Source organism: Panthera tigris, chromosome F2 (genome assembly GCF_018350195.1).
Source record: "Panthera tigris isolate Pti1 chromosome F2, P.tigris_Pti1_mat1.1, whole genome shotgun sequence".
NCBI classification, from domain to species: domain Eukaryota; kingdom Metazoa; phylum Chordata; class Mammalia; order Carnivora; family Felidae; genus Panthera; species Panthera tigris.
In genome coordinates, this window is record NC_056676.1 from 41,464,727 (window position 1) to 41,590,580 (window position 125,854).

At 41.5% G+C, this 125,854-nt stretch overlaps 1 protein-coding gene, 1 long non-coding RNA gene and 1 other non-coding gene across 5 annotated transcripts; 1 reads left to right on the top strand and 2 right to left on the bottom strand.

The window, feature by feature from the left end:
* Positions 1-35,266: 35,266 nt before the first annotated feature.
* CFAP418 (cilia and flagella associated protein 418) lies at positions 35,267-57,760 on the bottom strand. Of its 2 annotated transcripts, XM_007073285.3 has the most exons (6): positions 57,582-57,760; positions 52,274-52,361; positions 48,564-48,628; positions 47,955-48,020; positions 40,383-40,478; positions 35,267-36,832 (listed from the first exon to the last, which is right to left on the bottom strand). In XM_007073285.3, the coding sequence occupies exons 1-6, from the start codon at positions 57,734-57,736 to the stop codon at positions 36,679-36,681; spliced, it is 624 nt and encodes a 207-aa protein (XP_007073347.1). In that variant the 5' UTR covers positions 57,737-57,760; the 3' UTR covers positions 35,267-36,678. The 2 variants fall into 2 exon arrangements, with proteins under 2 accessions (XP_007073347.1, XP_015390946.1); XM_015535460.2 differs by lacking the exon at positions 40,383-40,478.
* A 175-nt stretch (positions 57,761-57,935) lies between these two features.
* On the top strand, positions 57,936-92,150 carry LOC122235066. Of its 2 annotated transcripts, none has more exons than XR_006213175.1 (3): positions 57,936-58,381; positions 85,191-85,278; positions 92,081-92,150. It is a non-coding gene; the product is annotated as an uncharacterized LOC122235066 (long non-coding RNA). The 2 variants fall into 2 exon arrangements; XR_006213174.1 differs by lacking the exon at positions 57,936-58,381 and adding an exon at positions 73,507-73,624.
* TRNAS-AGA lies at positions 58,234-58,315 on the bottom strand. Its single transcript has one exon. It is a non-coding gene; the product is annotated as a tRNA-Ser (tRNA).
* Positions 92,151-125,854: the final 33,704 nt, after the last annotated feature.

The following is a 125,854-nucleotide window of genomic DNA, read 5'->3' on the forward strand; positions in this document are numbered from 1 at the left end:
GGGAGGAAGAGCAGGTGAAGGGTGGAAGATGTGGAGTTTGACCATGGCCGCTTTGAGATTGTGTCAGGCAGTCACGTATGCAGGAGGAAGATAGAGGTATAGGACTTACAAATGTGCGGGTGCTGGTTGAAGACAGGAGTATGTTTAAACCTGGTGAACGTTGAATGGCATACCTGATGTGTTGTGAGACACTTTCATTCAAAAAAAAAAAAAAAAAAAAGCTTATGGCCTGCCTCTCTTAGCCCTCTGCATAAGCCTGCAAGGAAGGATTTATTTACTGATACCTGGCCTTGCTGGAGAAAGGATTTAAGTCTGTAGGTATTGTTATCAGTATGATTTTTAAAAAAATGTTTGTTTTGAGAGAGAGAGATAGAGAGTGAGCAGAGGAGGTGCAGAGTGAGAGAGAGAGGAGAGAGAGAATCCCAAGCAGACTTTGCACTGTCAGCCCAGAGCTCGAGGTAGTGCTCTAAATCATGAACCATGAGTTCGTGACCTGAGCCAAAACCAAGAGTCGGACATTTAACCGACTGAGCCACCCAGGCGCCCTATCAGTGTGATTTTACAGTGAGATGCAGAGAAGTGCAATAAGCTGCTCAAGGTCAGACGGCACATGAGGTAGCAGAGGGGGATTTGGAGCAGGTCTTTTTAGCCTGGTCTTTATCACAACTGCTTTTCATGATGTGGGTGAACTTTAAGCAGGAGGTGCTTAGATTGGGGTAGAAGGTGATGCTCACAGGAGGTTGTACAAGTCGGTGGGATGAGGGCAACCTGACCATGGCCTTGACTCACATTCATGTACTGGGTTCTGCTTCTGGTACACCCTGGGCAAGACTCGGTGCAACAATCTGGTAATCTTCGGAAAAGGTCTGATACTCATTTTATTATCCTTGTTGGAGTAGGAGGCTTTCTGCCTCTTAATCCTCCACATTCCCTGCCATCCCAGCTGCTGGAGGGGAGGCCTGCAATGGGCCAAAACTGACACCAGGGCAGTCATGACTCTGGCAAAAGGGGTGGTTCACTAGCACCAGCTTTGAAAACGTTTGCACAAGGGGGTGGGAGGTGGGAAACAAAGTAGGAGGGGGCATTTAATCACTGACATTTATTTAGCACAAGCCTGGTGCAGCGGGTTGAACTGTTTCCTGCTCCCTAAAAATATGTCCAAGTCCTACCCTCTGGTACCTGTGAATGTATCCCTATTTGGAAAAGGGGTCTTTGCAGATGCAATTAAGTTAATAAGCTTGAGATGAGGTCATCCTGGATTTGGGGTGGGTACTAAACCCAGTAACTGGTGTCCTCATAAGAGAAAGGTCAGGGAGGTCTAACCCAGGAAGATGGCCATGTGAGGCTAGAGGCAGAGACTGGAGTCCCACTGGGGCCACTGAGAGCTGGAACAGGTGAGGAAGGATTCATCTAAGAGCATTTAGAGGAAAACGGTCCTACCAACCCCTGAATTTTGACGCAGTGAGACTAATTTTAGACTTCTGGCTTCCAAAACTGTGAGACAATAAATTTCTGCTGTTGTAAGCCACCTAGTTTGTGGTAATTAGTTGTAGTAGCCCCGGGAAAGTAATACAGCTGGCAAACACGTGGCAGGCAAGTGCCTCCTATGCCTGCGGCAGACATCACTAATCACTCTCCGCATTCTTTCCCATGGAAACCCACACCACCATCCTGTCCAGCTGCTGCCGCGTGACTGGAGCTGGCAAGCCCCATGAAAACTATTGGCACCCTTGATTCAGTGCCTACCCCTGGGGAGGCACTGGTAGTTCAGGAAAGGGTCTGGCAGAGCCACTATTCTCAAGAGGCTCAGAATCTTGGCCTGCATGAGGGTGTGGGGGTATCACCTCTGCAGCATTAACAGCTCTTGTTAGTGTTTGAACATCTGTTCAGGCCCACCTGGACTCTGTTCAGCAGCTGGGCCTCGTCCAGATCCCTGGCTGTCCAGCTGTAGCTCAGCAGACTGAGTCATGGCTTCACCTCTGCAAAGTGAATCAGTCACCTACAAAGCATTAAGCAGTGAAAACCACCACTTGAGACAATATGATAAATAAAATGCACCAATGCCTAGATTAAGGGTGATGAAATTCCCAAGGAAGCCTCCTAAATTCTTTCAGGAGCCACGGAAAGAGACAGCACAGAGGAGATGTGACCTGGGAGGTGGGTCTTGAAACAGTAGAAATTAACTAGGTTTGGAGAAAGGGACAAGACATCATTAAGGGTGCAGTCTCCCCTACCCATCACAGGGGTGCATTTCTTATCCTCTGTCAAGGGCTCTGATTGCCCGCTCAGTGCATTTTTTTCTTCCTTCTTTCCTTCTTCCCTTCCTTCCCTCCTTCTTTCCTTTCTCCCCTTCCTTCCCCCCCCCTTTTTTTTTAAGTATAGCCCCCTCTGATTACTTCCATCAGAATCACTGGCTCATAAAAAAAGGCAGATTCCTTGGTTGCATCCCAGATGATGAGGGAGCATAAGGCAAGCTGAGGACAAAGCACAAGCTAACACACGCCCCCTCAACACAGTTGGGATGTATGTGATATTCTTCAGGCACTTCTGACTGCCCAAGAACCAAGTCAAAGAAAGAAAACAAATGGTTAACTGATAGAGAGCACAGTCATGTAAGACCCGAGTCTCCATCAGTTTATAAATATCTTAGCAAATTACAAGGAAGAGACAATCTTATTAATAGCCTAATATCCGGAAACCTATAGCCCCAACATCACCTTCCCTTCCATAGTGATGTGGAGAACAAAGACAAGAAGGAAATAGAGATCCAGGAACTCCCTACTCTTTTTTTTTTTTTTTAAGTTTAGTTATTTATTTTTTGAGAGAGAGAGAGAGAGAGAGAGCGCGTATGAGAGGGGGAGAGGCAGAGAGAGAGAGAGAATCCCAAGCAAGTTCTGCACTGCCAGCATGAGGCTCAAATTCACAAATAGTGAGATCATTACCTGAGCCAAAATCAAGAGTAAGATACTTAACTGACTGAGCCACCCTGGTACCCCTAGGAATTCCCTACTGTCTTAATGTTGATGCTTTGCTGGAGGGAAGGGCAGCCTTCACTCTACAATAGTGAAGCCTACAGTAATCTGTGTCTTTAGCATTGGAAAATCCCTTTAGAAACTTTGTCTTGACTTTCTCTCCCCCAACTCCATAGTATGTAAATCACTCTTCACAACTCCAGTGCAGCTCTTCCTGCCCACAGGTCCTGTCCCTGTGCTCTAATAAATTCACCTTTTTCTGCACCAAAGTTTTCTCAAGAATTCTTTCTTGGCCTTTGGCTCCGGACTCCACCAAAACCTCATTACCAGACATTAAGTGTTAGAATCTCTAAGGATAGGACTTAGGTATCTGCATTTTTAACCTTCTCGCCAGATTATTTGGATACATCATCAGCTAGGAATTATTGACTCTAAAGGTACTTCCAACACGGCCCACCATTGCTGGACTGATACAAAGCAAGTGTGTGGGCTTTGGGGCGGAGCCCCATTCTCTCCTTGGGAAACTGATCATGGAATATGGAGACTTCTTGGTTCAGAAGAACCCTGAGCTGTGGGCAAGCCTGGGCAGGCTGAGTGCAGGGGTTTAGTAGTTATAAGGTGGCTAGCCTGGGATTCAGTGGGAAAGGCTTTGCTACTTATTCCCTGGTTGGTCTTAAGCAAACTGTTTAACTTCTATCTCAATTTTCTCATCTGTCAAGTGGGGCTACCAATAGAACCAACCTCAAAGTTGTTGAGAGGACTAATGAGGGCATGTAGGCAGTGCCTCACCTGAGGATCTATACAGCTGAATAAAGCAGAATTTTTGTGTTTGTTTTTAAATAATGGTGATGAATAAAACTAAGTTATAGCCTATCTAGAAGAGAAAAAAACTAGATTAAAATCACCATTACAAAGCCCAGTTGACATTTAGCTGTTTAGGAGCTAATGATCAAGTTGGTGAAAATAGGGTCAAGTATGCCTGAGGGTAAGCAATGATTCTCAATAGAGTGCACCTCAAACCCACTGTGTTCAAAAACATCAGTCTAACCTCGTCCCTGCCACCCCCATCCTGTTGAACTGTAATCTCTAGTGAGGAGGTATCTGCATTTAGAGAAAGAAAAAGAAAGATTTCCTATGATAAGAATCAAGTGAGAGCACTTGTAGAAATTACATGTTTCCCCGACCTCTCCTGGAGATTTTGCTTCAGGACATTGGGGATGGGTTGTGGACTTTGCATTTTTTAAACAGGGGCTTCTGTTTAAAGCAAGTTTGACCTTCTCTAGCAGAGAGAATTTTGGTGTCATCTGACTAGTCTGGAGTCTCTTCCTTTACTACCCACATTGTGATGGTCCCACCCCCAGCCAGGACTCCAGCAACACTGTTTGTGGAGTGGAGACCTAAGAGTTGTCTGGAGGTTACAAATCAAAAACCTAAGTGCACGTATGTGTTTATAGAAACTAGTGCACACTCACACACACTTAGGAAAACTACCTAAGATGACATTAGAAAAAGGAATTGGCTAAAATCATTGAATTAGGGCACAGAGACTGTGCTCAGATGAATATTATGTCTAATAAATGAAAACAAAAGGATGAAGGGATATTCTTATGGATAGTTGGGGAGAATTTGGGTCTCAGTCCTGAATGGAGGCTCTTGCCACTGAAACCCAATAGTCCCCACTTCTGTCACCTACCAAGATAGTGCAGCTTCACAGACTGTTCCCACCTGGGAATTCTGGGAGGGCTAACACCTGTGTGCTTTATGTCTAGAAAATACTAGAACCAGTCCTGCTAATGGTGGAACAAGGAAAGTTCTTCTTAGCTAACCTCTCAGTGAGACATGAGCCAGGAGAGGCTAAGGCTCTTGCTCCCTTCCTCCCCATTGTAGAGGCCACTTTTAGGCAACAGGCTTGAGCAATAGAAACTAGCAAAGCAAAAGGGCCAACAGTGACCACTGAGCTGAATACAAACAGGCTCACTGAGTGACCCACCTTGAAATAGCCATAGGCCCTAACTAACCAATGGGCTACTTATAACTGGGCACAGACCCTAAGATTACCAAAAAATGAAAATTCCATACGTCCCCATACTTCCTCACTCTGCCCTATAACTGTGGCCCCTCACCACCGACTCGTGGCAGACAGTCTTTCCTTTGCTGTCCTGCCTGCTGCTCCCAAGCAGTTTATTCACTAACCTTCTCTCTCTTTTGTTCTGCCTTGGGTGAATTCTTTTACAGCCTGAACCCCGCCTCTGGCAGGCCCCCACCCACCTGACTGGAGCTTCCTACACCCACCTCTAAGGAACACTCTTCCCTGGGGAGCTGTATGTGAGATTCCTCAGGCACTCCTGGCTGCCCAAGAACAAAGGAAAGGGGAAAACAACTGGTTGAGACTAATGGTCTTCTTCAGTTTACTACCTTACTTATTTACTATCTTACTGTTATTGCTTTGCTAGAGGGAAAAACAACCTCACCTTGACAATAGCTAGGCCTCCAGTAATCTGTAAACCCTCTTTAGCATATGGAAATCCCTTTAAGAAACTTCCTCTTGACTTTACCTCCCCCAGCTCTACAGTATTTAAGCAACCACTCCTCACACCCCCCCCCCCCCCCCCCCCCGCAGTTCTTACTGCTCACAGGTCCTGTCCTCCGTGCTTTAATAAAATTACTTTTTTGCACCAAAGACATCCTCAAGAATTCTTTCTTGGCCGTTAGTTCTGAACCCCAAAGCCTCTTCAGTAGGGCTCGTAGTATCTGCATTTCACACATGAGAAAACTGAAGCACAGTTTCAGGAAACTGCCCAAAGTCACTCAGCTGGTAAATGGCTGGCCACAGTTCAGCCTCAGGTTCTAAACTTTGTTGCACATTGGAAACATCTGGAGAGCCTTGTAATTCACTGGTGCCTGGTTCCTGTCCCTGGAGGTTCTAATTTTATTGATTTGGGGTGTGGCCTGAGCATCAGACTTTTTTTGGTTTTGTTTATAGCAAGCACACTAGGTGATTTTTTAATTTTATTTTATTTTAGGATACAAGTGGGGTAGAGGGGCAGAGAGAGAGAGAGACAGAGACAGAGACAGAGACAGAGAATCATAAGCAGGCCCACACTCAGCACGGAGCCCCACATGGGGCTTGATCCCACCACCCTGGGATCATGACCTGAGCAGAAATTAAGAGCCGGACCCTCAACCGACTGAGCCGCCCAGGTGCCCCTATAGCACACCAGGTGATTCTAATAAGAACCTATCTCCAGAGTCTAAGGTCTACAAGATCAAGGCTGTTCACTCCTTGCAGGCACCACGCCCATGGCTTGGGCAGCTGTTACTGATAGTATGGCTGAATTCCTCCATTTGGGGTGAATGCAGGGAAGAATACGAGTTTCAGGACAGTGACCATGTTTGCAGGCTCTGCATTATTTGTCAGGCCTTGTCTGATCCTTGGCCTTTGTTAGCATCCCCTCCCCACAGCTGAAGACCATGATCTCACCCTGAAGTCCAGCCCCACTCTACCCCAAGCCCTCGGCCCTAGTCTGGGCCCTAGGTGGGGTGGACAACTCTTCAGCTCAAGAGTGTGTATCAACAGCAAGAATTCGTGATTGTTAACCCACCTAACCGTGTGCTAAGTTCCTATGAGCAGCTTCTGGACTCTGTCCCTGGTCTGCCCTTATAACCTAGTTAAGGCGACTATGTATCTGCCCACCTTCCTGCAAACGAATTCTGTGTTCCCTTAGACATATGTGGCCTCTGCATTTCACCTAGCAAGAAGCAGGTCTTTCTTCAGCCTTTGACCCCGTAGCTGGCCCCTTTACAATTACAGTCCTGAGTCCCTATCCTGTCTCCATTCCTGAGTGGATCTCCCTCTGTCTACTTTTGTGCTGGCTTCCTTCGGAGTCCTGGCAGGCAGCTGCCTAGGAAGTGGTCCTTTTTTTTTTTTTTAATGTTTATTTTTGAGAGAGAGAGAGAGAGACAGAGCACAAGCAGGGGAGGGGTGGAGAGAGAGAGGGAGACACAGAATCCAAAGCAGGCTCCAGGCTCTGAGCTGTCAGCACAGAATCTGATGTGGGGCTCGAACTCACTGTGAGATCATGACTTGAGCCGAAGTTGGACGCTCAACCTACTGTTCCACCCAGGTGCCCCTGAAATGGTCCTCTTAAAGACCCACACATTTGCCCAGTATTTACATTTTCAATTGTTTATCAATCTGCCCTTCAAAAATAGAGATGTAGAGTCCTCTAAAGTTAGTATGGAAATTACGTTAGAAACACATGATGAAATACTCGAGAAGACCAAGTGGGAAAGGAGCCTCAGAAAATGGTGACCCACCTCAGGACTTCTCTGCCCAGAGTGGGGTGGGGGACTCCTCCCCACCCCAACCCCATGCCTGGACTGGCCCTGGTTGCAGGAGGGGCAGTTTCCCTACCCAGCCCTCCAAACTCAAGGTGGCTTCCTGCCCACTTTTACCATTAGAAGGCAGCTGCTGCAAGGAAACTGAGTCTCTAAATTTGACATGTTCAGCAGGAAACCAGCTGAACTCAATTGAAAAATGTGAGACTTGGGGCACCTGGGTGGCTCAGTCGGTTGAGCGTCTGACTTCAGCTCAGGTCATGATCTCTCCGTCTGTGAGTTCGAGCTCCGCGTTGGGCTCTGTGCTGACAGCTCAGAGCCTGGAGCCTGCTTCGGATTCTGTGTCTCCCTCTCTCCCTGCCCCTCCCCCGCTCATGCTCTGTTTCTCTCTCTCTCTGTCAAAAATAAATAAACATTAAAAAAATTAAAAAAGAAAAGAAAAATGTGAGACCCTTGACTCTCATTGTTACTCTTTGTCCTGAATATGGACCCTCTTGTCGTCAACCACATGATGCTCCGACAGGCCAGCTCTTCGTCTTCTCACTGCTGAGCTCCCTCTCTCGGCTTTCAGGTTTGACTTTTAGAAACACTTCCTTAATGACACCCCACCCCCTCATGGCTTCTAGCTCTTTGCAGAACCTCCCTCCCCCTCCTCCTCACTTCAGCTAAGGAACACAACTGCCTAGAGCTCTTGTGAGTGGAGGCTGTTTGTTCTCACACCTCCAATTTACATTAGGCCTCGAAGCCACTGTTGACATTCTTGTAACTTCTTATTGCTGTTTATAGGCAAATAAGGTTCCGTCCTTTGAGAACTATGCCATCCTCCTACACCATCTGTAATATTTAGGCTTAGTTCTTCTGCTGACAGAAAACTAAAGTAGCTGTGTCTCAAACACACAAGACTATATTTTTTTAAGTTAGAGAAGTCTCAAAGGTAGATAGCCCAGAGCAATTAAGTTGGCTTCGTGAGGTCCTCAGGGACCGGGTCTTCTTCCTGCTCACTTCTCTGCCATTCCTAGTTTGAGACCCTGGTCCTCATGGCCCAAGACACAGCTCAAGCTTCAGTTGTTACACAGGACTTCCAGGTTGGCCACGGAGGGAAGGAGATAAGAAGGCTTATAGAAGTACCGGAGAGCAGTCACCTGGCCACCCCAAGATGCCAGCTAGGTTGGGAAATGTGCTTTTAAAGAGCCTGGGTGATGGTGGTTCCAGCCAAAAATCAAATTCCTTATTGCAGAGGAAGAAAGGTCAGGTGGGTATTTGGCAGCAACTTTCAGTCTCTTCCATGCTCTTCTCTGCCATCCTTGTTGTGTCCTCCAGCTACTGCTTGGTTCTTCACAAGCTCTGAGGACTTTAGTGCTTGCATCATCCTGGGAGACCTCAGCACCCCTGTCAACGACCGACTCTGACTTTCCTGTGCCAACAATCATTACCTCCATCCAGCCTTTCATCCCCATGGCCACAGCGTGGAGCTAGTTGCCCCACCTCAGAGGGGGTGGAGTGTTGTCTGACCACAACCGCTTATCCTTCAAGCTCCCTCCTCCCTCCTAATGAGGGATTCTGTTCCGAGACCTCCTTAGGTCTTGAGTTCCTTGACTCCTGCATTTAGCATCCTCAGTTCACTCCCCAGGGCACATGATGTCCTGCCCGTCTCTTCCCCACACCCCCAGCTCCCTCCCTCCCTGACTAACCCAGCCCATGCCTCTATCTGCAAAGCCCACTCCTACAGATGCCATACAGCCCAGACTCATGGTGTCCAATGGCAGCTGCCTCCCCACACTACTTTTAATGTCTCTTACGTGGACTTTGTCAGCTCCTTCTCCCAATTCTCTCTGCAGAGATTTCAAGCCCTAATGCCTCCCTTAAGCCCTCCCTGCCCCCCAGTAATGACCCTGCTTCCTACATTTAGCAAAAGGGTCCTCCACCTCCTTCCCCCCACTTGCAAGCTTCTTCAGTTTAGCCTTTTCCTTCTGCCCCCACCTCCAAGGAGGATGGTTCTCCTCAATGTGCCAAGGTTGAACCAGCTACAGGAAGTTATGCTTCTACTCTTCCTTTGAGTAGCCCCTCAATTCTTCTGTTCCTTAAACCTGTCTTCCTTGGCTTCTTCCTGTCTGAATAAGAATATGAAAAAGCCCTCGTGGGGATTCCTGGCTGGCTCAGTCGGTTATGATCTCGCGGTTCATGGGTTTGTTCATGGGTTTGAGCCCGGCATGGGGACCTGTGCTGACAGCTCAGAGCCTGGAGCCTGCTTTGGATTCTGTGTCTCTCTCTGTCCTTCCTTGGCTCACGTTCTCTGTCTCTCTCTCAAAATAAATAAACACTGAAAAAAAAAAAAAAGCCCTCATGGATCTCACTCAATTGGCCTATAGAGATCCTTTCAGCCCAGTTTGCAGAAGAGCTGCCTACCTTCCCTTTCTCCACTTTCTCACCCCCTTCAGACTTCCACGCTTTCCTGTCTGGCTCCTACTCTTACTATTTGCTGGAAACTGGGCCAAGGTGCCTCTTCTTGGTGAGTCCCCTGGGGCAGGACTCTCAGCCACTCCCTCCCTCCTTGGAAGTTCTCAGTCCCCTCACAGCTTTCCTGGCAACACCTTCTCTAGTTACCCTTTAAGGATCTCCTGTGTCAACTCCTTTTCCTCTGGCGTAGATAGGAGTAATTCATGCACCCTGTGATATGGAGGCTGCCCCCATGGCCTGAACCACATCACAAATCTAAATCAGCCCAACTGATGGAAATGCCTCACTGTTAAGAAAAGCTAACATGGACCAATCACAATCCTCTAACTCAGCTTTAGCTTACCTTTCCCTAGAAAATCAGACCTGATGGCCTTATAGGGAAATTCCTGACCTTGGCAATCACACCCTGTTCCCCAGTTGCTGCTTCTAAAGCTCTATATAACTTGCTATTGCCCAAACATCTCTCTGGAAGAGCGCTCCACTGCTTGAGGGGTACTGTATTCCCCATTCCACGGATTGTTTTCCCTTGCACAAAGGGCATCAGGCTCCTATTTTTGTCACCTGACAGAGTCTTGAGACAGTTGGGTTCTCCCCCCGTTCCTCAGGCCCACTGCTCTTCTCAGGGTCCATATCCCCTGTGATCTCCTTCTTACCCACATCCTGGCAGGACTCTCTGGTTTGAACTGAACTAAGTCCCCCGGCTCTCAGGCATGTCTGGGGGCCAGTTGGATGGGATTGGCTCAGGTCTGTTGAGTAGTGGACTAGAGGTCTCCTGGGGAAAAACAAGTTTAATGTTTCAACTTCCTCCATCGCAGATCAACAGATTGATCAGAGTTAATCCAGTACACATTAACACTCATCTAGACACTGGCAGAGGGCACTGGGGGCTGGTCAGCAGGGAACAAAAAAGACAAAATCTTGTCTTCATGGAGACAGGCATAAACAGCAAAATAAGGAAGATACATTGTGAGAAGTGCTAAGGAGAATAATCACACAAGGTGAAGGGATAGGAAGGGATAGGTGAAGGGATAGGAAGTGTGTGTGTGTGTGTGTGTGTGTGTGTGTGTGTGGGCATTTGATATAGCATACTGAGATGGTGAGCCAAGACTGAAGGGGCAATGTGTGGCTGTATGAAGGGAGAGTATTCCAGGTGGAGGGAACAGGAAGTGTGAGCGTTCTGAGAGGACAGAAAAGGTCCTTTGCTTGAGGACTGAAGGGAGCCAAGTGAATAAGGAAGAGCAGCTTAGAGATCAGGTCAGAACATTATGAGATGTGCGTGTGTGTGCGTGGCGGTGGGGCAGAAGGGGGCTGTGTTCAGGGTTTTGTAAAGACTTGGGTTTTATTTTGAGGTGGGAGGACAGGGGAGGGTTTTGAGCAGAGGAGCTACATGGTCTGATGGGTTTAAAAGTTCACTTAGATTGCCGTGTTAGGAATGGGTTAAAGGGCAGAAAGAGGAAGACTAGTGAGGAGGCTGTTGCAATAATCCAAGTAAGACATAATGGTGTCTGGGTCTGGGCTGAGAACAATGGAGGTGGTTAAGTGGTTAGAATTTGGGTGGGCTTTGAGAGTAGTGCCAACAGAATTTGCTAATGGTGGACCCATAGACGATATTTAAGAATGAACGATCCAGACTCTGGGTTACTGATTATGGCCCACATGGACTATGCCTTCGGATTACACCATGTGAATGGGGTTAGGGATTTTTTTTTTTTCCCCTGAAGCAAATTGATGTTTCCAACATCGATCATTGTGCAAAGGTGCCAATCCTGGGGTGGGAAGGAAGCCAGGCTTGGACTGGGGCCAGGGTGTGGAGATGCTAGGAGCATTCCTAGTGATGGTGGTGGTGGTTTAGGTGTTGGTGGCAGTGTGCGCTGAGTTAGTCCTGACCTAGGTGGGACCTGGCCTGCTTAGGGACTAGGGTGTAATTGGGTTCTGTTGGTTTTCAGAGTAGCCACTTATAACAATGGTCATACTTGATTTGCTTGCTGCACATTTGTTCCTTTTTTTTCTTTTTTCTCTTTTTCTTTTGGTTTTTGTTTGAGAGACAGAGAGAGAGCGAGAGGGAGAGGGAGAGAGAGAGAGAGAGAGCACGTCAGCAGGCATATGTTCTAGCGGGGGAGGGGCAGGGAAGAGAATTTGAAAATGGCTCTGCACCTAGCGCTAGAGCTCACAGAGGGGCTTGTTCTCAAGACTGTGAGATCATGACCTGAGCTGAAATCAAGAGTTGGATGCTTAACTGACTGAACCAGCCAGGAGCCCCTCATTGGTTCCTTTTCATTGTAGACATCAGTGCCCTGGATGGTGGACACTGGCTCCAGCTGGGTCACGGCAAGTGTCATGGCTCTTAGAGAGCACTGGGCCCTAGGCATGGCTGAGCCCAGGTGGCCCTCAGTGAGCAGAACAGGGCGGGGGATGGGGGGAAACCATGGATACCATGTGGCAGCAGAGGACTAGTTCATGAAGTAAGTTCATGTAACATACACCCTCTTCACACAGCCAGAGGTCCCCAGATTTCCCTGGGATGTGTGTGAGAGGGGCTGGACTTTCCTAGGAGCAGGAGGAGATCCAGGCACAGAAAGACCATATTGGGTGACTCACTGTCATGCAATTTTCCATGCCAGGCTTCTGTTGTCTGGGAAATGTGCCTTCTCCTAGCTGGCTGACTCCTGGTCTCTGGGTCCAGGCTTGCTTTCTCTCCTGGTATCCATACCTCCTGGGCATCTTGGCTCTGGATATTCAGGAGCTCAAGCCCAACATGTCCCATAGTGAGCTCTTCTTCCTCTGCCAACCTCTCTCTGTCCTTTCAGTCTCCAGAACAATACCATCACCCAGCCAGCTGCTGGCCAGACCCTGGAGTGAAACTTGACTCCCTCTTTCCTTTTGTCTGTCACACCCAATTAATCATCTGGCCCTATGTGCCACCTCCCAAACACCTCGATTCCCTCTCCTTGTTTCCATCCTTGCTTCCCCGGGCAGAGTTCTAGGGTGACCCCTGGCAGATTACCCTCCCACCCTCCTCACTCCACAGTGCCCAGAGTGAACTTCCTAGTCTTCCTAGTGCTATCACCGCCCTGCTCACCATTTTTCAGTGGCTCCCCATCACCTTCAGGGATGAAGCTCTCCCTCACTGCACACCATATGAGGCATTGTGTGGCCAGTGTGGCCTCCCTCTGCAGCACTTCCCATGGCAGCCACTCTGAACACTACTGGGATGGGGTGGGCTGGAGTGGGGGCAGTTATTCCCAAGGTCTTCTGTTTCTATAGACTGGAAGGAGTTTCAGACTCCCCAGAGGGAATGGTTTAGAAGACTTACAGCCCTCCCCTCTGTTCTTCTGGGACTGGGGGTGGGCCATTTGTTGACTTGGGAGAAAAACAACACTTTCAGCCAGGTATCTTCCCTTTCCTGTCCTGCAGAAAGGTGCATGTGGGCATATTTTCCAATGTTTGTTGACTGAGGTGGGCTTTGCTTTGGGAAGGGGGAGGCCTGTGGTTTGGGGTGGGAGGAATTCACTTTATGGAGGACCCTTAGAAAGCCTACTCATTCCAGAGTGCTATTTATTATTCCCCTAAAACCCTTGCTAAATTAGGCACTTCCAAACCCTCATGCTGCAGCCTCTGCCCTTCCCTCCCTGAAAGGTCCTGTCCCTCTTCACTGTGAATTTCTTTCTTGTGTGTAATCTCACTGAGGTTCTGCATGAGCTGTGGTGGTCACCCCTTTCTCCAGGCCAACTCCAGGATCCTTCCTCTTGTTTCCACCATACTTTGTTAATCCTTCCATCCTTACAAGTTCCTAATTCTACTGCAATTTCCGTATGTCTAATGCAGGTTTTTAAAATTTCTTTGTTACCTCTTTTTCATCTTTGTAGCTCTTGTTCCTAGCACAAGCAAGGTCTGGCACGTTGTATTTTGCTTGGTAAAAGTTTGCGGAATAATTTAGTTCAATATTTGGTATAAATCATGTTCTAGGCAATCTAAGCATTGGGATACAAGAATGAATAAGATGGGGGCCCCTGGAGGTGTATGGTTCAGCGGAAAAGGCACCCATACTTGCAATTAAATAATTATCAAATATGCTAAATCCTAAACCAAATCTATGAAAGATGCAGTTCCTATATGGTTAAGTACTGGATCTGGAGTTATGACCCAGGTTTTTTTTTTTATTTTATTTTAAGTTTACGTATTTGTTTTTAAGAGGGAGAGCACAAGAACAAGAGCGTGCACACAGGGGATGGGCAGAGAGAGAGAGGGAGACACAGAATCTGAAGCAGTCTCCATAAGCACAGAGCCCAACAGGGGGCTCAAACCCAGAACCACGAGATCATGACCTGAGCCAAAGTCAGATGCTTAACTGAGCTACCCAGGTGCCCCAGGACTCAGGTTTAAATCCTAGCTCCACAACCCACTAGCCTCTGTTTTCACAGTTGTGAAATGGGAGCAACAGTACCTCTCTCAATAGACTAAGGATAAAAGGAGATAAAATATGCAGAAACATCCTGAGGGGTTCCTGGGCCCATAACGGATGTCCAGTTAGAGTTTGCAGAATTGTCTCTGCTGCATCATGTGGGAGCCTAGTGTTGGGCAGACTTCATGGAGGAGTGACACTGGCACTGGTCTCAGAGACAGCGCTCTAAGTTGCATTTCCAGAGAGAAGTGTCTCTGTGAGGGGGGCTGTCACTCCGTGAAGCCTCAGGCAAGGCAGTTTCCAGGGGAGAAGTGAGTGCACAGGAACAGTAATGAGATCTGGGGTAATGTGTCCCCAGCCTGCCTCTGAAGTTGCTGAGTTAGGCCCAGGCCCAAAGGGCTCTGTTTTGCTCCGAGGGAACTTGTGGCTGAAGGGACAGTCCCGGGCAGGGCCGGGTGAAGGGACTTTGTGCCCAGTTGTTTCCTGGGAGCAGCTCAAAGCCCTGCCCTGCTGGGCCCCTCCCCTTCCTCCCACCCCTGCAGGCAGCAGCCTCCTCCCTCCTCCCCACCCCGGGAGCCTCAGCCCAGATTCCTAAAATGAGTTCCAGCTAGGATTTACGGTGGGGATGTTTTTGGTCTGGTTTTTTTTTTTTTTTTTTTTTTTTTTTTTTGATCCAGCCCCCGAAGCAAAGAATTCCTGACTGGAAAGGTGGTTTCAGCCCGGGGTGAAATCCCAGGTCTTTGAGTTTGCAGCCTCCATCGAGTAGTCTCGCCTCGTTAAGCCTAGGCACTCGTCTGTAAAATGGAGAGACTACCACCAACCTCCCAGGATTGTTACCAGAATTAAGTAAGAAAAGCTGTGTTTTCTTACTTTGCACAAAGACCTTCATACCGAACATTTATTATTCTGAGGGGTCATTTGTGAGAGTTAAAGAAATGAACTAGAGACTCACCTCTGATCTAATCAAGCTTGGAGTTGCACAGAAATCAGTTTCCCAAACGTTCATGCCGCCCAGAGATCTGCACTATGGATTCTGATCCTGCAGGCCTGGGGTGGGAGCCATATGTCTGTTTTTCTAACAAACTCCCAGCTAACAAGGGCTTCTCACTTCCTTCAGGGTTCCCTACCCTCTTCTCCTCATTGGCCTGGCTGTCTCCAGCCTTCCCCAACGCCCGAGCGGACCACTCATGGTTGCCAGGCAAATCTTACTGAAGCGAAGGAGGAAATTTCTGATGTACAGCTATGAATGATGGCAGAATTAGGGCATCTTTGTCTCAGGAGTGGATGGGCTTTTATCTAGCAAAACACTTCAGAGGCTGCTTGGGTGTGGGAGGTGAATCACCCAGGGCTTGTTTTTAAGGAGACCTTAAGTGGTGTGAGACAGAGCAAGAAAGGTGGCTATTTTTTTTTTTAATGTTTTATTTTTGAGAGGGGGGTGAGGACAGAGGATCTGAAGTGGGCTCTGTGCTGATAGCGGAGAGCCTGATGCGGGGCTGGAACTCATGAACCTCAAGATTTTGACCTGAGCCGGAGTCAGATGCTTAGCCAACCAAGCCGCCCAGGTACCCTGAAAGGTGGCTATTTCAAACGTGACCTTTCTCCAAGTGGGGGATGGTTGCTGTTAGGCTTTTTGCTGGGACTCAGTTTCTCTGAGAAAAAGGCTGAACAGGTTTCTGGAATTCCTGGATGATTGGCAGTGAGGAAAACCTGTTCTAGGAGAAAGGCCAGATGCAAGGCCCAGAGTCAAATCTTTCTGCCCCCTCCCTGTTGAACTCCAGTGCCTTGCGGTGGGAGGAAGAGGAGAAGGCTTGGTTTAGTTCCTTAGCCTTTTAGAAACAATGATCATATAGGCATTCACACCGATCAAGGCCTGCATTAAAAACTGGCGGCCATATCCACAGTGTGCTTGGAGATACTCTGGAGAAAAGAAGAAAATGGGCAGACAGGTGCTGGGGAATAGCATAGATGTCTCTGTGGTGTGGTTCCCAGCATTGCCAGGTTCTGGATCCCACACAGGCCTTCCCCTCAGCTGGGACGACTTCCCTGTTTTCTGGTAGCTGTAGTGTCACCTAACAAGAAGAACTGTGCTGCCTTCACATAGTTCAAATGTCAAGAAATATAAAATTGAGATTTACTAAACTGCACAACACTGAAGGAGGAGTTGTGCCTGGGCAAGGAGAGGGGTGGCCCCTGGAGTTGTAGCCAAAGATTCCGCCACCAGGGATTGGAGTGGTTGATTTCTAAGGTCAGATTCTAAGAGCAGATCCGGAGGAACGTAATTTTCTAGCTGACGAATGAGAAAATGCAGATGGCAATTACTGCATATAAACTGCATTCAGGACACTGGGGCCCCTGTGAAGCTTTATGCACTTTTTTGGTCTTCTTGCATAAAAGAGATGATTGGCGTGAGCCTGGCTGGTCTGTTAGCTAAACACAGATGTGTGCTTGCAGCTGCAGCTAGACTTCCCGGGGCCGTCAGGAAGAAATTGCGTATTGTGCGTTAGTGAGAGACTAATCAAGGAGAGGAAGCTGACGGTCCACCAGTGGTGGCTCTGATTCCACTCTAACAACATGGACATAAGATAAGGAAATGCTTTAAAACACGGGAGGGCCTGGAGTTCATCTGGCAAATTATTTTACACCCATGGTGGCTCTGTGAAAAAAACAAACGAACAAAAAACCAATACAAAACCCAACCAAACCCATTTCACAATCTTCTTCTTCCATTTATTTATTAATTTACTTCCAGAAAGTAATGGAGGCAACTTATAATTAAAAACACATATATAGTGGTGCCTGGGTGGCCCAGGTTTAGCATCCGACTTCGGCTCAGGTCATGATCTTATGGTCTGTGAGTGCAAGCCTCGTGTCGGGCTCTGTTCTGACAGCTCAGAGCCTGGAGCCTGTTTCAGATCCTGTGCCTCCCTCTCTCTCTCTGCCCCTCTCCTGCTTGTACTCTGTCTGCCTTTCTCTCTCTCAAAAATAAAATAAACATTAAAAAAAAAAAACACATATATGAACTGGATAGCTTAAATAGAGAGGAAACAGGGAGAAAATTCTGCCCAGAACCTAAGGTAAGGATTTTAGGCATTACTTGCTTGTTTTCTCCACCTTCTTATATATGTGACCCTGAACAAGTTGCATTTCCCATGGCTCCCTCCCAAAAGAAGTTATGAAAAATTTCTCAAGGAGTTCAAAGCTGGAGCCTGGATCAGCTCTCAGGAGCTTTCAGAGCCCAGGGAGAGAGTTCAGGACCATCCTTTTTGATTCTGTGGCCCAATGCTGTGCTGCCTTCTCCTTGCCCAGAAAGGTCACTGTCCCATGTTTGTTCTTAACCACAGACCCTGTGAAAGTCCCTGTCCTGGTCTCAGCTCACAAGATGGAAGTCCATTTGAGAGGCAGCCTTGGCAAGTACAGGGAGGACAGGTGCTGCACCTGACAACAGGTCTTGAGGACAGGCCCTTGGCTGGTGCTTGCACCTGGACCAATTCCCATCTGAATGCTCATCTGAGTTGGGGGAGTAGCACTAGCAACGCAGGGAGAAGCCAAGGTGGGAGAGACAGGAGGCTGGAGACTGGACAGGGCACTGAAGGTCATGGTGAACATGGAACTCTGTGTTTTAAGCAGGGAATTGACCTGGGCAGATTTGATCCTCATACTCACATAGCACTGGGTCCCCAGGTACTGTGATGGATGACAGTCCTCAATGCTCCCGTGGTCCCTGTCATTCCTCAGGCCTGCTCTCTGAGATTCTGTCATATTGTAAATCTTTAAGTTCCTCTAAGGGGCTTCATTCTTTCCCATCCCTAGGCCTTTCCATGGGTTTCCCCTCCTATGAATATGAACCCACAACCTTCACTTGGCTGATGCCTGCTCCTTCCTTAGGGAACATGTCCTTGATGCTTTACCCTGGGACAGGTGACCCATGGCACCTTGTAGTTTCCCTTTGAAATATTCTCCTCACTTGAATTACATGGATAGGGTGGATAGTGCCTATTTTTGTGGTCTAGCAGCCTATTTTGCATGCGTAGCTACTGTACCTTTGTTTTATTTTGGGGTACCACCTCACCTCCACTCTCAACCTATGTGCTTTGGGTAATGTTGACCCCTACCCTGGGCTCTGAGAGTGGAGCATTTGACCTAGACTAGAACAATCAGTATAGTCCATCCCCCTTGGTTTCAGTGATTGGCTCAGGAATGGGCAGGTGACCTAAATAAGCCAATCAGGGCTAAGGGCACTCAATTCCCGAATATTTGAGTTTTGGGGATCATTGACTCACTCATTTCTAATGGCCTAATGTGGTAATCATATGAACCTCAGGTTGCCTGGGCCACCATTAGTTGTCTGAGAATTGAACCAACTGAGAGGGAGCAGAGCCAAGATGGCTCCTAGTGACATCATTTAAGCTCTGAATCAAGCTGTTCCTAAAGCCAACTCTATCCTTCTAGGCTTCAGGTATAGGAGTCAGTCAATTCTCTTTTTAAACATAAACCTGTTTGGGTTGGATTTACTGGCAGTTGCAGTTGAAATAATATAAATGAAAACTTTGGTCTATGTTGTCTTCCTTTTGCCCTGAGTGCAGGGACTACATCTGTGTCTCCAGGGCCTAGTTTAGTGTTTGGCCCATAGGAATGTTCAACAAATGAATCAAAGAATAAAGAAAGGGGTCTCAGAGCTTCTCCAACTCCACCCCTCTTCCTTTCAGACTTGAAAATGAGGCAGTAGGTTATGGTTCTCTCTGGGTGATGATCTTATTACAGACTCCCATTGGAACTAATTTTCATTAGAGCAGGGAACATGGACTACAAGAAAGCAGATGCTTATAAGTCATGTCCAAAGCGGTTTTGGGGAAGATCTGTTGCTCAATGAGATTTTTAGAGTGTGTCAAGTTCTACTGTCAAGATTTCTTTGGATTACAATTCTGAGAATTCTTTTTTTTTTTTTTCAACGTTTTTAATTTATTTTTGGGACAGAGAGAGACAGAGCATGAACGGGGGAGGGGCAGAGAGAGAGGGAGACACAGAATCCGAAACAGGCTCCAGGCTCCGAGCCATCAGCCCAGAGCCTGATGCGGGGCTCGAACTCACAGACCGCGAGATCGTGACCTGGCTGAAGTCGGACGCCCAACCGACTGCGCCACCCAGGCGCCCCACAATTCTGAGAATTCTTTTAAGAATTCTCCGTTAACACACATCTGTATCTGCTTATATGAGTACAAAGAAACTCTGAAAAGGTATAGAAATGGTTATCTGCAGAGTTGAGATGGGAATTGGCTCAATGGAAAGTAGGCATAGGAATGAAAATTTTTATATTGTTTGAATTTGAGCCATATGAATTGAGCCTTTCCAAAAATTAAGTTAAAAAAAAAAAAAAAAGAATATCCATGAGTGCAGAACCACTAGGAGCCATTATCAGCTTTCAACAGCTGGGATGGGTAGCATTTATTTATCACTTGTTTTTCAAGTGGGAGAGCTGGTTTCGGTGGAGGAGGCCATGATAGTCTGGATAGGAGTGGTTTGTCTTGGTTGAGGGAGGGGAGGTAGAAAGAGGGATGAAGGACCTGGGGAACCATCTGGTGAGGTCCAACCTAAGCAGGCCGCCCATCTGACTAGGTGAGAGGAGAATTAGGTCAAAGGGAGGGGTAGGGCATCAAAAATACTCTTTCCTAGGGACCTACCTGCCTCTGGCTGGGCTTGATAATTTCCAAGACTCCTCTTATCTAAAAAAGTTCCTGATGCTATTATCTTTATGTCTGTAGGCATGTCCTCTCAACTTTCTGAGATTGTTAACTTATCTATAAAATGAAGGGGCTGGATGTTTGATGTCCTTTTCAGTTCTGATGCTCTCATTCTAAAATGCTGTCTTCTCTTCTAGCAATCTGTTCTAAAGCCCTGCCCCATCCAGAAAAGACACAGTTTATAATCAGGGAATAATACATGTATCTTCAGGACATGCTTATAAAGTGTTTTTTTAGCGTTTATTTATTTTGAGAGACAGAGAGTGAGCTGGGGGAGGAGCAGAGAGCAAGGGAGAGAGAGAGTCCCAAGCAGGCTCCGCTCAAACTCACAAACGATGAGATCATGCATGACCTGAGCTGAAATCAAGAGTTGGACCCTTAAGTGACTGAGCCACCCAGGCAACCCTAGGACATGCCAAGCTTAACCACTGAAGAGAGTTTGGGATTTATAGTATCTAGCAAGGACATTCACAGTTCCTTCCTGTATGTAAATGTTGCTCATGGAGGTTAAGTGGATAAGTGAGCATGTGAGCTGACTGTGCTGTTGACACGCTGCCTGCCATGCTCACCCTGCACCTCTGAGGTTCGCTTGCAGACCCTCTAATGCCCTCCTGATGCAGCAGACTCCTTCACTGGCTAGTGGACTTTTGCAGAGCCAAAAACCTGTGCTGGTGACCATAACCCTAGAGAGGCTGCTGTCCCTCACCTCTGAGAGAATGGAGAAGGCCCTTACCTTAGAAGCGTAGCAGAGGTAGTTGCTGTGGTTGTCTGTCAGTGGCCAGGGGGCACCAAAGCGGGTACAGGTAGCATTTGGGGATGACTGGAAGAACATAGACCTGATGTAGGGTGATGGTGGAGAACCCAGGCTGGTTTGTGAGACTGGAAGATGGATGTGGACCCTTTGGCACAAGGTCTGTTAAGGGATGGAAAGACAGGAGGCCCAGAGGGCACATTCACCAAGTGCTCAGGTTTATATTTCGATATTACAGCAATAAATATAGGCACAGAGATATAGGGACAGGACTGGAAGGTGTCTGGCAGCTTCTGACCTCCAGCTCTTATGGTAAAGCAAGAACAGCAGCAGCTGTTCACAGGTAGGAGAACAGAGCAGGGGTAAAGATGTCAATCAAGGCATGTAGGACCTACTGCCTATAATGCGCTGTTAAAAAAAAAAAAAGGAGGGGGTGCACCTGGGTCTCTCAGTTGGTTAAGCATCTGACTTCAGCTCAGGTCATGATCTCATAGTTCACAGGTTCGAGCCCTGTGTCAGGCTCTGACAGCTCAGAGCTCAGAGCCTGCTTCAGATTCTGTGTCTTCCTCTCTCTCTCCCCTCTCCTGTTCGTGCTTTGTCTCTCTGTTTCTCAAAAATAAGTAAACGTTAAAAAATATTTTAAAAAATTAAGAATCTGCAACTTACACTAAAAAATTAAATAAAAAACAGATAATTAAAAAGTATATACACACATACATTTTATATATCATATATAATATATATGTGATTAAATTCTGTAATAATCTTGTGTGGCTTGTACTTTTGTGTTAATATAGTAATTTGCTCAATGTAATAATTTAAATGATCAGAATTTTTGTGACCTTGTTTTGAGCGTTCATTTTCTGACTGACTGGGAAGCATAGCACATACAGGCAGACCAGGCTCTTCTCTGCCAGGAGGCCCTGTGGGGGAGACCGCTGTCCCCACTGAGCCCTCCTCTGCAGATGGTGGGCTTGAGTTTGCCCAGTCTGCTAATAGGACTCCATGTTTGTCTTTGTTAAAAAAAAAAAAAAAAAAAAAAAATCAGTAAATATCCCTAATCATCCATCCATCCAGGAGGATGGGCACCAGATGAACAATGTTTACCTCTTGGAATAGTGGAGGGATATCTGCATTTTTATACATTGTATTTCAGTACACAAAAACGTGAGAGTTACAAATGATTTTTTTTCTTTTTTGTTTTTCTGTACATTTAAATAAGCAAAATTAAAAATAAAGCCAGATCCCGGTATTCTGGGAATATTTGTGCTGAATAATCATGCTCTAAGGTCATGAAGATAATGGTTTCCCGGTCTCAGAAGGCTAGTCAGCACAAACTTATTCACCCCTGCAGTCTCCTCAATGGCCTCTGCCAAGCCTGTCATCTGGATTTCCCATCTTTTGTTGGTGGTGAGGAATCATTTCATTGCTCCTTTCTAACTTTCGACCCACTTAGATTCCTTGAAGTACTTAAGGAGTCTTTTTTTTAATGAAAAAAAATTTTTTAATGTTTATTTATTTTTGAGAGAGAGAGAGCACGCACAAGTGGGGGAGGGACAGAGAGAGAGGGAGACACAGAATCTGAAGCAGGCTCCAGGCTCTGAGCCCCAAGCTGTCAGCACAGAGCCTGATGTGGGGCTTGAACCGATGAACCTTGAGATCATAACCTGAGCTGAAGTTGGATGCTTAACTGACTGAGCCACCCAGATGCCCCAGGGAGTCATTTTTTTGAAGTGAATTATTTACATTGTTCCAATTTTCTTCTAGAGGTGGGGCCACAAGTTCAAGATGACAAGGACTTCCATGTAGAGAGGGCTGTTAAACTTCCTTGGTAAAACATCTAGTGTTTAGTGCCCACTCTTTTCTCCTAAAAACAGACAGATGGTTTAGACTACAGAGGATTTCTAAATTCGGCCAGAGAAAAAACACTGAACTCCACCACTGCAGGATATCATTAACAACAGCAGGCAGACTGATGAAAAATGGAACGGATGATGTTTTAGAACAGTGTTATGGGTGCTTTTTCCAGACCACAGCCCAACAAAGAAATTTTATCCCATTCTCAGTGCAGGTCTGCCCCCTATTGGCTAGATTCTCAATTTATTAGTTTCATGGCTTTTCTTAAATCCCTCAGTCCCCAGAGTAAAATTTGTGTCTTTCTTCTCCACTGTAACTAGCTGTAGCTCCATAAAGACTTCTTCAGGACCGACCTCCTTCCTTTGCTGGGTTCTTCAGGCCTCAGGCATGGCCAGAGTTGGGTTCAGGATGTGACCCTATGACTCAACAGCTGACCTGAAATTACAGTAAGAATTTTAGACTATAAAAGGGGAAGTTTAAGCAAATTGCTTTCCTTTCTCCTTGCCTGGGAGAAGTGTATGTTTCTAGAACAATTACTGGCACATAGATTAGCAGTTTCCATTTGGTCACATTATAACCAATGATGAACAAATGGCAGGGGGTGTCCTACGCTGAATTTCACTAGGTTGTGAAATTGTCTGTGTGTACAAAGTCTGCCTGTAGATGTCTGTATTTTGATGTTTGGTATTCACCAGTCAGACACTGAACATAAAAGAACTCATTATTACAGTTCCTTAAGAAATAACCCACTTTTGGGGCGCCTGGGTGGATCAGTTGGTTAAGCGTCCAACTTCGGCTCAGGTCATGATCTCACGGTCCGTGAGTTCGAGCCCTGCGTCGGCCTCTGTGCTGACAGCTCAGAGCCTGGAGCCTGTTTCAGATTCTGTGTCTCCCTCTCTCTGACCCTCCCCTGTTCATGCTCTGTCTCTCTCTGTCTCAAAAATAAATAAACATTAAAAAAAAAAAAGAAATAACCCACTTTTTACCAACTCTACTCCTGGATATGACCGGCAACTCTGGGCCTGCTTGCTGCTAACCCAGCATAGTGCAGGTGGGCACTTTAAGTAAAACACACGTGTGATTTGAGGCTTCCTTTAAGTGGGTCATTTTGGGTTTCCGTATAAGAGGAAGCTTGGTGGTGGTGATACATGTTTAAGGCAAAATAGGAAGAATGCCGAAGGAAAAATACCTATCTAGAATTGTGGCAGAAAGTAGTGTTTAAGGCATGCACTTTTACATTGACAAAACTCAGCAAAGAATTCACACTTACTAAGCACTTACTATGCGCCAGGTGCTAAAAGCTAAAAGCTTTCCATTGATTATTTCATTCGTTTCCTCCCACTAATTCTGTGAGGTAAGCGTTCTTACAACCTCTGTTCCGCTAGTCAGGAAGAAGAGTCTCAGGGAGGATAAGTGACCTGCAGAACGTCACATGCCCTGAAGTTGCACGTGACAAGATTCAAATCCAGGCAGTCTGACTACAGGTCTGTGCTCCTAACCTCACCTACTATAGCAGCTTATTTAGGGTTCAAGCTCCTAATTATTGGAGGCAAAGGCATAAGGGGCATCTGGCTCCTTCACCGAGGACATGGTGCAGAGCTCCGTTCGTGGACACATCTATGCCTTTACAGGTGGGGTCATGCAAATCCTTTCCTTCTCAGTCCCTGGGTTTATCACTGGACCTGGCATATTTCTGAATAAATTTGTGCTTGTAATTAGATTAAATATCAAACATTCTTCCATAAAAGCCGAGTGCAAAGTAAGCGGTCGAGGGAAACCAAGGCCAGAGATAAGGGACTTGGAAGACATTTGGTGGATCCTTCTGGGCACCAGATGTTGAGGCTGAAAATGATCATAATATGATATGCCTCAATCTACTGGGAAAAAACCTTGTTTAATCACCCATCCCTCAATAAAAATGTAAAAATAAGGCAGTACATTCTTTGAGAGCAGATCTTTTATAATTCTCCCTACACATCTTGTGGATGTCAATTAAAAAAATCTTCAGTGTAAGAACTTATGATGGCTTCTAAGTTATGTAAAATTTCTCTATTGATTTAAAATTGTTTGCTATCTACTTTCTAGAGTCCCGGTTTCTACTTAATATTAGTAGCAAGGGCTGCTCTTTGCAGTGGAAGATGGTGCCAGTGACTCACTTTCTGGAGGGCCACATGCTCGGAGTGGCTTCTCCTCGTGGGAAGGATTTGCATCCTTTACATTTGGAGGTTGATGTTCTTCCCCATGTAAGGTGAATAGGTCATCGTGGGACTCAAACCTTAAACTCAGCATTGACACCACACTGTTTCCATGGACTAAGAAAAACACTAATGACAATATATGTTGAACCCTAAATGAAATACCTATTTTAAAATGATTATACCATGAAAAAGATTCATGAACATTTAATCCCAGAAGGGACGTTGAAAATCACCTACTGTAATCACCAGGGGCACCCAGGTGGCTCAGTTGGTTGAGCATTTGACTTCAGCTCAGGTCATGATCTCGTGGGTTCGTGAGTTTGAGCCCCACTTCGGGCTCGCTGCTCTCAGCCTGTCAGGGCAAAGCCTCTGTCCCCCTCACTCTGCCTCTCCCCTGCTTGTACTCTCCCCCCAAATAAATAAATATTAAAAAAAAAATCACCTACTGTAAGCTTATATTTTTATACTGGCAGTAAGAGCTTTTAACAAATAACTGTTTTTTAATTTATTTACTTAAGGATTTTTTTAAAAGATTTATTCATTTTTGAGGGACTGAGACAGAGCACGAGTGGGGGAGGGGCAGAGAGAGAGAGGGAGACACAGAATCTGAAGCAGGTTCCAGGCTCCATGCTGTCAGCACAGAGCCCAACATGGGGCTCAAACTTGTGAACCGTGAGATCATGACCTGAGCTGAAGTCGGACACTCAACTGACTGAGCCACCCAAATACTTTTTTTTTTTTTTTAAATGGGTGAGAACAATAAGCACCCAGAGGAATGTGATGTGCCCAAGGTCCTATTGCTACTAGTAATCAACCCTGACTGCACAATGGAGTAACTGGAAGAGTTCTTTAAAAATACTGATGCTTGGGTCACACTGCAGACAGATGAATCAGAATTTCTGGGCCTCCACCCTGGGTACTGGCACTTTTTAAAAAGCTCCCAGGTGTCTTACTCTGAAGCCAAGAGTTGAGAACCACTGAGCTAGGCAAGAACCTAGAGTAATCAAATCCACTGTAGTCTGTCATGCCTCATCCCTGAGCCCATGACAGACTTGCTTAGTGGATCATGGAATGCTTTCCTGCTGTGCCTCACCTGGCCTCCTCCTCATACTGTTCCTGGAAGCTACCACCTGCCCATTGGCATTGGGTGACAACCTGAGACCTAGCTATTTCTGGGCACTCACGGTATCTTGCTTCCTCTAAACAAAATTCTAGAAAATATCTGAAGGTATTATTCTGGTCAAACCAGGATCGTATATTCTCATAGTCCAGCGTGTTCATCTGTTTGTCCACCAGGGCTCTGCTAGGGCATACCAGGGTGAAGGCCGTGGATTACTCAACTAAGGTTCTGCTCTAGCTCATCCTGTGGAAAGCAATTTTCCCTTTCCCTCCACACACAGATGCAGTTGGGTTGATCTAGGTTTTTAAAAAATTATTTATTTTTAATTTATTTTAGGGAGAGAGAGAGAGAGAGCACGAGTCGGGGGAGGTGCAGGGGGGGAGAGAGAATCCTAAGCAGGCTCTATGCTCAGTGCAGAGCCCAATGCAGGGCTTGATTCCCATGACCCTGGGACCATGACCTGAGCAGAAATCAACAGGTGGATGTTCAATTGACTGAGCCACACAGGCACCCCAGGTTGATCGAGGTTTGAATCCTACTCTGCTATTTACAACCCATATGATTTTGGGCAAGTTCTTTATGTGTCAGTTTCCTCAACCCTTAGTAAGAATAATGATGAAACTGTCTCATGGGTTCATTCTTCTTGCCTCTCTTCTGGTATTGGTCTCTAGCAAATTGAGGCCTTCTTTATCTGAACCCTCTGGGCTCCTTGATAACAGCTTGTTCTGACGAACAAATTCTTGACAAGAAAGGATTGGTGCTTAGGCCTCACTCCCTAGTACTCCAAGAGCCTATAATGGCCTTCTGAAGACAATGACTATGTTTCAACACATTTTTTTTCTTGGGGACTTTGTACTCCCCTAGCCAGAGATAAACTTCGAATTTTCCTAACAATCTGGATTACTTGAATCGATTCTATTCAAAACTGAGAGCAAAGGATGCAGACTTTTGATCCAGATGCAGGAAACAGCAGTCCAGCAGCCTGGGTCACCACTCAGGGCCATGAGAGAGTCATGCAGACACTGCCTTGTTTCTAATTGGAACCAGAGGTTCATTTAGATCCTTGAGGCAGGCCAATCCCCCAGAGCTCTGATCCCTATTGTTTTTTGGTTGAAGTGTGAAGTTCCTTCCAGCCTCTGCTTTCAACACTGCTCCATTCTTGGCCAACTCTGTTCACCACGAGTTCTGGAACTCCCATTCTATGGTAAACTCCACATGCTCTCCCTCTGCCTTCACTGAACATAGCTTTCCTGGGAATGCCTCCTTAAGGTTCTTTCATTGTCAGGGTGTGGGATATCATTCTTAACCCTCTGAGCTCAACAGGTGAGGATGTGCAGTCCTCTTGGAGGGAGGGGAAAGAGTGTGAACAAGAGCACCACACACACTCATATCCCTCAGAAAAAGTGTTTGTCAGCTTTCTCTCTCAGCTGCTTCTCCCTGTTAGTTCAATTTCTATTCCATGGGACTGTAATGGACAGGTTTCCTCATTCAACCCTACTTGCTTGGGTAGCCTCAGATCTTACTGCTGCATTCCTCCACCCACATTCACTACAAAAAATCAAACCATATCAATTTACTTGTAATTCTTCAAACACGTCAAGACAGCTTGAGAATAATCTTCTCCAAGGAGGAAGAACCTTCTTCTCTCCCAACCTGATTTAAATGCCTGTCCTCTGTAAGGACCCTGTTTACTTCTGAGAGCAGTCATGGTCTCTGTAGTAAGTGGTTCACTTGTTTCCCCCACTGACTGAAGGCTCTAAGAGGATGCATAGTGTCTTTTTGAAACCCATGTTTCTCTGACCCTAGAATCTGGGTACTTCTCCACTACAAGTACTGCACCTCTCAGTGTATGGATGGTACAACACTGGGTCCCCAAGTCCTTTTAAGAGGAACAGTATTCATACCATTTTCAAGCCAAAAGGAAACATGTTATTAAATCCAACTCTTATTTTAAAATTTTTTTCAACGTTTTTGATTTATTGTTGGGACAGAGAGAGACAGAGCATGAACGGGGGAGGGGCAGAGAGAGAGGGAGACACAGAATCGGAAACAGGCTCCGAGCCATCAGCCCAGAGCCTGACGCGGGGCTCGAACTCACGGACCGCGAGATCGCGAGATCGTGACCTGGCTGAAGTCGGACGCTTAACCGACTGCGCCACCCAGGCGCCCCTAAATCCAACTCTTATTTTATACATGGGCCAAAGACACAGTGGCTTCCCCGTGGTGCCCCAGGAAGTTAGTGGCACAGCTGTCTCAGACAGTTCCTCATATACCAGTGAGAGATCATTCAAGACTTTAAAGAACTTGAAATCTAATCTTCAGGGTGACTATAGTAAGCCACAAAAAATACAAGGTGTTATATGAGAAAAAGAAAGTTTGAAAGCAGATGAAAGGGGGAGAAATCATATCTTCAGGCTGGCATGGGGTGTGGGTAAGGAGGATACAAAGGATTTGTAGAACAGCTCTCATCTTTGGTCTCAAGACCTTTTTACACTCTTAAAAATTATGTGAACCCCAAAGAGCTTGTTTTTTGCAGTTATATCTATTGATATTTATATTATAAATTAAAACTGAGAACATTATTAAAAACTATTTAAAAGTAATGAACAATTATATTTTTATGAAAATAACTATATTTTACAAAACAAATATAGTTAGAAGAGTGGAAATTTGGATTAACGGATGGCTCAGTTGGTTAAGCATTCGACTCTTAATTTTGGCTCAGGTCATGATCTCACAGTCATGGGTTCAAGCCCTGTGTCGGGCTCTGCACTGATAGCGCAAAGTCTACTTGGGATTCTGTCTCCCTCTCTCTTTTTCTCAAGATAAATAAACTTAAAAAAAAAAGTGGCATTTAATGTTTCTGCCAATCCCTTTAACTCTGACTTACTAGAAGACAGCTAGGGTCTCATATCTACCACTGCCTTCAGTCTCTTGAGATCTTGTTTTGGTTGAAGACTTAGACGAAAATTCAGCCTCATGTAGACATGTATTTGGAAAAGGGAAGAGTATTTTAAGAGCCTTTTCAGGTAACTGTGGCTCTTCTTCAATTCTATATCAAAACTCGAAAAGTGCTAGTTTCTTAAAAGCCAGTTACCCTGTGGAAACGGAAATCCTATCGATGAACTTTTAGTATTCTCTTACATTAAAATCCATTGGTCTATCTTGTGTCTTATTTGTATGTATGTATGTATGTATATATGTATGTATGTATGTGTGTGTGTATGTTTATCTTTGAGACAGAGAGACAGAGCATGAGGGGGGGAGGGGCAGAGAGAGAGGGAGACAGAATCCGAAGCAGGCTCCAGGCTCTGAGCTGTCAGCACAGAGCCCGACACGGAGCTCAAACCTACTGTGAGATCATGACCTGAACCAAAGTCGGAGGCTTAACTGACTGAGCCACCCAGGTGCCCCATATCCTTCATTTTAAATGCATAGTTTTGTGATATCATGCGTTGGCCATTTAGCAATGTTGATTTGCTGAATTATACAGATTTTCCAAATATTTTCACATTTCATTACATAGTATGGAAAAAAAATCACTTGTCTATATCACCACTAGTCTCGTCAGGAAAGTCTTTAAGTATTCAGGATGATGTCATACAGTGCGCAATACCTTTTCCAGAATTCTTATTTTTGCTTTGAAGACTTGAATTTTATCATTGGCAACAAACACTGTCAGTTATTTTTTGGAGGTGACTCACTCAGTTAATTTTTGAGAAAACATATGCCAAATATTCAAGTCTGATTTTGCAGTGTTCTTTCACGCAAAAATGAATTCGATGGAAAAAGTGGTTTGTTCAGCTCACAACTCAATTGCACCAGTGCTTTTGGTGAACTCCCCATTTAGTCACACAGTGTATTAAAAAGATACGTTCTTGAAGACCAAAATTAATAATTTTTACTGCGTTTACCAAGGACATTCTTAAGTAAAACTGGCTTTTTCTACTGCATATGCCTGTGCCACTCACTACTTTATATCATGCTCAATAAGGTGTCAGGAGGTGGGCCTACATTTGCACCGTCAGTATGAATGTCAACACAGGGAAAAGGGAAGTTAATGTCTTCGCGTTATGAAAATAGGTTTGATCGTGTGGACCCTCTCCTGAGAGTGTACAAGGCTCTGACAACTATAAAAGGTACAGACTTTGAAAAATGAGTCAGATTTTGATAGGATAAGATGAAGGAGAGTAGGAACATCAAGAGGCTGTAAAACGTGAGGTGTATCTAAGGAATAGTGGGTGGGATATATGTCTGGTTGGAAGAGGAGGGAAGCAGAGGGAGATAAGCTGAGGAGACACCCTGAAATGCCCAGATGCCTTCATGACAGTTATTTAGGTTTAAACCAGACAGGAAGAGGAGGCTAGGGTGAGTGGTTTTTTTCTTTTGTTTTGTTTCTGAAAGCTTTAGTTTCAAGTTATGTAAAAATAAAGCTTGCCATGTTTACATTTGCTAGTTATGAAATAAAAATGAAAGCATAGTTGTTTTCCTCATAAGTAATGTTAGGGAATGAAAAATAAACATGTGGTCAAACGCTTTGCTGTACAAAACATGCTGCACTATTTGATTTAGACAGTATTATTTTCAGAAGGAAAAAGAATGAGAACATTTATTAAGCACTTATTGTGAACTAAACACAATGCTAGTCACTTTTTGTATAATTTAATCCTTACAACAAGCTTATAAAAGACAGATCATTCATACAGATGAGGCAGAAAAACCCCAGAGAGTTGAGTAACTTTCCAAGGGACATGACTCAACTCTGATTTAGTAACATTTCATATTGTCACCTATTATTTCAACACATTTGGGGAGAGTTTGAAAACAAATTAACAACCACATACACATCAATATATCCATATATCCATTCAATCTTTCAAAATAGGGTATAAAATGGTGTCACAAACCCAAATAAATACATTAAATCTTTAAAAAGATGCATATTTTGAATTTTTCTTCCCTTCAAAAACTATTTTTTAAACAATAGGTAAAGCTGTATTACTAGTAGTGTGTTGGCTGACAGAAGTTTTGTTAAAATGTAGCATACGAGGGGTGCCTGGCTGGTCAGTTGGTAGAGCATGCGACTCTTGACTCTTGACCTTTTGACTCTTGATCTCAGAGTTGTGAGTTTGAGCCCCAGAGTGGGCATGGAGATTGCTTAAAAATAAAATCTTAAAAAAAAAAAAAAAAGTAACAACAGAGAAAAGTCAGCATTTGAAAGTTACTGCTAAGCTTTACCACAGGACTTACTGGATGCAAACACCTTTTTATTCCATATTTTAAAATATCACAGAGAAAAGGAGGGAAAGCAATTCAAAATCATAGTCTGATGCAATCTTCTTTGGCCCAAGAGAAAAAAGACGCCGAGTTCACAGACGTCAACAAGGGTGTAGACGTATACCACCATACCAACATGGCTCGTTCTTGTACTTGGACCTGCTCCTTTGAATGTCAATGCTCCAGAAGCTCCCCGCACAGTGTGGTTGTGTTTGCAGCCTGTGTGAGGAGGCACTTTGGAACCAGTCTCCTGGTGAGCAGCACACAGAAACCTGGAGCCGGTGGAGCCCACACCTAACCTGGAGCCCAGAAGGCCATGAAGACAGTACCATTTCCTCAGTGGTGGACTGCTGCAGTAAGAATGTCTTTCCCCTCTCATTTGAGCTGCCCTCCCATGGGAATCCCAGCACTCCCATCAGGGATCCCGCCCCTACAGTTCCTGGCTTTCCTCCACCTGTACCTCCAGGGACTCCAATGAGTCTTGTACCAATGAACATTATGGCTGCTGCTGCTCCAAAGGTCTTAGTACCCACTGTGTCTATGGTTGGAAAGCATTTGGGAATAAGAAAGGATTATCCAGGCTTAAAGACTAAAGAAAATGATGAAAACTGTGATCCCACCACTACAGTTTTTTTGGTAACACCTCTGAGTAAGCCTTGGACATGCTTATAAGACAACTCCTTGCTAAATGTGGCTTGGTTTTGAGCTGGAAGAGAGTACAAGGTGAATCTGGAAAACTTCAAGCCTTCAGATTCTGTGAGTATAAAGAGCCTGAATCTATCCCTATGGCATTCAGGTTATGGCATGATCTGCAGATTGGATGGTAGAAGCTACTTGTTAAAGTAGATGCAAAGACAAAGGCACAACTGGATGAGTGGAAAACAAAGAAGAAAGCTTCTGATGGAAATGCCAGGCCAGAAACTCACTAACGATAAGAAGCCTCAGATGAAGAAGCAAAGAGATCAAATGGGCCTTTGGGCCTTTGAACTTTTAATACTGAATACTCCAGTGAACTCAATGCCCCCCTCACAAGAATTTGACTCTCACCCCATGAAGAAGAAAAGCAGCACATTTTCCTCAGACTTCCAGCGGCTCCACTAATCCCTTACCCACTCACCACTAAGGAGGATATAAATGCTATAGAAATGTTAGAAGACAAGAGACCTGAGATCAGTAAATTCAGACACACACACACAAGAAACTGGGAGAAAGGAAAAAAGGAAATGGAGAGACAGGAAATTGACAAAAGACAGAGAGAAGGAGAGAAAGAATGTGAAGGGGAGCAAGAAAGGTGAGAGTGGGCATGAAAAAGGGAGAGAACGTGAATGAGAATAAGAATGGGCGAATGGGATAGGGACCATGACTATGATTGGGAGAGGAGCTCACATAGGAATAAGCATTGGAGTTGATCAGGAGAAAAGAGCAGAGATCCCGAAAGGGAATGGGGAGAAAGAATGTAGAGAGAGAAAGGAAGTGGGAGTGCAGGGGGAGAAGACAAGAAGCAGGACTGTGAAGAGGGTGAAGATGCAGATGAATGAAGAAAACCTGAAAACTTTGAGAGAAAGACTTCTTACCAAGAGTGCCTTAAGAATTGGGAATGCAGAGACTGGAAGAAAACCCAGGAGTATGAGAAAGAGGCTGAAAGAGAAGAGAGAAGAGAAATGGCAAAAGAAGCTGAATGCCTAACGGAATTCTTGGAAGATTATGATGGTAAAGATGACCGAGTATTACAGAGGAGCTTCCTTCAGAAAAGGGTGCATGATAGGGAAAAGGAAATGGAAGCAGATGAACGGGATTGAGGAGAGAGAAGGAAGAACTAGAGGAAATCAGGAAGGGCCTTCTGGCTGAAGGGCGCCAGGATCCAGATGAAGAGCTCCAGAGGACGCAATGAGAGGGTGAGAGGGCGCAGACAAGCACAAGAAAAGCAAGAACCAGAACCAGAGGAAGGAGAAAAGCAAGAAAAAGAAGAAAAATGAGAAGAACCCATGAAAGAGGAAGAGCCAGAGCAAAAGCCTGGTCTCAAACTCACTCTGAGGCCATCAGTTCTGCCCCATCTGTTCCCTCTGCCAGTGGCAATGCAACCCCCAAAAGTCTTGGGGATGAGTCTCCCTGTGATATTATTATTGCTCATGAAGACTCCCCAGATCAACAACAACCTGAAGAACATAGGCCAAACAATAGGGCTAAGTCTTTTTTTTTTTTTTTTTAATATTAATGTTTACTTATTTTTTTGTGGGGGGCAGAGAGAGAGGGAGATACAGAATCCAAAGCAGGTTCCAGGCTCTGAGCAGCCAGCACAGAGCCCCACGTGGGGCTCAAACTCACAAACCATGAGATAATGAAATGAGCTGAAGTCGGATGCCTACCCAACTGAGCCAGACAGGTACCCATGAGTAGGGCTAAGTCTTTTTTTTTTTTTTTTTTTTTAACGTTTATTTATTTTGGAGACAGAGAGAGACAGAGCATGAACGGGAGAGGGTCACAGAGAGAGGGAGACACAGAATCTGAAACAGGCTCCAGGCTCTGAGCTGTCAGCACAGAGCCCGACGCGGGGCTCGAACTCACGGACCGCGAGATCATGACCTGAGCCGAAGTCGGTCGCTCAACCGACTGAGCCACCCAGGCGCCCCTAGTAGGGCTAAGTCTTAAATGGGGTACTTCCAACAGTCCTGGTCAGTCTAATTCTGTGAAGGGAGAGAAACTCCCCATAGATGGTGTCTTAAATTTGAGGATGAAGTCAGTGATGATATACTATGAAAAAGGAAACTTGGATTACCGTGAGGATGACAAAATGCCGCCCAAAGGCACGGTAAACACTGAAGAAAAGCACAAACGTGTAAGAGTCTCACTGAGAAGATCCTTACAACCAAACCTGAGCTCTCTGCGTATCTCCCAGGTTGGTCTATTGTGGATTCTCTATTGACAGAAGGACAGATTAGACCGTTGATTAATAAGAAAATCATAGAAGGGGCATCTGGGTGGTTCACTCAGTTGAGTGTCTGGCTCTTGGTTTCACCCCAGGTCATGATCCCAGTGTTGTAAGATCGAGTCCCGTGTCGGGCTCCTTGCTGAGCATGGAGCCTGCTTAAGATTCTCTCTTTCCCTCTGCCTCTCTCCCCTGATCACTCTTTCTCTCTTAAAAATAAATAAATAAATAATGAAAATCATAGAATACAGGTGAAAAAGGAGCTACATGAGTTGTTTTTGTCTGTTCCAAGGTTATGGCTCACAGTTTACCTCTAAGTATTTTCAATGATGTTGCCATGGCACTTGATAAAGAAACAGGAAGTTTTTATATCAAAACGTGGAGATTACTGATATATGAAACAAAAAAATTGGTCTTGTGGAGTGAGACTCTTTTTCACATTAGAAAAAAAATACCACTGCTCTTTAATCATACATGTACACACACACACTTAAACTTATGGCATGTTTCTCTTCTCCAATGTAAATAAATAAATTCTCTGCTCAACTGGATGGTTTGAAACTCTTGTTATCATTTTAAAAGAAATTACCGAAATTATTTCAAATTAATCCTCATATGAATATTTTACTATGAAATAAAACAATTAAATAAAGAATAAAGCTATTTATTATTTATAGGCAGGATTTATTTTTATTTATTATTCTAGGCAGGATAAGGATCTGAGAGTATAATACAGCTCAAGGAAAGTAGCTACCTAGCTTGACAAAAAATAGGTAATTGCTAAAGTAGAAAATGAGAAATATTGAAAACAAATAGGCAAAACATCTTGAAAGTTTTATAGACTTTGCATTTTAAAATTATAACTTATCAGAAACTATACTTTTCTTATGCATTGTTACTAAAATAGTTGCATTTTGGCTTAAATTATTTATCTATCAGTATACAAACATAATATTCTTTCTACATTTTAGATTACAGATTGTACAACTGCCAACAACAATGTGAGCTCATATATACATTTCTGACATTGGGGAATTATGTTATGGAATGTCAAACATGAGCAACGTATCTAGGATATAGAATAGGTATGAAACAATAAAAAAGAAAAAAAATTTCAAATTAATGATTTAGTAAATTTGCACATTTGAATATAAAGAAAACGTCATCATTATGACCAATGGTTTCTCAATCAAATCCCCTTGTTTCTCATATAATTACACACAGATAAAATTTTAGGGAGTAAAAACTTTTTATTCAAAAATAAAGTAAGTAAGGTCTGTATACATTGTCAATACAAAAATGTAAGCATCTGCCACTATGAGTTCACTATGTGTTCCGTTGCAATGCTAGACCTACTAGAGTAAGTTTTACAGGTAAGCAAATGTGTCACGGCTAGGAAAAGGATTTTAATGGCTGATCTTTCTTCTTACTTGAATCAGGTGACTGGAATGGATTCAGCTTAAGACTAAGCAATCACAACTTTGCTTCAATTACTCTCTTTCAGCATACCTTGTGTCACACATTTGATTGATATCTTAGACACATGCAATAAAGAGCTTATGGTAGATTGCAAAGCCCCCAAAATTTCTTGATGGTGCTGGGAACTGATAGTTTTTAGGTAACTGACTTCCTGAATGGGCTGCTATTGTAGGGTTTCTCAAGTCTCAGTGATGTAAAGGAGAAGCCTAACAGATCACCTGTTGGTTCAATTATGCTTTATCTCTCTTTCATGCACTCCTGTAGTAAATAATATATTAACCTGATCCTACCAAAAAATCAACATGCTGCCTGAGAAAATATCTTACTTGATGTTCACTTGATGGAATTTTAGGCACTGAAGGCTAGAAAGTACTTGGAAAAAATCTAACAATGATCTATCTGTATTAGGATTTTTCCTTGTGATTTTAGGTGCATCGAAAAAAATTTTTTTTATATATAAATGGATTATTTGTTAAAAGAGCAAACTAAGTAACTTTTGATATCTAAATCAACAAAAGAAGAAATAAGTTAAAACTAGTAATACATATTTATCATTATTATGCATATCACTGTGAGTTGTTGAGGTAAGGTCAGATATAGGCAGTGTTTTCATTTACAGCATACCAGTACTCCTAAAAATCCTTCAGTGAGCCACTGATCACATGGTTTCTGCCATGTATAAATTATGATCTTTGGCAACAATAGATTTGACCGGAGGGGATGATGTATACACCTCTCAGTGACCTCTCTACACTGGCTGGCTTTATCCCCTTTAAATATTATACATGAGGAATATTTAGCAAATGTATTAGCAGTGACTAATACTGCAGTTGCTAATGAATGGCTATATGTTTGTATAAAACATCATAATTAAACTTCCATTTAACAGGAGATAGGTTAGCAAAGAATTTGGATGAACTGCTATCTTATTTACTAAGTAAAATGCCCATATATCGAAAAGAAATAATTCCAAAATTATTGGACACATTATCTTCTCAAGTCCATTTGGTCTTTGAAAATCTATGCTGTATAGCCATTAAATGAAATTTCCTGTCTTTTTCCAAAGGGCATGATACTCCTATGTACCTTTACCTAAATATGATGATGATTAGTGGAGATTGCTCTCACGGATACATTTGTTTAAACACAAAAAGTTTGTATTCTTAATGTTTACCACAAACCCAACGAAGCTGATGATCGGTCTGAAGGTCAGTCAGTTCTTCAATAGTTCTCCAGCTGCACTGGCAGGCATATGCCCGTGTTCCTTTCTTCTTTACCAACTTTGTTCTTAATTTGTGGAATTCTGGCATGTTGTTCCTATTAATAAAAAATGAAGATTTTAGCATAGTGGCTTTGTCTTATCAGAGATGACATGATATGAGAAGAGAGTAGGAGGGATGGTGGTTCATCTCCTACCTCAAATACTCACCTATACCATATTTTTAAAAGCCTGCAATACGGTCAGTGGAAGGCACATAAGAGGCATAAAGACAATAGGCTTCTGATGGGTTAACTATAGCAATTTCTCATTAATAGAGAAAAAGTGCCTGTTTTTTCTATTTGTTGAACTAATACTGTATCTTTCATTTATCAGCAAGATATACTATTAGCAACAGAATAAATGTCTATGCTGCATTAATGTTTATTCATTTTTGAGAGAGACAGAGAGACAGAGCATGAGCTGGGGGAGGAGCAGAGAGAGAGGGAGACACAGAACCTGAAGCAGGCTCCAGGCTCTGAGCTGTCAGCACACAGCCTGACATGGGGCTCGAACTCACAAATTGTGAGATCATGAACTGAGCCAAAGTCGCATGCTTAACTGACTGAGCCATCCAGAAGCCCCTGTCAGTAATGTTAAAACAATTAAATCAATGGGCAGGACCATTATAAAAAATGATAACTATCTGACTTGATGCTACTATAAAAAAAAAAGAAGTTAATTTGTTTAATTAACTGAAAATCAATTATGGTTTTCATGATAATCAATGTATCAAATTTATGTAACAGAAAAAAAGGAAAAATTCAAAATGAAGTGATGAAAAAGTACAAAGCAAAATTATGAAACACAGTATAAATATTAAAAAGAGACAAAAAGTGCTATTACTTTTGAGGTCACTGCAATGGAAGGCAGGCTACAAAGTGCCCTCTGGTGGCCAGTGGGCACCATACTCAGTACTGTATTGTACTAAACCCAGGCATAATTTAGGTTTGAACCTAACAAAATCTCAGAGATTTTCCTGGCCAACTTTGTTTTCAGGAAACTGACACTTTGACTAGGTAAGTGTTACAGCAAACTAGGGGAAGAAATGAATAATCTAAGTTTTATCAGAAAGGAAAAAACTCCACAAAACTGTGTTTAATGAAAACTAAGTGGTTAAATGAAGAAAAAAAAGTTCTTTATTCAAGCTGTAATATATTGTGACAAATTTAACATTTGATACTTGACTGAATCCTTAATTGGAGATTTTATGAGCAGGAATCATGAATAGCCAGGAAACTAATTAATGTATTCTGAATTTTTTTAAGGAAGCACATATCTTAAAAGCTTAGAGGGGTCCCTGTTGGGGGGCTCAGTCAGTTAAGCATTCGACTTTGGCTCAGGTCATGATCTCATGGTTTGCGAGTTTGAGCCCTACGTTGGGCTCTCTGCTGTCAGCACAGAGCCTGCTTTGGATCCTCTGTCTCCTTCTCTCTCTGCTCCTCCTCCACTTGTTCTCTCTCTCTTTCTCAAAATAAACAAAAAAAAGCTTAGAAATATAATTTTCTGTAAAGAAAATGATTTAGTAGAAAAACAAAAGAATTTTATTTAGCTATTATGGCAGGATGATCAAATAGAGCTTATACTTCTCTTTGAAAATTCCAGAACTTGTCAAAGCTAGAATACACTATTTCTCTCATCTATAAAATAAGGACAATAAAACAAACCAAGGTACAGACTGATACCACTATAAATGGTTCCCTGTGTTCTGTCAGGCAATTAACGGCATCCTGCAAACGTTTTAACTTGCCTTCTTTGGTGGCCACCTACTTGTGCTTTTCTTCAGCTGTGATTCCCTACCCTCCTCAAGTGTTTCATCTTCCCTCCAGTCCTTTACTTTCTGTAGATCACATCCTCATTCAGACAGCTAGGTCATCAAATGTGAAAAATCTTCCATTTCCTAGCTTTCCCCCTGAATACATCACTATTTTACCTCCCTCTACTCAGTCACAGAGGGCTCATCCCAGGATTGATACTACATGCATTCTATTATTCTACACTAGTTTTATAAAAATTTATGGTTTATAATGGTGACATATGGGGGTTACTGACCACTCATTACATTAACCGGAAATTAGTATAGAGCACAGGATTGAGAAAAGTCAGAAATGGCAAAATGGATCTGAAATCACAAGCTAACTTTTCCAACTCTAGAATTAACAAGTGGGCTAACCTGATCTGGGATTTGGGGACTTTACTAGGCTTTATTTGGGTTGGGAAATGTGAAACCTCTCAAATTGTAATTTTTCCATGTACTTGTATATTTGAAGTTTTGTGGAGAGGATTCAAAGTTTTCATAAGATTTTGAAAGCGGTTTGATGTGAGACAGTTTAAAAATAATTCAAGTAGAGAAGATTCCTATGGATTTACGTGAGAATGGCTGCCAAAAGAGGTGCAGAAGAAACTCTCACCTTTTTCCTTCTCTTCACTACTGGAGACAGCTGCAATGTATTCTGATTACTTGTATCAGAAAATACAATTCTTATTCAGGCCCAGGTTTGGGCGGGGGAGGGGGAGTGCAAAATGCATACCTTATGCGCTTTTATTAGTTTTCAGCTCTTAATTTTTATTTGAAAATGTGATGTACAATTCAGATACATTTTTATAACTTACATCATCTTAAAAATGTTAGGTATGGTGTAAGTATTCAAGAATTTACACACTGTGGGGCACCTGGGTAGCTCAGTCAGTTAAGGGTTTGACTCTTGATTTCAGCTCAGGTCATGATTTCACGGTTCATGAGTTTGAGCCCCGTATCGGGCTCTGCGCTGACAGCGAGGAGCCTGCTTGGGATTCTCTCTCTCTGCCCTTCTGCCACTCACACCAGTGCACTCTCTCTCTCAAAAGTAAATAAACATAAAAAAAAAAAAGAATGTGCAAACTGCAAAATATGAGTAAGACACTATCCTGAGCACAAGGAGGAAGGCAGACGTATACCAACTAAGATTTTCAATCTTCTATTCCAGTGAGTGCTATGATAGGTACAAAGTGCTGTGGAGACACAGGAAAAAACGAAATTACTTCCAAGTTGACAGGAGTAGTGAGGGAATCATGGAAGACACGCAATGAACTGTACCCTGAGGGGCAGTTCAGGTTTAAGTAGATAAATGGTGGGATGGTGGGAAGGTGTCCCAGGACGGGAAGAGCTTGCATTGTCTGAAGAAATGGCAGTACTGAGTACTCTGACGCAGCAAAAATCTTGTGAAGGTGAGAAGTAAACTGGGGAAGGGCAAGGTGGATGACAGACAGATGGGGGCTGGCTTGTGAAGCGTCTTGCTCTGTACTAAGGAACCTGGACATGCTTCCATAAGCAGAAGACTTTTGGGCAAGAGAATGGCACACTCAGAGTTATGCTTTAATTCTCAGCAAGGAAAGGGTGGTCAGAAAGAAGAGAAGGTAGGCAGAAAAATCAGTGAGGAGGCTCTTTCTACACTCCTGCCAGAAGTAACAAATCATCACATAGCCTGACAGCAGATGGAGAGATGAAATGGTCAAGAGGTGGAGGCTACATGATCTTGCCAAGTCCACCAAGAGACGTTAGAACAAAATAAGAAATAAAAAGGTATACTGGTACGTTTTTTCACAGAGGGAAGTTCTCTGGAAACATACCTGAAAAACAGATAATCGCATGATTTGTCCCACATAAAGTCGTCGTAGCTTACTACCCAGAAATCACATGCTACACAACGCAGATGGTCACAAGCTCTGTTCAGAGAAAAAGAACAGTACATTAAAGATTACTGGTAGAATTAAATAGGGAATTCTCATGATTTATTAATAGGATACACCACATATTAGAGATGACTGAGTAAACAACAGAAAAGTAAAGATTAATATGATTACATCTTATTTTTTAACTAAAGGACTGATTATTTTTCAGGTAAAAATTTTCAGGTTAAATTTCTGCACAAACTTGCAAGTTTGATTTCTGTACAAACCTAAATATTTTACTAAGATCTTACATACTGATACACACACACACATGCATACTGTACAGATATAAGACAGACAAAAGGGATGTGCAGATCTTTTAGTTCAGTGGTTTTCAAATTGTGTCTGAGGGAGATCTTCACTTAGGATAACTTCTTTAAGTTGCTTCCCTTCCTATTGAAAATTCCAGGGGTGCCCCTATCACAGAATTTGCCACATTATATGGAAATAAATCTACCACCCCATAAGCTACTTAAATGCTGGGACAGTATCTTACTTGCTTCAGTTGCCCCACTATTTGGCATTAATGTATTCATTCAGTCACTTAAAAGATATTTACCCAAAGCATACTATGTGCTGATAATACTCTGTCCTCATGGAGCTTAGATTCTAATGAGAGAAGAAATAAACAATACTCATAATAACTAAATAATATAGTATGTTAGAAGGTGAAAAGTGTTTCCAGTTTTTGAAATGATAAGTAAATAAAATTGGGAGTATCGGGAGGGAGCGGATTGCAATTTTAAGTAGAGTAGTCTGCACAGGCCTCACTGAGAAGTACATCTGAGCAGGTTCTTTAAAGGGAGTGAGAGGTGGTTAAGAAAACGGGTTAAGAGAAGGTTATATTTAAGAAGCCAGGAAAAAAAGCATATTTTTATGTTGATGGTAAAGATGCAGAGAAAAGAAAAACACTGATGATACAGGAGAAAGAGGGTAGAATGACTGGAATGACACTTAACAGGTACTAGGTGCTTACTGAAAATGCGAGGAATTGAAATGTCATGTTTCTCAAAACTCATACTACACAGTAAGTTTAGGAGTAAAATGACAATATGTGGAAATACTTATGAAATGCTGCTGCAAACAATTTGATTTGTATAGTGACTGTGATTTACTTTAAAAAAGAAGACATTTCCTCCACTGTTTGAAGTATTTAAAAACTAGAATCAATGTACGGGGTACCTGTGTGGCTCAGTTGGTTAAGTGCCATACTTCAGCTCAGGGCATGATCTCACGTCTTTGTGGGTTCGAGCCCCGAGTCGGGCTCTGTGCTGACAGCTTGGAGCCTGGAGCCTGCTTTGGATTCTGTGTCTCCCTCTCTCTCTGCCCCTCCCCCGCTCATTCATTTTCTCTCTCTCTCTCTTAAAAATAAATAAACATTAAAAAAAATTAAACAAATGTAGATACACATTTGATCATCTAAAAATTAAAAGGAAATAAAAAGAGGCTTTAAGATACCAAAAACAAAGTGAAAAGACCAGTGGTGATAGAGTGGAAGAAAATATTTTCAACACATTGCTGAATACTTAACGCTATAAAAGAGTGCTTACAAGTGACAACAACAACAAAAAACCCTTAAAAATATATTCAATCTCTCTAATACAGGCATCATAGTATAGACGTGGAGATAGACTGCCTAGCTTCAAATGTGATTCTACTATTTACTAGCTGTAGTCAAAAAACTTCATTGTGACTCAGTTTCCCACCTATAAAATGGGGGTAATAAGAATACTTCTATACCTCCTAGAATTATTATTGGGACCTAATGAGTTAATACCGGTAAAGTGCTAATAATAGTGCCTGGCATAGTGTTTGTTAAATAGTTAAAAAATAACATAATGAAAATTTAAAGCAACCACAAATAAATGTTTTAATCTAGCACTTTCAGACACTCCTGGTGGGTATGTAAATTGCTATAACCTTTTGGGAAAAATCTTAGCACTATCTTAAAATCAAAATTATTGCTAGCTGTTGCACTAGCAACCCCATTTTTGGGCACCTATTACATATAAACAAAAACATCAGTATATAAGCATTTATCAAGAATCTGTACTGAACTGCAGCACTGCTGAAGTGGCAAAAACAGGATAGCACCTGGATACCTATTAAAAAGGGAAAAGACTGAACAACATGAAATATATTTATACTATGGAATATTAGGTAGCTGGATGATAAAGAGAATTAGATTTATCTATTGACCTAGAGGGATGTCTAAAGTAAGGTGCACAGTTAACATATATGGCATGATCCTATTTTTGTAAAAACAACCGAAAAAATTTCCTATATAGGTGTTTGCAGGTTTGGAAGAACATGGAGAAAAGTGTGGAAGGTTATATACTATGCGACTAACACTGGCTGCCTCAGGGGTAGTGGGAATGGAGGGGAGAGAAGATTATTACCTTTCTCTTCATACATTTTTAAATTTCGTTTTTATTTTTTAAAATAAGCATTCAAGACATCTGCAATTAAAAAATAATAAAAAAACTCCATCATTATATATATTTCCACTTCTCTCTAAAATTCAGATATGGTAACTTCAAAATTGCGAATATTTTTTGTGCTGACAATTTCTTTGAAAATAAATGCTTTAATTTTAAAAACGATTACTCATAAAAAAATAAACACTCAAAATCTATACAAGTTTCATAAACAATTCTGTATTTTCTTTCAAACTGTTAACAATTTATAGGGTTGTATTTGTACATATGGAAATTTAACACAATTACATTCGTACGTATTTGAACTTGGAGTTTGAACGTACAAGTCAGGAAATGCAAAATGATGATTCCCAAAGCTGCCGTAACTTGCTTTCTTATGCATATGTAGTTTATTACATGATTGCACAGAGTGTTAACTTTAATGCCTTAATACATATGTGCAATTTGGCTAAATTATTGCTGTTGCGGGAACTATAATTTAGAATCTCCTGACATTTTGTATGTGTAAAATCTCAACCATAATGTTAAATATAGCTTTTTAATTTAATTTAAAATTTAGTAGTTTATTCAAATCTACTCACACTACCACATTTTCCTACAAACACTGCCCTGTGAGAAAAATAAAACTAACTTGCAGCTAAGAAATCATTCTGCTGCTACGATTCACTCTATTAGATCATAATTAGTAGCAGCCTATGAAATAATCCAGTCTTACAAGTAGTTTAAAAAATAGGAGAGTAAAATTCGATCTGGCTTGAAAATAACACTTTGGTTTTATCTATACTTTACTAATGCCACCATGCTTCCTGCTACTACTCTTTCTTCTTTCCACCAACTGGGTAAAAGACTCAAATCTTTACACTCTAAATTCATTCAGCATTACTCCCAAACCAGAGCTTCAGCTAGAAATCAGACAAATAAAACATATGGAAAATTAGACTCAATTTCCTTTATGCCCTTGGCATGTAAATAAGTGCTTATTTTTAGGGCTTAAATACATTTCTCTCTCATAACTATGTACATATTAGAGCACCTCTAAAAAAAAAAAAAAGGCATGATTCTAATGAAAGATAAATTGTCAGGATTCTTCCTCCAAAATGTGGAGGGAACTCAAATACCAAGTTGTCACCATCAGCTTTGTCCTTTTGTCCAGTTAGTAAGTATAATCTTTACAATTTTAAAGATGTTCATGATGGGAATACCCAAAATACAGTCCAATATAGTCTTCTGCTTAGACTCTGGTTCTCAGTTAAATCCTGTCAGATATGCACAGCGGACTAGGAAGCCTTGATGTTTGGCAGTTGGAAAATGACAGTAGCAGCAATAGAAAAAACATCTAAGATTCATCCCTTTTGCATATATTACATGGTCTTCTGCAAACTGGTATACTAGAAAGCATCATAGGCCAAGAACACGTTACATATTTGAGTCCTTGATTTGTAGTAATTTTTGTGACCTTGGCAAGGCACATTACTTGGGGTGTCATTCTTGACAATGTTCTCTCTTAATTCCCATAGCCATTTAAACACTGAGTTCTGTCAGTTCTAGATTCTAAATAGCATAGACATGACACCTTTTCCCTACAGCTACTGTCACCACTCAGGTTACAGCTACCATCACTGTCTCTTTCCTGGAGCACCATAACTACTACCTGCTGACTGGTCTCCCTGTGTCCTCACCAGTCTTGTCCCTCCAACTTCTTATCTATGTTCCATTCAGCAGCCAAAATGACTTCCTTTAGCAATACAAATACGATTGTCACTCCATCTGCTAAAAACAAAATCCAGTCCCCCTTCCTCAAACAAACAAAACAACTAATGGCTTCCACTGCATGTATCAATACATTTTCTAAAATCCTCCAGAGGGCTACAGGACCCCAAACAAAAATGTCCCTCAACTACCTTGCCAGCCCCATCAAGAACCATTCTCTCCCCCACTCACTATGCTCCAGCTCACCTGGCTGTCCTGTGCTACTCCAAAACTCCTTCCCAGCTCAGGGATCATCTAACACCATGTGCCCTCTGGCTCTAATGGTCTCCTCTCTTTGCTAATTCATTTTTCATACTCTAGTCTGGTTAAATGTTATTTGCTTAGGGAAGCATTCTCTAACCCTTCCTATTAACTGGGTGCTAATTATCTATGCTTATAGTACCCTGCACTTTCCCTTCAAATTATGTATTATATGGAAATTAAATACTTATTTGTGGAATTACCTATTTAAAGTCTTTCTTATCTAGACTGATAACTCACTGAGGGCTGAGAAGTGTGCATTTATTTATCACTGACAACCTAGGACCTAGTAAACAGGTGGCTAATATGTGTTCAATGAATTTGACACCAGTGTCTCAACTTCCTAATTTATAAAATGGGGTTAAAAAATCTTGCTCTCTTTGCATCCTGGTTTTTTTCCTGTGGAGTTGAACCAATAAGCATATTTAAAACAGTGCTCTGGACAGCATAAAGTACTTCACACATAAAATGTTTTACATGCATATGAACAGGTCTATCCTTACCCTCCTGTGGGTATAGATCTGTGTTATGAAAAGGATGGTCTATGAGGGTATCTTTGTAATGGTAAGGAAGAAAAGATCCATGAATATAAACATTTATCTATGCATATATATGCTAACAGTATGTGTTTTTTCCTTTTGTAGCTGTGCAGAAAGTAGGAAGGGGTTTGATGGATATTGGCATGCTCATGGGTCAATATTATCTAATAGGATCCTCCAGGTATAAAAATAGGCTGTTCTTTTGTCTACTTAAATTCCATCTGGAGCAAGACTCTTCTGTGCTAGAACCAAAGTACATGTAAAAAACACTATATAAAAGAAAATCTTCATGAAATATTTACTTTTTGGAAGTGAACCAGAATGTATTATCTTAGAGACCATTTGTAAAATCAGAAGACACCTGTAAGTAAACACTGATACATATTTCCTGAGATAAAATGGAAAAGTAGTAGGAAAATATAGGATTAGCAGCACTGCCATTTGAGAAAGACCCACAAATAATTGCAAACTATTACTCAAAGTATCTTAGCTATGTTTTGCACCATCGGCATACTCTAATGTACCATTGCATTTAATCCTCACGATATCTCCATGGAATATGTTCAGTTTTTACAGGTGAGGAAAATGAAGTTTTAGAAGATAGATCCCTTCTCTCAAGGCTTCCCATCTCGCAAGTGGCACAGTGAAGGATCTGAACTCAGGCATTCTGCCATCAGGGCCCTTTCTCTTCATGCTCTGCAGGGGTCATCATTTGCTTCTTTACCAGTTCCTCTCCTGGATAGGGTTGTATGTATGTATGTATGTATGTATGTATGTATGTATGTATTTATTATTTTTGGCATCTAGTATTTAGCATAAGGGCTGGGACATGCTGGGCATTTTAAGAATATCATATAAAGAAAAGAAAAAAGAAGCTCAAATAGAATGAGAAAAAAATTTGTAGATAAGCAAAGACAGCAAGGACATACATTAGAAAGGACAGTCATTCTAGAAAAAGGAATAAATATGAAAAACATTCAGAGGCAGAAAAATGTAAGTGGAAAGTAGAGGATAACAAATGTTCTGGTGGAAGTGAAGTATCCTAACCCGGCTTTCACTGGAGGTGAAGCCAGGAAGAACACGATCTGGCAAAGCAAATAATGACTCTAGAGTTAATGTGAGATGAATGGTAGCTTTCATTTTCCCTCTGAACAGGGGAGATGTGCTCAAAAGAATATGTTAGGATATTATCCTTCATGTTATATATGGGCGAAGCTAGAGAAGAAGGAGTGGGTGGTAACGGGGAAACTACTGCAGTTCCTAGGTGATCTGAGAGAAGCTGGGGTTGGAGGGAGTGTGGTCTGGAAACACGGAGACAAGTCCCAGTGGCTCCACATGGGTAAGTAAGGACTGCCAGCAAGCAGACTGTACTCTTCTGTGAGGGCCAGCTTGTGTTTCTAATTCTTTGAATAGATGGCCCTCAACGCACAATGATTCAAGTGCTATTAATTGTTATTTACAGCCCTTACAGCAGACAGCACCCTGGGGGACTTCTAGTAGCCCATCTGAGCCATTCTGCTGCCTGGTGTTTCCAATACAGGGTTCCCCACACTCCCAACCTCCCTTCAGTCCCATGGCCTTTCTTTCTAGGCTTCCTAGGATCTAGGCCAGCACCATTACAAACCCTCCTACAATGACGTTTTAGATCCCACTTCTATTATTCAATATAACCATTATTCCTCCTAAAATGTGGTCAACATGCAATTATATATCTCATTCTTTTTTTTCTTAAAAAATTAACAGAAAGTAGAAAAGTGTTTTAGAAATGACTAGACAAAATATAATAATCTAGACAAACAGGCCTCTGCAAAAACAGAATCAACAGTCTCAGGACAACAGAAAGATATGCTTAAACCAATTTGTTTCCCTACATTATGACAATGATGATGGACTATGCTAGCAGTAATGGGGTGGGTGGTATCAGGACCATAAGACTGTCCTGAAAGAAGTAATGAATGAGACAGTGGGTGTAAGGGGTGGGGAAGAGACAAAGAAAGGAGGGTTTCTGCTTTTTAAGCATGTAAAATCAAGCGACTATGTTTGAGAACTTTCTGGGTACTGAAGACCCAGCTTTCTTATGCTGTTTGGCCAAGATAGTGGGTAACACATCATGTAGCTGCACGGCCACATTTGCCTGTCTCATCCACTGGCTTCTACTGCCCAGAAGGCAAAAATGGCAAGGCGGAAGCTCTCTCTTGGTGTCCTGTGGAAAGCAGACTTGGATGGGAGTGAACCAGGCACTTCAAGTGGGGCTTAGAAATGGGCATCAACACAATGAACAGCACACACCCAACATCACAGCTTTCAACAGCTATCGCCCAGAATAACAAACATTTCAGTACAGTATTCTTAACCTGACTAATAAAATACACCTCTCATTACAAAACAGTTGGATGCCAAGATGAGAAGAGCTACATTTTAAGGACAGGGTATCAACTGGGAAAAACCTAGTTAAGAAAGATAATCTATTTCTGACCTCCTACCTCTGTGAAGTATTTGTTCCAATTCCACATGGAGCAGTGCTTCCACCAAGGTACACTGGGCTGCAGCTAGACGTGTTCAATAGATGGGAGAAAAAATTACAATAAAAAAACATGAGAAGTGAGTTTGGCCTCATTGACTCTATATACTTGTAATCAAATAGTATATTTTCCTGATCAGGCTAACTTTCAAAGAAGAGGTATTTATTCCAGGATCATTGTGTTATTGGATATAACCTGTACATTCCGGAAAACTCAAGGAGTTAAAATGAGTCACAGAAAAATGTGTTTGCCAAATAATATAAGGGACAAAGTAAACACTGAAGAATATAACAGAACATTAATTTTGAGGAACTGTTCACACTTATTTTTTTTTTTCATGTGGCAGAAAATTATTTACAATGCAATAATCTTCCATTCAAGTTCTTTTACACTGTGGGGTCACAGACCGTAAGAACACCGAAGATATTGCTATTGGTCTTTCTCTTGAAAACCAACCAGTGCTTTGTTGTTCAATGTCACTGTTGTTTAAATGCTTACAAAATCTACTAGACTATGCTCATAGTGTTTGCTCACTAGTGTGTATAATTCACTAAAGCAATCTCAACTTACCTTTTACCAAGGCCTTGAATGGGAGCTCTGACAGATGTGTTACCTGAAGATTTAGATTTTAATTTCTGTTAAAAAAACAAAACAATAAAGGCCAAGGGTAACTTGAAGAATTCTAACATAAAATCTAATATTCTTTATTTTATAACAAGAATATTTTTTAAATGACTTAAATAAAAATTTTGTATAATTTTAAAGTTACTGAAATAAAAACAATGATCAAAACCTTTTAAAGGCAAAAGGGAAGTAGACCTCCCTAAGGAATTTGTAAATTACTCAGCTTTTAGTCTAGGAAACTGATATACTGCCATTATTAGCATGCTAAGATTTAGAGTCACTTTATAACTCTTCAGTTAATACTAAGTTCAATGATTTAATATGAAGGACCTGCTATTTAAAACTTCATCCTGGAAAAATTCAATTGAGGAGGAAAAAAACCTCAGACTCATTTTTAAAGGCTGTAAATGGTACTCACCTGAACTGAAAATAAACTAACCAAACTCCTGGGTAACTTCAGAAATATTAATTTTGATCAAATGGAATGGTACCAACCAATAGACATTCAAGGAAATTGTAGAACTACCTAGTTACAACCATACAGTAGTTCCTATATGGTTACATAACATCATCATTATTAGCAAGCATTTATTAAGTGTTAACTGGTATATGGTACCAAATAACATAAACCAACCACATACCAGGACCACCGCCAAGGAAAGGAAGTAAGATGGAGAAAATGCAATTTAAACTATGCAGAGACATGCCTTTATTTTACCTAGTAGGTGAGGAAATTTAACGGAGGCAGAAGTATTTTGTTTCACTATTTCTTTTTTATTTGATGTTAAACAGAACTGGAAAAATTTTTGATGCGTGCCTAAAAGATAAAAATGTGGATGAGTCTTTTTTTTTTTATTTGGGGGAACATGTTTCATGTACCATCCAGGCTTGCACGCACAGTATTTGTTGTTCTCGGGCTTTCTTGTGTGGGTCTGAGAGCAGTTCAGAAATTCAATAGGAGTGAGCAATGGGGGAGGAAGCAGTGCTCTCTTCTCTGGAAGATGAGCTGCTAAGAATAAGGTGGGCACAGATACCTCTTCAAAGACACCTCTCTTCCTCACCCAATCCATGTTTTACATAGATCTGCTCTCCTCCAGAAGTTTATTTAGATTGTTTTTTCCCCTCACGATCTGGAGAACTGGATACAATAACTAAAAAAAAGGAGTATCAGGAAAAATGCAAAGAAGTTCATCTACCCACAATTGTAGAAATTATTATTTCAATTTAGTGTATTTAAAAAAAATTTTTTTTTCAACTTTTTTTTTTAATTTATTTTTGGGACAGAGAGAGACAGAGCATGAACGGGGGAGGGGCAGAGAGAGAGGGAGGCACAGAATCGGAAACAGGCTCCAGGCTCCGAGCCATCAGCCCAGAGCCTGACGCGGGGCTCGAACTCACGGACCGCGAGATCGTGACCTGGCTGAAGTCGGACGCTTAACCGACTGCGCCACCCAGGCGCCCCACAATTTGGTGTATTTTAAAGCCAAAGCAGAGAAGTATTTCCGTCTCCTTCTGAACTGTCTTGAATTAAAGAGATAGTACCTCACATACAGATACATGCCCTATGGTACTTAGTAACAAATTGTTCAGATGATCCTTGAATAACAAGAACATCATGCAGTTTTATCCTACTATTGATTAAATTAGCATTGCTATTTGGCATTTATGATGCATTCTTGTTTGCAGAGTACTCATCATTCTTACTATGTTGATATGTTAATCAACTAGGTCATCAGCCTATTAATTTACCATCTGCTTATGAACAGAAAATGTTAAATTGAGAGAAATAAAGATCTTAAGCTCTATACTAGTCATTTGATTTTTAGTCTGGCTACCAAAAATAAAAGTGGCTCTTACCTGTATCCTTACCACCACCACTGCCTAGTAATTTTCTCCCTTAAAAAAAAGCCTCTTTGAGGGGCGCTTGGGTGGCTCAGTTGGTTGAGCGTCTGACTTTGACTTTGGCCTGGGTCATGATCTCACAGTTTGTGAGTTCGAGCTCTGCACTGACAGCTCAGCGCCTGGAGCTGCTTCAGATTCTGTCTCCCTTTCTCTTCCTTCCTCAGCTTGTGCTCTCTCAAAAATAAATAGACATTAAAAAAGCCCTCTATGATAATATATTTTTCTTTCTTTTTTTTATGTTTATTTTTTGAGAGCAAGCAAGCGAGCGTGAGCACACAAGCAGGGGAATGGCAGAGAGAGGGACAGAAGATCTGAAGTGGACTCTGTGACTGATAGCAGAGAGCCTGATGTGGGGCTCCAACTTATGAACCATGAGATCATGACCTGAGCTGAAATCAGGAGTCAGATGCTTAACTGAGCCACCCAAGCGCCCCTGGTATTATATTTATCTCTTAGATTTTTTTTCCCTTCGTGGTCCTTGTAATTTAGACTTCCATCTGGCCTCCTTCTCTTAAATTTCACAAATGTATTTTCACCAAACCAGTAAAAATTAATGTATACAGACTCTCATCCACTGCTGGCCACAATAGAAATGGTATAGTCACTTTAGAAAACATTTTGGCAATGGGTAGAAAAGTTGAAGATAAGCACACCTTATGACCTAGCAATTCCTCCTCTAGGTTTGTACACCCTAGAGAAACTCTCGTACGTGGATAAAAGAAGCCATGCAAAGAATATTTGAAGAAGCAATGTTCCTAAATGCAACAACTGGTCACAATCTAAAGGTCTATTACCAGGGAAGTGGGTAAACAAACTGTGGCAGAATTACATAATGGACTATTGTACATCAGTTAAAATGGTTTAGGATTATATAAGTATGTAATTAAAATATAAAAGTATAGATGGAAAGGATAGGTTACCTGTGGGAAGGAAGGCAGTAGAGTAGGATTTGGAGTTCTTAAACTATAATTTTTATTTCTTTAAAAATAAATCCAGAGAAGCAAATATGACAAAACATTAAGATATGTTCACTATGGGTGGTAAGTATATAGCTGGCTGTTATATTATTTTATAAGCTTTTTATAAAGTTGATAGATAGAAAAGCACTTAAACATTAAAATACAAACAATGTACTCATTGTACATGTTCATGGGATAACAGCAATGTCATTGCATCTGAAACATTAAGCATATTTCTATAATTAAAGCTGTTTTCAATCTTTTATTTATTTTTATTTTGTTTTTAGAGAGACAGAGCACGGATAGGGGAGAGGGGCAGGGAGACAGGGGTAGAGGGACACAAGAGACAGACACACAAGAGAAGAACACAAGAGACAGACAATCTTAAACGGGCTCCACATGGGGCTCAATCCCACAACCCCGGATCATGACCTGAGAAGAAATCAAGGATCTGATGCCCAGGTACCCGTTTTCAGTCTTTTAGAAAAGTGTTCTTAGAGTATACAAATAAATGTAAGAAACCTATTTCATCTGTGAGCTGACTTCTGCTCTATCAGCTTTTCTAGTTTCATGCTTGCTGAGAAATGCTGAGAAATGAACAGCGAAACACATACTGAGAGTTTTTAGTATTTTATTTTTTCTATAACTCTGAGTAGAATAATTCCTTTAAAATAATTGTATTTCTCAGAATTCAAAGGACTACAGATACTTGTGCATTCTATACATTTACAGACTATTCTAAACATGTCTTGAAATAATGAAAGAATTACTGCACATTTATAATACTTGACTTACAAAAGGTTTTTTGTCAAAGTTGGGCTCTTCAAATATTTCACTAATAAGACTGTCAAGATCATCTTCTTTTGCAAATGTTTCTGTTGATCTGAAAACAAAACAGCTGAAGCTTAAGTGCAGATAAAGTCAGTCAGTATCAGAAGAATTTTGTCTAATTGGTTTATTATTAGAGTTGATAACAGGAGGATAAATGTGACGTTAATTATTTTCCTTCTATAGACATAGTTGAAGACTGTTGACACAAAGATGCAGTTTATCAGGTACAAATTCACATATGTACTTTACTATTTCACACTTAAAATAAGACATTTAAAGCTATATTCAAGAGAAAGCTGGGCATTACCTTTCTAAATTACATCAACCACTTATTTAAAGAACACAAGATACGTACAATTATAAGTAGAACCTGAGAATTATAAACAAAGATAATTTTAATTAGTCTTTCTAATTGTTTCCCTAAGAGTTCCATTGTAAGTCAATAACCATATCTCTTAACTACAGGAGCTGAATGTTATATAATCAAATGATCTATATCTATCTATCTATCTATGCTATCTATCTATCTATCAAGAGCATTCACTTGACAGAATATCTCAACTACCTTTCTACTTTGTGCAGGGAAAGCCATCACAGGATTATTGATATGAACTGTTACTGCACAAAACTCTTTAATAGCTAACATTTACTGAATACTTACTATACAGATGAAGAAGCAGGGACTGAGAAATTCAGAAACTCACCCAAGATCATACAACTAGTGGGAAGAGAGGTTTGGAATTCAATCTAGGGCAGTCCGCACACCTAATGCTAAACAAGAGGAACTCTTTTTAGAGTTTGTTACAGATGCTTTATATCAACTTCATAACTTCATTAGACCATTAAAGTATATATTTTAGAAGATAAGTTTAGTCAGACTGATTTCAGAAATGTATCTACTCTGAAAATTCTTTTATTTATTTATTTATTTATTTATTTATTTATTTATTTATTTATTTTAGAGAGAGAATCTTCAGCAGGTTTCACACTCAGCACAGAGCCTGATGTGGGGCTCGATCACATGACCTTGGGATCATGACCTGAGCTGAAATCAGGAGTTGGATGCTCAACCAACTGAGCTACCCAAGTGCTCCTGAAAATTCTTAACTTCAGGATTATAATCCTTCTTTGTTATTGCCTGGAGTAATTAACCCAATGTAAGAAAATCCAGACACTGAATGTCTGATTCCATCTATCTCCAGGCTTTGCCTATTCAGTTGTTCCCTCTATAACTTTTACCCTTAAATTCTTCCACTCTATACTGGCTTGTTCCCTTGACTTACAAATATATACAGGACTCCAAAAATTCTCTTGAGCTGCCACCCTCTCACTCAGTCCTGAAGTCTATATCCATTATTTCTACTCTCTCACAAATGTATGGGATGGTGATCTGGGTGAGGGTTTCTCAAACATAGAACTACTGACATTTGGGACCACATCATTCTTTGGTGTGTGTGTGTGTGTGTGTGTGTGTGTGTGTGTGTGTGTGTGGTGGTGGTGGTGGTGGTGGTGGTGGTAGAAGCAGGGCTGTTGTGCACTGCAGGATGTTTTATAGCATCCCTAACTTCTACTCAATAGATGCCAGTAGCATACCCCTCCCCAGTTGTGACAAATATGCCAAGACATTGCCAAATGCCCTTGAGTGGTAAAATCATCACTGGTTGAGAGCTACTGACCTAGTTTAAACTTTTTAACCTCTCTGAACCTCAGATATTTTACCTGTAAAAATGAGATCTAGATAACTATTTAAGACTTTTTCCAGGTTTAATATACTATCTCTGGCCTCTACATCCCTCAACTGTAGTGAAACTTTTCTCTCAAATGTCAACACTGCCTACATCACAAAATTTAATGGCTGTTTTCAGTTCCACCCCCCTTTAATCTTTCAAAAATGCCCAAGGCTGTGAGGCCTTGGCCAATTCCTTCAATTTCTTTTATGACAGCAGGTTGCTAAGTTGTTCTCCTGAAATTCTCTCCTCCTTTAGTTTTTAGGATATTCACAGTTTCAAGAATCAGATGCACTCAAACTTTATGAACCCAATAGAACTACTAGGGATCCACACTTACATAAGAGTCTGGTCTGTTATACCATTTCATGATGCATACAATTGCCTATGCTTTATTATAGAAATGAAAAAAAGAAGAAAAGAATGCCATTATTTCAGTGAGAACTCATACAAATTTTAATGGACCCTATAATACTTTTTTTTGGTCTTTTGATGCTATAATACAGTAATCTTTTTTTTAGTTCATTTACTTATTTTTTTAGTAATCTCTACATCCAACATGGGGCTTGAATTCATGACCCCAAGATCAAGAGTTGCATGCTTTTCCAACTGAGCCACGAGGCATTCCTATAATACAATAATCTTTTTTTTTTAATGTTTTTAAATTAATTTTGAAACAGAGAGAGTCAGAGCATGAGCAGGGGAGGGGCAGAGAGAGAGGGAGACACAGAATCCGAAGCAGGCTCCAGGCTCTGCGCTGTCAGCCCAGAGCCCGACGCGGGGCTCGAACCCACAGACTGTGAGATCATGACCTGAGCCGAAGCCGGATGCGTAACTGACTGAGCCACCCAGGCGCCCCACAGTAATCTTAATCAAAGGTTAATAAACACTTATTGGTCCCCCCCAACTTGGCTTCTTATATTCTAATCTTGATTAAAGATACAGTTTTTGTCAAAAGTAAAAGGCATACTCTAAAATACACACACACACACACACAAACAGTTGAGACCCAAATTAAATGTAAACGGTATATATAAAAGCTTAAATCTAGATCTACAATATCCTGGTAGACCTGGAAATATGACCTTGGGCAAGTAACTTTTACTTAGTTTGGTCAGTGAAATGGGGATAATAATATTATTTACCTCACAGGGTTGTGGATATTAAATGATATGACACATACAAAGCACTTAGCATATATAAATGACTCAATAAATGTTGGCTATTATTATAGCTATCATCTAGGAGGTTATGATATTATCTGTAAATATTCCCATCTGTATCATCCTGAACCACTTTAGTCCTATTGCAGTTCAACCCAGTTTTTTTTTTTTAAACTAACCAGTCCTTCTCTTTATCATTTTGAATACTTCAACAAATTGTATAGGTTTTGACCTCTTACATAAGCAGTTGTTCCTGGTATACAGATGTAGCATGGTCATTTATTATTTGTGGAGCTATCATTTTAAGAGACAATTTCAGTATTTTAACTCTTATAAGGGGAAGAGATACTGGCTACATTGCTGTACAATTGACAGGTAGTCTGTTAACAAATTCATAATATAAATAGGTTCCTAATTTTTTTTAAACATTTAAAAATTTTTTTTATTTATTTTTGAGAGAGTGAGAGACAGAGTGAGAGCAGGAGAGGAACAGAGAGAGAGGGAGACACAGAATCTGAAGCAGGCTCCAGGCTCTGAGCGGTCAGCACAGAGCCTGACATGGGGCTCAAACTCACGGACTATGAGATCATGACCTGAGCTGAAGTCGGACGCTCAACGACTGAGCCACCCAGGTGCCCCAGTTCCTAATTTTTAGTATCAGTTTTGGCTCATGATAAAATTTTAATGTTTGACCTCATATACCAGGTAGGGACTGTATTTGGTTTTAGGTTTAGGGCCTTTGCTGCTGTTTTTTGCATAATTTACCTTTACAAGTACATGGCCAAATGAAAAGTTTTAACACACAAATAACAGCAGTACTGGTTTGCTACAGCTTTTATAAGAGTATTACTTAAAAATTTGATGTAGTAAGATGGGGTGGGATGCCAGAAACATTATGGATGGATTTTAGTAGTGCAAGAACAGGCCATGGAGAGGCATAAAGGACCCGTTTTTAAAGAGGATCCACCTTAGCAGCCCTTTCTATTTTGAGCAGCATGCTCCAAGACATCCTATCCATCTGCATGCTAGCTCTCCTAAGATGAAGACTTTGGAAAGCTCTTTGATAAATTCTCTCCATCCCCCAAAGGAATGAATAAAAAGAACCAAAGAAATTGCAAAATAACATTGCTGTGGAATGTGGACGGTGGGATGTACTGGGAATGAGTACATCCAGCATACAAGGCAAAAATATATAAATTAACGAGTGATATTTGCATAACTGTTCAGTCAAATAAGTATTAGCCCCTTCAAAGTAGTCATTTTAGTTGGCTCTACATTTGTTTTTTTAGAATACTGCCCAGTACTTAACTAATTTTTACAATTTGTTTCTGAACTTTAGAATCTTTTCAATGTTTTTATCTTCTGAGGGTCAATTTTTATAAACAAATGTCACTAGAGGTTAGGTCGGATAATTTGGGTACCAATGTTGGGTAAATACTTCTGGGAAATCATGCACCTGTACATCAAGGCCAAACAAAACCAAACTACAGACTCAGACATAAATTGACAAGAATGACTTTCTTGAGTTGTTCCAAAGCTGCCTCTGTGTAATTACACAAACATTTCCAACATAGTCACTACAGAGATTCCCAGGTCATCACTTTGAAGGGCAATATTCATTCTGACACAAAAATTTTGACTTTTTGGGATTGAGGAAAAAGAAGTCTTATTATTTCATGATTATACAGAATCAAAAAGATGGACAAATTTGAAAGGTAGTTTTTAGGATCAAAACCCAGAATACTTAAGAAGTCTCCTGAAATTTCAATTTGGATGCCTGAGATTCCCTGAGACCCTTACCTGGGGGCCACTGGGAGAAGATAGGTGGCTGTACTAACATTGTATTCACAATAATTAACTATTTATCCAAAATTTAATATTACTCACTTCTCTGAGTTTAAAAAAAATGAGCTAATGATGACACAGTATAGAACGGAATCGTTTTCTCGAACAACCGGCCCAAGGATTATTCTGCCTGGGGAATTGGGTCAGAGGCGATAGACTGAGGTTCTCTGCACGAACGAATCTTACAGTGGGATGAGGACTCACGCTAAGGCAAACACCCTGGTCAGAGTGGCCCTCTAGGGCGGGTCTCAGGAGAGGACCCCAAAGCTGCACCTCGCACTCCCCCGCTCCATTTGGGCCCCCGGGACCTGTCTAGGTGAAAGAGACTGGCTGAGGGCTCTCACGGGCGGATCGCTGGTCCTTGCTAAGAAATGCCCAAATCCTCTCGGACAGGGAATTGACGTGTATGCTGCCCTAGGAGTGGGAGCTGAGGATCTCGGCCCGACTAGGGAGAGGAGCTGGAGATCGTGGGCAGCGGGCGGCTTTAGGGCGTGTAGCAGGCTTTACCAGGACAGCTCACCCCTCCCGCCTGTTAACCTGAGATTCTCTTTCGCTTCGGCTTGGTTCCGGTCGTTGCTGAGGATGCCGCCGACGCAGCCTCTGGGCCGCTCGACCATGCCCAGTCTGAGTGGGTCTGGTCTGCAAAACTTGGACTCGACCTCATCCAAGAGCTCGTCCAGGTCCTTCGCCATCTTGAATCGTTACGTCTTTCTCCCGTTCACGTCGCGACAGCGCCGGGTGGTTTCCAGGGGCAACGCGAGGATATTACAGCTCGCGCTCTCGCTCGCGGCCACTCCCGCGCATGCGCTTGTCGTCCCAAGGCAGCCCAGGCGTCCGAGAGGCCCGGACGCTGACGCGCTCGCGCAAAAGGGCGCAGGGGGTCCGCGAGTCCTGGCGGAGCTGGCCAGCCCGCGGGGCCGGAGGTCGGAGCTGTACCTTTTTGCGCGACCTCGCGACGCTTTGCTTTTCTTCGCTCCATGTTGGCGTGTTTTGTTCCGTCTCCCCCTCCTGGGCTCAGGTTGTAACCACAATCACGCGACACCCTACCTCCCTCACGCGCTCCTTTTACGGTCCCACTGGGGTCCCCATTGTATTCCAACCGTTCAAAATTCCTTAAATAATCTGCGGGAAACACTGGGAAGAACTCTCCGAAACGAAAACAAGTATCGGCAGCAAAAGTTCACCTTCCCGTAGTCGGCAGGATTCGAACCTGCGCGGGGAGACCCCAATGGATTTCTAGTCCATCGCCTTAACCACTCGGCCACGACTACTGCTGCTGTTAATTTTGGCAGTGAGATCTATGTAGACTCTTCACACGAGTGTGTACAGTGTAACAGGTATGTTTGGATCGGGGAGAAAAACCATTCAAAGCTGTTCTGTCAGATAAAAGCGTATTTGAATGTTATGGTTCTAATTTATCTTTTTGAGGGATTCTTAGAGGATATCCCGTCCAACTCTTTTCTATCAGAAAAAACTGAGTTCTAGTCTGACTTCTTAAGTTAGAGTCAGAAAACAGGAGGGAGCTAGGAAAGCCTGGTACTATAACGTACACCTGCTTTCTCAGTAATGGAGCCGTTTCCGGGACGGAATCTGGAACCTAGGGGCTCTGGCCAGCTCTAGGCTTCCTTGCCTGGCTCCCAGTTCCTTCCTTACACTTCTCTCTTGTACAGATAGCTCCCAGGAATTTCTTTTCATGCACCAGACACTAGAATGCTATTATTACTCACCGATTTAAATTCACTACGCAGGATCAGACTGTCCCATTGTGCCCTAAACTTAAAGAGTGTAATGCGTGATACAAATATAAGGTGTTGTCATTTAATGGTATCCCTGTAAATACTACTCACAGTGTAACCCTTGGAATCCCTGAAAATAGTTTGATCCAGGTGATTTAGTAGCTTCATTTATTTGGTTTGTTGTTTGTTTAAAATGTCTTTAATGTCCCTGAAGAACAAAATGCAGTGGTGTGCTGGAGCCAATGGTACCTGCTCACTAGAGCCCACCTTTATATTTTTATGAATTTTGGGAGCCAATTGTTAAATGCAACCATTAATTAGAACTAAATTATATAAACTTACAATTAAAATAATGACACTAAAAACAACAGTAATGCTCAAAATTCACCATAGTCTAGTTATTTCCCCACATTTTATTATAATTTATGCTGTTGAGATTAGTTATGTCTGTGAAATATACAGAGGTTGTTACGGTGAATCTCATGCAGGGATATCATTTTGGGTAGTTTGAAATCAGCCTTCATGGGTGTAATAACACCAGGGAAATTGCAAATGCTATAAAACATGGCTTTTTCCTCCATAAGAGCTGATTGTCAAGCATCTACCAGCAACTACTAATGTTACTATCAGACCAACTGAATATTCCCAGCAAGGCAACACTCCTCTTATCCGTAGGGCTGCCCTGCTTATTCTCCCTGCAGCTTTGTTTTAGCCATAAGAATCCTGACATACTGTCTGATTTTCTACTCAGTTCTTTAAAGTTCCCCTCCCTTGCCCCCCCTCCAAGTTGCCTTACTAGGTGATTGTACTCGGAAATGGCCTCCAGCAGAAAGACAGGAGTAAGCCATTTGATACTGAAGTTGCCCTTGCAACGTGGGTTCCAGGGGGAGTAATGCACAGTCGCCATCCAGTTTAACAGGCTTAAATTAATGATTTGATTTCTCTCTAGAAATGATGACATCTGAGGTGGTAGGGCCAATAGTTGAAAGATCTATTAGCATGTAGAAGATTTGCATGAAGGACCGTGAAAAGTTAAAAGTGGAAATGCTTGTAGTTGTGTGTTTTGTTTGTTATGACTATTAGAAAAAATTGGAGCTTGTTTCCATCTTCTTCCACTCACATCCTCATTTTAATAAAATACCACGTATGGATAGATCATCCAGAGGTTGGTGCTTTCAGAATTTTGCTTACAGCTCATTCAACTCTCCATTGGGTCTCTTGACTTTAGTCATGTTGTCTTTCTGGTTTGCCTTAGAGAAAAGTTCAGTGTTTACAAGGAGAAATGTCACATGTCACATATGTGTGTGGCTATGTGATAAACTGTAAATCATAGAGAGTAGACTATTAAAAATCTCTAGGTGTCAGGAGTGATACCAGGTGTGCTTCAGTGGACTGTAAACAATGGAAGTGGATGTACACGATGAATGTATACGTAGCTTTAGAAGATTCTACATTCATGCAAATCATATTAGATTAAAAAAACTATTATATATATATTTTTGGTATTTTCTTTTTGTTTTCCAAAGTGAGGAATCTTATTTATTATTTCTATAGTTGTTAATATGTGTAGACAGTTATGTAAATCCTTGTCCCCTAAGTCTTTCCTAGTTTTGGAAAGCGTAGTGTCAGATGTGTCGTAAGGGAGAATAGCCAAGTGTCTTCAGATGATACAATTGTTAAACATGGTAAAAGGAGCATGCTGTGTATTATTACATTACTTAGTATTCCAAGGAAGTATTTTAGTAAAAAAGTGTCCAAAATAAGAAAATAAAGCCCTGTTGGCTTTTCCAAGTAACTGAAGAAAGCTCTGAGCCTGCCTTCTTGCTAGCACTGTTCTAAATAAGTTAGGGGTGGTGATACAGCTGGTTCTGTTGTCCCACACAGCTCCAGGCCAACCTCTTCAGTTACAAGGTGTTTTATAATCCTCCTGGCCATTCACATAATGAATTGCAAGGCCTCTTTAAATTCCCATGTACTTGAGTTTAATTTCCCCAGCCCTGCTTTTCACCCACACACCCCAGACCTTCTAAATGAACATCCACTGTTGCCCAATGACAGTGGTGCGAGGGGAGGCATCCTCCCAGAACATTTGCCAGCCCCCCAGCAGCTGATGCTGTGGAAGAAACAGAACAGCACTGAGGCAGCTCCGGTTCTTTTAAGTGGTCCCTGAGTTAGGCCTCGATGTCGTGTAGGTAAATTCAGTCCAGAACACGCAGGATCTTTATTGGAATTTGCCCATTCTACTCTCACAGCTGTGGAGAGTTTAGACTAATCACAACCCTCACTGGGATACTATCATCTTCATAATTTGAAAAAGGATCAGGAGCCTGCAGGCTTGGAACATCTTGAGAAAACTCTGGCCCCAAAATATATCATCACACGTGGGGGACACCACTCACAGCATCATCGCAGAGGGCTTAAGAATGCTGAAATCAAGTATTTCTCTGGCGTGATTTCAAATGGCCTGAGAAATCTGAGAACTGCTTTTTTTTTTATCTTTAAATCTTTTTTTACTGCAAAACAGATTCTTTCCTCTTCCATCAACCCTGTTGCTGTCAATGTGTCCGATGTTAGGTGCCAGAAATGAGCATAGCCTCTTAATGATAACAATGCCAAGGTTAACATGGCCACCAGGGGCTCTCTCAGAAATCTGTTAGGGTGTATTTTGATCCACAGACACGTTCAGAAGGCGTGCACCTCCTTAGTCTTTCCAGTCTCAGTACATTTCTCTTCAGCAGCCTGGATAAAACCTGTCACTTTTTGCCAGACCTTCTCATGCTTGGGGACCCTTGGACACTATTTTTCATTGACCCCATGTGTCCATATGGCAGAGCTAGGTTCAAAGTTGGTATTTGGGAAGCAGCCTCTGACAGCACAGAAGCCTGGTGAACTATGGTCATTTGTTCAAAAGGCCAGTATTCACAGATGTGCTCTAAGAGTGTAATACAATTTTTGACCCACCCAAATAGATATTTTATCACCCTCCATATAGCAACCAACCAACAGATCAGTCTGAGGAGGCCAGTGCTAATGTATGTGGCTCAAACCACTTAGCCCTCTGAGGAGTCAGTAGTCCAGCCTTTCTTTTGAGGCTTAAACATTACAATGTTCCTTTCAGTTCTACAGTTCTCTGAGTACAGCTCCCTTTCCCCCAATTCCTTGTTTCATATTAGTTTTTTCTTTATGATTTTCAACCTTCAGAAAGTTAAACCTGACTCAAGAGAAAAAAAGAAAAGGATCGATTGGAGAACTATGTGGGAGGGGGAGTAGGAATTACAGCTGGGTGTTAGAATGAAAGCAAAGTGAGAACGAAACTGACCGAGGCAATCAGAAATGTCTCAAGGCCAGGGCTTAAGTTTTGTGTCTATCAGTCTTCCGTTCCCTGATTGGCCATATTGCCTTTTAGGGAGGAACCCAGAGTTTTAAGCAGACCTGTCTGCTCTATTTTCTCAGTCACATTTCCACATGTCAGCCATTCTATGGCCTTAAAAAAAGATGTCTATAGGTTTCTGAAAATCCAAAAGTTCTCCACATCCACAAAAAACTCGTGGGAGTCCCTAAGGATAAAGCCAACAGGGCTATCTCTCTTATGGTAAACTGCCCAAAGAATATTTGGAAGCTGGAAAAGACTTTGGTGATTATGTATAAAACTCCTCCATTTTATAGAAGGAGCAATCAAGGCCAGAGAATTGAAACAATCAAAAAAATTTTTTTTGATTAAAATTTTGATTAAAATTTTGATTTTTTTTAATGTTTATTTATTTTTGAGACAGAGACAGAGCATGAATGGGGGGAGGGTCAGAGAGAGAGGGAGACACAGAGTCTGAAGCAGACTCCAGGCTCTGAGCTGTCAGCCCAGAGCCCGATGTGGGGCTTGAACTCATGGACCAAGAGATCATGACCTGAGCTGAAGTCAGACACTTAACTGACTGAGCCACCCAGGCGTCCCTTAAAAAAATTTTTTTAACATTTATTTATTTTTTTGAGAGACAGATAGAGGCAGAGCATGAGCACGGGAGGGGGAGAGAGATACAGAATCTGAAGCAGGCTCCAGGCTCTGAGCTGTTTGTTAGCACAGAGACTGACATGGGGCTCGAATTCATGAACTGCAAGACCGTGACCTGAGCTGAAGTTGGACACTCAACCGACTGAGCCACCCAGGCACCCTGAGAATTGAAATAATTTAGAAATTCTTTGATTATTAAGAGCTTTTCATTGCAGCCATTACATTGTCTTATTTCATTATCATGCTGGGTTATTCTGGATAAGACTCTTTCTGGTGGCCATGAATGATGATACAAGTTTAATATCAGATTGCCACATTTAGGAACCCTTTCATGCCTGCATTGATATATCAATAAAAACATCTCTTATCCCTTCAAGTTCTTTAATCTCTGATTGTCTGTGTCACTCTAATGTACCCACTGCTTTATAGTTTAGTGGTTATGTGTAGACCTCATATTATATATGAGAGCACAGGCTCCTTGAAGTACAGGGATGCATCTCTGTTTGTATGCAGATGTAACTGATGCATATCTGTTTCTTTTGTAGTGCCTAGGAGGGAGAAGTATGGCTTTTGAGAACATCTAAGCTGGAATCCTATTATAATGGTACTTTTAGGGGTCAGGGAATCCTGCTGTCTTCTAACAATAAGACAGATTCTGTGACTTGTGACTTGGAAGCCTATAGAAATGGTCAGTTCTTCCTTTCCCTGATTCTTCTTTCTTGCTAACATGGGCATAAAATGCCACAGAAACTTTTGGCTGACTGAAGGAGAATGAGTCTTGTCGCACATGCAGGGAGGTCTTGTTCTAAGAGAGACTGTGGGGGCTACAGGGGGGGACTGACCGGAGGTGGAGCTCCGGAGGGCAAAGCCTGGCCTCATCTCTGTGCCTCTAGTGCTGACATGTGCCTAGCATGTGACTTCTCCATTGTAGGAGAAGCATGTTTTGTGGCTTTTTTATCCCACCGCCGAAACCAACTCATCTTAGACTGCATATGACCAGGTTCTACAAGATATTTATCATTTATTAGCAGAACATCACTGATTGCTCTGTCCGTTCCTGTTTGCCTGCTCTCCTGTGGGTACTGAAATATCTCACCTGAAGGATGAACTCCACCAGCCTCTGAGTCAGCTCAGCACTTGCTCACTCTTCTCCATCAGGGTTCAATCTGGAATTGGTCTGGATAGCCTAACTCTGGTATCTGGTAAGTGAAAGGCCATGCTGCTGTCTGCCCCATGAACTCCTGTGTGATGGACTTCTCTTCTACCATTAGATTGAACTCTGTTTCTATTCTTGGGCTTGAACTTCACCCAAACCTCAAACCACTGTCCAGGGCTGCAGTAGTTTGCTAGTGCTGCCAATAACAAATTGCCACAAACTTGGTGGTTTAAAAGAACAGAAATTATTCTCTCAGTTCTGGAGGCCAGATGTCTGAAATCAAGTTGTGGGCAAGACCACACTCCGTCTGAAGGTTCAAGGAACAATCTATTCCTTGCCTCTTCCAGCTTCCCATGGCTATTAGCATTCCTTGGCTTATAGGCTCATCACTACAATCTCTGCCTCTGTCTTCACACTGCCTTCTCGAACTCTGTGTGTCTTCTCCTGTGTGTCAGTTTTAAAGGAGACATGTGATTGCCTTTAGGTACTCCCAGATAATCCAGGATGAGCTCCTCCTTTCAGGATTCTTAACTTAATTACATCTGCAGAGACCCCCCCCCCCCCTTTTCTAAATAAGGTAACATTTATAGAGTCCAGGGGTTTAACATGGATAGGTTTTTGGGGGCCATTTCTTTTTTTTTTTAATTTTTAAAAATGTTTTTATTTATTTTTGAGACAGAGAGAGACAGAGCATGAGCAGGGGAGGGGCAGAGAGAGAGGGAGACACAGAATCCGAAGCAGGCTCCAGGCTCTGAGCTGTCAGCACAGAGCCTGACGTGGGGCTTGAACTCATGGACTGTGAGATAATGACCTGAGCCGAAGTTGGATGCTCAACCGACTGAACCACCCAGGCACCCCTTTGGGGGCCATTTCTTAGCTTACCATAAGGACCCTGACAAACTCCTGGCCCATGCTGACCTCTTGTCTCTTGTGGTTATGACATTCAACATGAATGAGTCTGTCTGGAATCAAATTCTGTCATCCACTTAACTATGAATATCTCCACACCTCACACATTCTTACTGCCTTTCCAGGCCTCCACTTCCATCCTCTTGGGTATCAGTGTCAGGCTGGATCAGATCCAAGGTTGCCTTTGAATACTATGATTTTTTCCTTGTGGACTCCTTTTCTACAAATAAGTCCAGAGTCAGGTCAGTTCTTTTAGCCTCAGCCAAACTGCAATGGTTTTTATCCTCTTGTCAGCCTGGCAGTGAGGTGTCCACATGCCTCAGGGCAGTGATCATTTGGGTGTAGTAGTCTCATGTCTATAATATAATTTATTGTATGTACACTTACCATTTTCTGATGTCTTTCTATAACTTATTTTAATTGTCACAGCTGAAGAACTAGGGACAGAGAGGTAGAGTTACTTGCCCAAAGTCATATAGCTTGGGTTTTGAAATTGGGTCTAAGTCATGTTCATTTTACCATGTCATACTATAGTTTACACGTTTTCATTATTTATTTTAAGGTTATTTTTTCTCCTCCCCATTAAAAAAAGAAACTGAGGCAAGGGTAGGAATTTGCTTTCTTTTTTTGTTTTTAAAGTTTATTTATTTATTTAAATAATAATAAATTGAGAGTGAGAGAGAGAGACCATGCGCGTGCCAGTGAGGGAAAGGGCAAAGAGAGAAAATCCCAAGCAGGCTCTGAACTGACAGTGGGGCTTGAACTCACAAACCACGAGATCATGACCTGAGCCAAAATCAAGAATCGGATGTGTAACCGACAAAGCCACCCAGGTGCTCCAGACAACTTAATTCTTAAAAAAAATTTTTTTTAAACATTTATTTATTTTTGAGAGAGAGAGAGAGACAGAGCGCAAACAGGGAAGAGGCAGACAGAGAGGGAGACAGAGAATCCAAAGCAGGCTCCAGGCTCTGAACTGTCAGCACAGAGCCTGACGTGGAGCTCAAACTCATGAACTGAGAAATCATGACCTGAGCTGAAGTCAGATGCTTACCTGACTGAGCCACCCAGGCGCCCCAGACAACTTAATTCTTAAATTTTGTCTGTGGGAGATCTTTTTAGTTCAGGGTCTTTGAGTGTATATAAATTCATACGTCTCTTCCTAGTTGACATTATTCCACAGTTATTGCGATTCCCCACTGTGTGTAGAATCTGTCTGTACTCTCTTAACATTCTCCAGCAACCATCCTGTGTACACGGAGAGGATGAGATGTAGTGTGAAGGAAAATGCTAACAAGTTCAATCAGCCAGAAAGAGTTTAAAAGTGTATTTCAGGGAAGAAGTTGTGCAATGAATTTACACACTGGCTTCTGACAAATTCAGACCAATGTCTATGCTCTGAGTACAGTTAGATTAAAATTCTTTGAACCAACAGCTGTTTGTCACTTAGCCTTGCTAGCCTTGGTCTTGGATCTAGCTCTGTCACTGGCTTATGTCTTAGACGAGACATTGAAACTTCTTGTTTTTTAGTCTTCCGATTGAATACCCGATATGCTTCCATACCTTAGCTTTCTGTGGTACAGTACAATAAAATCAATCTTAAAAAATTTAAGCTTTCCTAATATAAAGGAAACATAATCTAATGAAAGGCAGTGTGCCAATGGTGGTAAACACGTGACCTTAGAAGTCACATGGACCTGGGTTGCAATCTCATTTCTCCTCTTTACTAGCTGAGGGTGGTGGGTACTTGAAGACATTGCTTATCTTCTCTGTCAGTTTCTTCATCTGTTAAAAAATGGAGTTACTAATATAGTACTTATGTGGCAAGGATGCTGTGAGGGCCGAATGGGAGCCCAGGGTGGAGGCAACAGAAGTGCAGAGCTACTGAGAGAGTCAGGAAGGCCTCTAATGATGAGCCCAAGAGGAAAAGACCATCTTCAGGGCCATCCACCTCTCTGGGCTTGTCTAATGTTTTGTCCCCAAAGCCAGGATATATTTTGTAAAAGACAGGTTACTGGACCAATGAGAGAGGAGTTACTTTCATTATTTTAAAACAACCCTACACATCAGTGACTGCTTTGCTTGAGCTCTGGGGAGGGGTGCAACGTGGAAGTTAAGTCTTCTGCTAGGAAATAGGCAGGCAAGTCAGAAGGGGCCTTCAAAGGACCCCTGTAGAGGGCACAGAGAACAGGAGAATGAGGTCGAGTGTAGATGAAGTCAGAGAAAACATGCATGTATTAGACAAAACCCTTTCTGTTGAATCCAGCTGCTGTCACCCAATTCAGTCTTCTCCATGACTAAAATATCTACAAATATCCTCTCACTGGTTTCCCTGCCCTCAGACACTCTTCCTCTAATCAGATCAGTATGCTTGCACTCCTGGCAATCTTCTTAGAGCTGATGGCTTCCCACTTTTGGACCCTGACCTACAGTAAGAAGGATGGATCTATCCATCCATCCATCCATCCATCCATCCATCCATCTAATCACTTACTTACCTGTATGTTACCTATCTAAAGTGAGACAGAAGTTTTATAAAATTGTATTTTAGTCAACAAGAGATGCATTCTAATATTTTCTATTTCAATATGTTCTTTTTATTAAAAAAAGGTGCTAATTAAAACCCACTTAAATAGATCCCATGATGTACTAATAAATAGTAACCCACAGTTTGAGGTATTCTGTTCTTAGAGCATTGCTCTGATTATGTCCTTAGTTTCTTACTAAATCTTTGATGTCCTTACTTTGCCTGCCATATGAAGTCCAGGCATCTAGTACCCCCTCAGATCCATTTCCCATTACCCCTGGCAGGTGACATTAGAGTGTAGTGGGGCCTTTAGAGTCAGATGGGCCACAACTGAAGGCTGGTCAGTGACACCAGTGCTGTGGCCTTGAACAAGTTAACTTAATTTTTTATATCCCTGTACCCTTACCTGTAAGGGAATAATGGTGTCTACCTCGTCAGGCTGTTGTGAGGATCAGATGAGAATGTACACACTAAATACCGAGTAAATGTTAATGGTGTCGTTATTCTGCTCAGTATATGCTCCAGTTTCTAACATACTCCATTATTGGCTATTTTCCAGAAGCATTTGGTGTTTTCCATGACTCCTTCCCTGACCATACTGTCTTTTTTGGGAAATCTTATCAATCTTTTATTATTCAGCTAAAAGAGACCACTACTTTAGTCTTCCCTGACCAGTCGATGAGAAGTATTTCACTCCTCTCTTGAGTATCTGTACCCCTATAACTACATTGTGGCACTTATTATTGTTGTCTGTCATCGTTATTTCTTTTTTTTTTTTTTTAATGTTTATTTTTGAGAGAGACAGAATGTGAGTGGGGGAGGGGCAGAGAGAGAGGGAGACACAGACTCTGAAGCAGGCTCCAGCCCGATACAGGGCTCCAACCCTCGAACCGTGAAATCATGACCTGAGCCAAAGTCAGACGCTTAACCAACTGAGCCATCCAGGCACCCCTGTCATTGTTACTTCTGATGTCACAGGGATGTGAGATCCATGAGGATGGGGAATGTTTTCATCCCATGTGTGCTTCCCTAGTGTACACCCCCTCAAAACAGCTAGCACAGATAATATGGTGAACGATCATATAGAATTGCCACTTGCTATAGGAGGCTGAGGTGAGCATGGCTCCAAGTTTTCCAGTTAAAATAGAATGTCTGATACTGTGTATCTGAGGAGGTCTTGCTTACCCTGTATTTTTAATTCCACTAGAAATAAAGTAAAAATAATCTTTGGTTGTCTGAACTTTTCATATAGACACAAACTACCCAGGTAAATGACCAGCTTGTGGCTGGTTTTATATCAATAATATCAATACTGTCAATACTGATTGTCATTCCTAGAACTGTCTTGTGTGCATGTATATATTTGTGCTCTAACTCTTGTAACAATGCATGGTGGGGGAAATGAGTTAGCAAAACAACAGAATGGCACAGTTCTGGAATGAATCCTGGCTTAAGAACACAGGGTGGTGGTTATGGGTTAGGCTCTGGGCCTAAACCTCCTGAATTTAAACCCTATTTTAAGGGACATCTGGGTGGCTCAGTCCCTTCAGCATCTGACTTTGGCTCAGGTCCTGATCTCATGGTTTGTGGGTTTGAGCCTGTGTTGGGCTCTGCCTGGAGCCTGGAGCCTGCTTTGGATTCTCTGTCTCCTCTCTCTGCCCTTCCCCCACTTGTGTGTGTGCGCTCCCTTTCTCTCTCAAATAGGTAAACGTTTAAAAAATAAACCATATTTAAATAGAATTCATCTATTTACTGGCTGTGTTATTTAACCTATTTAATTTTCAGAGCTTCTATTTCCGCTTCTGTAAAAATGGGGACCAATGATATCACTCTCACTGTTAGGTCTGTTACGAGGATTCAGTGAATTAATACATGTGAAGCACTTAAACCATATTTGGTTAGTGTCTGCTAGTGGAACAATGCATATCGTATGTCCTGGCAATTCCACTTCTAGGTGTATATATAATATATATGAATATATGTATTTACCAAAAGACATGTTCTAGAATGTTCACAGTTGCAGGATTTATAATAGCCTCAAACTGGAAGCTACCAAATGCCCATCAACAGTGGAATGGATAAATGGCAGTGTATTTATGTAATAGAATATTATATGGCAACAATAATGAATAAACTGTATGTACTTGCAAAAAAATAAATTAATCTTGGGGTACCTGGGTGGCTCAGTCAGTTAAGCATCTGACTCTGGATTTCGGCTCAGGTCATGATCTCATGTGTAATGAGTTTGAGCCCTGAGTCAGGCTCTGTGCTGACAGTGCAGATCCTGCTTGGGATTTTCTCTCTCTCTCCCTCTTTCTCTGCCCCTCCCTGGCTTGTGCTCTCTCTCTCTCTCTCTCTCAAAATAAATAAATTAACTTAAAAAAAAATTAAAAAACATGGATGAATCTCACAAGTGTATTGTAGAATAAAAGAAACCAGATACAAAAGGTAAATGCAGTGTGATTTTATTTATATAAAGATCAGAAACAGGCAAAACTAGAAAATAGGATAGTGACTGCCCTAGTTGGGGAGAATTACTAGCTAGTGGCATGAGGAGGGTTTCTGGGGGTGCTAGAAATGTTGTGTTCCCTGTTGTGGTACTGACTACCTGGGTGTGCTCAGTTTTTGAAAATTCACCAAGCTGCATATTTGTGATTTGTGTACTTTTCTGTATGTACATTAATTAAAAAAATTTTTTTAAAGTACATGGTGATATAAAGTGCTTAATGCACATTAGATATTATTATTATCAGCCAAAAAGCCCAAGTTTCGAGTGCTGACTTTGTGGTTATTGAGATGGCCCAATTTTTTATTAAAATTAAAATTAAATTAAATTAAATTTTTAAATATAATTTATTGTCAAGTTAGCTAACATACAGCGTATACAGTGTGTTCTTGGTTTCGGGAGTAGATTTCCATGATTCATCGCTTACATATAATACCCAGGGCTCATCCCAACAAGTGCCCTCCTCAATGCCCATCATCCATTTTCTCTCCCCAACCCCCCCAGCCCCCGCCTCGTTATACGAATCTCTTATGGTTTGATTCCCTCTCTGTTTGAAACTATTTTCTCCCCTTCCCTTCCCCCATGGTCTTCTGTTAAGTTTCTCAACTTCCACATATGAATGAAAACATTTGATATCTGTCTTTCTCTGACTGACTTATTTCACTTAGCATAATACTCTCCAGTTCCATCCACATTGCTGCAAATGGCAAGATTTCATTCTTTCTCATTGCCAAGTAGTATTTCATTGTATCTATAAACCACATCTTTATCTGTTCATCAGTTGATGGACATTTGGAGACAGCCCCATGTTTTAATTCTTCCTTTTTAAAACTCCTCCTTTAAAATTCTTTTAAATTCTTCCCTTCTAAAACAATAAACAGAAATCATGATGCCTGTCTTGAGGAGATTTAGGTGCTATTGAGAACTAGTGAGATGAGATTTTTACACACTTAAAAAAAAAGTTTTATTTATTTTGAGAGAGAGAGCGAGAGAGAGAGGGAAAGAGAGAGATATTAAGCACACATGCAAGCAGGGGAGGGGTAGAGAGAGAATCCCAAGCAGGCTCTGCATTATCAGTGCAGAATCCAACAGGTGGGGCTCAAGCTCATGAACCGAGAGATCATGACCTGAGCTGAAATCAAGAGTCAGACCCGTAATCGACTGAACCACCAAGGTGCCCTGGTGAGATGAAATTTTTAAAATGGAACCAGCCTCTCACGTCCACCAGCAGCCGTAGAGCCAATTTTTATTATAACAGGAAAAGTCATGTGAGTGCCTCCCTTAGTTGTGAAAAAGTAAGGCCAGTAACCTCTTACCCCTGAGGTAATATTATTAAGGGATTTTTGTTTATGGTTTGACAAAGGTAGCCCCCTCACCATAGAACTTGGTAAATAGAACTGATCTTGAGTAGAAGTTGGTGATTTTGCCAATGTTTAGTATGCCCATGATGTAGCCACGAAAGCAAATGGTACCTGGTGAGCTAGTACAACATTCTAGTTATTTCGCTCATCTGGCATTTGGAAGTATGATTGACCTTTTATTTTACTTATTTTATTTATTTTAAATGTTTATTATTTATTTATTTAACGTTTATTTTTATTTTTGAGACGGAGAGAGACAGAGCATGAATGGGGGAGGGTCAGAGAGAGAGGGAGACACAGAATCCGAAACAGGCTCCAGGCTCTGAGCGGTCAGCACAGAGCCCGACACGGGGCTCAAACTAACGGACCGCGAGATCATGACCTGAGCTGAAGTCGGACGCTTAACCAACTGAGCCACCCAGGTGCCCCTAAATGTTTATTTTTGAGAGAGACAGAGACAGAGTGGGGGAGGGGCAGGGGGAGGGGGAGGGGCAGAGAGAGAGGGAGACACAGAATCCCAAGCAGCCTCCAGGCTGTCAGCACAGAGCCCGAAGCAGTGCTTGAATTCATGAATCGTGAGATCATGACCTGAGCTGATGTCAGACACTCAACCAACTGAACCAACCAGATGCCGCTGATTGACCTTTTAGAACTGAAAAAGGCCCTAGGATGTTGGGCCGTGTAAGGATGGAGGAAGGGGGAAGGCCCTAAGGAAGGAGTTCCAGACTTCCTGCTGATCTCAAGCAGTTCTTTGGGTCTCCAGCAGTTCACTAGAAGGGTAAAATGTATTCGGAGCTAGTAAAGCATACATACTGGTTAAGAATAATAGCTCTGGGGCACCTGGATGGCTCAGTGGGTTAAGCATCTGACTTTGGCTCAGGTCATGATCTTGTGGTCCATGAGTTCAAGCCCTGTATTGGGTTCTGTGCTGACACCTCAGAGCCTGGAACCTGTTTTGAGTTCTGTGTCTCCCCATCTCTGCCCTTCCCTGCTCGCTGTCTGTCTCAAGAATAAGTGAACATTAAAAAAAATAATTATAGCTCTACTAAAAGCTATCATTTATTGGACACTTACTGGGTGTCCAGCATGGAGACTGATTTTTGTTCACCACAATTTGTCCTCTCCTCCTTCCTAGACATGTGACTAGACTAACTTTCTCAACATCCTTTGAATTACCTGTCATTCTGTGACTAATTTCAGAGGAGCAACATTGTATAGTACTTCTGGTGTTAGACCTCAGGGCAATTGAAGGTTCTCTGGTGCTCTCTTCTCCTGCTGCTGTTTGGACTCCATAGTTATCCAGGCAGTAGTTAGCAATGTCCTAGGGATGACAGAGCAACATAAAGGAAAGAAGCTGGGTCCCTGAATGACTGTGTGGAGTTAGGCTTCCCTGCTACTCTGCACAGGAACTGTTATGAGAGGAAAAATAAATTTCTTTGATTTCTGAGCTTGCATTTCCCAGCTTTAAGGGGCACAAGAATCACTTGGGGATCTTGTTAAAGTGCAAATCCTGATTCAGTAGGTCTTGACTGGGGGTTTGAGTGGGGCTTGAGAGTCTGCATTTCTAATGAGTTCCTAAGTGATATTAGTGATATTAATGATGTTGGTAGTCCATGTGTACTTTAAATCCTTCCCCTAGGAATTCAGATTTAATTCGCTGGGGTGGGGTTCAGGGACATATGGTACTAATCGTCTTCCACCCCCACCCCTCCCCAGGTGATTCTAATTTACAGACAGGATTACAACCCACTGGATGGGAGGAATATTTTCTGAGGGTTCAGGAATCCTTTTCCTTTCCTGGTGCCCTTCAGAGGAGGAGATTATTCCTTATAGCTCTTCTAAGCAACCTTGTCATCCTATCTTTTTATTAACCACTTATGGGTAATGCTTCTGGTTACTTGTCTGCACTGTTGGGAGTACTTGTCTTCCTAAACTTCATTTCAGCCAGAAACTTCTTTTTTTTGACATCTTCTTGTTTGACATCTTGTTTTGGATGCTCAGCCTTGTCTTTGAACAAAATAATTCAAGATGGTGATGTACAGAGAAGCTGATTGTTGGCTCTTCCCAAAACCTGCCTTTAGGGACCACATATTGAGCACTGAGTCTTCAACCCTGCAGCAACAGTCTAACCTGGGATCTCAGTGCTGAGACAGACACTCTCCATTACGGAGATGGATGATGTAATAATTAAACTACTATTTTGTGCAATCAGTTTCACCTGAAGGTTCTAAAGCCTTAAGAACATCTGGTGGCAATTTGTAGTTAACACAACATTATTTTGCATTTATTAAGTGTTGATAATGCCCTAGGTGTTGTTACAGAATACAATCCCTGTTCAGAGGTCAAGACAGAGGACAAATATGTCCCATAAGAAAGGAGGTGAGGCTCATAATAGTTAAGGACTTTTCCTAAAAACCCCTCTATCTAGGTTAGTTGAAACTTTATAATTTTGGAAAAGGCTGCCATTTGTATAGATTTTCTGCAGTTTATAAAATGTTTTTATATAGATTATCTAATTTTAGGTAACGTCTATTTCATAGGGGAGTGGGAGGGTGGAGGGGTGACCTACAGTGACAGGCTTGGGTGCCTGAACCAATTACTGGCAAGGAAGGATGGGATTATTATGATTGGCATAGACTATTCAGGATCCACTCTTGGAGCTGAGCATGGAGTTCATTACCCTTGGGTCACATGGAGCGGGGGAGATGAATGAATAAAGTCAGGGTACTGATAGGAAATAAGCAGGGGGGAATGGTTGCTGGTAAGTCTCAATGGGGTGTAGTCCAAGTATTTGGTGTCACTTTATAGAGGAAAAACACCTGGGGTTATGGAAGTTGAGTGACTGCCCAAGTTAGGTGGGTGGCAGAACAGAGACTTATTACAAACTGTTGTCCATCTTAATGGTAGAACCAACACAAGGTGCTCCTCAAAGCGGAGGTTTGTCTGAAGTGCCTCCTTTCCTCCTACTCTCTCAACCTGTTTCCCTTACAGTTTAGGGGGAAAAAGCATTTACTGGCATTGTTGTGTCCTCCCAGCCTATACAGTGATGCTCTCAGCTAAAAATGCCTGAGGCATTTGCCAAGCCCAGCTGGTATTATTTGTAGGAAGCCCCTGCAGACATTTCCCTAGCCTGGGCCAATGTTGTGGCTGTACTGGCCCTTGTGGTTTTTATTATGATTATGGCATGCACTCAGCAAAACCATCAGGGAATTTTGAGGATCAGGGTTTATTACTCATGAGTCCTGAAGGGTACACGGCACACCCAAAGGCCACAGTGAAGTGAAAAGCAAGAGGGTGAGGTGGAGAGAGAGAGAGAGGGTGGCAGGGGTGCAGGGAGGGGAGAGGAAATGAACCTGGGATTTTGTTTTGGTTAGGGTCTGAGGGTAGGATGTCCAAGGTTTGCAAGTTCACTTTTTATTGGCTAATTTACAGCACAAGAGCAGGAATTAGGGTGTGGGAAGGATGAAGCAAGGTCACTCGGGTGGTCAGTTATTTGGGTTACCCAGGGCTTTCTGAAAGATCAAACTTCATGGTGGGGGCAGCCTAATTCCTTATCTGGTTGTTTTGCTGGTACCTGTTTCACATAGCTGATAATATATTTTTTTAAGATGGATGCCTTTTAAAATGGATGCCTTGGCAATCAAAAACTTAATGTTAGGCACTCACAGTATAGGCATGAAGATACCAGTATCTGCACTGTCATGAACCCTAGACCTTTGGGCACATTATTTTGATTCTTTGGGTTTCCATTCTTCAAGGAGGGCATTAGAACTATTGTAGCATTTGCTGAGAATTCCAATTTTCATGCATTTTATAATTCTTTCCTCCCTCATCCCCCATTTCCCCTGAAGCCTCTATTTATGAGTGGTTTCAGACTTTTTTGGTAAATACACATGGTCAGGTGTGTATTTTATAGAAAGACTTAGTGCATGTGTGGACACACACATATACACAAACGCCCCTGAATTAAAAACTTCATTGAACAATATTTATTCTTAGTATAGAATGTAATTCACTCTTCTAGTATAGTCTATTGTAGTTTACTTTATATCTTACCCTGTCTTAACCTATTCTATTCCATCTTATCTTATTACTATTTTTTTTTTAATTCTGGAGAAAAATGGACTACATTGATTTCATGACCCTTCCATGGATCTCAAGCTGTAGTAAATCTTTCGGGGTCAACCTTTGACTCTTTGGGCCTTAGACTTGGCAAGTCTGTACTCTCTCAGTCTCCCTATCCAGTACCTGACACTTGACACCAAATTTCTCAATCTTGCATTTTATTTCCTTGCCATTATGGCTCCTGCTTTGCCCTGTGACAATTTGTTAGATACACTGGCTCACCATTGTGCTCTAACAATCTTTATTCTGCCCAACCCTCTCTGGCCCAAAGTATTATGGAAGCCACTGGTTAGATCTGGTTGAGTCCTCACAGGGCATTTAGTTACAGTTGGGTCTCTCTTGACTTCTGATAACTATAAGTCATAAATGAGACAGAAAGAAACTTCTTTTTTAGAAGAGATAAAAGACTAGATTAAAGCATTAAGAAAAGTGAACCACTTCTTTCCTCAGAATTCTGTAAAATCAGCTCCTCTCTTTCTTCTTTTTCTACTTCACTCCACGCCCTTCATCTTTTCCTCTCCTCAGAGTGAGGTGGTCAAGTCTAAGACTTAGTAATGGTTTATCCCACCTAAATATTGAACCTCATCGCCATGAAACTTTGATGTTTGGTTTGCCTGTAGAACTGTAGCTCTGCCTAGAATTCCTGCAGAAATTCTGGATTCGTGCAGGTTCACCAGCAACTTTCACCCCCAGAAATCAAGTCCAGTCTAGCTATTCGTAAGTACATAAATCATTTTAGGGAAGGTGAAAGTTCATCTGGCCCAATATTTCTCCTCTGTTTTTGGTTTATCTTAATCCCGTTTCACTGTTTTTTCACCACGCCCTCAATCTTCTCTGTCTCCAAAAGAAGCATAACTGCCCCTCCTCAACTTTTACAAACTCTGTTAGAGCCACTTTCTTCAGTAACTTATTCCATATGTTGCATCCGCAAGCTCCATCAGGATCCTCCCTCCCCTGCTCTGCTTCCCTATTTTGGTATGGCATCCCTCAGTGTTTGAATCATTACAAGTAAGGGTAGAAAATACTCTCCAATCCCACAGCAATGGGACCTTTCTCTTTGGTGTGTTCAGTCATTTAAAAGGCTTTGTGGAAATTTTTCTTTTTTTATTTAAATGTTTATTATTTATTTTGAGATAGAGACAGTGTGAGGGAGAGTGGGAGTGCACACGGGGGAGGGGCAGAGAGAGGCTCCACCCTCAGTGAGGAGCTGTATGTAGGGCCTTATGCAGGGCTTGATCTCATGACCAGGAAATCACTACCTGAGTAGTGATATCAAGAGTCAGAAGCTTAACCGACTGAGCCACCCAGGTGCCTTCACTGTCCTCCTTCTTCCCTTAAAAGCCACATGTGGCTTGGGTGGTGCTGCTCCCTGCTCAGGACACTGTGCTTCCTAGGATAAAGGACAGAATAGGCCTCCCTCTTCCTTACAGGGGTCCAGTAAGAACTCTGAGCAGACACAGGACACCTCTCTGGTATTCCAGTCAATTCCTTTTGTAAACATACTTCCAGATTTTAGCTGTTTTTCAATGCAACTGGGTATGGGACTGATGATTTTTTAAAACAGATTTTTTTTTTTCTGTTTCTAAATAGCTACACTTCTTTCCATTTTGGTTCTTTTTCTGATCTGTGCCCAGATTTAACTGTTCCAGGAGAGACATGCTCTGTTGTCTCTCTGCTCCCAGAGTATTCCATTGTCTTCTAGTAATAATTACTTTTCCCTTTCAGGTAGATATAGTTTCTGCTTGTGATGATATCTTTTCTGTGCACAGCAGGCTTTATCACCCTTTATCTCCTTCCAAATCTCTCTGAAATGGGGCTTTGCCCACCCTGCCCTGAGGCCAGGGCCCCACAGGTGCCAGGAGCTGCCAACAGTTCACAGGGCCTGGCAGGGCTGCAGGCAGGGAGTTGCACTTCATTATTGTTGATTTGTAAGTCTGACCTTTCTTCTACGCTGCCAGGAAGCTACTTTAGAGTATTTGCCATGCCTCAGAGGCATGGCACCCTGTGGATGTGGTCAGCCTATAGAGGCTATACCAAGGTTTATGAAAGGGAGAGTGATGAGTGGTATTTTTTCACAGTACCAAATTCTTCCTTCCTTTTCCCCTCAGTCTTCTATTTTTTAATTTTTAAATGTGTGTTTATTTTGGGAGAGAGAACTCGTGAGCAGGGGAGGGGCAGAGAGAGGAGAGAGAGTATCTGAAGCAGGATCTACACTTTTAGCACAGAGCCTGACACAGGTCTCGATCCCATGAACTGAGAGATCATGACCTGAGCCTGAGCTGAAATCAAGAGTTGAATGCTCAACCCACCAGCCACCCATGTGCCCCGCCCCTTTCCAGTTTTGGTTTGCTCCACAGGTCCAAATGACTAACCTCTTTACAAACACTGCCCTTATATGTGCTGATGCTCATTGTTGGAGGCACTTTAAAGGCAAAGGGGATTTGATAGATTGCTTTCTCATTTGACCCCATAGTGCATTTATTTAAGTGGATTCTTTTGTTTAGCCCCCTAATATAGTATTTAAATAAATAAACTCTGACACCATACTGCCTAGATAAAATATCCCAGCTCTGCTACTTACTGTGGATCTTGGGGAAGTTACTTAATTTTTCTGTATCTCAGTTTCCTCACCTGTAAGATGAGGCTGATTACACTACTCTCCTGAGAAATAAAGGGGTTAATGTATGAGAGTGCTTAGAAGAGGGCCTGGCACACAGTAGGCATCCAGCACATCTTGGCTATTGTTATTTGGCATTTCTGAGTTCTAGCTCCATTCTCCAGCCCATCCCTCCAACCCCTGACACATTCATGAATGGACAGTTAGGAGAGCTCTGTTAGGTCACAGTGGTCCCTGGAAATGTATTATTTTTTCCTATCTCTGGTTTTATTTTGCTAACTTCTGAGGTTCTAGACTTGTGCATAGTTTGGACACAGGATTTTTGCATTTGTGACTCCCTGTAGGGAAAACAAAAGAAGTGTTCAGCCAGTCTCTGTCTCTCCAGGGAGGCAGTTATATCATTTCCCCAGTTGACTCAAGGGAATCAGTTCCATCCAGGTGTCTCTGCCTAATTACCCCTTATTACCTGCTCTGATTCAGCTGTAACTTTGGTATTTATTAATTATGCTGCGACCGGTATGTCTTTTGTTTATGCAACTTAGCCAGGATCATGTTTTGGGGTGGTAATGATAAACAGCTGCTATAGCTTGACTCTCTAAGCTCTTTCCATACCTAACTTTTAGTTTATGTTGGTAATTTATGAAATAATGTAATCACTTTCTAACCCTTGTGTATTTCCCTGGGTGAACTGCCATTTTAATTGGCCAGTGAGCCATAGGTAAAATCTGTGGTTATCACAAAGTGTGTCGAATACCTTTGACTGAATTGAACACAAAGTTAACTGAATCTTTTACTAAATTGGCAAGTTAATTGAATGAATTAATTGATTTATTAGTTTCTGCAGTCAACTTTCTTGAGTAGTTGGTTTGTTATCATATACATAGAACCTGCAATAGTTTTACTTCCCCTAGCTTCTTGTAAACACAAGTATTGATTCGCTGTAGTTTCTCAAGCAGCACTTCTCAAAACCCTGCTTCAGGGGATATTTTCAGATACCATTACATGGATTGTCTTTGGAATTCTTCTTACTCCATGTGTGAATCAGTTCATCAGAATAACAGACTGTCTGAACTACCAGGCAGTTTCTCTGACTTGAATCATTTGTCAAGTTGTTTTGACCTTGAAGGGCAAAACTTAGCATCGGCATGTGTCCTTTCTTTATCACCAAGCAGACCAATTCTATAGGCACTTGGGGGCAAGAGAAGTCTCTGAAGATGGCTTATTTCTTAGCTTGGGTATGCTATTGTGTCAGTGTTTGTGGGTAACTCAGTTCTTATGGTTATAGGGTCTGCCTTCTAGCTTTATAGGCCTCAATATTTGTTAATTTCCAGGCAGTGATAATAACTACAACATAACCCTTACTATGTAGGCACAGCTCTAAGTACTTTAGATGTGTTTCTCCTTTTTCAACAGCCCTATGTTTTCAACAGCCCTATGAGGTAAGTTCTATTATTATACCCACTTCACAGATGAGGAAACAAAAAGTGCCTCGGAGAGATGAGGTTCTGCCTGAGGTCCTATAGCAAGTAAATGGTAAAATCCAAGGTTTCAGAGCTAGTGAGGGTAGTGCTAGGATTTAAACTCAAGCAGTCTGGTTCTGAGTCATATATACTATACTGAGGGGCTGATTTAACTCCTGCTGAAACCAGAATGGAAGTTGATTTATTTGCAACAGGAGATGTAATAAGTGGTTATTTTCTCTGGTCACTTCCTTCCATTGAGAAAATCCACTTGAAAGTCCAAGTCATGATCAACTGTTGCAAGATGAGCATAGAATCAGAACAAAGACATTAAAAAAATGAATTGGATTGGATGGATATGGAACCAGGGACCTTCGTTGGTCCCTCTGGACTCCAGGTCACAGGGCCTCAGCCTTCTTTTTTAGAGACATCAGTGTTTGGAGCTGAGAGGTGATGTCTGGGTCTTACTTCACAAAGTCTTAGGTCAGTGCCAAGAGTTTGGGGCACTGTTACCAGCTCCACCCTGGGAAATAAGCAGAGGGGGAGCCAAGGTGAGAAGCCAAGAGAACTGAGAACCATGTGTGATGTGTGAGAAGGCTCCAGGCAGGCTATGTGGAGGCATTCTGGAAGAATTTCCTGAGGCCGAGTCCAGTGTTTGCCATGGCTTTTTATGTGTGCCTCTGGTGTGGGTATCCTGGGAAGAGCTAAAGGAGCTGCCAGGGAGGAGGCTTGATTTCTAGGACTCTGAGGAAACTGCATGGATCAACCTTCTTCCTTCTAGGGATGTGCTTAGAACTCTGATGATGGTCCCAGAATCAGACCATCTTCTATCTTGGGTAGATCAAACTCACAAAAACACTCTTATTCTCAAATCCCTTTCCAAAAATCTTTTTATTTTGAAATAATTATAGATTCATAGGAAGTTGTAAAAATAGTACAGTGAGGTCCTTCACTCCATTTTCCCAATGGTAACATTTTACCTAATTAGAGTACAGTATCAACCAGGGAGTTGACACTGGTACAATCCACAGAACTTTTTCAGACTTTACCTGTTTTACATGCACTTATTTGTGTGTGTGAATTGCTCTTTTCAGTTTTACCACATTTGTAGCTTTGTGTAAACACCATAATCAAGATACAGAACTCTTTCATTACTGCAAAGACCCCCAGATTCCCTTTAAAGAGGAAGAATCCACTCCTGAAATCAGTAGCTCATGTGGCTGTAATACAATTGAAGGGTTGGAGTTTCCTTTATATCCTTTACATTTCATTAATGTTTTTGTGTAGATATATCCTGTTCACCTCTAAGGACCTAAAAACCCTTGGATCTTTTTGACTGGATTGGGAAATTGAGTCCCATTATCATCATAACCTTAGGCAAGCCACCTAAGGAGGCAGGCATTTGGTCTGTCTTTACCACTCTTTCCAGAAGCACTTAGGACAGGGCAGAACACACAGGAGGCACCCAATAAACATTTCTGAGATGAATTAACTCATTCTGTCTTGATTCTTACTAACTAATGCTCTTAGTGAGGGGACCTCCCTCAAACCCATATAGTTCTGTCCCAGAACCTTGGTTGACCTTGATTTTGGGTCTGATTCCATCCTACAACTTTTACTACATGCTATTGTAATAGATTCTTGTCTCTAATGGACTACTATGCACTTTTAACAAAATTTTAATAAAATTTTTATAAAATTAAAGGATTTTTATTTAAAATTTTTAAAAATATATATATATTTTTGAGAGAGAGAGAGAGACAGAGTGTAAGTTGGTGAGGAGCAGAGAGAGAGGGAGACACAGAATTTATTTTTTTTTTATTTTTATTTTTATTTTATTTTTGGGACAGAGAGAGACAGAGCATGAACGGGGGAGGGTCAGAGAGAGAGGGAGACACAGAATCGGAAACAGGCTCCAGGCTCTGAGCCATCAGCCCAGAGCCTGACGCGGGGCTCGAACTCACGGACCGCGAGATCGTGACCTGGCTGAAGTCGGACGCTTAACCGACTGCGCCACCCAGGCGCCCCATGGGAGACACAGAATTTGAAGCAGGCTCCATCCAGGCTCTGAGCTGTCAGGACAGAGCCCGACACGGGGCTCAAACTCACAGAACACGAGATCATGACTGAGCCGAAGTCAGATGCTTAACCTACTGAGCCACCCAGGCGCCCCCAAAATTAAAGAAATTTTAAACAAAATTGCTGTTAAAAATTGTTAAGCTGAGAGTAAATGTGTTTGACAAATATAAATGGGCACTGCTTGTATGCCTGTCCCTCTCCCTTTTCATCTGCCCGCTAGCCTGTTTCTTCTTACAGCTCTTTATTTTTTTATTATTTTTTTATTTTTTTAACGCTTATTTATTTTTGAGACAGAGAGAGACAGAGCATGAACGGGGGAGGGTCAGAGAGAGGGAGACACAGAATCTGAAACAGGCTCCAGGCTCTGAGCTGTCAGCACAGAGCCCGACGTGGGGCTCGAACTCACGGGCCGCGAGATCATGACCTGAGCCGAAGTCAGCTGCTTAACCGACTGAGCCACCCAGGCGCCCCTACAGCTCTTTATTTCATTGAGCTAAAACATCTACCAATTCAATGACATCCATGCTCCCCTCTCCCCCAATATAAGTTCTAATGAAAAATCTCATTAGCAGAGAGGGTGGAGCAAATTACATTTTTTTTTTTAAGTTCCAATGGTTTGAGTTTCACGATACCTGCTCTTGCTAAGGTGATGCACATCCAGTCACTGGACAAATGGATCAGAACTTGTTTTCATGACTGGACTAGAGTTATTTCATAGTTATTGAATGTCCCAGGCTGAGTGACTGCTGGTTGCGAAGGGAAACCTGTAGGTGGAATGAGGAGAGGTGGAAGGCCAGAATGGAAAATCACTAATAGAAGGGCAAAGATACTCTTTAACCATGGAGATATATACCTGACTTCTCTCACTGATACTGAAAATACAGGCAATTTGTTCATGGTTCAACAAAGTGCAGGCCTCAGATACTCAAATATACATTGGTTAAAGCTGCCATTTAAGCTAGCTTTTCTTTCCAGTATTCTCAGTTTGGACAGAGGCTTTTTTTCCTGCTCTGATTTTGATATCTGATTGAAATTCTCTATGCTTAGTATATTAGTTCCCATTGGTTCTTCCTCTGACACTGCCTTCACCTAATGTCCAGACTCTTGAAACTGTGTGTCTAAATGGTATCCTGACTTCAGAAACCACCCCTCCCTGCTTTCATACCCATAGGTACTGCCCATTATTTCCAGCTTAACCTTTAAAAAACCCAGCTTTAATCAAGGCTCCAAGAGCCTTGGACCATTGGACTTCCCATTGGACCAAGTCAAGTCAAAATTCCTGTCATTCACAGCTCTCCTCTTTAACCTGACCCCCTACCCTATGTCCCTGAAGTCTGTATGCTCCTTTGATGGTCCTTTTCACACAACATCTCACTCCTGTTAATATACACACCAAAGTGATGCACAATAGGTAGTAAATTTATAGTATTAATTTCCTAGGACTGCTATAACAAATTACCCAAACTTGGTGGCTTCAAACAATACAGATTTATTCTTTTCACAGTTTTGGAGCCCACAGGTTGAAAATCAAGGTATCTGAAGGGCTGTGTTCCCTCTGAAGGCTCTAGGGGAGATTCCTTCCTTCCCTCTTTCAGTTTCTGATGGCTGCATGTGTTCCTTGACTTGTGACTATTTTGCTCCATGGCCTTCTCTTTTCTCTGTCTCCCCTGAGTGTCTCTGATAAGGACATTTGTTATTAAATTTAGAGTCCACCCAGGTAATCCATGATGATCTCAAGATCTGTATAAATTAAATATATCTGCAAAGAGCCTTTTTTTTTCACATAAGGTCACATGCACATGTTTTAGGGGCTAGGATGGTGATACCTCTTTTTTGGCATTGCTATTCAACTGGCTGTAATAAATAAACTCAAAGAGCATTGATTCTGAGGTATCAACCAATGCAATTAAAATATTAGTAGCAATTTGGACAAAAATATAAAACATGCTTGTTAAATTTGTGGTTAAGATAAAGCTGGGTTGGGTAGTTATACACTTGGAAACAGAAGGAAGAGATTTTTATAGGTTATAAGAATGAATTAAAATTAACAAAACGGACTTTTACTTTGTACTTATCTCTATTATATTCTTATGTGGTTCTGCTCACCCATCTGACTGGAAGTTACTTGACGGTGTGTCTCATGCCTAGCATATCTGTTAAAAAAAATTAATAAAGGAAGAAATGTGAAGTCTCAAATTGGGTTCAAATAATGAACCATAGAGGTATGGGCTATGGGGAAATCCAGCTTTTTAGGAATTTACATGGAGAATTATTCAGTAGACTTCAAGCTCAAAATAACAAAATAATGTGACATGGCTGCTAAAAAGTGTTGCACAATCTTAGGGTGTATTATTTGAAGTCCAGAGTCCAGCTCATAGAGGTAATAATTATTTATAATTTACGGAGGCTAGAAGACATGTGAAAAGTCTTCTGAACCACACATGGTAAGGACCCTTTAAGTTTTTTATAAGTTGATAGCCCCTTTTAGAGAAAGTGAAGATTTGTGTTGCCTTCTTATTGGGATTTCTGAGCACCTAGGGAAAGGGAAGTCAATGATGAAAGTTGAAGGAGGCAGAGCTAATCACTTGTCACACAACTCCTATTTTCATCAGTGCTCAGGTAAAGATGTATTGATCTGCTGTCTGCTCCAGTTGAGCATAAAAGGGAAGGTGCTAGCTGTGGGCTCTATTACTAAGTCAAACATTCTCCGTGGTTGCAGTGGTTGGTTTTATGTGTTTTATGTGTCAATCTTGTACCTTGGTGTTGCTATGGAGGTGTTTTGTGGATGTGATTAAGGCCCATGTCAGTTGACTTTAAGGGGGATTATCCCAGATAATCTGAGTGGGCCTGATTTAATCCACTGAAATGTCTTAAAAAGGCAAGGCCAAAGTTTCCCTGAGAGAGGAAATTTTTTCTAGGATAGTGTCTTTAGCTGTGTAGCCTTCTCTTCCTGATGGCCTGTCCTATGGATTTAGGACTTGCCTAAGCAGCCCCACAATCTTGGAAGCCAGTTCCTTACAATAAATCTCTTAATAATATCTTTTTACCAGTTTTGTTTCTCTGGTTGAAACTGATACAGTGATTTCCAGGATCCCTGGTAATGGGCTGAGTGGCTGGAGAGGAACTGGGAGGCAGTAGAGTGTTTATCAGTGTTGCTTAAACTTTAAAGCAGTATGACTCATCTGGGGGATCTTGTGAGTCAACAGGCCTGAGTGGACCCAGGTGATGTTGTTGCTGCCTGTGGATTGTGCCTTGAGTGGTAAGGATGTACCTGTGGTTCTCAACTCAGGCTACATGTTAGAATCATCTGAAGGGCTTTTGAAATGCCTAGGCTGCCCCTCTAATGATTGATTTAATTGACCTGTTTTAAATGCAGACAACGGTATAGAAGCAAGAGTTCTCGAAGTGCAGTTCCCAGACAACAACATCACTTGGGAACCTGTTAGAAATGCAAATGATCAGACCTCATGCTAAGCCTTCTGAATCTGAAACTCTGGGATTTGGTCCTGGTAAGCTCGTGATTCCCTACAGGTGATTCTGATGCCCACTTAATGTTTGAGAACCACTGGCGCAGATGATAAGAATCTAGGTTATATAATCAGGTTTTCTTCTTGGGGCAGGCAGTTCAAGCTCACTGTACCTGTTTCTCATGTCTGTAAAACAGGCCCTTCTGCGCTGCTGGAGCTGGATCAGGGAAGTGACCCGGAGATCATGGTCAGGGAGGCCAAGGTTCAAATGCCAGGAGAGCATAGGTAAGTGTTAAACCTGGAGGAGGTTTAGGGATAGGGATAGAGGCAAGGTTTATAGTAAGTGAGACAAGAGTGAGAGAAAGTAGTTCATGCCTCCTACTGGGGTACAGAACCAAGGTTCAGAACACTGAAGCTGAGGGAAAGAAACCAGGCTCTAACAGGACAGAGATGGGAGGACTAGAAAGTGAGCTAGTTTGGGGTTTGCTTTTTAGAGCCAATGGGAGGGAAATGCCTAAACCCCAAGGTTTAGGGACCATTGATGTGGCAGACAAGCCCACCAGTCCAAACTCTAGCCCTTCTGAGGCTTATATGGTGCCAGAGCTGTTCTGAGGTCCCAGGCCAAGCCAGGATAGGAACTCTTGTCTACTTTCCTAAGGTCAGTGGTGGGAATGTAGGGGTGGAGGCAACGTCAGTGAATCCTGCCTCTCCATTTGTCCTACCGCATGGCCTTTTTAAAGTTGCAAATTGATTTCTTGGCTCCCCTCTTGGACAATAAAGTACCTTGGCTGTAAGCACATTGTGAGTCTAGTTTACTGCTAAGAAGTTAGAAGTTGGTGTAACTAAGAATGAAACAACTGTATCTGGAGTGGTTGCCATGATAAAGGAAAAGGCAGGAGAGAGGCTTCTGGCTATGAAGCAAGGGGCTGCCAGAAAGTGAAGACTAGTTTCTCTTGTGATGTGTGAGGGGTACGAGAGAAGAGCTGCTGTTCTATCCACCTGAGTTTGGTACCCCAGGAGAACGGATGAATGTCAAACCTCCTTCCTGCCTTGAATTTATTTTTCTGTATTATTGCATTGGGCTGTTTCTGTATTATTGCATTGGGCTTTTCTTCCTCTTTGTCCTTTCCTTCCTTCTCTTCCATCTTTTTGATAAAAGAGAAGGGAGGGGGGCTGGCCAATAATCTGGGTTAATAAAACCTGCCATGCTGTTTGAGAAAATGTGAATGCTGTATCCCAGACCTAAATAATTAAAAATCATTTACAACGTTTAACTAGTTGTTATGGAAACAACGCGTGTTGGGATTTGTTAGTGTGGAAAAAAACCCCTATTTCAGCTTTGAGGAACAAGCAAAGCTTATTGTGGGTTGTAGAGAAACACAGCTCACCGGAAAGCCTATATGCCTGGGCAATGAGATGGTCTGGAGACTGGGGCAGGCTGTGAGAAACCATGAAATGATCTAGCGGTCCAGAGCTTGACAGTGTAAAAAGGACCTCCTAACTATCTTTCAGTAACTGAAGATGATCAATTTTCAGGAGTATTTTAAGGAGTTTAAGAAGGCACAGGAAAATCAGTGATGGTCGTCTTGAAGGGACATTTATTGGCTGGTAGGCTTGGCTTCTGGCATTTAGCCAGTGGATCACATTAACGGATTAGTAGCTAGGAAGTAAAGCACCAAATCCTTTGTATCCATTGAAGCTTTCAGAATTTTTCCAGAGAAGCTGAAAGTTGAGTTTTACAAATGGTGCTCTCAGTACCCTGGAGTCAGGCTAGGTTCAAATTCAGTTACAGGTGCACTTGCTCCCAGGGTGAGTTATTTCTCAGAACCTTGTTTTTTTTTTTTTTCATCTTTGAAATGGGGATGATAATGGGAATGAAATAGAGTAATAACATGTGACTGTGGTTTGGAAAGTGCTATTCAGTACTACTTGTTATCCTTCCCAAGTCTTGTTTCTTAGACTAGAAGATTAAAAGAGACACCTTGAGAGGTCTCAGGTGTTTGTGTTTTCCTTACACTTAGAGGCATACACAGAATGTATTCCAGCATCATCACCCGAACTGCAGTGGAACTCCTTGTCTTTCTTCCTTATCTATTAATGAATAAAGGAATAATTGCCGTCATTGCAAAGTTTTGTTAAAGCCAAGTTTTCCTCTCCTCCACATCAGGCTCTTTGAGTTGTGAGCCTGTGTGGAGAGAAAGGGAGGGCTTGGCTGGCTCCTCTGTTCCTCTCCTTGTTCTTCTACCTCAGCATCACTCCTTGGACTGCACTGGGTGGCAGTGGGAGGACATGAGCAAGAGCTGGAAGGTCTTATTTGACAGAACAGTTGTTATCTGGCATTGGGGTGCCTGGGTGGGTTGGATGCTACAGTGCTAGTATTTACTCCTGGGGAGAGGGAGGCTTTCAGTGAGTTTTCAGGGCTTCCAGTCATAGCATTTTGTCACCCACAGCTCCCCTGCTATGGGCAGTGGACATTTGTGTTTCTCAGTTCCTGACTCCTTGTGATGTCCCTATGTTGGGATCACTTTGACCTTCTAGGGGATCTATTTAAGATAAACCAAGTCTCTATTTATTTTTCTTCCATGCGGGTTTATGGTTGCCCAACAGGAAAGTCCTGAACATCTTTACCACACCAAACTCTGGAAAGGCTGGCTGTTCCTTTGTTGTCCTTGTCAGCAGGCAGGATACTTCAGCTAGTTTCTTACCTTTTAACACTTGAGGGACAAGTCCGGTGTCAGTCCTGCAGTCTCCAGGGAACAAAGGACAAACTCTAAGTTCTTTTGAAGAATCCCTCACTTCACAGAAAGTAGGGGTTGGGGGCGGGGAGGCACCACTTCCTCCTTGTCCATGATGAGGAGGACTCTTGGAGCACCAACTCTCTTAAAATATCTTCTACCTCCTAGCTCTGTTCTCTTCCAATGAATACATTGCTTTTTATATTGTCAGGACGTGGGTGATGAGCTCTCTTTGGAAAAAGAATTTCTTTGGTGACCCCCTTGCAAATCCTGTGGGGATGGCCTTGGCATCTATTTTCTAAGCTTTGGGACATGGCCCACACTTGGAGATGGGAGTGGTACCATCTGAACACCTTGCTACCCTAGGGAAAATTTAAGTGTTCACAAATTCCTTCAGGGTCCTTCTATAATTCCTTCAGGGTCCTTCTGCTGCCCTTGGGTACCTAAAGGCCCCTGGAACCCAGGCCTCTGGGCCTCCCTTCTTGAACGTGCTCCAGATTCCTTAATGCAAGTCTTAAAACTTTCAGTCCCAGTTAACCCCAAACCAAGTTGTTAGTCAAAGCCAATCTGTTTCAAGGAAATTCCACTAAAGCAAATGTAAAACCAATGCATATAACTTTCCCAGAGTTATTTGCATGTTGAAAGAGAAAGAAAATTCATGAGGGAAAAAAAATCGGAGAATTTCAGCATAGGGTTTTTGGCAGATGAAATCAATGTTCTGTCCTATTATGACCACCCTTTCTGGGTTGGGGGCCAGGATGGGGCAGCCCTTAAGATTTGAGGCACTTTGTTCCCCCCACTTGTGGGGTTCTCTTCTTTCTGTCTGTAGTTTGGAGTTCTTTCCCTTCTACTGACACTGGATCCTCACCAATGTGACTTAGAGGTATTTTCTGTAAGCTTGTAACTAGGGGAGTGTAGGTACCAAAATAATACCCAACTCGAAGGGCATATAGGGGGGGAAAATCCCAGGCCTACCACAGAATGAATCTCTTAGCACCCTTTAGAAAGTCCCTACCATTCCCTCCATTCCTTCAACCTCTTCTTAAAATGACCAGTAGGGGGCACTGCAGGGTGAGATTCCCAGCACTTCCTCCCACATCTTACCCATGAAAAGTTATTGGAACACCAAGTATCAAATATAATACACCTATTTTAGTGAGAATAGTACAATTTTGGCTGCAGTGCTTGCTGAGAGATTATAAATTTAAGGTCTCAGTTGCTCTTGGGATGTGATTAACTGAAGAAGGAAGTTTTAGCTTGACATGGGATACACTTCGGACATCAGAAGGATGTGAAGCACTGGGCCCTAATTGTCCCTGGAAGAACGGTTCCGACACCACCACGGTGGGACCATGATGCATTTGGCTAGAGCACTGCAAGAAGGATCTGGCAGCCTTAGGTTGGAGGATGTGAGGGAGCCAGAGATGTGAAAGCTGAGTGTTTTAAAACTTCAGGAAGCAGCTATCTTCTCTGCCCGACTTTATTGGATGCTGTGAGCTCGGGCAATTGAACTTAAAGCCAGCAGCAAGTTTATCATAAAATCAAATGGAGGGACAAATAGTTCTTTTTCTCAAGGAAGGGAAATTGAGGTACCCATGGAGAGTAAAGAGAAAATAAATCATAGATTTTAAGAGTCCTATACTAAAACAAAATTGAAGGCAGATTTTGAAACTGGGGTTTTTTTTTTTTTTTAAACAAAACTGTTTTTCAATCAGAATACATTTGAACTGTTACTCAAATCAAAAGGTACAAAGAGGTTGATGAAAAAGTCTCCCACCCCTTTCTACTGGGCATAAATTTCCCCTCCCCATGGCTCTCTAGATATATTTCATGCATATATATAAATTATTCTCCTGGTTTTATGTTTTTAGTAGGACTATCACTTGGAGAGAATATTTTTAGTACTGAAGGTGTTTCCTCATTCTTCTTTTTAAGTAATAAAAATGTTTAATGTCTAATACAATGTTTCCAGCAACAACTGAAATTAAAAAACTTAAAACACAGCTATAGAACCTATAATCAAGTTCTTGAGTATGCTGAAATAAAGTTGAACAATAAATAAAAATGAATAAGCATTTGTAGCTAAGCTGTCATGGATGCTTCATATACTCTGGTGATAAGGAGCACATGTGTCAAATTGTGTGTAAGTTCACATGTTCATGGTTTAAGAGCAAGGAAACTTTTTTTGGTAAGACTCAATTGGGACATATCAAAATGCAATTTCAATAAAACACTTATGACAATGTTCAGGTTATTTGCCAGATTTTACACCTTGAACTACAGGTAAACTGAAATTTATTTCAGCAATACATAGGTCTGCATAGATCTACTTGCACACAGCCCTCTGTGTCCTGGGAAGTATTAAATATGCAATCAGCATTCCACAAATACTGATGCCATGGCATAGAAGAATATGTATTTTCTTTTCCAGGAATCTTCATGCTTTCCTGTGCTGGATTGCCAGCTTAGATAAGCTGGGAATTAAATTTCTTAGACTCTCCTTCCCTATATAGTTCTGGGTTAAAATCATCCCAAAGCAGGGTTTAATTTATCCAGTAAAACGTCAAAACTGGCTACATAATTTTCAGGGACTAGTGCAAAAATGAAGATATGGGGCTCTACATTAATTTGCAAGGGCTAACATAACAAAATCCCTCAGACTGGGTGGCTTGAATGACAAATTGTTTTCCCACAATTCGGGAGAGACTGGAAGTGCCAAGATTAAGGCGTCAGCAGGGTTGGTCTTTACAGAAGCTTTTCTCCTTGGCTTGCAAAGGCTCGCTTTCTCCATGTCCTCACACGGTCAGTCTTCCGTGTGATGTCTCTTTGTCCAATGTCTTCTCATAAAGCTATCAGTCCTATTGGGTTAGTACTCATCCTAAGGACCTGATTTTAACATAATTGCCTGTGTAAAGACCTTTTCTCCAAATACAGCCCTAGTCTGAAGGTACTGGTGATTAGGGCGTTAGCATATAAAATCATGCAGGACATAGTTCAGCTCATAACAGATCCCTTGTTCAGATAGCAGGAAAATAGTGCTGTTAAAGGCACTAAAAGTAGAAAATGTTTCGCTTCTGCTGTCTTTCTCTTGACTTATAATGTTTACTTTGCTATTTAAGATCTCACTTTCAAGAATGTAGTGATAGTCTCTGGCCTCAGTCAGAGATTCTGCCCCGTGACTCAGTTTGCACACACACATGTACCTGCCAGCTGCTGGACCAACACACTAAATCCTGGCTGGGTGCAGAGAAGTCAGTTGACCCAGAGATCCCCTCCAGGTCCCTGTGCACAGGTCACTGCTGGGGGTGGAGAGCATGGAGGTCACTTGGTAGGGTGAGGGTAGGAAGGCCAGTCAAAGCCCAGAGCCATAGTACTTACCTTCTGAAGGTCTTTTGTCCTCATTCTTTATTACTATAAAATATTCCATTGTCCATGGATAGACCCCTGGATTATTTTCAGACATTCCCTATTAGGACTTGTGGGACATCTTAAAGAAGCTGGAGCTCTGGAGGGCATACTAAAGGTCTCCACAGTAGCCAACTCTGTCTGGCTGCTTCGAGGGGGCTGTCCTGGGGGGAATATGTTCACAGGGGGAGACCAGGTCTCCAAAAAATGTTTATAAGCCCACCAACTTAAGGTTGTAAAGGTCTATAGATGTCAGCTCTGATCCCAGACTAAATCTTCATAAAGTTTTACGTATACCATCATGTTGCTGTATGGATCCCAAGGAACTTTCTGCTTTAATTCTCTTCCTTTGTTTGCTCTGGCCTCAGTATATCCATCTGTAAGACCCGAAAATTGGAGTATAAGATGTTCTCAACCTTTTTCTTAAGGCATAGTACTTTTTTTTTTCTTCATCAGATGAAATATAGGAGGAACTCTAATAAGTGCTCTAGATGGAAGCAAGGAACAGTATGCTTTCATAGTTGCCTTATTTTTTTGGTGAACGGTTTTCTGTGCCAAAATACCTCTGAGAAGCTATGGGAATCTATGGAGGATTGGATGGAAAAATAAAAAGACATCAGGTTGAAGGCTTTCTGTTCATGTCTGTGACTACATTATAATGATGTCTGCCTAACTTTATTCATAGTGGCACAGGGGTCTGTTGAGTTTGTACCTTCCACCAGCTTCTATATAAATCATAATTATTAGATTGTCCAGTATGGAAAAGGCCAGAGACTTGGAATGTGAGAAGTATGTCTGGGTGGTTATGGTGGGGAGGTGGGTGGGAAGGAAAGAAAGAAAAGGTAAGAACTAGAGAAATAAGAGACATTCATGTGACCTTTAGATTCTTCAGGTGTTGAGCAGTAAGTACAGTTTTCCCCACTTATCTGGGGTTTCGCTTTCTGCAGTTTCAATTCCCCTGTGGTCAACTGCAGTCTGGAAGCACATAGTCTTCCTCCTGATGAATCATCTGAAGGTCAGTAGTAGCCTAACTCAATGTCACAGTGCCTATGTCCCTCAGCCTCCTTTCATCTCCTCACGTAGGCATTTTATCTCCCATCATCACAAGAAGAGCGAGTACTATAAAATAAGATACTTTGAGAGGGCCCTCATTCATATAACTTTTATTACAGTATATCATAATTGTTAGTCTCTTACCCTGCCTAACTCTTAAATTAAACTTTATCCTACGTACGTATGTAAAGGAAAACCATATATATGGTTTAGTACAATCTGTGGTTTCAGGCATCCACTGGGGAGGGTCTTGGAACATATCCCCCACGGGTAAGTGAGGTTTACTGTATCTTTGTGAGCTGATTCCTGCATATGGGAAGCTCGAGATGTAAAGGATGCTACACAGGTTGCACAAAGATTGAGATGCTTATAGTTGAGATCTTAAAAACCTCATGTTTGTTTTTCAGCAACATAAATGACTTCCATCTATGGACTTTTATTTATTTATTTATTTATTTATTTATTTTTATTTTTTTCCGACGTTTTTTTAAATTTATTTTTGGGACAGAGAGAGACAGAGCATGAACGGGGGAGGGGCAGAGAGAGAGGGAGACACAGAATCGGAAACAGGCTCCAGGCTCCGAGCCATCAGCCCGGAGCCTGACGCGGGGCTCGAACTCACGGACCGCGAGATCGTGACCTGGCTGAAGTCGGACGCTTAACCGACTGCGCCACCTAGGCACCCCAACCATCTGTGGACTTTTAGTTGGACACATTGTAAACATGGTATGGTTATATAGCCTGGTGGAAGCCTATTTCAACCATGTTCCATCTTGAGGAATCATAATGGGGGTGTGTTTTTGTTATATTGTAGGCAGATTGAACCATCAGTACTTGCCTGGGGGCTTGGCACCATTCACCCCTTACAAGTGTCCTCTGTGGGTCTGTGGTACCTGGGGAAATTTGGCTGAGTCAGGCAGAGTTCAGTGGAGATTTAGCCTTAAAACACTCCAGAATGCATACGTGGGGCCTTGGCGCTTTGAATGATCGCCCAGGAATTGGAAAAGGGATTTGACTTGTGAGTCCTGTCTAAAAGTCCCTGAGCAGCTTCATTTTACTCCTCAATCATAACAAATTATCCCCCACATCCAAGTTAAGAAAGACTGCCAGCATTGAAAAGCTAAATATCCACATTTCTAGAAAAACAAAACTTAGGAAATGTGAATATAGTAACTAAGAATAAGATCGGTGTTCTGAGCTCTTTTAATATTATGCTACCATTGCCACCACCTCTCCCTTCCTATAAGGTTTGCTGTCTGAGTTCTCTATCTGAATTTAACTTCAATCAGAAGAGGGAATGGGAAGTGCAAGGTGTGTGTGGGTGGGGAGGGGGCGTGTGTGTAGGAGGGAGGTGCGTGGTACAGTAGGCAAAAGAGTTAGGGCTTCAAACTTTATTCAGAGTTTCCTGAGTGTATCAGTATAGCAGCAACAAAGTTTGGTCCAAATAATGTCTTTCTTGACCTTTTAGTACTGTATGGGATTATGAGAGATAATGGGATTTTTTTCCCCTGCAGCTATCTGGGAGGTTGTATGGATCTTCAAGGTAGGATTTAAAACTTTCTATGCAGCCTGTCATCTGTAAGCCATCCTGTCCAAGAAATGCTTTATCACAGTACAGGGGAATTGTGAAGTCTTTTGATTAAAATGCATTTGCATAGACAAATAGCAAATAGCAGGAGAGTGCAGGAGATGAACCTGCCCTGAAAGGTCCTAGATTGGCTGATCAGCCTCTAAACTTGGGAGTAGAGAACTGACCAGGACAAGAATAGGGGTCTGATCTCCTCAGAGGCTGTTGAGGGATTTGCCAACCCCAGAACGAACTTGCTGCTACTGTTCACAGAAGGGTAAGTTCAGAGAGTATCTTCCCACAACCATTGAAAATATAGTTCAAAATTGTTACTAATGTTCGGTTGATGATATCTCTGTACAACAAGGAGAAAATGTTGTTGTTGAAGAGACATAGCTAATCAAATGGCTTATTGACTACCTCCTTGGAGAAGTCTCTTAGAATGGTTATAATAATTGTGAATGAGCTAATCAAGCATTTTTTGACCTGATCCCTGTTGAACTATGCATCCGGACCATTGGCAAAGGCAGGATTGCTATCCACCTATGGCTAATAAAGGATACTAATCCACACATGAATTCCTTATGAGCAAAGAAGAGAGTAACTTTTTTTCCCCTTGAGGATAGTGAAAAATCTATTTTATTTTTTTTAAGTTTATTCATTTTGAGAGAGCAAGGGCATGAGCTGGGGTGGGGCAGAGAGAGAATCCCAAGCAGGCTCTGCACTGTCTGTGCAGAGCCTGACTTGGGTCTCAAACCCATGAACTGTGAGATCATGACCTGGGCCAAAATCAAGAGTGTGATGTTTAACTGAGCCACCAAGGCGCCCCCAAGATCTTTATTTTTAAAAGGAGTTCTTTGAAGAGATTGAAGCATCTAAAAGAGTAGGGACATTACATCTAATTTTTATCATGTCCCCTCTTCCCATGCCTTCTGGTGTGGTTTTGGGCAGAGTGCACACTTTTATTTTTTTAAATTTTTGTATGTTTGAAAGAGAGGGAGAAAGTACATGTGTGCTAGCAGGGGAGAGGCAGAGAGAGAGGGGACAGAGGATCTGATGCAGGCTCTGCTGACAGCAGAGAGCCTGATATGGATTCTTTGCTGAGAGAGCTCAGACTCCCAAACTGTGAGATTATGACGTGAGTGTTACAGACAGAACAACATTCTAGCTTTCACTATTTGAAGCCATTCCTTCTCAAAGATCTGGAGAGAGGTTGTGATGATGGAGGGCAGTCTTATGAAGGTGATATGGAATTTGGAAGGAGATAGAAAAACTGGAGAGTTTATAGGAAGAGGCAAAATCTTCTTAGAAATGCTGGAAAAAAGATCCTAGACCAATCTGACCTCACTGAGCTGTCTTCATCCCCCCAGCTGTGTGACTGTGGGAATGTTGCTAAAACTCCCAATGCTTGCATTTCCTCATTTATAAAACTGGAAGAATACTTTATGTACAACATAGGGCTGTTTCAGGAATTAAATGAACTAACATATTAGAACTTGGAGCAATGATTGGCAATAGTAATTTCTCAATAAATGTTAACTATTATCACATTCATTAAAGATCTTAGGGAAAGGATTAGTTTCTTTTCTCTCCCCTAAGTGTAAAATGTTTGGCTATGCTACTTTAAAAGTAACATTTTAATTATAGGAAGAGATTTTTGTGAACCTTCTAGCATAGTAATTCACAAGTGTGGAGTCTGTCATGCTTTTCCCTCATTTTGAGCTTTTTGGTGTCTCTGAAACGTCTTGGGAAATGGGTCTTTCTTTGGTGCTCTCTGGAGGGAAGACTCGTGAGGCAGTGCAGCCTGGTGGAAGGGGCCTCGCAGGTGGAGCAGACACCTGTTTCCACTTCTGCCTCTATTTACTGGCCCTGGGAGCTGTGGGAGTCACTTAACTTCTTATATATCGGTGGTACTTAGTGAGGCGGATGTGAGAAACCTCTGTAGGGTTTTAAGAAAAAAAAAAACATAGGAGATTGTAAGAAGATTGGTAATATAACAAGTGTTACTTTTTACACATGTAAAGGAGTTTTTTTTGTTGTTTGTTTGTAAAATGTATTCACCTTGAGAGGCAAATGACACCCATAATACAGTACTCCTTTCAGAGTCTTCAGACTCATGGGTGAAAACGAGTCCTTCAACTTTATATCGAACCTTAAAACTTCTTTAATTAAAAAAATTTAACTTAGAATTTCAGATTCAAAGTGGTAAAAATTGGTTCCACATATCCTTCATCTGAATTCCCCAAATATCAACATCTTATATAACTATAGTATAATCACCAAAAGCAAGAAAATACCATTAATAAAATACTATGTAATTACATACTTTATTCAGATTTCACAAACTGTCCCACTGATGTCTGTTTTCTGGTCCCGAATCCAGTTAAGGAACACTGCATCTTGTTGTATCCCCTTTGTTTCCTTTAACCTGGAACATTTCCTTGGTCTCTTCGATGATCTTGGCACTTTTGATGAGGATCAGCCAGTTATTTTGTTTTTAAAATTTTTTTTAAACATTTATTTATTTTTGAGACAGAGACAGAGCACGAGCAGGGGAGGGTCAGAGAGAGAGGGAGACACAGAATCCGAAACAGGCTCCAGGCTCTGAGCTGTCAGCCCAGAGCCCGATGTGGGGCTTGAACTCACGGACCGCGAGATCATGACCTGAGCCGAAGTCGGATGCCCAACCGACTGAGCCACCCAGGCGCCCCTCAGCCAGTTATTTTGTAGATTCTCAATTTAGTTGCTCTGATGTTTTCTCATAAAGTTGTGCATTTTTGGCAAGGATACCATAGACATGGTAGCCTTCTCAGTACACATTATATTAAGATGCACATGATACTAATCTGTCTTATTATGGAGATATTAACTTTGCTTACTAGGTTAAGGTAGTGTCTGCTAGGCTTCTCCACTAAAGTTAGTACTTTCCCCTTTGTAAGTAAGTTCCTTGGCGGGGAGATAGTTTGAGACTATGGAAATGTCCTCTTTCATCATATTCTTTTTTTTTTTTTTTTTTAATTTTTTAAATGTTTGTTTATTTTTGAGAGAGACAGAGTTTGAGTGGGAGAGGGACAGAGAGAGAGGGAGACACAGAATGGGAAACAGGCTCCAGGCTCTGAGCTGTCATCACAGAGCCCGATGCGGGGCTGGAACTCATGGACTGTGAGATCATGACCTGAGCCGAAGTCAGACGCCCAACGACTGAGCCACCCAGGTGCGCCCCCCCTTTTTTTAAGTTTATTTTGAGACAGAGACAGAGACAGAGAGAGAGAGAGAGAAGGAGGAAGGGGAGATGCAGAATCCCAGGCAGGCCCTGAACTGGCAGTGCAGAACCTGACGCAGGGCTCAAACTCTGAAACTGTGAGATCATGACCTGAGCTGAAACCAAGAGTCAGATACTTAACTGACTGAGCCACCCAGGCACCCCTCTCATATTCTAATTTTTGCATTAGAGTTCTCCACAAAACCAGAAAAAATTGTATGTGTATTTATATTATGAGGAATTGGCCAACATTATGAAGGCAGAGGAGTTCCATGATCTGCCATCTTTAAGTTGAAGATCCAAGAAGGCAGGTGGTATAATTTGAGTCTGAGTCCAAAGGCCTAAGAAACAGAGGAGCTAGTGATGTAAATCCCAGTCTAAGAGCAGGAGAAGATCAATGTTTCAGCTCTGGTAGGTAGGCAGGCAGGAAGAAAAAGGGGTGAGTCTCTCCTTTTCTCTACCTTTCTTGTTCTATTCAGGCCCTCAAGGGATTGGATGATGCCCACCCACACTGTGTGTGTGTGTGTGTGGGGGGGGCAGTCTGCTTCAATGAGTCCACTGGTCCAAATGCTAATCTCATCTGGAAACCTATAGATACAGCCAAAAATACTGTTTAATTTGGGCACTTCCTGTTATGGTCAAATTGACATATAAAATTAACCTTCACAAGCATCTAAAATTCTTTCCCAGAACCATTATTACCTAGGCATTTGGCAAATGATCATGTTTGTTTTTAAAACTCCAAACCTGTATGTCCAAATGGATGGTTCAGTATAACACATTGGACTCAGGATGACTATGGGTTATTCCTCACATTGGAATCCAGTGCCAGTTAGAGCTATTCTTCTTTCGTATTCCCTTCCTCTCGGTCTTGTCCTATTTTACACTGCCTAAAGGGGGATTATCAGACCGAGGAAATCACATGTTCTTTGGAAGCAAACAGCTCTGGATTTCAGTCCTATACTCACCACATATTAGGTGGGTGACCCATTCAAGTAACTTAATCTCTTTGCATTTCAGGTGCCTCATAAAGAAAAAGAGGATTCTACTTCATGGATTGATTTTTTTTTTTTTTTTAACAGTATATAAGCTACCATGTATAAAAAGCTATCCATCAAGCATGATGTGAATCTCTTTGAATGTTGGCTCTTTTTATCTTTTTTCTTTCCAATGAAAACAGCTACAGTAAATACAAAGGCTGAATTTGGATTTCATTGGTCTGGATTGGAGTCAGGTTTAAAAACACTTCAGGTGATTCTAAAGTGTATCCACAGTTGAGAACCACTGATTTGAGCTCACTTAAGGTCTTACTGATTTAAACTGTAAGGTATCAATCAGAAGGACAACATGTGATTTCACTCATGCAGAATTTAAGAAATAAAACATAGGGGAAGGGAAGGAGAAATAAAACAAAAAATAAAATAAAACTGGGGCGGCACACCATGAGAGACTCTTAACTATAGAGAACAAACTAAGGGTTGTTGGAGGAGAGGTGGGTGGAGGCATGATCTAAAATGGGTGGTGGGTATTAAGAGGCACTTGTTGGGATAAACACTGGTTAATACGTAAGTGATGAATCACTAAATTCTACTCTTGAAACCAATACTACATGTATGGTTTCAACTAACCATTCAACTAACATGAATTTCAATAAAAGAAAAACATCTAAGATTAAAAATGAATATCTGGTTATTTTAGCATGGTTACAATAAAAATAATGTAATACTGCATGTAGGGGGAAATTTTGTGAGAGGGGAATTTGAGGTATCGGTTCATTCATCCATTGAGGTAATCATTGTGGTTGGTTTTTTTTTGAGCCCTGCATTAGGCATTGTTAAGCACTGGCCATGTAAAGGTGAAATTGGCACAGTCAGGCAGCTACAACACAGTACAATGTGATGCAAGCTGAAAGCAGTTACAATAGTCTAGTACCATGGTTACTAGGTGTTTGCCATGCAGATGCACTCATTTTATTTTATTGGGTATTTGACAATGTATGAAGAATATTGAGTGGATGGGAATCAGTAAATATTATGTTAGAAATATAGCTCTGGTGTGCTTGGAATGGGTGAGGTAGGATAGGCAGGGGAGTAGAAGGAAGACTGAGGGCTTAATGCTGGGTTATGGCAGTGGGGATGAAAACGAGGGGCTGGACCTGAGATAGGTTGGAGATGGGATGGCAGGACTTGAAGACCAATTATGTGAGAGGGAGGCTTTGATGACTTCCAGATGCCTGAGTAGGTTGTAGCATCATTCACTGAACTAGTGGAAGGGCAAGGTTGTGGGTGGGGATCTTAGTTCAGTTTTGAGCCTGTTACAGTTGAGGCTCTTAGGAACGTAGAATATGATAAATGATTGCTATCTGGATCTGGAACTTGGGAGTGGAACCTCCATTAGAGATAAAGATGAGGGACTCTGCAGTTGGTATTTGTAGCCACAGGTATGGATAAAATTGTCCAGACATGACGTGTAGGAGAATAAGTGAAAAGCCAAGGACAGAGCTAAGGAGTTGTTAGCATTGAGCAGGGGAGGAAAAGGAACAGCTGGAGAGGAGAGTCTGAGAAGGAGAGGCAGAGGGCCTGAAGGGAACCAGGAGAGGGGATTCTCAGGGGCATCAAGGAAGGACAGATTTGAAGAAAGGCAAACTGGTAAGCAGTGCAAAAGCAGCAGAAGAGTTAAAGTAAGTTCTGAACTGCAAGAACTGGATTTGGCCTGTAGGTGGGCATAAGAGAGTCTGTTGAATGTGTGTAACAAAATTTGTGGAGTCCAAGAAGCACAGGTTGAGAATTTCCCCTCTTGCAAGAAACCTTCCCTAAATCCACACCACTTGTTGACTCAATGCATCAAAAACTTTGAATGACCTCCTCTCTGGGATGGAAGTCACCTTGTTGGTCATTTAACTCAGGTCTCATTGAACAGGTGAGGAAATTAAGGCCCAGAAAAGTCATTACTTGTGTGAGGATAAGTGGCACACTTAAGCCCTTAATCCAGACTATTCTCACACGCGCATTGGTGCAGCTAGTTTACTCTCCTTTCCTATGTGTTCACATGTTGTTTATTTACACTCTGGTTGTCTTGTATTTCTGTAGTTTGTAGGTTTTGCTGTTTTGAAGGAATTTAGAGGATGGTAACTCCATCTCTGCTATTTTATTACTTTCTTACTATTGATCTTTTGACTTCACCGGCTATTTTAAAGAATAAGCTATGATCTTGGACAGAAAGACCCTACAAAGCAACTCCCATAATTTAGGAGAAATGTCATGGAACAAACTGTTTCTTAGGAGCTCACTCAGCAGAGTGTCAGAACCTGACACTCCAGGCTGGTTTGTCTGTTCATATCCTTTTATTGCAGAAAATCAAGCTCTGGCCATCAAATACTTTTTTTCCTTCTATTTTTAATTTAAATTTTAGTTAACATACAGTGCAATATTGGTTTCAGGAGTAGAATTCAGTGAGTCATCCGTTTTATACAACACCCAGTGCTCCTCACAACAAGTGCCCTTCTTAGTACCCATCACCTATCTCCCTCCATCAACCCTCAGTTAACCCTCAGTTCTCTATCATAAAGAATCTCTTGGGTTTATTTCCCTCTATTCTTTCCCCCGCCTTCTATGCCCATCTGTTTTGTTTCTTAAATCCGACTGAAATCATATAGTACTTGTCTTCCTCTGATTGACTTCACTTTGCAAGTACATTCTAGCTCCATGCATGTCATTGCAAAGGGCAAGATTTCATTCTTTTTGATTGCTGAGCAACATTCCACTGTATGTATGTACACCACATCTTTATCCATTCATCAGTCGATGGACATTTGGGCTCTCTCCATAGTTTGGCTATTACTGATAATGCTGCTATAACATTGGGGTGCATGTACCTCTTTGAATATGTATTTTTGTATCCTTTGGGTAAGCACCTAATAGTGTAATTGCTGGGTGGTAGAGCAGTTCTATTTTTAGTTTCTTGAGGTACCTTGATACTGTTCTCCAGAGTGGCTGCACCAGTTTGCGTTCCCACCAACAGTGCAAGAGCGTTCCCCTTTCTCTGAATCCTCAGCAACACCTTTGTTTCCTGAGTTATTAATTTTAGCCATTCTGTCAGGTGTGAGGTGGTGTGTCATTGTGGTTTTGATTTTTATTTCCTTGATTATGAGTGATAATCTATTAGCTATCTGGATGTCTTTGGAAAAGTGTCTATTCATGTCTTCTGCCAATGTCTTAACTGGGTTTTTTGTTTTTTGGGTGTTGAGTTTGAGAAGATCTTTATAGATTTTGGATACTAACCCTTTATCAGATACGGTGTTTGCATATATCTTCTCCCATTCTGTTGGTTGCTTTTAGTTTTTTTGATGGTTTCCTTCTCTGTGCAGAAGCTTTTTATCTTGAAGTCCCAGTAGTTCATGTTTGCTTTTGTTTCACCTGCCTTTAGTGACGTGTCTAGTAAGAAGTTGCTGTGGCCAAGGGGTGCCTGGGTGGCTGAGTTAGTTAGGCATCTGACTTCAGCTCAAGTCATGATCTCACGGTCCGTGGGTTCGAGCCCCGTGTCAGACTCTGTACTGTCTCCCTCTTTCTCTGCCCCTCCCATGCTCCTGCTGGGTTTCTCTCTCAAAAATAAACATTAAAAAAGTTGCTGGGCCAAGGTCAAAGAGGTTGCTGCCTGTGTTCTTCTCTAGAGTTTTTATGGTTTTTTATCTCACATTTGGGTCTTCCATCCATTTTGAATTTATTTTTGTGTATGGTGTAAGATAGTGGTCCAGGTTCATTCTGCATGTCACTGTCCAGTTTTCCCAACACCATTTGTTGAGGGGACCATATTTTTTTCAGTGGGTATTCTTTCCTGCTTTGTCAAAAATGAGTTGACCGTATAGTTATGGGTCCATTTCTGGGTTTTCTATTCTGTTCTATAAATCTACGTGCCTGTTTTTGTGCTAGTACCATACTATCCTGATGATTAGAACTTTGTAATATAGCTTGAAATCCAGGATCATGATGCCTCCAGTTTTTTTTTTTTTTTTTCTTTGTCAGGATTGCTTTGACCATTTCAGGTCTTTTGTGGTTCTATACAAATTTGAGGATTATTTGTTCGAGCTCTGAAAGAAATAGTGTTGGTGTTTTGATAGGGATTGCATTAAATTTATAGATGGTTTTGGGTAGTATAGACATTTATGACAATGTTTGCTCTTCTAATCCATGAGCATGGAATGCTTTTCCATTTCCTTGTGTCCTCTTCAATTTCTTTCATAAGTATTCTGTAGTTTTCAGAGTATAGATCTTTTACCCCTTTAGTTAGGTTTATTTGTAGGTATTTTAAGGTTTTTGGTGCAGTTGCAAATGGGATCAATTCCTTGACTTTTCTGCTGCTTCACTATTGGTGTATAGAAATGCAACAGATTCTGTATGTTGATTTTTATATCCTGCGACTTTGATGAATTCATGTATTCTAGCAATGGCCATCAAATGTTTTGATGTTTGATACAGGGGATCGTTTAGCAAAGCTTTGAGATTCTGTCTCCTCCCCAATACCATTATCTTGGCTGAATGGCATTGGGGACTGTGGGGAGGTTAGGAGAGGAGTGCCCAAATCACTTGGACTTTTGAGACTCAGAGCCTAGTGTATGAGAGAGCCTGGTGTCTGAGAAAGTTCATCTAGAGACCTCCTGGTCTTCTAGAAGCATTTATTCATTCATAACATTGTAGGTGAGTTTTTATGACTCCTATCTCAACCATTTTTATTTTCTTACACTTATTTCTATCTTTTCAGGCTCTCTTTTCTCTGTGTCTCATTCAGGTTTTTTTTCCTGCTTTTTAAAAACTTTAAGTTCAAGTTAGTTAACATACAGTGTAGTATTGGTTTCAAGAGTAGAACCCAGTGATTTGTCACTTAATGCAACACCGAGTGCTCATCCCAACAGGTGCCTTCCTTAATGCCCATCCCCCATTTAACCCATCCCCCTTACCCACCTCCCCTCTAGCAACCCTCAGTTTCTTTTCTCTATTTAAGAGTCTATAGGGGCGCCTGAGTGGCTCAGTCACTTGAACCACCGACTTTGGCTCAGGTCATGATCTCACGGTTTGTGAGTTGGAGCCCTGCATCGGGTGCTGACAGCTCAGAGCCTAGAGCCTGCTTTGGATTCTGTGTCTCCCTCTCTCTCTGCCCTTCCCCCACTCATGCTCTGTCTCTCTCTGTCTCAGACATAAATAAACATTAAAAAAATTTAAAAAAAGAGTCTCTTTGTGTCTTTGTCTAGCTATAGATCTGTTTATATTGCTCGTCTCTATACATCTTTTTCTGTCTGTTGTGGGGAAAATGCCCCCTGGATAAAACTCTTTGCAAAAACAGTGATACATTGCTGTTCAATAAATATTGTAATTGGGTGATCATGGAACTAATGTGATGGGACCATGGAACTGATGAGTGAATAAAGTATATAATAATCAATAACTTATCTTTTTAGCATCAACATTTTGATCAAGGACCTCCAAGTACCATGTGGTACTGACTCAAAATTAGCTAGAGAGACAGCTTCCCTGGAGCTCAGAGAAGTTTGACCCTGTAGGCCTACCAGTGGGCAGGTACCCCTCTAGAAGTTACTGTTTCTGAATCTGCACCATAGAAATCCCACTCACAGACTTGTGATGTGCATACTGGGAGAATGGTGAGCCCATCAGGAATTTGTGAAGTTATTTAGTGTAATGGACATTAAAAATTCTTAGCCTACCCAGCATCTAATCTCCCTTCATAGAAACATCTTGATTTCCTTTTGAGTCAAGACCTGGCCCCACTGTGATGCTTGGGGATAATACACATGTCAGCAAGCCACTATGGAAATGGGAAGGACCAGATACTTTGTCCCTCCTGGTATGACCAGGAGCCACACACATGGCCCAGGCTTAAGTAATTGGACACATCCTCCTGGGAGTTAGAAACAGTTGGAATTTCCTTATTCCAACAGCAGCTTCCTGACCAGTGCTCAGTTCCTGATTCTTCATTCTCTGGAGCTGACTTGGATCCTGCCAGTTTCTGGGCTCGTTCTCCATCTTCTGATCAGTTCTGCAAGTCCTTTGTTTCCTTTGGCTGGAGTTAGTCTGCTTGGATTGCCATAACAAAATGCTAAAAATTGCATGACTTAAATTTATCTTATAGTTCTAGAGGCTGGGAAGTCTAAGACCAAGGTTCTGTTGGGGTTTGGTTTTGGTGAGAACTTTCTTCCTGTCTTGTAGATGGTTGTTTTGGCTTCACATAGTCTTTCCTCTGTATATGCACACTGAGAATGCAAGCTTGCTCTCTGGTGTCTCTTCTTATAAAGACACGAATCCTGTTTAACCAGTGTTCTACCCACATGACCTCATTTAACCTAAATTCCTTCAAATACACACTGGTGACTAGGACTTCAACATACGAATTTTGGAGGACCAGAAACATTTTGTCTATAACATCAGGTAAAGTCTATTGTCTGGCTTGGAAATGAGGAACTTTAGCAGATATACCTAAACCTAAATTTGCTAGTCTTACTTTATCCTTCTGAAAAATCACTCCCCCCCCCCCCCCCCCCCCCCAGCTTTTTTCCATCTTGCTCTGCCAGTCTGGCTTTATTCAGTTGGTTGAAATAGGTCTATTTCACAAAAAGTGAGGGCCTTTTGACAACATTAATTCCCCCTCCTACCTCTTTTCTGTGGTCTCATTGGCATTTTTTGAGCAAGGCTGTCAGTCAAGCAGGTGATTGGAGACTCTCTGATGTCATTCTCCACACTGATGTCAGACGCCAACCTTGGGGCTGGCTGAGTGGAAAAATGACCAGCTTGGCTCTTACAGTTATGGCTCCATGTTGCAAGAAGTTGGCAATTCTCTTCTTGCTTTTTTCTTTTTATTGCTTGTTCCACAGTCTGGGAAGCGTACACAGCTGCCTGGCAGTTCTGCTCCTGAAGCTATGGCACTCACCATCAAAGGCTCTTACTCTGCTTGCTGCTCCAGATAGAAGAACAGTGACAAATAATAGTAAGCCATGCCCTTCCCCTAAGGGTCTCTGAGCTAGAAGTCTTGTACGGAACTTACCAGAGGAAATCTGCCTGAAACAGTCCCCAGTAGCACATAGTGCCACATGTTACCTTTATGTGCAAAGAGTTACCAACCAGAAAGGTGTATGTGAATATGGCTCTGGTAAAACTTTTGGTTAATGTTCATTTCATTTTTTATTCTGCCCCACTATCCCCCTTCACACCTGGAAATCACTCAGTATGAAGTAAACTACAGTAGTTTCCAGAACTCTGTGTGTGTGTGTGTGTGTGTGTGTGTGTGTGTGTGTGTGTGTATTTTCAACTGCAGATGTCCAGGAAACAGTAAACTCTTGTTTTGAAGCTTTTTAAAAATTGAGCTTTTGATTCCAAGCAATTGAAAATTGTTCCTGTTTATGCTTCTTATTGGTGATAGTTTAACTAGCTCGATTTTGTTTTCTCTGGATTATGTTTTTTTTTTAATTTTTTTTTTATGGTTTTCCTTTAGGAGTTTACCAGTCCTTGGAGCTCACTGGTAGCAGAGGAAAAAAGTGTCTAGAGAAATTGAATTTCTTTCATGTTCACAGAAAAGGTGGCCACTTGCCATTATAGGATAAACTCAGGGCATTTTTCCCAGGGGTTCATGGATTAGTAAAAATCTGAGAAATATTCATACCCTTTTTTTTCTTCTTTTTTCAAGGCTAGAATATATAGCCTCTACCTACACTTTGGAAAGTATCTATAAAATTAAATCAAGATAATCACTTACTTCTGGCATTTGTAATGGGATAATTATACTAATAATTCTTTACTCTTGTAATTTAGCAAAAGGGATGTTTTACTTTTGTGGTGCTTGGGAAAGCATGACTAATGGTCATTCAAGTGTAGATGGTTTATTCAAATGTCTAAATCCTTCTCTTACATTTACTGTAACAGGTACTTGTTACTATCCTTCAGTATTTTCAACAGTTCTTCCCATATCCATCAACTAAAATCACCCAAGCAGTTACTGAGAATTCACTGTGTGTACATTCCTGAGTTCTGGGATGAGGATTGAAGAATTGGTATAATGAATAAAGGCTTTGCCAGGGTATATTTCTTACAGGAGAGTTGAGGCTTTATGTGGATTATGTGGAATAGATGGTGAGAAGTGGTAATTCTAGGCTGGAAGATAGCTGAGAAGAGATGTGCATGGAAAAGCCAGTTGGTAAGAAAACCAAATACTATTGGACAGGCACTTTGCTAAATGCCTTACCATGTCATGAAACATTTAATCTCTATTAATTTACAGTATGGGAGGTGTTGCCTTTATTTAAAACTGAAGTCATTTAAAGAGCATATATTGGAGTTGATAATGAAATTCTAGTCTACTTGACTCCAAAGAATGCAAATGAGCAAGACTTGCTTGGGGGAGCTTTCCCTGGCTGGAAGGGAGGTCCTCCATAGGGTGGAGTGAGAGATGAAGTTTGATACTTTGGCAGGGGGATAGTGAAGGCACATTTATACCTCCTAGTAAAGATAATCCAGAGCTCCTGTAGATCCTAGAGTTGAGGCAGTGACATGAAGGGAATGAGGGTAGGGGGTTACTGGCTGGGGATCTTGTGCCCCTTCACAGGTAGCTGAGAACAGTTAGCATGAAACCTTAACATCGTGACTTTCATTCTTGCCCAGCTTGCTCTTAGCCATCTACATTCTAATTGGTCCTGCTCTCAGCAGTGAGACTTGGCTCTTCTAAGTATCATTTGGAGTACATTCCTTTCTTCTCTTGGAATAGTTCTGAGGACCTCAACAGTGTGCTTCCTAATTGCAAGCCCACTGTCTCTTCTTTTGTACCTTCTCCAGCCCAGCACCCATCTACCCTTCTGATGGCAAAACTCTTGTATTCTGCCAGAGTTTCTCTATTTTGTTAAATGAATTTGACCTTTCCTGTTAAGGTCCATCTTTCTAGATGGAATAAACTTGGTTTTGAGGGTCATTCTAACAGGTCTCTTGGTTTTTGTGATTAAAATAGAGGTATATTCACTAATATTTTTCATTAACTGTGTTTACATAAACTGATGTGTAAACTCAAGGGCAGTCAAGGGACTGTCTTGTTTAAGGCTTTGCCATCTCCCCCAAATGCCTGGTTAAATACTTTGTCTTTGATAGTCACCAGATTGTTGCCCAAGTAGGTATAGCACACTTCTTCACCTCTTTGGTTAGGTTTATTCCTAGGTATTTTATGTGTGTTTTGTTTTTTTGTTTTCTGGGTTTTTTTTTTTTTTTTTTTGGTGCAGTTATAAATGGGATTGATTCCTTGATTTCTTTTTGTTGCTTCATTATTGATGTATAGAAATGAAATCATTTTCTGTGCATTGATGTTATATCCTGCGACTTTGCTGAATTCATGGATCAGTTCTAGCTGTTTTTTGGCGGAATCTTTTGGGTTTTCCATATACAGTATCACGTCATCTGAGAAGAAAGTTTGACTTCCTCCTTTCCGATTTGGATGCCTTTTATTCCTTCGTGTTGTCTGATTGCTGAGGCTAAGACTTCCAATACTATGTTGAATAACAGAGTGGACGAGTGGCGAGAGTGGACATCTGTGTCTTGGTCCTGACCTTAGAGGGAAAGCTCTCAGTTTTTCCCCATTGAGGAGGATACTAGTGTTGGGTCTTTCATATATGGCTTTTAGGATCTAGCGGTATGCTCCTTCTATCCCTACTTTCTTGAGGGTTTTTATCAAGAAGGATGCTGTATTTTGTCAAATGCTTTCTCTGCATCTATTGAGAGGATCATATGGTTCTTGTCCTTTCTTTTATTAATGTGATGTATCACATTAATTGTCTGGTGGATATTGAACCAGCCCTGCATCCCAGGTATAAATCCCACCTGATCATGGTGAATAATTATTTTAATGTATTGTTGTACCTGGTTGGCTAGTATCTTGTTGAAGATTTTTGCATCCATGTTCATCAGGGAAATTGGTCTATAGTTCTCCTTTTTAGTGGGGTCTTTGTCTGGTTTTGGAATGGAGGCAATGCTGGCTTATAGAAAGAGTTGGGAAGTTTTCCTTTCATTTCTATTTTTGGAATGGCTTCAAGAGAATAGGTGTTAACTCTTCCTTAAATTTTTGGTAGAATTCCCCTGGAAAGCCATCTGGCCCTGGACTCTTGTTTTTTTTTTGGGGGGGAGATTTTTGATTACTGGTTCGATTTCTTTACCGGTTTTGGGTCTGTTCAAGTTTTTCTATTGCTTCCTGTTTCAGTTGTGGTAGTTGATATGTTTCTAGGAATTCATCCATTTCTTCCAGCTTGTCCAATTTGTTGGAATATAATTGCTTGTAACTCTTATTGTTTGTATTTCTGCAGTATTGTTTGTGATCTCTCCTCTTTCATTCATGCTTTTATCTATTTTGGTCCTATTTTCTTTTTGATGAGTCTGTCTAGGGGTTTGTCAATTTTGTTAATTCTTTCAAGAACCAGCTCTTGTTTTCATTTATCTGTTCTGTTTTTATTGATTTTGATATTGTTGATTTCTGCACTAATTTTTTTAAATTTTTTTATTTTTTCAAATTTACATCTAAATTAGTTAGCATATAGTGCAACAATGATTTCAGGAGTAGATTCCTTAGTGCCCCTTACCCATTTAGCTCATCCCCCCCTCCCACAATCTCTCCAGTAACCCTCAGTTTGTTCTCTGTATTTATGAGTATCTTATGTTTTATCTCCCTCCCTGTTTTTATGTTGTTTTTGTTTCCCTTCCCTTATGCTCATCAGTTTTGTCTCTTAAAGTCCTCATAGGAATGAAGTCATATGATTTTTGTCTTTCTCTGACTAATTTTGCTTAGCATAATACCCTCCAGTTCCATCCACATAGTTGCAAATGGCAAGATTTCATTCTTTTTGGTTGCCGAGCAATACTCCATTGTGTGTGTGTGTGTGTGTGTGTGTGTGTGTGTGTGTACACCACATCTTCTTTATCCATTAATCTATCGATGGACATTTAGGCTCTTTCCATACTTGGGCTATTGTTGATAGTGCTGCTATAAACATGGGGGTGCATGTGTCCCTTTGAAACACCACACCTGTATCCCTTGGATAAATGCCTAGTAGTGCAACTCCTGGGTCGTAGGGTGGTTCTATTTTAAGTTTTTGAGGAACCTCCATACTGTTTTCCAGAGTGGCTGCACCAGCTTGTCTTCCCACCAACAATGCAATAGAGATACTCTTTCTCTGTGTCCTCGCCAACATCTGTTGTTGCCTGAGTTGTTAATGTTAGCCATTCTGACAGGTGTAAGGTGGTATCTCATTGTGGTTTTAATTTGTATTTCCCTGATGATGAGTGATGTTGAGCATTTTTTCATGTGTCAGTTGGCCATCTGGATGTCTTCTTTGGAGAAGTGTCTATTCATGTCTTTTGCCCATTTCTTCACTGGATTATTTGTGTTTTGGGTGTTGAGTTTGATAAGTTATTTATAGATTATGGATACTAACCCTTTATCTGATATGTTACTTGCAAATATCTTCTCCCATTCTGTTAGTTGCCTTTTAGGTTTGCTGATTGTTTCCTTCCCTGTGCAGAAGCTTTTTATTTTGATGAGGTCCCAGTAGTTCATTTTTGCTTTTGTTTCCCTTGCCTCCGGAGACATGTTGAGTAAGAAGTTGCTACGGCCAAGATCAGAGAGGTTTTTGCCTGCTTTCTCCTCGAGGATTTTGATGGCTTCCTGTCTTAAATTTAGGTCTTTGATCCATTTTTGAGTTTATTTTTGTGTATGGTGTAAGAAAGTGATCCAGGTTTATTCTTACATGTCGCTGTCCATTTTTCCCAGCACCACTTGCTGAAGAGACTGTCTTTATTCCATTGGATATTCTTTCCTGCTTTGTCAAAGATTAGTTGGCCATACGTTTGTGGGCTTATTTCTGGGTTGTCTATTCTGTTCCATTGATCTGAGTGTCTGTTCTTGTGCCAGTACCATACTGTCTTGATGATTACAGCTTTGTAGTATGGCTTGAAGTCTGGGATTGTGATGCCTCCTGCCTTGGTTTTCTTTTTCAAGATTGCTTTGGCTATTCGGGGTCTTTTCTGGTTCTGTACAAATTTTAGGATTCTTTGTTCTAGCTCTGTGAAGAATGCTGGTGTTATTTTGATAGAGATTGCATTGAATATGTAGATTGCTTTGGGAAGTATTGACATTTTAACAATATTTGTTCTGCTAATCCATGAGCATGGAATATGTTTCCATTTTTTGGTGTCTTCTTCAATTTCTTTCATAAGCTTTCTGTAGTTTTCAGTGTATAGATTTTTCACCCCTTTGGTTAGATTTATTCCTAGGTATTTTATGGTTTTTGGTGCAACTGTAAATGGGATCGATTCCTTAATTTCTCTTTCTGTCACTTCATCGTTGGTGTATAGGAATGCAACCGATATCTGTGCGTTGATTCTATATCGTGCAACTTTGGTCAATTCATGAATCAATTCTAGTAGTTTTTTTGTGGAATCTTTTGGATTTTCCATATAGAGTATCATGTCATCTCCGAAGAGTGAAAGTTTGACCTCCTCCTGGCCAATTTGGATGCCTTTTATTTCTTTGTGTTGTCTGATTGTAGAGGCTAAGACTTCCAATACTACGTTGAATAACAGTGGCGAGAGTGGACGTCTGTGTCTTGTTCCTGACCTTAGGGGGAAAGCTCTCAGTTTTCCCCACTGAGGATGATATTAGCATTGGGTCGTTCATATATGGCTTTTATGATCTCAAGATATGTTCCTTCTATCCCTACTTTCTTGAGGGTTTTTATCAAGAAAGGATGGTGTATTTTGCCAAATGCTTTCTCTGCACCTGTTGAGAGGATTATATGGTTCTTGTCCTTTCTTTTGTTGATGTGATGAATACGTTAATTGTTTTGTGGATACTGAGCCAGCCCTGTATCCCAGGTATAAATCCCACTTGGTTGTGGTGAATAATTTTTTAAATATATTGTTGGATCCAGTTGGCTAATATCTTGTTGAGGATTTTTGCATCTGTGTTCATCAGGGAAATTGGTCTATAGTTCTCCTTTTTAGTGGGGTCTCTGTCTGGTTTTGGAATCAAGGTAATGCTGACCTCATAGAAAGAGTTGGGAAGTTTTCCTTCTATTTCTCTTTTTTGGAAGAGCTTCAAGAGAATAGGTGTTAACTCTTCCTTAAATGTTTGGTAGAATTCCCCTGGAAAACCATTTGGCCCTGGACTCTTGTTTTTTGGCAGGTTTTTGATTACTAATTCGATTTCCCTACAGTTATGGGTCTGTTCAAATTTTCTATTTCTTCCTGTTTCAGATTTGGTAGTGTATGTTTCTAGGAATTTGTCCATTTATTCCAGATTTCCCATTTTATTGGCATATAATTGCTCTTAATATTCTCTTATTTTTATTTCTGCTGTGTTGGTTGTGATCTCTTTAATTCTTGATTTTATTTATTTGGTCCTTTCCTTTTTTTTTTTTTTTTTTTTTTTTTTGATCAAACTGGCTAGTGGTGTATTAATTTTGTTAATTCCTTCAAAGAACCAGCTTCTGGTTTCATTGATCTGTTCTACTGTTTTTTTGGATTCAATAGCATTAATTTTTGCTCTAATATATTTTTTAATTTTTTAAATGTTTTTATTTATTTTTGAGACAGAGGGAGACAGAGCATGAGCAGGGGAGGGGCAGAGAGACAGAGAGGGAGACATGGAATCTGAAGCAGGCTCCAGGCTCTGAGCTGTCAGCACAGAGCCCAATGTGGGGCTTGAACTCACGGACTGTGAGATCATGACCTGAGCTGAAGTCGGACGCTTAACTGACTGAGCCACCCAGTCTGCCCCATCTGCTCTAATCTTTATTATTTCCTGTCTTCTGCTGGTTTTGGGTTTCATTTGCTGTTCTTTTTCCAGCTCCTTAAGGCGTAAGGTTAGGTTGTGTATCTGCAATCTTCCTTCTTTAGGAAGGCCTGGATTGCTATATACTTTCCTCTTATGATCACCTTGGCTACATCCCAGAGGATTTGGGTTATGGTGTAATGATTTTCATTGGCTTCCATATACTTTTTAATTTCCTTTTTAACTTCTTGGTTAGTCCATTCATTCTTTAGTAGGATATTCTTTAGTCTCCAAGACTGTTTTTACCTTTCCAAATTTTTTCTTGTGGTTGATTTCGAGTTTCATAGCGTTGTGGTCTGAAAATATGCACGGTATGATCTCGAACTTTTTGTACTTACTTAGGGCTGATTTGTGTCCCAGTATATGGTCTATTCTGGAGAACGTTCCATGTGCACTGGAGAAGAATGTATATTCTGCTGCTTTAGGATGAAATGTTCTGAATATATCTCTTAAGGCCATCTGGTCCAGTGTGTCATCCAAAGCCATTGTTTCCTTGTTGATTTTTTGATTAGATGATCTGTCCATTGCTGTGAGTGGAGTGTTGAAGTCTCCTATTAAGGTATTACTATTGATGAGTTTGTGATTAATTGATTTATATATTTTGGTGCACTCACATTTGGCACATAAATGTTTAGAATTGTTAGGTCTTCTTGGTGGATAGACCCCTCGATTATGATATAATGCCCTTCTGCATCTCTTGATACAGTCTTTATTTTAAAGTCTAGATTGCCTGATACAAGTATGGCTGCTCCAGCTTTCTTTTGTTGACCATTAGTATGATAGCTGGTTCTCCATCCCCTTATTTTCACTCTGAAGGTGTCTCTATGTCTAAAGTGGGTCTCTTGTAAACAGCATATAGATTGATCTTGTTTTCTTATCCATTCTATTACCCTATGTCTTTTGATTGGCGCATTGAATCCATTGATGTTTAGAGTGAGTACTGAAAGATATGAATTTACTGCCATTATGATGCTTGTAGAGTTGGAGTTTCTGGTGGTGTTCTCTGGTCCTTTCTAGTCTTTGCTGCTTTTGGTCAGTGTTTTTTGGGTTTTTTTTTTTTTTTTTTTGGTCTTTCCTCCCCTCAGAGAGTCCTCTTTAAAATTTCTTGCAGGGCTGGTTTAGTGGTCACGAACTCCTTTAATTTTTGTTTGTCTGGGAAACTTTTAATCTATTTTCAATGACAGCCTTGCTGGATAAAGAATTCTTGGCCGCATGTTTTTCTGATTCAGCACATTGAATATATCCTGCCACTCCTACCTGGCCTGCCAAGTTTTTGTGGATAGGTCTGCTGCAAACCTGATCTGTCTTCCCTTGTAGGTTAGGGACTTTTTTCCCTTGCTGCTTTCATGATTCTCTCCTTGCCTATTTTGTGAATTTGACTATGATATGTCTTGTTGATGGTCGGTTTTTGTTGAATCTACTGGGGGTCCTCTGTGCTTCCTGGATTTTGATGTCTGTGTCTTTCCCCAGGTTAGGAAATTTTTCTGCTGTGATTTGCTCATATAACCCTTCTACCCCTATTTCTCTCTTCTTCTTCTGGGACCCCTATGATTCTGATGTTGTTCCTTTTTAATGGGTCACTGATTTCTCTAATTCTTAAATCATGCTCTTTTGCCTTGATCTCCCTCTTTTTTTCTGCTTCATTATTCTCTATGACTTTGTCCTCTATATCACTGATTCTGTTCTGCCTCATCCATCCTTGCTGTCGTGGCATCCATCCGTGATTGCAGCTCAGTTTTAGCATTTTTAATTTTCATTCTGACTAGTTTTTACTTCATTTATCTCTGTAGAAAGGGATTCTAATCTATTTTTGACTCCAGCTAGTATTTTTATTATCGTGATCTAAATTCTGGTTCAGACATCTTGCTTGTATCTGTGTTGGTTAAATCCCTGGCTGTCGTTTCTTTGTGCTCTGTCTTTTGGGGTGAATTCCTTCATTTTGTCATTTTGAAGGGAGAAAAGGAATTAATGAGGTAGAAAAATTAAAATTAAAATATTAAAATTAAAAAATTAAACACACACACAAAATTGAATAAATGATGCTAGATCCTAGGTGTGTTTTGGTCTGGGTGTTGAAAGTGGTTTGACAGATTAGAGAAAAAAGGGAGGTGGGAAAATGAAATCGTTTGAGAATTTGAAAAAATGAATACACTAAAGTGGACTAAAATGAGATGATGGGAGTAAATAGAATTTGAAAAAATTTGCACAAAAGTAAAGAAAAATATTAAAGTAGAAAAAAGTAGAAAAAAATTAAAAATATTTTTAATAAAGATTAACAATAAAAATTTTTCTCTTTCTGCAAGAAAAAGAAAAGAAAAAAAATCGTTTGAAAATTTGAAAAAGTGAATACACTGAAGTTGACTAAAATAAAATGATGGAAGTAAAATAGAATTTGAAAAAATTTACACAAAAGTAAAAAAATATAGTAAAAAAAATAAAAATATTTTTAATAAAAATTGAAAATAAAAATAAATTTTTTCTTTCTGTATTCAAGAAAAAGAAAAGTGATAAAGAGAAAAAATAAGAAAGAAAATTGAACAGATGGACCTGCTAACAGATTGAAATAGGACTAAAATTACTTCGTTTTTCCCCAGAAGTCAGACTATGAACTGCTTTATAGTCCATAAACTAAGCAGGCGGAGAGACTTGTGTTCTTGTAGAGCCAGGTTGGCCCAGTTGGGCGGGGCTCAGTGTAATGGCTCCGTTGTCCACTAGATGGCGCTGCTAGCCTACTGGGGTGGAGTGTTGTTGAGCTCGCAGGTGCATTTGCGCATGCACGGAGTGGTGAAAATGGCATCACCCAGTACCCAGTCTCTAATATCGGAGCTCTGTTCTCCTGGATCAGCAGTTGTGCACCTGTGCTCTGTCTTTAGCTTATGTCCACTCCCCGCTTTTTCACTGTCTGTGACCAGGCCCCAGGCAGTACCTCTCTCCCGAGTTTTGTCTCAGATGTGGCTGTTTTCCCCGGCCCTTTACTTCTGAAGGACTGCTGCTTTGACCTGTTCCGCCCCTCTGCGGGAGGGTCTCAATGAGCAACGGCTGAATGTTGGCTGTACCCAGGAACGCTTGCTGGACCCTGCTGCTGCTGGTGTCCCGAGATCGCGGCCAGGTGCCAGCCCACCCCAGAAAAAGTTCGTGAGATAGTGTAGCAGCACCTTTTCAGAGATTATGGAAAATCACAACACACATCTGGCACTGGACTTCACCCTTAACGACCTTGTTCCAGCACCCGGAAATGTGGCAGTTCTCTGGGGTCTGCTGGGACTAGGTGGTTTCAACAGTCTCTACCAAATGTCCTTCCAGCAGTGGAACCGCTTTCCCCTGTGTGGCCCAAGAACCTCCCGGACCCCACTCTGCTCCTGGGGATTCGCCCTTCCCACCAGAACACCACCTGGTATGGAGCTGTGGAGTTGCAGACTTTGTGCTCCCCTTGTTTACAGTCTTAATGGAATTTAAACCCTCTCCTTTCTCCTTTCTCCCTTTTTAGTTTAGTCCCTGCGGCTGTTTCCAATTTTCCACTTTTTCTCCAGCTGTTTTTGGGGAGGGGTGCTTTTCCCATATTCTTCCCCCTGCCCCAGCCTCTCTCTGCCTGCAAAAGCACCTCCCTTCCCGTGGCTTCTCGCTCCCCACGTTCACCTCTCCGCACTGCATACCTGCTGAACTCTGTGGTTCATGTTGTGCAGATTGTGTTAATCCTCCAATCAGTTTTCTAGGTGTGCAGGATGGTTTGGTGTTAGTCTGGCTGTATTTTATGGACACGAGACACAAAAAACTTCGATGCTCTTCCACCATCTTGGCCCCACCCTCCCCAAGACCGATTTCTGCACTAATTTTTATTATTTACCTTCTTCTGTTGGTTTCGAGATTTATTTGCTGTTCTTTCTCCAGCTCTTCAAGGTGTAAGGTCAGGTTGTGTATCTGAGACCTTTCTTCTTTTTTTAGGAAGGCCTGGATTGCTTTATGCTTTCTTCTTATGACTGCCTTTGCTGCATCCCAGGGGTTTTGGGCTGTGGTGTTATCATTTTCATTGGCTTCCATGTACTTTTTAATTTCCTCTTTAATTTCTTGGTTAACCCATTCATTCTTTAGTAGGATGTTCTTTAATCTCCAAGTATTCGTGGTCTTTCCAAATCTTTTCTTGGGGTTGATCTTGAGTTTCATAGTGTTGTAGTCTGAAAATAAGCAAGGTATGATCTCGATTTTTTGTACTTGTTGAGGGCTGATTTGTGACCCAGTATGTGATCTAGTCTGGAGAATGTTCCATGTGACCTTGAGAAGAATGTGTATTCTGCTGCTTTAGGATGAAATGTTCTGAATATATCTGTTAAGTCCGTCCAGTCCAGTGTGTCATTCAAAGCCATTGTTTCCTTGTTGATTTTCTGCTTTGGTGATCTATTGCAGTAAATGGGGTGTTGAAGTCCCCTACTATTATGGTAGTGATATCAATGAGTTTGTTTGTGATTAATTGATTATATATTTGGGTGCTTTCATATTGGGGGCATAAATATTTACAATTGTTAGATCTTCTTGGTGGATAGACCCCTTATTAAGATAGAATTCCCTTCTTTATCTCTTGTTATAGTCTTTATTTTAAAATCTAGAACCACAGTAGATGGTTCTCCGTACCTTACTTTCAATTTACAGGTGTTTAGGTCTAAAACGAGTCTCTTGTAAGCAGCATATAGATGGGTCTTGTTTTCTTACCCATTCTGATAAGTATAGCACACTTCTTAAACTTTTTCCTTCTGGTGAAAATTCTTGGCTGATAGTGGCTTCATTTTCTTTAGGCCTTAATGATTATTTTTGGTTCTTGGGCCTTCTCACTCCTCTTAGCATGTATGCTTAATACTACAGGTAGGTCAAGAGAAGCCTGCTGGAAATGAGGTTAGTGATTCTGCCTTATGTGGAGGTGGGGTACAGGGAAAGGAATAATAAAAAGAAATCCAAACCTCCTAATTCTCTTTTCTCTTGTACCCCCTGTGCAGCCCCAAAGCTCTCCTAGAGGGATCCTAGCTGCACTGCCCTCTGGAAACCCCATAGGGACATACACAGCTCAGCAACATGTCCTGCTGGGGTACCCAGCATAGTGTCTGGCAGCTGCCTGATTAGGCCAGAGAGGAGCCCTTTACTTGTCTCCTGGTACCTACATTATTCCCTTGCCTGTGAGTGGCCAGCCAGGATGCCTCTGCCTTATTAAGCCAGGTACTTAATATTGAGCTTATCCCTGCACATGCTTCTCACTTTAGATTAGTATAACCATCTCTAGTTGACACAGGAATTGGCCTCTTTATGCACAATTGGATGTGTGTTCTTTAGGCACAGTGACAAACAAATTTCTTTGATTATTTTATGTTGATTATTATGTCAACCAGTCCTCTTTTTTGGTTAAAGCATATAACAATATTTATGGCTACTCTATATTTCATACTTTGATAGGGCGCCTGGTTGGCTTGGTCGGTTAAGCGTCCGACTTCGGCTCAGGTCATGATCTCACGGTCTGTGAGTTCAAGCCCTGAGTCGGGCTCTGTGCTGACAGCTCAGAGCCTGGAGCCTGCTTTGGATTCTGTGTCTTCCTCTTTCTCTGCCCCTCCCCCACCTATGTGCACGTGCTCTCTCTCTCTCTCATTCAAAAATAAACATTAAAAGATTTAATATTTTATAGTTAGAGATGCTAAAATAGTTAAAACTTAGCTAAGTGAGTCTCCTGTAATATCTCCTAGTCAGGAGGTATTCCTCCAGGAAGCTATTAAAATACTTAGTGAATCCTTTCTTGACTCAGGAGAGTTGATCTTTCACTGGGTTCTGTTCTCCAGATGAACTTGCTTCAATCATGGTCTTTCCTCTTCTTCCCAGAGCCCTAACTGAGCTTGCCAGTGGCTCACCCTTACTGAGAATGGTTTGATTATTGATATGTGTGTTTCTGAGAACCTATAACTGCTTCCTATCACTCTGTGAAGGAAGTGATAGCCTCTTTGGCTATCTTCTTCTTCTAGTCTCTTCTCATTCTTGTCTAACAGAATTAGTTGACAGGGTTTCAACCAAAAAAAGAAGAAAAGGTTTGTGCCTAATGTTTCTGGAGGTTAGTTCCCTTAGGTGTGGGCTGTTCTGGAGTATAAGAACATGAGGTTCAAGATTCTATCTGTTTAGGCTTTTTATGCAGCAACTAGCAGTTAACTATAAACATGCTTGGAGACCTAGCTCCAGGCTTACCTTTTAGATAGATCCCTTTAAGTCCGACCTTGGTCATGGAGTGCCCTGCCATTGTTTGCATTCATAGTGCGTATTTGTATAGTGTTCTTGGCGACTCTTCTTATTCTGATATCTCTAAGCTAAATCTCACACAGCTATTGAACTTCCATTTTTAAATTGCACTGTAACTTGCACATATCATTTTAAATTTCCTATCGATTAAATCTTACTTAATTTTTACATGTGTGTATAGCCATGTAATGACTACTCAGGTTATTTCCAACACTCCAGAAAATTGCCTTGTGCCCACTGGTAATATCTCTGTCAAAGTAGCCACTATTTAGACTTTTATCACCATAGATGCACATCAACTATTTTTAAACATACATATAGAATTCTATAGAGTACAGCTTCTGCTCGACATTATATCTGATATTCCTCCATGTTGTTGAAAGTTGGTATTTTTTTTTCTTATTGCTGTCATATCTTATATAAATAGATCATGATCTATTATTCCACTATTGATGAATATTTTGGTTTCCAGTATTGGGCTACTATGACAAAGCTGCTAATGACATTCTTATTCAGGTCTTTTAATGTTCAAACCCACTCATTTTTGTTGGAGATATACTTAGGAGTCATAGGCATACGTGTGTTTGGCTTCAGTAGGAACTTCTAAACCAAAATGTGTTGTACCCACTTACATGCTTACCACCTGTGTAGGAGAGTTTCAGTCCATGTAACTTTCATATCTTGTCTCCCTGACATGACTTGACAGGACAGTGTGCAACCAGGCTCATATATTTTGTATTAGACATGGGGCCTGTACAGAGACTGTGGGTGGTAGGAGTGTGATAAGCCTCAAAAGACTGAACAACATGAAGCTCACACTGACCAGATCTCTACATTGCAAAAAGACTACTATAAACTGCAGGAAAATCAAGATCATTTAGATCCCGAGAAAGGGAACAGTATGACTCAAAACTTCCATGCACTGTTTGAAAATCTTACCGCAGTCCTTACGATTTAATGTCAGGATATTACCCAAGGTGAACTGAACGACTGTTTGTAGACAACGCAGCCAAAAAGCCTGTTTAAATAATAGTCTTCTGCAAACAGCGATCTTTTTTATTTGAGAATAATAAAATGGTTTTGTCATCTTAGATGATCTAACATTTTCTAGGAAATAACTGTAGCTCTTTGTTCTAAGCTCTCCTGTAGGTTCAGGCAAGGGTCTGAAATAACTTCTAGCTAGTTAATGACCATGGATGGGACACTCCTTGCAGAGACTGATGCATGATGTAGTAGAAAGCACATGATTTGGGTTTAAAATCTCACCTTTGATAAACCCTCGCTATGTGACCATGACCAAGGGTTTGTCTTTCTGGGTTTGTTTGTTCATCTTGGTGAGGAACATGTCTACCTGTCTTTGGGTTGAGAAGATGGTGATTGTGAATATGCACCTCTGGAGATGGCACATAGATGAGGCCTTAAAAAAATGTCAGCCTCTCTTCAGTTTTTTTTTTTTTTTTACTAATTTTTTTTAGCTTTATTAAGCTAGAATTGACCTATAACATCATGTAAGTTTAAGGTGTACAACGTGTTGATTGGATATGCTTATATGCTACACATGTTTTCATCAGTAATGCTAGCAGACCTGTTATCACATCACATAATCACCATTTTTTTTTTTTGTGGTGAGAACATTTAAGACCTACTCACTTAGCAACTTTCAAGTGTATAATACAGTATTATTAACTATAATCACCATGCTATGCATTAGGTCCCCAGAACTTATTTCATACTTGGAAGTTTGTACTCTTTGGCCAACACTGCCCTCCTCTAGCCCCTGGTAACTACTAACTCTATTCTGTTTCTAGGAGTTGGACTTTTCAAGATTTCACACATAAGTGATATTGCAATGGTATTTGTCTTTCTGTATCTGGCTTATTTCATTTAGCACGATGTTCTCAAGGTCCGTTCATGTTGCAAATGACAGGATTTCCTTCTTCATGGCTGAGTAGAATACCATTGTTAATATATACCACATTTTCTTTATCCATTCATCTATTGACAATTAGGTTGTTTGTGTTCTTTGGCTATTGTGAATAATGTAGTGAACATGGGGGTGCAGATATCTCTTTGGGATCCTGTTTTCATTTCCAAGAAGTGGGATCATATGGTAGTCCTATTTTTAATTTTCTGAGGGACCTGTGTACTATTTTCCATAATGACTTCCCTTCAATTCCTTGGTGATAGTGATGGTTGATGTTAGCATTGGTTTAGAGTCTGACCTGAATGGGAACCTGGAACCTGGCTTTGACATGAACTACCTGTTTGATTTGGACAAATTACTTAACCCTACTAAGCCTCAGGTTCCTCATTTGTAAGAAGATATTTCCTACTTTATAGTGTTGCAGTGGGATTAAATGAGCAAAGTAGACTTCTTAGTTATATGTAAAGCCACCTACTTAGAGGCTGATGCATAATAGTAGTTTGATATCTTTGTTTTCCTATTCTAGGATTTCTCCAACACAAGAATTGTGACTCTTAAGGTTTTGAATTTCCCAAGAATCTTAGCATAAAAGGTCCAAGTTGCAAGGTGTTCAGTGATATGAAAGACTTGCAGTTATCTGTTTATCTATAATCAGAATATGCAAATCTTGAGCTTTTGGGGCAGAAACTAAGTTTTCTAATTGAGTAAAAGAATGGTACTACTAAACGGTTTCAGTTTTATGAATAATCATGTAGTAGGTAGTATATAATCAGCTTTTCAGTTTGTATTTGTTGTATAGGTTTAACCCTTTCCCTCACCTCCCAAAAATAATTGAGAAACACTGCCTGTGAACCCAACTTCCACAGCAGTCAAGGTGGATGTACACTGAAGTTCAAAAGGATAGCCTGTTTTCAGGTGGAGACTTTTATTCTTTATTTTTAATTTTATTTAAATCCAAGTTAGTTAACATATAATATAATAATGGTTTCAGGAGTAGAATTTAGTGATTTATCACTGACATATAACACCCAGTGCTCATCTGAATAAGTGCCCTCCTTAATTCCCATCACCCATCCGGTGAAGACTTGTAGATCAGTCGTTCTCATTGGGGACATTTCTGAAATCTCGGAGTGGGGTATTAATGTGCAGCACAGAGCCCAAGGATGCAGTGTCCCCATAATATGTGGAATTGCCTCACATATAAAAAAATATCCTATCTCCTGCATTTTTGAATGTCTTCATCTTCAAGGTTAATCCCTCATTTTCCTTATTGCCTTCAGATATGAAGTTGCCAAAGGTAAGTGTATATTATAATATAATTTAGTATGCACCAGTAACTTCTCTTTCATTTTCTTGTCCTTATACAGAATGGTTTCTGATGTGTTCTCAAAAGCAAACATTCATAAAGAGCAAATATATGTGTCAGATCATTTCATTGTTTTCTGCTACTGTAATCCTGCACAAGCATTTACATGTTGAAACACAAATCATTTTATCTATTATAGTTAAGGTAGTACGTATAAACAGTTTCAGAGATGGATACATGTGTAGGTTAGGATTTTTCAAGGCCATTTCAGAATTGTACAGTGATGAGACGGATAGGTTGGATCCCTTCTCCAGAAGTCCTTTGGAGAATTTTTTTTTTTTTTTTTTTTTTTTTTTTTACTTTAATGAGCTTTCCAGTTCTATGCCTCTCCAGTGCAACATTCCTACATTACAGATAAGTCACACTTAGGTTTGGAGGAAAAAAAAAAAGGTGGAGAGTCTTTGCGCTGTGCCCTGATTATTCTCCTGTTGTGTACTTACGATTCTTCTAGGTGTCAGGACATTTTTCTATTAAAGGGCAGAGGCACCTAACTGCCAGAAGGACTGACCCTACCTTGTCTTCATTTCTACCCCCTAACACCTTCTTGTTCAGATGCCTTAAGCCATACACCTGCCTCTTTGGAGACTTTGCTTCTCTCCTCCTTATCTCCTTATCTTCTTATCTGCCTAGGATTTTTGCCCCATCTTCTGCTGGATCTAAGGCATTCCCTCCACTTACGGCTCTTTTCTTTGTTGTTCCTTTTACTCCCTCCTGCCCTCTTACCTGCTTGTCTGGTAAACATATGAAGGGATATGGTATTTATGAGCAGATCCCAACTGAGTAGGAAAGAGTCTTAGGCTCAGGAAGCCACATGGCAGAGCATAGCCTAGAGGCACAGCTACCAGAACAAATCATACTAAGCAGAGATTCCCTTCTTTGGTGCCATTTTGCTCAAAAGGCAGAACTAGTCCAAGATAAGGGTAGTATCAATTCTGGGCATCAAAGAAGGCTCTCCTTTTGAAGCTTTGGGATTCTTTCAACAGTCTGATTTCTTTGTATCCTGTTGAGCTGAGTAGAAACAAAGAATCTTATGTCCTGTTTTCTTGCTAGGGGTGAGTGTAATGTATGAACTAATCCTAATGTAGAGATGATGTAGTGGTTAGAATGCAGGCTCTGGGATCACGTCCTTCACTTGATACTCCCTAGCTATGTCATCTTGGGCAAGTTACAAACTTCTCTGTGCCTCAGTTCCCTCATTTATATAATGGAGATGATAAAAATGCTTACCTCAGGGTAGTATGTAAAGGCTGACTTTTGTCTGTCGTATGGTAGGAATTTCTCCTGTCCAAGTATTAACTAGGCCTGACTCTGCTTAGATCTGAGATCAGATGAGATTGGGCATATTCAGGGTGGTATGGCCATAGACTGGTAGGAATTTCTAGGTTATAAGTATGTAATTGTAATTTGTGAAGTAGTTTCACTTCCCCTGACCCTCGACAGAGGCCTCATATTTGTCATTAATTTTACAACCTAAGTTCAAGAATAAGTGTTAGTTATACATTTTATTGTGTTGCTAGGTTTTGAAAGATAAGATTAAATTTGTGGCACATTCAGATTCTTATAATGAGTTACTTTATAATGGAAGTCTACAACACTGGCTTTCCCAAGATTTTTACTCCATAGAGCACTATTTTTGCAAAAATGTTCTCCAGAAAAATTTTCTGGTTTGCAGCATGTAAAATGTCACTCTTGGAGACCCATGACCTACACCAGCATGTCAAAGGCTTGTACAAAAGCTTGTCAAAGTACTGTAAAGAAACTTGTTTAATTAAAAAAAAAAAAGTATTTAATAGTTTTCCTAGAAAATGGAGCCTGAGCCAAAGTTTGCATCCTAAGGATTTATCAGAGGTGCAATCCTAGGGCAGTAAGAGTGAAGCAAAAAGGGAAGTGACACAGGGAAAGCAGATGCTAGACTACCTGTGTTACCCAGGTAGTCACAGCTTCATTAGTGGGAGCACCTTATGACTACACCAGGCAAGGGCTGTGTCTGTCAGAGCGGCTGTGTGGAACTGCCACACCTTGGAATCATCTGGAGTCCTTTCCCACTGAAGTTTACCCATGAAGTGTTAAAGCCACTGCACTTAGGGGTTGTGTTACCTGGCCTTTTTGGACAGTTTCTGGGCTAGGTAGATCTTTTGCTCTGCAACATGGCCTTGGATCCCTGTTAGATCTGACCACCAGAGCCCCTATGGACCCTCTGCAGAGGACACAGTGATGGCTTTGTTAAAGCCTTGTCCTCACTCCAGGGGAGGCTGAGATAGCCTGTGGTGCAGTGCTAGGGGATGAGGCCATGGTGCCTGATGGCTTGAAAGAGTATGAGGACAAGCAAATCTGGAAGGCATATAAAGTGGCCCTGCATTCCTATCTGGGTACAAACTTGGCCGGTATAAATCTCACTTCTTCTCCTCCCCCCTTTTAAAATTATGTTATTTCCTAAAACTTACCTCCTGAGGCATAGATTATGGAGCTGAATTCAAGAACTGTTTATAATGTGGTAGAGAATTAATAAGACTGAATTGCATAGCTTTTGTGAAGATGTTTCTAGATACAGTGATATTTAGAATTGTAGAGCCCTGTGTTTTAGTTAAGATGGCCCATTTTAAATTTGGGCCAACAGTCACACTGAGTTAGAATCCTAATTCATTGTATACAGTATTTCTTTGCAAATAGATGATCCCAAGTAATACACTTAGGAGCAGTTGTGTTTCCTCGTAGTGTCTGTTTCCTCTTTTTCTGCAACCCTCAGTTTGTCATTTATCTTCTGACTTTGCTTTTGATTTTTTTAAAAAAAACCTGTAGATATTTAAAAATTAAGCCTTTTAATAACACTTTTTTAAATCTTGAGACTATTTGAGAAAAATTTAAAAACTGTACAGAGAATTCCCATATATCCTTCACCTAGAGACCCTAATCAAGGTTTGCCAGTTATCTCCGTGATCTCTATAGCAAGAGGACTGAGGTCTGAATCATGTGTGCTTTTTAATTTTTTAAATTTTAAAGCAAGAGGGAGGGGAGAGGGGCAAAGAGAGATAATTTAAAGCAGGCTCCACACTCAGCATAGAGCCAGATGTGGGGCAAAATTCAAAGACCCTGGGATCATGACCTGAGCCATTAAGAGTTGGATACTCACCTGATTGAGGCACCCAGGTGCCCCAGAATCATGTATACTTTTAGTGATCATGTCTCTCTAGAGTGCTTAAATCTGAATAGTACCTCAGTCTTGTAATGACTTTCATGATAAATATATTTTTAAAGATTATAAGCCAGCCATTTGGTAAAACACTGCTCGATCTGGGTTTTTCTAATGTTTCCTTATGACTAGACCCAGTGCGTCTGTGTTATTATTATTATTGTTTTTTAAGTTTATTTTTTGAGAGAGTGAGCGAGCGTACAAGTGGGAAAGGGGCAGAGAGAGAGGGAGACACAGAATTGGAAGCAGGCTCCAGGCTCTGCACTGTCAACACAGAGCCCGACTCGGAGCTCAAACTCACGAACTGAGAGGTCATGACCTGAACCAAAGTTGGCACTTAACCAACAGAGCCACCCAGGCACCCCATTTTTTTTTTTAAGTTGATTTATTTTGAGAGCAAGCACGAGCAGGACAGGGGCAGAGAGAGAATCCCAAGCAGGCCCTGTGCTGTCGGAGCAGAGTCTTATGCGGGGCTTGAACTACAAACTGTGAGATTATGACCTGAGCCAAAATCGAGAGTCAGACGCTTAACTGACTGAGCCACCCAGGCACCCCGAGTCTGTGTTCTTCATAAAACATAATGTGGCATATGTTATTGACTAATTACTGGTGGTTATTAATTTTATCAGTTGGCGAAGATGGTATCTGCCAGGTTTCTCCACTGTAAATTTCCTTCCCCGCCCCTTATTGATGTAATTCATGAGTATTTTGTGGACGTATAGTTTGAGACTGTAAAACCCATTCCTCATTCCACTTTGACCCACTAGTTTGAGAATGCATTGGTTTCTTGCCTCCGTTATTATAGTTCTAGTTGAAAAACATGATTTCATGGTGCCACAATTTTGTATTTGTTGACATTCTGCTATAAGGAAGACCTTTCTTTTCTTTCCACTTATTTTTTCACCTATATATAGGAGTATGAACTACTGGATTCCAATTTGTTTAGTGGGTCTTAATCCATTACTATCCTTATTTATCTTGGTGCTCAAACTGTCCCAGACTTGACCATTAAGAGACCTTTCAAATTGGTTTCTGTGTTCTTTTGATACCTCTCCTTCATGTTAGGAGTACTTCCTTACTCGCCCATTAGACTGGTGTTCCAGGTTCATCTTGGTCTTTCTCTGCCCTAGTCTGAGAATCAGCCATTCCTCCAAGGAGCCTTTGTTTCTTTTAGTGGAGGGTGATACATTTTTTTTGTGTGTGTGTAGTTTTATGGTTTTTTTTTTAAATTTTTTTTAA

Bases quoted from the DNA above. Each gene is read 5' to 3' on its own strand.
- CFAP418 (XM_007073285.3), bottom strand. From the start codon at position 57,736: ATGGCGAAGGACCTGGACGAGCTCTTGGATGAGGTCGAGTCCAAGTTT. The intron at 40,479-47,954 runs GTAGGAGGTCAG...TTCTCTGAACAG, and splicing joins GGAACAAATACTTCACAGAG to AGCTTGTGACCATCTGCGTT. The intron at 36,833-40,382 runs GTATGTTTCCAG...TTTTATTAATAG, and splicing joins TGCGATTATCTGTTTTTCAG to GAACAACATGCCAGAATTCC.